The sequence below is a fragment of the Plectropomus leopardus genome, chromosome 12 (assembly GCF_008729295.1).
Source record: "Plectropomus leopardus isolate mb chromosome 12, YSFRI_Pleo_2.0, whole genome shotgun sequence".
In the NCBI taxonomy this organism is placed as follows: domain Eukaryota; kingdom Metazoa; phylum Chordata; class Actinopteri; order Perciformes; family Serranidae; genus Plectropomus; species Plectropomus leopardus.
Genome location: NC_056474.1, coordinates 21,340,887 through 21,462,782, shown reverse-complemented (window position 1 = coordinate 21,462,782; position 121,896 = coordinate 21,340,887). Strand labels below are relative to the sequence as shown.

Sequence of the window (121,896 nt, the reverse complement as noted above, 5' to 3'; positions counted from 1 at the left end):
TAAAAAAAAAATGTAGATTTTACCGCCATGTTAGTATGTTTCAAGAGCTGCCACTGTGTCTGTAAAAAGAAACACTTCACCGTAGTCCAAAATGAATAAAAATGTATCAACTCTGTAAAAAAGAAAACGTCAAGACACGAAAAATATATATAAAAATGTACAAATAGGATGCTATTTAGGAGTTATTACTTCCGCCAAGGAGGTTATGCTTTCAGTTTGTTTGTCTGTTTGTTAACAGGGTTACAAAAAACACTACTGGAGCAAAAAAATAATAATTTCATGAAACAATGTGAAAGGGCGAACCATGGGCCAAGGAAAAACCCATTAAATTTTGGAGCAAATATAAATCATGGGGAGGACACTTGAATCATTTCTTATAATTCACTAACATTGCCAGAGAGGACATTTAGCCTTGGCAGAGGTCTGCGGTGCGCTCTGTGAGTGCCCTTCTAGTTTTTAATGGTCTGAGAATATGAGGTTTGACATACAAGACATGAAGGTGCAATAAAGGATTAGGTGCAAGTGCACAAATGGTTCTTCAAAATCTCCCATATTGAGTAAAAAAAAATAATGCTGTGAAGGGGGCAGATGCATGTTAACTCTCACATTAAAGCCATAGCTCAATAACATATGGACTTATAAAAAAACATTAGCAGGGCACAAAGCATTGGTGAGGTTGTTATGGTTACATAATGAGTTTCTTTTGTTAATGTTTCTGAAAAGCTGGATCAATACAGATGTTGGTAATTGATGTGACCGCCATATATCATGCTATCATTTAAGCTCTAAGTCTTTGCAAAAATGATTTTTTCATTTGCATTTGACAGCTATATGACATTTAGATACAGACATCCTGTCAAATAACATGGAGCTACGGGGTGCAACAGGAAACCAGCTTAGTTTATTAATTCCACTTGAGTAAAATTTGTGATTTTTGGATGTTTGATATTTGGTAACATAACCTTCCTCGTACAAATAAAAACTGAATTCACGAGCAGTGAAACACTCTTGCTCAGTTACCTGATCTGGTATATCTGCCATTGATGAGCCATAAGTTAGTGATAAGTTAGCCATTAGTTTACTCTGTCATGTTAAATTGTGACATTTTTAAAGCAAATAACTCAAGAAAAAGTTGGGAAAATGAGGAAGCTCATTGTGTTATGCTGCAGCTGCCACAGCAAACAAAAAATATTTATTTAATTAAATCGTTCTTATATAGTTTATCATTTATATAGTTTATGTAGAATAAGCATATTCATTTGTTAAACACTGTTCCCACACATTTTCATGGACAAGATTTTAAAACTATTCCATGATTTTTCAAAGACCCATAATAAAATGTCCATGACCATTCAAAACATATGACATGGACAAAACGTCACATGCATGGAGGATTACTTTAACAACTGATTTCATTACACACATCAAGCTTCCATGCCTTTTCCAAAAACTTCAGTAATTTTACTAAGTCTATGAGTTTTCCAGGGCTGGAAAATGAGATTGTGAAACTCCATGACTTTTCCATGGTTTTCCATGACTGTGGGAACCCTGATTATAGATTCTGACTGACTATTCTGTACTACCATTCCACTAAAAGAGCTTTAGAGACACTGAATTAATCCCAAAAGACAAAACCAAGCAGGCGACAAAACTGACGTGAAGTAAAAACAAAGTAAAAATGAAAAACACAAAAATTTAACCGGGATGAAACTGGTAATCAAGGAACACAGGAAGGGAATCCAGCAGAGAGCACAGACGACTAACACAGACAAAGCAACAAAAGAAAAGCTGGGCACAGGGGCGAAATACACGAGGAGATCAGGGTGATCAGACACAGGTGGAACTAATAAACTCATGTAACACAGGTGTGTTGGCAAACAGGTGGGAGGTAAAACCACACGACACACGTGAACCGACAAATCTACTACGTATATGCCAAAGGCCAGCAATCTGTAGAATTGTTGGGTCTCATTCGGATGCAGTTCAAAATATACTTTAATTTTTTAGGGAAACTTTGAGCTGAGGTTATTGCTGTGCTCTGTGCTCAAGCACAGACTGAGTTTCTGAAGTTGACTTTGGGCAAACCGAGCTTGAAAATCCTCAGCTAACACCACTCTGCTTCACCTCATCCCACCCCTTCGCACTGCGCTTTGTTCTAATATATCTCCCAAAGAGCCATTAGCCCACTGCTAATGGTCAGCGCTGCAGGCCGGCCATGCAGCTTGTGCAGCATCTGAGCATCACCATTTGGCAAGCCGGCCACCTGGCAGAGGGACAGGATGGGAGTGGGCTAAAGGGAGTTGGCCGGATAGGAGCAATTAGGAATGCAGGCTGGATCTGGCAGAAGGTGCACGGGGTGGGCGGAGGGGGGGAGGCCAACCGGGAGAGGTCGGGATCAACTCGAAAATAAATAGACAAATGGAGGGGAAATGGAGAAAGAGGGAAGTAGGGCACAAAGGCTGAAAAAAGCCACACCAAAAAACACTAAAATCCTTTTGTTTGAATTCTATCTGGTGAGAACTTGTGGAGAACTGTGTTTACAGGCCAGATTGTGTGTGGGTGTATGGGTAACTGCTGTTATGTGCACAAGTATTTTCTTTTAAATCTAATTTGCATGAAGGATTTGTGCAAAAAAAAAAAAAATAGTATGATGCCCTTATTCACAAACTGTAAAAACATCAGGGAGCTTCTCCATGTAAATACAAGGTGAATTTCAACTGAAGAATGTGAAAACACCTCATTAGTCACAAACTTTCCACAGATACAAGTCAAAGAAGTCAAGGTCAGACATTTTTGGGGACTTTAAAAGAAGGAAAACACATTTTTGAGTGGATTGGGACTTTGCATTTATGTAAAATCAAACACAAATATTAAATATATTATAAATATTTAAATATTTTTATATATATATTAAATATTGATTTATTTAAGAAAAAAGACTTCAGATGTTGTCATGGTCAGTAAAGGATTTATTTTTTGAAAAATTAGATAATTGCTATCATTTACAGAGGTATATATTATACAAAATGATCTATCAAAATGGTTGATGCCAAAATTGGCTTTTAACCAAAAGCTTAATTTCCTAGACAGAAATTAGAGGCACATTAAGTGTTTGTGTATTTTTGAAAATTGCACTGATGTTGCACACGAGAAAGCATCTGACAACCTTAAAGATGATGAGTCAACAAGATTAAACAACATATTACGGGATGTTAAAATATTCTGTGTGTACTCTGCAAGTGAGTGCGCTCTGATATCAAAGCAGCAGCATATCAAACACTTTATGAAAAGTGTTCCATGAGCTTGTTGATTAGCAAAATTAATAGTTTTCTAACACATTTTCCAGTGAAGTGTGACAAAGAACTGGCTCAGAGTCTCACAGCTTGGCCTTGCCCGGTGTCATCTGGAGGTTCTGCAGCTTCATGGCCATGCCCATGTTCCCAGTGATCTTCAGTTTTCCTTTGAAGAACGCCTGCGGACAGGAGTTACGAGGGAAAAGATTCAAAAATCCACTTTTAATTTAATCAAACTGCACTTACTAAAAAACATTTGTGACTGACAGATGCACCTATGACACACTGAAAGAAAAAACTACAGACAACCTGACTGTTTTTTGAAAATCACAAAATATAATGACATTTTGGAAACATGCTTTTAGGAGAGCCATTAAAATAAATTGCTAAAATATGTATTGTGTTAACTGAGGACTGCTTTATCTCTTATCTCTCTGTTACATCTTTTACATCTTTTACATCTTTTTCTGGTTATTCCTGTTTTATTCTGGTATTCACCTTTTGTCTCTTGTTTCAGATTCTTCACGCTCTGCCCGCCTGTGTGATTACCGACCTGCTCTGATTAGTGTCACCTGTTCCACGTTACCCTTCCTCCCTTGTTTAATAATCTTAGTTTTGCTATCGTTGCTTGATTGTTTTGGACTGTCACCTGAGGACCAAAGCTTTGAGCCTCGAAGTGCCACTTGGAAACCTACTACAACTGTTTCTTTTTTTAAAATGCTCCACATTTTTATTCTGTTAGCACCAGCTGTTATTTCCTGCCCTCTAACTATAGAGGCCCCTGGCTTTGAGTTATCTTAGTGTAAGCTAGACTGCCCCTCGGTCTGTGTGCCATATACAGAGGTTCTCCACGTTTCTAAAACCTTGTTTGCAATCTGCAAACAATCTACAAATGTGACTATTATGATGTAAAGATGTAAAAAAAAAAATCAGATGGAGGGCAGGGAGAGATTAAACCATACATTGTGTGAATTGGAGTGTGACTTCTTATAGGTCTGAATGCATGCTGCAGGCATCATCAGAAAATTCAAACTCAGACTGGATGTGATCCACACAATTTTTGGGAAAGCAACACAATTTGACCAATTTGTCCAGTGTGGAAAATGATTGTCATAACGAATAACTTCGTCCTCTAGACTTCCCATGACACAGCAAGCCAGATCAAAGCATACAAGATCCAAGAGGACGATTTTATTTTGTGCGCAGTTTGGTCCACAACCTTTAAACAATAGAAGCAGAGAGAGGCAAAGTCCAGCCCCTTCTGGTGGAGCACCATGGGACCTTATGACATTAAAGAATGTAATGTGGAATCAAATTTCACAAGCACAAGTTGTCCCCCAGAAGCTTCTAGCTGCATGCTGTTAGCGACATATGCTGAGGTTAGCACAATAAGCAGATCTGTGTGCAAGTCAGACACACTATGGTGAGCACAAATGAAGCACCAGAGATGGCTGCACCACTTCCAGGTTCCTGTTCAGCTCCAACAGCAACAGACAGAGAGTTGTTTATAAGTTGAGGACAATGTGTCAGCGATGCTGAACCGTTGTAGAGGATGTGAATGAAAAACCATCAAACATGCTAACACTCATCCAGCTGCATCCAATTCCAGATGTGTTAATTGCCCTGGATGATAAATGTTTAGGTGTTTTGAATATTTGAAAATAGCCAAGGGATAACATTTTGATGGCCTGTCAGCATGTGGAGATAACAAATATATATATACAATGCTTTTCAGTGTATTTTATATTCATTCACTGTGCAAAATAAGAAAAATACTTAAACTTAGAGGTGATGTTTTGTGCATGTTCACTTTGTAAAAAAAATAAAAATAAAAAAAATTTAAACTTATTGGTTTGATATTTTGGAAGAAATCAGTATGTTGGCCAATTCTGCTTTTTCATTATAAAGCCAATATCGATATTATCGGTCATCCCCAATTGAGACACTCTTTATTTATTTATTATACTATGTGTTTTAGTATTTTTAATATCATAAGAGATGCTTTTCAGTTTTATAGCCAGTTGTGCCTTTAAGGAAAGTTTTGGTTCTTGTTTTTTTTACAATGAAAATAGTTCAATAAAGTTGCCAGGTGGTAAAATGTTATCTCAGTCCACAGCAAGAGGATTATGTCTGTCTATGACATTTGCACTACCGTCAACTAACACTTAATTCCCTAAAAACAAAAAAAAAAAACAGATCCTTATGCATTGTTTTTTTTTCCAATGCACCAAACTCACACCAAACCATGAGTCCTAAACCCTGGTATGAGCCGAAGCATGACTTTTATATGCCTTTACACCCTTACAGACTATATCTATATTATTATATTATTCATATTTATCAGATCATTTTGTAAACAATGTGCCATCATCATGTGAGTGCATATGAATTAGCTTAATGCACAGTGACTTACGGTTTGTGGGTTCAGTTTTCCTGTCATCAGATCCAGAAGATCCTCGTCACTCGTTGCAAAAGTGCAGTCGGCCTTTTTGCCTAAAAGAAAAAAAAAATTATAGCAGATTACCGCAACATATGCATCAGCACTATAAATTCACACACAAAGAAGCAGAGGCATATTTGCTGTTCATTATGCACTCGTGAAGGAAAAAATATCCTCTATGTGCTCAGAAGATTACAAAAACAAATGTCAGTCTCCATTATAACGGTGCTTTAAATAGAAATACTTCAGAGTACATTTTGCCTTTGGATGAAACTTTCCATTAGTACAAAAACATGTTGTACGGGGCAAACAGGCATGATGCTGTTTCTTTCACGTAAGCAACATTTAAGAAAGCATTTAACGAAAAGTGGACTTGCTGTGCTGCAAGGCTTTCTCACTGCCACCATGCACCTGTTGAACCAAATAAAATCTTTCCTATCGTCATTAAATGACCATGAGTTCTGCCTCAGGCACAATGACAAATTGTCAATACACCTGAGGCCTCAACTGGTAAAAACTGATAAAAATCTGAAACTGTGTGATGTGTGTCTTGTGAAATTCCTGTTGACCTGCACAATCCTTCCAGTCATACAGTTCCAAAGCGTTAAATAAATGCCTCTTTCACAGTCTCAACAAAAAGAGAACATTACAAGCTTAAAAAAAATCAGTACGAACAGAAAAGTTACAGAAAAGTACAGTTTTGCTGAAAACAGCTTCCCACTGCCGCAGAAAACAACACAACTCCATTTCCACCAAAAATTAATTAGTTCAGACAATCAGAAATGTTTTCAAGGCTAAAACAAAAAATAGCAGGTTTTTCTTGAACCACAGTGTGAAATGTGACCTCATTAGTGGGCAGGTTATATTCTGCAGGTTGAAAAGAAAGGACGAAGTCTTGCACGTAAAAGTCTTCCACATCTTTTTATCAGTAGGAGCCGGTGCATGCTTGATTTTCAAAAATAAATATCTGTAATAACAGATCAAAATCTCGTAAGATACTAATACAATGCGTCATCTTGCTACTACTGTTTACTTCTGTTGTGAATTGTGCACCACACTCCAATGATGATGTGATTACAATTGTTCCGCTCAAAACAGGTGAAAACGCGCTGTTTCGCTAAAAAGCATCAGTGTTCCAAGAATCCTGAATTGAACAGGTCCAAGAACCAGAGCTGATTTGGTGGAAAACGGGTACATGAGTGAACAAAATTAGTACATTTATGTTGTAGTCAAGGCAGCTAAACAATGAACTAAATCTCTCTGTAAAGGCCTGTTAAGGGAAGCTGCAGATTCAGGTAATAATGGTCTGTAGGTCTATCACTATGAGCCACCCCTTTTATATTGTCACATTATTTTCACATTGACATATATTACACTTTATTTGTAAACTTTTCAATAATAACCCCTTCAAAGTGAGACTATGCAACTTCTTTCTGAACTAGCACCCACTGCTATGGTCACAAGTGGCAGTAACAGGACTTTTCAAATGAATTTAATCATATTAATAATCATATTAATCCCATTATACATATTTACAATTGTTTTTAAAAAGAAGCAATTATATGCGTGATTGCAAGTACAAACTTTTAAAATGTTCAAGTGGACTAAGAAACTTCCAGTTTCAGCTAATGTGAAGATAATTCCTTAGACGTGACATTTTAGGTACTGTATTTAAATGCAACCAGTGAGTAGAAATAACCAGGTGTATGCTCAATATTTCCCAAAGAAATGCATTTTCACAAAAATATGCTTATATATGCTCTCGTCAAAGCCATTTTTCAATTCTAAATGTGTTTTTTTTTTTAATGAAAATGCATGTGTTCTGGAAGCACATGCAGCAGGACTGCATAAATGAGACGTGGATCATACTGCACAGGTTGTGTGACAGTTTGTGACCAGATGCCGTGACATAGTTTTACTGTTGTTCAATGTGGTCCCCAATTAATCAATAAATTAATATATTCATTTTTTCCATGAAGGCATGCCAGATTAAGTTTTCTTCAAAACTTCAAGGTAACAAGGCATGACTAATTGATTTACAAATTGTTCTTTTGTGGGTGAAGTATTGCTTTAAGATGGAGGGAGAACAATGCAGTCAAGTGCAGACATATTTTTGATTGCACAATAGTCTTTGAACTAACAAGAGAAACGTGATTTGTTTCTCACAGCAGTCCAATTTAAACCTTCAGTTTACCTCACAGGTGTTCCGATTACAGGAAAGTGCCACATTTCTTTGCATTTTGGACAAAAAAATGCCGTTTTTCGCTGACATTTGATTCCTATTTCAGACAGTCTGGTAAGATTTGCCGTTCATTGTCAATATGGACTTGATAACTGTTTTGTAGTGTAAAATAATGGAATTGAAAACATGATTTAAAAAATGTGATTAATTACAATTAACTATTGAAATTCTGCAACGAATCCTGATTTTAAAAATTAATCCTATGACAGCCCTAGACATACAGGTAAAATAAACTAGGATGCATGTTGACAGGGCACCTCAGGATAACCCTGGAAGTTTCTTTCTATTTCCCAAACAATGAGTCAGATGGAGAGGCAACGGTAACCTCAGAAATAATGGCTTAGTGAGTTTTTTTGTGAGTTTTTAATTAGTTCCATGTTTTGATTTCCATTGTAGCAGCTTCATCACTCTTTAAATTGAAACTGAAAATGTGTTTAAAATGTCAACTACTTTAATTCCTTCTTAAATGATAATTAACTAGAATTGCAACTATCTATTACCAAGCCAGACAGCCAACGCAATCATTCGGAGAACAAAAAACAATAATACTTCAACCTTTTAATTGTATTGCCAAGACTTCTTAATACTGTCAACTGACGACACTGCAAGAAAAGGTGAAGAGTTTCTCACTTTCTCCATCAATAAATTCTGGTTTAAGGTTTCTCTATTTTAGCCAGGATTTATCTGCAGGTAGTTTTGTCTCAATACTGTTTTGTAACTTTGACAAAATATCTTAAAAATACTGATATTTAATACTATTTTTGATATGAGTTAAAACAGACATTGAGGGAATACAATTCTTAAAAGATAAATATAACACAGCTATAACATGACATATAACACAACAACTTTTCTTGTCGTGGTAAGCTGCAGAAAACAGCAGAATAAATGTAATAATCATTAACAATAAGAAAAAGTGAGAAAACGCAGCTGGTACCGGTGTATTGATACTGCAGAATATTAGCATTGAAACACGTATTGATAAATCAATATTTGAAGATCGAACCAATTTCTCCTCTAAGCTTTAAGGAAAGAGCCAAACAAACAAAGTTGTTCAAGCCTGTTTTTTCTTAGAATCATGTTTTACTTCCACAATTGGTATCACAAGCAAGGGATGTGATCCACAGAGGTGTGCGTGCTCTCTGTAAGAAAGAGAAAAGCACATGGAGTGCAATTTGTTCAAGAATGTTGTTGAATGTAACGCAGAAAGCTCATGTTGTGTACTAAAAGCAACATTTCTGAGAATCCCTTAGCTCTTTCAGTAGGTTCAGGCCACCTGAAAGTCAAGGATTAAAATCCACAGTCAGAGGCCCCTCAGGCAACTGAGATTCTTCAAGTTGCGTGGTCTTTTTTTTTTTTGGTCAGTCAGTGTGCAGAATATCTGAACATCTGGGATGTTTCTGTCCCCAGATGTAGCTTTAGAGTGAGCCTTTCTTGCTTTCCACTTCTCGCTTTGCTCAGGCACTGAGATAACGTTTTCTTTTGCCTTCTGCTTAGAAGTGGTGAATTGACAGTTTACAGATACTTAATACAATAGAGTCTCTGGCTTTTGTTTGATATCTAGTGCCAAAAAAAATGCTGTTGCACATTTCTGATCCGTCATTATCGAGCTAGCATGCAATAGTTCAGTCGGCTAACTTGGCTTGTTGACCATATTATGTGAATTATCCCTGTCACCCTGAACATCCCACCGAACCTTGTTGAGACTCAAATTAATCAATTACTCGTTTGAAACCAGCAAATCTGATTCAGCTGACATAATTCTGAGCTGAATACAGCCCTATCTGTCAGTGACGTCATACTGAACAGAAAATAAAACCCAGGAGATGGAGAATAAGGCCAAGGAGTGGAAGACACTGCTGCAACTAAAATACCAAAAAAAATGCTATTTATCCTTGAAAGCAGAGTTTGAACATCTTCTTTGAGATACCTACCTGGGTCATTGGTGATAGAACCTTTGCCGTTTTTCACATCCACGACCCAAGTTGCCTCTTTCCCACCTGGACCGTCCTTCACTTTAAAGGCAAACACTCCACCAATTTTCTTGACAAGCTGCTCTCCTTCCTGCAGGGAGTCAAGAAGGCTTTTAAGCTGACATATAACGGTTTAAAAATTTTGAATCAAAGACATATGGGTTTGTAATTATAGCTGGAGTGTGGACTTTTAAGTCTCCCCCCTCTGAAAGTGAGAGGAATTGTCTGCAGGTGAGCTTGCTGCACCTCCCCTTCCTCCAGGAGCACTTTGTTTCGAGTCTTTTTCTGACTTGAAGTCCTCTTCCAAATGCAAAGTTTCTCTTTTATCTTGCAAACTCAAGAAACTTTTCTTGGATGTTTCTAAGTATATTCCGCCACAATCCTTGCTCCTTCACCATGATCTCTCCCCTCTTCCTGCTGGCTTTAGCTCAGGCTGGTTGATGTAAAACTGAGTGCTCCCACACCACAAGTCTGGTGCACATAAAATATAGAGAGCTTTCCCTGGCGGTGATAGGCTTAACCAGCATTGTGTCAGCTTGTTTAGTGAAGGCTTGAATGTAACAGACATTCCAGTCCCGCACTCCAAATTTAAGGTCAGAATCCAAAACTAGAAACTATAATTTGATTTGTCAGTAATGGCTACTTCCCACTCTGTGCACTTCAGTTTAATAAATAATGATAATAAAATAATAATTAAAAAAAAAAAGTTTAAAAAAAAAAATGTGACAAGAACTCAAAGAAGTTTTAAAAAGAGGGGAGGACTAGTCAAAATTTATTAAATAGAAATAGGGGAAAATGTATTGAAAACTATATTTATAATTATAATACCTTTATATTTAAAATTGTGTTACAGAAAAAACAGTGAAGAAACATTAGAAATATTTTTTTTTTTCTTTTTTCAGCACCTTTTAAGGTCATTATCCTGTTTATGTTTTGTACTTCTTTTTCCACATATTTTCAGGTGATTTTCTAACTCATTTTTTGCTACTTTCTGGGCAGTTTCTTGTTAAGTTGCTTGTTGCCTTTTCCCTATGTTTCTGAAAGAAATCAAACCAATCTGCTCAGGTTTCAAAGGGTAAATGTTGACTGTGTTACAAAATATTCTGAACATGCCTTTTCAAACTTTAGATTTATTCTCTGTGATATTGCATGCTGGAGGAAGGGGGCAGTATGTATTTGCTTCCTCGGACAAAGTGATCATGTGCCTTTTGTGTCTGATTGAAAAGCAAACACAAAAAGGGAAGCCTCTGCCAAAACCCATCTGTAAAATATTAAGGTGACACAATCTCCCAATTTTAAGAAAACATCCACATTTTAGCTCCTTTCAGTGGTGAAAATCAGGAACATTTCCAGACAACCCACACACACATATAGAGATTTCTGAAGATTTAGAAGATAAAGAGATTTTCCTTGAAGAGAAAAATGAGACTAAAATGTTAGTGGTGGATGTTCGGACGTTCATAATAAGGAGAGCAGAATGATAAATAATTTCATGAAACATTAGAAAAATCTGATATTAATTGGTAACAAAAACAGCCTATACTGATTTAAAAAGAAAAGAGGAAAAATTATGTTTTTTCATTTGTGATGAACTGTCACTTTAAACTACATGCATCCAAACATAAATAAATATAGTCTAGCGTAACCTTAATGTTCTTTGTGATAAAGTTTGCGTACCTTTCAATAACTGTTTCTACATTAATCACGAAGGCACCACAATAACAGTGAGAGTAGCGCACATACTGGTCCTGAATTCTTCTAATACGTCAAAGCAAAATCATAAGCCTCGCACACAATGTATTACCACTGCCGACCATGTTTTCTGTTTACACTAAACCCAGTTACATGGATTAGACTTTTTAGATTACATGGTTCATTGTTGTTGTTACTTTATCATAGCAGTACATATTGTACCTTAACAAAATAATGGACAATGTTCACAACAGTGTACCCTTGCTGGCTATGAAGGTCAGGATCACTATGCTTTTAAGTGTGTATGCTGTATGGCCCTGAAACTGCTGTCTTCTTTTTATTATGTATGTTGCTTTTGTACATAGAGCGTCTCAGGACCATACACATATCAATGCACGTAAGAGGGAAAGCAGATAGACTCCCAACTTTTTTTACTTTTCTTGGTGACAACACTTGAAATGGGCCTATGTTTGCATTTTTGTAACATGTAATAATCAAAAGACATAAAAGAAGAAAAGGTAACCAAGAAAACATCCAGACATTTAATTGGATGTAAAAGCACTAATTCCAGATGATCAAAAACAGGGTAGCTAGACTGAGGAGTGACGGGGACTTATAGTAACAGGATGCTTATTTACCTCCTGTAGACGTTTTTCCATCTCTTTGAAGACAGGGTAAGCTTTGAAACCCTCCAGACTGCTGGCTGAGCTGGTGGGAGCTGCACCTATGTGGGAACTGTGGAAGGAAGAAAAAAACACAGGAAAAATCTAATTCAAAGTAAACATGATGTGAAAAAAGGAGATACACTGTCTGAGATTTCCCCCGATTCACACATGCTGTATGTGAGGCTGCGCAAGTTTCAGTTTAGATGTTATGTTGCAGAATAGGAACATTCAATAAAGCAATGTTCTGCGTCTACAGCACATGGTCAAATAATAAGAATTAGATGAAGAAGAACTTTAATGGTTGCAGCATATATAAACAGATCTATTGTGCCTTATACATCTGACATTTTAGTCTGCAGCAAATCGCCTGCCTTTTGAGCCTGCAAGACTGGATCGCTTATAAAATACATGCTAGATTAAATATCTGACTGTAGTGATGCTGCTACTATACTGTAGGTACACATACTGCATCCCTGACATATTAAAAACTGAAAAAAACACAATTAACTCACTCTCAATGCATCTGAAGAACGCAGTATTATTTATCAAAGTATTTTAAATTATGAACAAAAAATCTCTCTTAAAATCATAGAAACAGTGGCATGACTGTACGTACTTTTGAAATTATTTCTCATGTCACAGAAACCACAGAGTGAAACTTGTGTTTTGGATGTTATATTGTCAGTGATGTGTCTGTGTTTTTGCTCCGGTGCTCTGCACAGATCTGACACCCAACTGCCAGCTCCGATGTCCTCAAGGACAGCATGTAGACAATTACTTTGTATTTTCACCCTCATCAATTCCATTTGGATTTACAATATGTAGACTATTACTACAGACATTCCTGTAATCCTGGGCTGCAACATCTGCTGTGAAAGGACGCTGTATTTACAGTCCAGGGAGACCCCCTGCATTAAAAAAAATATTTTCACTGGCGGACGCATTTTCCTGCTGTCTGTGTATATAACTGGTACAAGACGAGATCCCATTTTGTTTATCATGTTAACGAGCGAAAGAAAAATGTAAAAACTCTTCTCAGAATGAAAGAGAATAAGCATATTTCTCAAAATGTTGTTTTGTCAAATTTATACGGTAGCTAATTTAAAATTAAAGTAATTATGTCACATTTGATTTACTTAATACTGGGTAGATTTTGATGCGCTTTATACTACAACTCACGATGTAACATTTACATAGTGTTTTGTACATAGACTGTTTATAGAGATACCTTTTATGGTTTTCTGAATAAAGTTGTCAGATGTGAGATTTCATTTGTGCAATTATCAGACACAACATACATTAATATAACCATTGTAATAACCAACATCAAGCACTACTTTAACCCTACAATTTGTCAGTATATACAAATTTCCCTGCGGGCGCCAGGGACTCACTACATTGACAGACTGTCAACATCACTGTAACTGAAAAATGTACAAAGCGTTGGCAACTACTTCCTCACCTGGCCTCCTGAGGGAATCCCAGCCTGTAGAGGCTGACGACCACAGCTCCTCCCAAGCCAATGTTGTGCTGCAGAGCCACTTTTGCCCCGGGGACCTGCCTCTTGCCAGCCTGCCCTCGGAGCTGCCAGCAGAGCTCTGCACACTGGGCCAGACCTGACGGAGCATGAGGAGGGAGAGACAGAAAAGAGGGTGAGAGTGACAGGACTTGTAGAGGGGGATGCGGTAAAGATTGCCATTAATAATTTATGGCTGATGAAGCAGTAAATGCCTAAAATGTATCATCACACACAAAATGACAGAGAGAGGGCCTGTATGTTGAATAAAGTGAGAAAGACAAAAACTACGTGCCTCTGAGGCGCTTATCAATAGTCAAAGAAGTGGCGGCATGCTACTTCTGAACCATCCCTATAACATTACTGGACACAGGAGCTGCTGGTATACCACCGCCTCAATCGGTTATTTTGTTTGTGTTACTGTGTGACTCTGGAGTTTAAAAGTTTTAGTTCGGATTCACCAGTCACACAATAACACAAACTAACTGGTTAAGGCAGCAGTGGACCAGCAGCTCCTGTGTTCAGAAAGCTAAAACCAATGTTTCTGTCAATGGAGTCTGATGGGTTTGAACAGAGCAAAGATGGGAAACTGAAGCAGTGAACAGCGTTCCCATTGGAAGGGGCTGTAAGCAGCAAGGTAAAGCAGTGAAAATACTCAATATAGCATCCATTAAAAATGATATTGACTTTTTTTAGGTGGGACTTTTTGTAAGTGGCTAAAATACATTTTGTTGCTGACCTGTACATTGCTTAGCTTCTGTGAGAGTACTCCTGCCTCCTTCTCCAAACTGGGGGCATGCTGACTGACATCCTCCATAGGTGATACACTGACTATGGGTAAGTGTGTCATCCAAGCCGGCGTCAAAAAGATGAACTATCCCTCAACTACCCCTCAATCAAGGCAGCAGTAAACCAGCAGCTCCCTTGTTCAGCCGGCTGAAATCACTGTTTTTATCAAAGGCGCCTGGCTTTGACGAGAGCATGGATGGTGAACTGAAGCCATCGACAGGGCTGTCTGCAGCAAGGCAGAGTGGTGGATATACTAAATACAGTGTACACTTAAGCTAGTACTGATTCTTTTTTAGGTGGCTAAAATATGTTTTGCTGCTGCCCCAGCTGCTATCCTATCACATGTCTCGGCCTCCAGGTGAAGACACTGAGGCATTCTGCAAGTGTTAACACAAAATCATCACTGAGAGGGGTGACAAGCTGACTCCTAATCTGACAACTCCCTAATCTTGGCAGGGACAGCTCCTGTGCTAGCTAAGTATTTCATCCCATCTGCTTAATGAGCTTTTGTATTTCTTCATTATCCCAATAAGCTAAAGGACTTAAGGGTTAAGACCTCTTCATGGTGTGTCTTTCACATTCTGCAGCACTCTTATTAATCGTTTCCATGAGGACTTGTTTATATCAGTGCAATTTTGTGTAAATGTCAATTGGAAAACTGTAGGCGAGAGAATTCAGAGAGAAGATTACAAATACTCTTTTGATGATCAAAAGCCTTTTCAGGCTTTTAAATTCTGAAGAGTGAAGGCACGTGCTGAGTCAACACATGCCAAGCTGCGTATCAATGTAGTTTCAGTGTGCCTGGATGTCATGCGACACCCTACTGAAGTTGTTCACACTACCCCCTGTGATGGGGTCCCTGCATGAGTCAGTGAATTAGCCATCAATGTCTGTGCTCACAGTGTTCCTGAGGGGAGAGGTAACAACCAAGATTAGGAGCAACACCATGGATCAGACAGCTTAGTGCTGACTGGGGCACAGGAGAGTGACCCAGAGGGAGAGGAAGGACTGATGACATGAATGAAAAAATAATGAGGTACAGAAAGTGATGGTTGAGATTGGGAGAAATGAGGAAACAAACACAGAGAGAAAGAAAACTAAACACAATAGAGATGATAAATCAAAGTGAAATCTAAATCCGAAAGTAACAAATCTAATGATCTGTGTGTTATGCATGTTACCTTAAACTTGTAATGAAAATTCTGTTTTACTTGCATGCCTCCATGTTGAAAAAGTCATCCAAAAAAAGGTGAATTAAAGAAAGCAGGGAGCACATTTAACAACAGAAAAATATTTTTAAAAAATCAATCTACAAACTCTAATATAACTCCTGCAGAATAATCCAAGCCTCTTTTATCCATCCTATTTTTTATCTTTTATGCTCAGTACTTCCCAAACATTTTCACACAAAAAAAATTACTATTTAGGACACAATAGTACAGTTCCATGCATGGCAACTGGATTTTTTTTGATTTTGACTTTTTTGATTCTCCTTTCACAGAGATAGAGATGTGTGGAAAAAAAACAACATTTTAAGTATTGAAGTATTCCTTAAAGGGGCGGTTCGACCTAATATCAAATATACATAACTTTCCTCTTGCCTGTGGTGCTATTCATCAGAGAGAAAACAGTTCCTACATGAAACTGCCAACAACAAGGTTGGTGGATTATCTTGAGTTAAAAATGGTATGTGTAGTACAAAATACTGGCTCTCTGTTGCAGAGGCTGGGTGAGTCAGCTGCACCGTTCGTTCAGCCTCGTCCCTCAAGAGTTTAATATGTGGAGAGATTACAGGGGAGGTTTGCCAAAGCTACAACCTGCTGCCCTCTCACATGCAGGCTCACCCAGTTACAATCCAGGTGGCCATCACAATGTGACACATGCCACCTAGTGGACACTGTAGAAGTTGTTTGGCACTGTCTACAGGACTATATGTATTGTGTGCATGGACCTCCAGTATATGACAAGAGGCTTTCATCAAAAGGTCAGCGGCTCTGAATAATTGGAGTACATTGTCAGATTGTAAAATACATCGCCGACCATGTGCATGAGACCCCTCATGGTGCATATCCATGTAGGAATATGAATTTATTTTGTTTGTTTGTTTTTTTGTATATTTTTTAATGTAATTTTGAATTATATCATTATTATTGTTATGCTATTTAGTGATTTACTGTTATTTATATATACTGAGAGAGATACATATATAGATGATAGATAGACAGATAGATAGATACATAAATAGATAGATATGTGATTTAAAGACCATAGTTGACAATGTTTATGTGAAAAAAGTTCAATAAAGTATTGTAAAAAAAAAAAAAGAGTCAGCAGCTCAGTTTACCTGTGGCGCCCAGAGGATGTCCTTTAGAGATGAGACCGCCACTGGGGTTGATCACAAACTTGCCTCCATATGTGTTGTCCCCTCTGTCAATCAGCTCACCTGCTTTACCTGTTGAGGTGGAGAGGAGGAGGAGGAGAGTGAAATCTGCAGGATGCTATGCATGGTATGGTTATATATAGTGGCATGTCATCTATTAAAACATGTGATTTATAATTTACAAAATGATAAATTAAAACAATCATCATTCATCATTCAGCTTCATGTCCGCAAGTAAGACCTGAACTTTGCAAACTACTTTTAACTTAACTTTGAACAATTGCCTTTTAATCAGTTTTGTTTCGTATATCTATGCTTGTGTTGAGTCCTTTGAATTGTCTTTGTTTCTGAAATGTGCTTTACAAACAAAAAAAGGAGTATGAAAAAGGGAATCCAATAACAAATAAATACAAAATCATAAATATACTATAAAGTTGGTCTGATGTATTTTTATTATGTTAAAAAAGTAATCTATTTCTGATGAAGCCGTCAGTCACCAAGTACGGTTGAGTGTTTCTGTGTAGCAGCAAGTTCTTGAGGTCAACAGTCTTTTGGTTCCAACTCTCTATGCAGTCACTCATTTGATTTGTCAATAAAGCTGATCAAACAAAATGAGATTTTTCTATCAGGCCTGATACAGGTGCCATTTTTCACTAGCTCCAAACCCCTCATCCAGAAAATACTCTTAGTTTCCACATTAACAGTCCTGTCATGCCTGTATGGTGTTCTTTGCTTCTTTGGTTAAAACAAATACCTAAAACATTATTTAATATAACGTATCATTCAGTTCTCATCTCAATTATGTTCAAGTACTCTTTCACAGATCAAGTTTAAAAAATGTATGATCTTCAAGATATTCAAGAGTTTAAATTTCTGAGTGTCAAATTCACGTACTTCAAGCAGCTCAAGCACCTTATATGAACCCTGTAATTTGAATATCAGCAGATACTTAATATTAAATTACTCATATCAATAGGAGGGAAAAATGGACATTCCTAATCCTCACCCAATTTCATGTCTATGTATTCTCCTTAAAGTAGAAATTTGAATTAAATTGGAAAAAGCACAGTGGAAATCATATCTATTCCTCCTCAAACAGCCAGCCTTTGAAATAGCTGGGGGATAAAGTCGGGTTTTACGAGCTGCAGCCTCACCCTCTGGACACAGTCCCAGAGCCTCATACGTGATGAGCTCATTGGCTGAAAAGCAGTCGTGCAGTTCGACCACATCGACGTCACTCGGCTTCAGACCTGCCGCTTCATAACACTTTTGGGCAGCCGTTCGAGACATGTCATATCCCACCTGAACAGACAAAACAGAAATCAAAAAAATTAAATAGAACTATGTTAAGAGAATATATCGCAATGAATTCTTCAGTCTTTCAAGTTCCAATAAATCATGAACAAAAATACAATAAACATTTGAGACTGTCACTAGGGGTGATACCACAGCTGAGAACTGTAAGACAAAACTGAACATTTTATCCTGATCGAGAGCTCTGCATTTCATAATGGAATATTGTGTGTTCACATTGTGATGCCCTTAGAAATGTAAGTATTTTCATTGACTGTATTTACTGAGAGAAGTCAGCATCATTTAGTTTTTACGGCATTTTCGGTTCATTAACTTCAATAATATTGCCATCAGAAAGCAATTGATGCAATTTAATTATATTTCTCTGCTGCCAAATGCTATTATTTAATGTTCTCCTCTTGCTGTAAATAATGGAGTCTTTCAAATTGGACAAGAAGGCAGAGATAAGCAAGTAACAGAAAGACGCCTGCAGTGTTCTTCATTTATGTCATGTGAATGAAAAATTACGGGATTACTAATATTTATATTACATTTAAGATGGTACCACAGAAAGAGAAATGTATTGGAACACTACTGTGAACAGTAACTGCAAAGGCCACATGTTGATACTCTTTGGTAACTGGGGATAGATACCAACAGCTACCAGGGAAAACAAAAGCACTATCCACCTCCTCCTGTTTAATTGCCAATAATAAACGCACTTCCTTAGTGCCATAAATGAAGCCTTCTTTTTCCTTGGCGATAAAAAGAATTGCATCTTGGTTATGTTTAGGAAAAGACCATTCTTTGGCTTCAAATACACAGTTGTGGTTGCACAATCTGATATGAGAAGCAGCAATGTCTCAGTAAAAAATAGAAGCTTTTGGTAGCCTTATCTGGCTGGATAAACAGTAATTGGTCGTGAGAATACACCCACTTTTCGAGCCTAAACAGTAATGGAAACACAGCAATGACAATTACTAAATCACAACCGGTTTTGTTGTTTGTTGGTCTCAAACAGTGATCTGTAGATTGGCAGGCGTCTCGCCTAGATGTCACACCATCGACCATCCCCTTCACCTCCCAGTGAAAAAGTCAGCTCATATACGTCACATTAGAAATATTGATATGATACGTATAATACATGCAAATGTAACGTTTTTGTAGTTTGCATAAACGTACAATGCCAACATTTTATCTGGTGACTGGGCTGTCAAGCAAAAATAGTTTCTTTTAGTTCAGCCATCAAAAATCTCTGTTCTTGGCTGCATCGTAAAGAAGGTACATTTCTCATCTCCTATAATGCAAAGTTTAGTATAGATCTATAAATGAATTTTAAAGAGACACACTTTGCTGATGTAAATTTCTTACCATCTTAATGCAGCTGTTTTCTTCAAACGTGGAAGCGAGGTCAGTCACCATCTCTTGGGCCACAATCTCCACCGCCTGGTTCTCCAGATGGTGTTTCCTGACGAAGGCCTCGCTGGCCAAAACTGCTGCTCCAGCACCATCTGATGTCGGGCTGACGAGAGAGGCGGGGACGGGGGGACGGATGGACGGACAAACGGACAGATAGACACAGTGGTGTTAGGAACTGTAGCAATTACCACCAATTTCTATGCAATTTGATCAACAAGAAATAACTGCTACCTGATAGCCTCTGCCGTGACATAGTTACACTCAAGACAGGATGACCACTGTATTTTTAGAAAATGACACAGACTGTAAATCAGGGAGGCTCTTACCAACACTGCAGGAGAGTGAGGTATTCAAAAACCTTCCTGGAGTTCATCACCTGCTCCAAACTGTACTCATCCTGGAACTGGGAATATCTGCATAAATAGTGACACACAGATTCAAACACCAGACCTAAATTAAAATAAATTCAAGTATATTTTGAAGCAATATTTTTTTTTAAGTTAACGCTGTCTTACGGGTTGTTGGTGGAATGCTTGTGGTTTTTCCAGGCAATTTTGGCAAAGTGTTCCGGTTTTGTGCCTGAAGAAGATCAAAACATTGACACAAAAATTTAATGTGTGTGATATAATAAAATCATGGCCTCAATGCAAGATACAACTATCCACCCATTGTGGACCATGTAAGCTGACTTTGTATCTGCCTTAGGAAATTTTGCAATTGCACTAATTCCAGCATATTTACAGTGATGTTTACTGCTGATATGTTGATTAATGTGCACTGTCCAAACTCAATAAAATAAAATAAAATAAAATAAATACACACACATTCAGCACGTACCATATTTCTCCATGTGCTCCCTGCCAGCGTTGCCGAACATCTGTGGTGCTGCTGGAGCTGCCACCATCCCGTAGCGATTGATCATCACCTCCATGTGTTTGTCCATTGGGTTAGTCCTGTCCATAAACTAGAAACAGACATTTTTTTACAAACATTTTACTTATTTTTACCCAGTAAAAAAGACATGTTAAAAGGATAGTTTGGATTTCTTTCAGTGGGGTTGTATGGGGAACTACAACTAACTGATTGCACAGTGGGTGACCAGCATAGATAATGTTAAGTTTTATTTTGTCCACTTCTTCTACATCCATTACAACAACACACAGCATACGTCATATAGTTCCATACCTTTGCAGATAAAGAGCCCTTCTCCATTCTCTCAAACCCGAGGGCAAGCACACAATCAGCAAGACCTGCAACAAGATATGAGAAATGCGCAAAGATTGGTTTTTACACCTTCAGTTAGATAACAGATGGATTCAATCTGCAGGAGTCGTTTAAGAAGTTTCTAGATATATTATCATAAGTGAAAATGTGTCATTTTTGGAGTCTACTGGAACCATGGTGAGCTCTTTACAGTCTCATTTTTAACAGTAAAGATTTTGTTGCTTAATCACTTTCAAGGCCTCCCACTCAACTCACCTCCCTGAATGAGCTGGCGTGCCATGAAGAGAGCGGTGGAGCCTGTGGAGCAGTTGTTGTTGACGTTGATAATGGGGATCCCAGTCAGGCCCAGGCTGTGGTAAATGGCCCTCTGCCCACATGTGGAGTCCCCTGAGGGGATACGGTAGGGAAAAGGTGTGATTCCTTATTTATTTTACTTTTTTACTCAGGTAATTCCAATATGAGAGACTTTTCCTTCATGCATTTTAACTAAGATAACTAAAATTACAAAAAAAATACAAGCTTTTAGAGTATATAGTATGTGCAAAAATTACAGGAGTGTTTTGAGAGCATATATTGTAATGATGTAAGAAAATAGAGTTGACATTATTCATTATTTGAGTTGACAACATGTAAAAGGCTAATAATGTAGAAAACAGTCACATTGTATCAGAAACAGGTAGGTTTGATACTTTTCAAACCTTGATCCTCTTCCCTTTTTTTTGTGACATACGGGAACAACAATTTTGAAACTGGTTCAGGATTGAGCGAGAGGGCAGCAGCCAACAGCAGTGAAACAGGCCGCTATGTAACGACGAACATACACGTTTTATGTACCTCCACTGAAAGTGCTTATTTTGCCACTGACATGCTCAGATTATCAAGTGTGAAAACAGAGATAGACTTTTCTGTGACCAAGTACGATTTCTTTTTTTTTTTAATTATGTTTTGGCATTTTGCCTTTATTAGGTAGGACAGAAGCAACAACTGGGTGAATCAATTATTTTAACCAAACCAGAGTTGGTGAATGTTGGACAGTGGAAGGACGAACAAAGGAGATTTTGGGAGTTTTATTTATTTTCTGTTGACTTTGAATAAAGTGTGTTTTACATGATAGAATTCATATTTATGCCAGGTGAGCCCAGTAGCTCACCTGGCAGAGCGGGCGCCCAGTGTACAAAAGCCATGTCCTTGCCAGAGCGACTGCCGGTTCAATTCCAACCTTAGCTTTTTGCTGCATGTCGTAGACAATAAATAATAAAACATGAGAAAATAGGATCCAGGTTGAAAAACACTGTAGTTATCATTTAATAACTACATCTTACCGTAGACATATCCTACACAGGCTTGTTCAATGGCAGAATATGGGACTCCTGCATCTGTTAGAGCCTTTTCACCTGAAACAGAGTATAGACACTTTGTGTTATGCAACAAGATCCATTTGACAGATATTCAGATATTCAGATATGGTATCTTTGAGTCACCGAACATCATCCATATTCTGTTAAAGATATGCACCTGCTTCCTTGGCCATGTCAGGGTAATCATAGTCACCTCGGGCTCCAGGCTTATCAAACTGCACCAAAATACAGAAAAGTGCGACAGATGGTGAGCGTCAATCAACATCAGCATCCACATTTGTTTTTTGAGTTCTCAAGAACATAATTACACTTTCTTTGCATTAATAAACATTCAACTTTATTGTCACTGTTACCATCACATTAGATGAAAGCTAAATAACAGAGTTCCCCAAATCAAGCGCCAATGAACTTGACTTGCAAAAAGAGCTGAAACAATTAGTCAACTGACAAAAAAATAATAGTAAACTATGTTGACTGTTGATGAATCATTTTGATCAGGATAAAAAAATAGTCAAACATTCTCTACTTCCACCCTCTCATAATGAGAAGATGTGATGCTATTTCTTTTTCATATATCATTGTAGAACTATTTCCTGACTTTTAGGCAACACACTCCTCAGAACAGATATTTTAATAACACCTCAAAAATATTTAAATCCAATATAATCAAATAGAAAGAAAAAAACAGGGGAAGAACAGGATGAAATTTCCACAAGTATTAGTGCAGTTGATTTTTTTCTGGGGTGGACAGCACATGTGGAGGACTTTTAAAACATGAACCTCATTTAGGCATGAAAAGAGGAGAGACATATTGCCTGTCTGCTATTCAGTGTGAGGGGGACATCAGGCTCTTCCAGTTACACAAATAAACAAACTGGTAATGACAGCATTATTCCACTTTAAGCACTAATCATGAAGCCCGATTTACACGCACTAAAATCACATAATTTTAGTTTATCGAAAACAAAACAACAACAGAGGCAAATGGAACAATCTTAAATCCACTTAAAATGTCATTGTGATGGGATTATAGCTTCACCTGCAATTTGTTAGTGCAAACGTAAGACTTGTCTTGAAACTTGTTCAGACTGTAAACTAGCTAAAGAGCTCAGGTGTTACAGCCTGCTGGAGTGATGACCCTTAGCACAGATTGTCACTCTGTTGGCCATGAACTATGGACTCACAATTCAGGCATGAGATACAGACCCGAGGAGGTCGAATATATAACTCAGACCAAGAAAACCAACATAAATTGAAAATACAAACTAATGCCATGTTACCTTCTTTGGGCTAACTTAGCTAGCTAATGTTTACATCGTATAGAGTTGTAACACAGACCTTAAGGGATTTTTGACAGAATATGAGCCCTATTAATGTCCGCATTTTTAAGTATTATAGTTCTCCACACAGTGGCCAAATGGCTAACTTTAACAAAAGAGAGTTTTTTAAGAGGAAACATGTTCAATACAATCTGGAGTTAGCTAACTATGCTAACCCTGAGTCTTACATAATGTCGTTCACGTCGTCTTGCGAACTGAGACAATAAAATATTAAATAATATTACCTTTGTCATGCCCACACCGATGACAAACACCTTGTTCTTCTTTGCAGGTGCCATGGTCGCTTCCCTTCAGTCCACACAGAGAAACACAGAGACAAACAGAGACACACTGGAGGACAGCAGCACTGACAGGACAGACAACTCACTACAGAACAAAGATCGTCTATGAGCCAGCAGATGCGTCACTCTGTAAGGAAAAAAACATCCTCCTGTGGGTATGCTGAAGAGAGTTACCCTAAAGACAAAGTTCTCTTTAAAATCGTATTAAATAATTTTATTATTGTTGCGTTGTTGTCAGCTTCGGCTTGGATAAACTTTGTGCAAATAATACCGTCTGTGGCATGCTATCTTTCTAATTTTCCACAAACTGAACTAGGATGAAGTAACTTACCCTGCAAGAGATGTCTCCATTTATGATTTACCAGCCAGTCTTTGTTTTTGTTTTTTTTTTTCGGGTTTTTTTTTTGGCATTTTTAAACAATTTGTTGTATAACTTATGGCTGCTGTGAATTAGAGAAGCTCAGCAAATTAAAATATGGAGTAATATTTTAGCCACTCATCTGTTGTTTTATTCATCATGATCAGTCAATTACATTTAAGAATTTGTCTCCTTATAATCTGATATGCATGCATAATGTTTCTATGGAAGCATAATACATGCATATGAAAAACAATTCTGCTCTGTTTTTGTAATAAACGTGATAATGACAGAATTCTGACATAATTGCCCTCTTTTTCTGAATTTACAAGATTACCTCAAATTTTCACAGGAAAGAAAAACCTGCCCTTTTTATTTTTGGCTTTAACAAAAAAAAAACAACAACAAAAAAAGAAACACTTTTTCCATAATTTAGAAAACAAGAATATACCAGATTAAACCCTCATTAACTCAGACTGTCTAACTGTCTTGCTAATTCAGAGCTCACACTCTGTTCATATTTTAAAGAACTGTCAACTGTCAACATGGTTTCAATGTATGTTTAAAAACTATTGGAGCGTAATGTATTCAGCTAAAGGGAAAAAAATTCTTTATTCTTATTCTCTATCTCAAAATTGCAAGCAGGTTTCACAAAATTTCACAAAAGCAGGGCAAATGTTTTGTAGCATAATAATCAGATTTGTTAATGCGCAGACAAATCTGTAAATGCATACATATAAAGTAATGGCTGAAGTCTGAGTAGTTTGCTCCCAGAGGTGGGAATAAAGACAGGTCAATCTGCATCCCCATCTCTTGGAACAAAATATTTATTAAACTCCTCATTTAGTACTTGCCAAACAAGACATCTTTGCTCAGTCCAGCTTGGATGAAGAGATTTCAGTTTCTTGTGACCTGCAGCTGAGAGTTGGTCTGGGCTTGTCTCACTAGTTGGTTTTGTTATACTACTATCACTACTACAACTATCACTACTACTAATACTATTACTACTACTGCTACTTCTGCTACTTCTACATGCCTAGAGACCATTGAAAGTGATGCTCAAATGCGCAAAGAAAAAACTTCACTCCAAATTGTCACCATCCAATTTATTGAGGCAGTGAAAAAAATCTTGACCATGTTGATTATTCCAAGACGCGTGTGGACAATTTGTGGTGATAGTCCACACCTGTTAATGTTCATCGTCAACCAAACCTCGCCACCTCAGCTTCTGAAGCATCCTTAATGCCTGCAAAGAGGCCTGAGGACGTTTGGCTGTAGTGTTCACTCACTCATCTCTGAGCCTCATCACATGATGATGTCAGCACTTGATGAACTGGTGTGTGACCTCATATATTCCCACCGACTCGCTGACTTTCTCATCGTAGTCAGTCCAGTCCTGAAATTTTATGAAACAAGTGTTTGCCAAGTTGCAAGCTTTAAAAGAGGCTGTCACATTCTTAAACACTGTTGGGATGACTGAGAGTCGTTTTTGGGAAAACCTAGGAAATCACTGACTGAAACAGAGGTGCAATGAGAGAAATCAAAACTAAAGAACTAATAGGATTCACAAAGTCGATGATATCAAACGGTGCAGTATCAAAGGTTGCAATTTCTGTTTCAAGTCAAATATTGTTCAAGTCAAAAGTTCACATTTGTGCGACTAACAAAATCGAAAAAAACGGACACACTCTGAGGAACACATTGTTCCCACTGCTCTTACTTTTTCTAGTAGGTTAATTTCGGGAAACGGTGTTCCCGACTCTGCTCCCTGCGCAGCGAAGCCAGCCTGGAGTGGGTTAGGGAAATGGAGGCAATTGAGAAGAGTAACATGATATTTTAACACTGAAAATTCATTGATTTAATCTTTTACTGAAATAAACTGTCTGACTCGGGAGCAATATATTTTTTTTTTTCCACAGCAAAATCTTGACTCAGCAAAAAGTAAAGAGGTATCTTACTACAATATTTGATTTCATCTCATTTAGGTGTACCAATAAGCAATTCCAGTGAGTCAGTATTCTTAAAGGGACAGTTCACCCTAAAATCAAAAATACATATTTCTCTCTTACCTGTAGTGTTATTGATCAATCTAGATTGTGTTGGTATGAACTGGCGAGCGTTGGAAATATTGATGTCTGCCTTACTCTCCAATATAATGGAACTATATAGCTTGTGGTGCTCAAAGCAACAAAAAGTACATTTGAAAACTCAACAGCAATGTCTCTTTCTGTATCTCTGACCTCTGAGTAATGAATACACCGGTACATACTTTGAGATTCTCAGGCAGAGGTCTTTTGTCTGTTTCAAGGGTCCCGCTGAAAACTAAAGGGGACACGCTGTTTGCAGTCAGGGCCCCGAGGCTCTGCAATAATCTGCCCAAGGAAATCAGGTTGGCTGAGTCAGTCGGCTCCTTTTTAAAACACACTTTTATCAGAGATTCTTTCCTTATTTGACTTGAGTTTATGTTACTTTGAACTGTGTTTCACTTACTTCTGAATTATACCAAAGTATTTTCAGCGTTTTCTTTTTTGACTTTTTTTTATTTTGTTGCTTTATGAACCTCTTTGTAACTCTGTTTTGCTTTATATATAAAGACTGTTATAAGATTTTTACTATAAGTCATATCCCAGTTACTTAAGATAATCCACAGACCTTGTCGTGAGCAGTTTCATGTAGGAACTATTTTCTTTCGACTGAACCATACCTGCCAACCACATCACCACACAGAGGGATGCGTGCATCTACTCATGGACAAGAAGCTCATGCTCTTAACAGCTTGAGATGTTAACATTAATGGTAATTAATGTCATTATCAGGATTTCTGGAAAGAGACTTTGCTTTTGAGTTTATCAAATGTATTTTTTGGTGCTTTGAGCACCACAAGCTGAGTTCCATTACACTGAAGAAAAGGCAGACACCTCTTCAGCTGATATCTTCAATGGTCTGCAACTCAGAAAAATAGGTATTTTTTTATTTCCGGGTGAACTGTCCCTTTAATTCCAGGCGCCAAAAAATAGGCCACATGTCAACACTGAAAGGGTCAAATTGAAAACTCAAACATTTCACTGAAGACATTTGGACATGTCACAGTAGGAAAAGCACAGGTGTAAATCATTAAATGAATGATGAATTTTATTTTGTTACTTCAGTATAATTGTCTATAATGTATATAATGAGATTATTCAGGAGGCTATATGACACTGTGTTTGCTGAGAAAAGGACATACACCACACACACTCCAAAACTTATATCTGTTTAAAGAGTCTCACTTGAGGTTGGAAGTCAATAGGTTCTAGACCTCGACACTCGAACTGCACCATCGTCTTAAAGCTTTCGCTGTCCTCTTCCTTTAACCCAATAAAACATACAGAGAGAGAGAGAGAGAGAGACATTGTTAGAGGCTGGGGAAAAAGCAGCACTCAGTAAAATGCCATTATGTCAGTCTATGCGACAGATTTTATGCATAATGTCAATGGGATTTCTAAGATATTTTGGAGGTGTTTTATGTCCAGAACTGAAGAGACACACAAAAAAGACATTAAAGGATAGGTTCACAACTTTTCTAGCCTGTCTTAAGACAGAAGTCAGGTGTCCATATTAACACTGAAACACGTTTTTTGTTTGCTGTAATCATTAATCCTGTTCACACTGACAACTAAAAGACCCTGAAGCACTTTCTATTCTATAACTTTGGTATTTACCAACTTGAAACAGCTGGTGGCTATTTTTTCATGTATTTGTGTCTAAGTGACTTGTGGGAAGAACAGATTTTGAAATTGATTCAGTATTGAGTGAGAGGGCTGCAGCCAGCAGCCGCATCACAGACTGCAGTTTAACCATTTGGGGCAGATGCCAACGGTCTGTTTAAGTCTTTTAAAAGTGCTTTTTTTTGTGACAAACAGGTTCAGATTGTTATTTTGAGTTACGGAAAGGACAGAAAAATTAAACATTTTTCTGTAGCTTTCGCTTGCATCTGATTTATGTGTCTCGCTGTGAAATCTAGCAGAATTTTTCACATAGTCGAAAACAGTTAAATGTTCAGCTACGACACTGAAAATCTTTTAGATAAACATAAAACAGAAGAAACTCAAAATAGAAGTACAAGATGGCTGCTTACATTGTAAGGTTTGATTGTGTCTGCCAGGATATCTGTAAAAAAACAACAACAACAAAAAACAGTGTTATTACTGTTAACCTCAGAGAAAGACAATGCGAGTCACCTGGCATGTTAGCTCGTACCAATTGAATTTTCCCTGGAGCAAAGTTTGCACTTCTGCACCATGCTGGCACTGCCTCTTCCTCCTTTTAATGGCACACTCTCCTGAGAAATCATTAAAAAAAGGCTGGTTGGATACTGTGTGTGACAATGTTTACAAAGTCTTCCAAACTGTGTCGTCACAAATATAATTGCTCCTTACCACAAGAGTTACGTACTGCCATTTATCTGGGACCTCCCCACAGTTTCCACATTTCAGCTACATTTGAAAGGAAAAGAAACAAAAATATTGCTTAGAAAGTTAGAAAGAAAGTGAGAAAGTTAGAGAGACTAAAGGACTGTTTGTTATTTTGGGGAACTTGGGAAGTTATGTTTTTGGATTTGGCTTAGGAGAGGGACATTCAGCTGCAATATTCGGGCTGCAACAATATGAGATTTACACAGTACAAAAACCATCTCAGAAAATAGCAGTTACAGAATTATTATTATTACAATTATTAATAATATCATTATCAGTTACAATGACCCTTAAATGAATGAAAACAGAAAGGTTTTTTTGTTGACCTAATATTTTATTACTGTAATGGTTACTTGAAACCATTTTTTTTAAAGTGGAAGTCACTGAAAAACTATTGAATTCACCTTTATTTATTTTATTTCACCTTTATTTTGGCTCATTTTACCAAAAATAAAAGGTGAGATTCTCCATCCAGTTGCATTTTTTCCAATGCCAAAGACAAGTAAATCTACACAGTATGATATCCAAAAATATGTATACCATGACACACCTTGAAATCGGTGTATGACTATAACTCTGAACTGAAAAAGCATGCTTCCTTTATTACTCTCCAAAATCACACCATTTATCATAAAACAATCTGTTAAATATGATCATTTATGGTCTATATATATATATACATAATTGTCTGTGTGTGTGTGTGTGTGTGTGTGTGTGTGTGTCACCTCCTACTCTGATAAATAAAGTACAGTCCCTAACACTTCCCAGGCAGTGTGGGGGATCATTAACGTTGTATCAACCCATTGACACCTGCAGTGTGCACGTGTTTCCTTATTTAGCTGTCTCGTAATGAGGGCACGTTCGCTCTGACACCTCCATGATAACACGATGATCATTATCGACCACACAGAGGAGAATGAGATGATGAGTAAAGTCAACTAGCATGCTAACTCGACAGCCACCCTACCTTCAGAAACCAGCGGAAGTCCTCTCCCAGTGGCCTCACATTGGTGACATTCTCCAGAGTAGCTTTGAACTGGAGCCCAAATTTCTGTCACGACAAAAGAAGAGTTTAAAATTCCCCCCAAAATTAACAAAATTGCTTCAGTATTTGCATCAGAAACACGCAGTAGTGACACATACCACCATCTTGAAGCTGCCCCACTGCCGCCTTCAGGTACCGCTCGTGAATTATGACTTCTACGTCAGAGTTGTCGTTTTCGGTGCACTTAGCTGATTTTAGGTGTGCGAATCAACAGAGGCCCACATGATACATAGGTGATGATACAATATTACTGCGATTTTAAATGTTTTACAATATTCCCAGTTTTTCGACGTATTACATTTCTCCAATCTGCTTGGAGAAAAAAAACTTTTTTATCTGATTAGTTTTCAGTCTGTTTCAGTCACTTTGGTCTGTTTTATTGCAGAAAGCAATAGGTTCTGAAGTTCTACTACCCTAACCTAAGTTTAATTTATATTTGTAAGATTAATCATTTATATAATAATAATAATAATAGTGCTAATAATGATAATAATAAAGTCGTGTGGTGATACAATATTGCTACATAAAATATTGTGATACTGTGCTGTATCATTTTTTCACCCCATCCCTACCTGCTTTATTTTAAAAATTGAGCAACACAGCTATGTTTTAGTAATAATGTGATTGAAAATGTATATGGATTCACATGCATTGTGCTTGCAATACATATCGGTAATTTTACAATTTCTACAATTCTACAATTTCATTTAGCAGACGCTTTTATCCAAAGCGACGTACAACACAAGCAAGAACACTTTTTTTTTTTTTTTTTTTGGAAACCAAAGTAATAACCAGTAGCGATCTCAGCATCTGAGATTCAACAGTCTCAGTATTGGTGATATACACTGATAATACATTTATCAAAGCATTTAAATAAACAAACAAATAACCACACTTCAGACAGGAACACTCGGCTGCATCAGTTTACCGCATACAGTCAGAGGTGGATTGATGAAGTCCTGGGGGGCCAAATTGTTAGGGGCCCTCCGGGACTTCTTCTGCAAAATATATAACACACACACAACCAGGAGAAAACAAAAATGACCCCTAAAAAGGATGCAAATGAGCTTCAAAAAGATCAAAACTAAATACAATCTCAGACTTTTTTTAAAAAACAAACACAAAACCATGACAAGATGCATAAACAAAAAAAATAGATGCAAAACAACAGCAAAAACAATTGGCAAAAACCACTGCAAATTCTGTCTTGCTCCTGTGGACTGGTGGGGCCTTTTGCATATCTGTGCCCAGGGGCCCATTGATTCATTATCCGCCCATACTTATAGTATGTGATGTCATGACATTGACAACTAAACACAGTGTGTCGGTTACTTTTCCTGGTTACTTTTTAGTATTCAGGGCGATCACACACATTGAAGTGCTCATATATCCGTCAGCCCGTGAAGGGAGCATAACTCATAACAATTACGCCCTCACGTGGACAAAATAAAAAGCAACCTGACTGACCTACTTCTTAATGCACAATGCAACAGCAATGCAGGGAGAAGCTCGCCACGTCTTTGTTCACATATACACTGATAATACATTTATCAAAGCATTTAAATAAACAATCAAATAACCACACTCTTCAGACAGGAACACTCGGCTGCATCAGTTTATTGACAGCTAAGAAAATTAAAGTTAAACAGCCATACAGTACAAATCTCATGGTACAAATCAGTAATTCAATTGCACTATACACAACAAATACAGCACGTGGAATACAAAATCGACGCAATTGTTTGTTTTTTATTCATTATAACTTTAAGTTAAAGAATGAAACCTGCTTCGACTGCGGATATTTAACTGTACACGTTAACCTGAGGCAACTTTGCAGAGGCAATGTGGTGGGTCTTGGTGGTTAATGGCCACATACCTGGGAAAACTAATATTGCTGTGGCATTGAACACTCTTTATCACACCTTTTTTTCTAGCATTTTAATCCAGACTGTTATCACCAACCTGAGAGTTTACCTGACATATCTTTGTCTTAGTTAACAGGGCTGAATCTGCCACGTGAATGCTAGATAAACTAACTATAATGGGGAATATAAGTGAATCATATATCCAACTTTAAATAACCATTTTATGGGTAATTAAGTCATACTCATTCACAAGAGGAGTGTTTTATATTAATGAGGTCTGATTGGGATACTCATTATACCATCAGTATTGTGATTGGAGGGAAAATGCATCCCAAAAGTGTAACAACACCTACAACACTAACCTGGGTATTTAATACAGTAGTCAGCTTAACCTTGCAGCCTTTGGCTTCATTGGTCAAATGTCGCATTTTTCTGCACCTGATAATCTGTACTGAAAAATCATGTAGTGTGTTTACTGCTGCAGGTGACATTATACAGAGTCAGTGTGGTGGACTCTTTGTAGTAAACAGAGCTCTATAGTGTAACACATTACACTAAACAATAAAATGATGGAACTGCAACACTGAAAAAAAGGCGGGAAACACTCCCAAGATTGTCAGTACAAACACAGAGTGCAATCCTGGTTTCTTCTAATGCACATCCTTGTTGTCGGGAACCCACCCAAACATTTATCAGACTCCCCCGGCCATTAGGGGTTCAAGTTTTATCAGACATTACAAAAAAAAAAGGAAAAAAGGGTTCCCCTCTTTTATTCATTAGCGGTATGATTTTTCATGGAGCAGCAGGGGATACATATAAAAAAAAAACAAAATGCAATCTGGGAGGAAAATGCATGGGGTCAGTTTTAACCCATGGTCTCATCACAAGAATAACAAGAGCATCTCTTTTACCCTCCTGACAAAAAAATAAATCGAAATCCCAACTTCAACAATTACGATAAAAGTAACTAATAACAAGAGTAGTCATAATAATAAAAGGCATTTCAATTCTTTTTGCATCTCTTTTTTTTTTCTTTCTCTTAAATACAGTGATGCCAAGAGGCATTATTTACAGCGCAACCCCCACACCCCTCTCTCGGCCTGTGAAGAGAGGTGTGACGAGGTCAATGAGGCCTGCTGCTGGACTCGGAGGTCCGCCGCTGACGTGGAGTACTGTGGCCGTTCGTGCAGCCGTTGTGGCGCTTGCTTAGTCCGCCGTTCAGAATGTCTTGGATGTGCTGTACTATCAAGTTGATGGCAACTGCAGAAAACAAGGAAGAGAGATGATTAGAGGAATTAAAAGTGTGCTCCAAAGATGAACCATTATACTAAAAAATGCCTCACTCACATCGTTTGGGGTAAAAAAAAAAAAAAAAAAAAGAATATCAAAATCTACAGAACCAAAGACATTGTCTTTAATTCCACACAACCTTCCTTCTTGTAAAAACCTGGAACATATATGTGTTTTTTTTTTTATTCATATTTTTTACTGAAGATTTCTTTGTATTACTTTTATCATCTCTAATTTGTCATACTTCTATTTGTGATTTCAATATTAATTTTTATATTTTTCTTTTTTATTTACATTGTTATTTTTTTTTAATTTATTTTCAATTTTTATGTATTTTATTATTATCATTTTATTACATTATTTCTACTATCACCATTACAATCTTTCTCATCTCTCCATGTATCAAGGTATTTACCTGTGTATATTTTCTTAATTAAAGGGCAATAAAAACTGGACAGTGAACTACTGATCACAGTACCTCAGTTGTATTTTTATTTATTTCTAATTAATGAAATAATTAATTAATATTTACTTGTATTTGTATCACCATTACATCTCTATTTTAATGTTAATAAATAAATAAAAATATATATATATATATATATATATATATATATATATATATTAAATTAAAAAAAAAATTAAATTTTCCAACATAATTTTTAGCATCACTGTTACTATCTCTTCATGTATCGAGGTATTTACTTGTGTATATTTAGTTGTCCAGAAATGGGCAACATAAATTGGATGCTGAATTACAGATTCATCGTGCCTAAACTGTATTTATTATTTTTAATTAAGCTATTTAGATATTAGAATTTTAGCGATTTTTCTCCACATGTGATGGCGCTCCCAGACTTTGATGTGTAAAATCTGTGAAGCTATTCACAGCCTGAGGAAGACATGCAGTGTCTGCTGCATACTGTAGAATATTTGCCCATACCAAGGTTATCTGCTCCTCGTGGAATAATCACATCTGCATACTTCTTTGTCTAGGGAGAAATGAAGATAAGATCAATGCTCAAGTTACGGACAAAACAAGAAATAATTATGATGATCAATTGTTTACTGTACAGTAGAGGCAGGCTGATACTTTGAAGAAACATGAGGACCAATAGTTTCGGTAAAACTGGGTGATAATGTTGGCCGTACCAGTGTATCAGTCGGGCTCTACGCACATCTACAGCCACGTGTTTATATAGAAACATCACTTACTGGTAAACAGAACTCCTCAAAGGCTGGTTTCACAAAAGTGATGTATTGAGCCAGCACCTGCTCCAGCTCTCTGCCACGCTCACTGATGTCTCTTAGAACTGAAACAGAAAGAAACACAAAAACGTGGACCATATAAAGGCAAGCCGCTTGACAAAATGTCAAAAGTCAGGAGGTGCACTGCTCTACAGCCATTACATCTGTTTTGTGTAGTAACCCAATTCTTGCTACACACCTCGGCGTGAGAGCCGTGTGTCTGGATCTGTGTCAACAAAAAGCTTCATCTGGAACAGATCTCTGATTTCCTGTGAGTAGAACATGAGGATGCCCTCGAACAGGACCACATCAGCCGGATACACCGTTACAAACTCCTCTTTCCTGGAACAACACACAGAGAGATTCCCTCCTCTCTGTCAGCAGCTAAATTCAGACATGCAAATCAAATTTGACTGCTCAATCAAGTCAGGAACCGATTTAACATGCCTTGTAATTCTATAGCAAGCACTGTTTTTCTGCTGGAACACAATTACAGGTGCTGGTCAAACTGCATCTGTGATGTGCAACGACGGAGGAGCTCACCTGGAATGAGTGACAAAGTCGTAAACTGGGATCTGGACCGTCTTCCCCTGCAGGATCTCCCTGAGCGTTTGCAATACCAGCTCATTGTCGAAGGCATCTGAGGACAAGAAGGGACAAATGCTCAGTTGGGATCTTGCTGAGATGTCATATTGCACAGCCCCAGTTGCACTAGCATAGTGTGTCCACGTGGACACGTGGTGCCCCACAACGCACGTTTGTAACCTAGGAGCCCCATTCGTGTAACAGGTGTTGGGTTCAGCCTCAGAGTCTTAGAGCAGCTGCCTCTGAGAAACGCCTGCTGACCGTGGGGATTTAAAATCGGCTGAGAAAGGAAGCAGGAGCATGAGGGTGCAAAGTCAGACACCAAAAATGGAGTCAATGCCTCTGCCAAAAACACATTAGAGACAGTTATCAATGTGGCAGTGAAGCATGTGGCTGAACACAGGCTTAGTTTAAATATTCTATATTACCTTCATCATCAAATTGCTTGTTTAAATTTGCAGGGTATTGTCATTTAAGCTTTCGTTTTAAATCAGTGTAGCGCTCACTAAAGCAGCCTCAGCTGTCACTAATTCCACATATTACTGCATCCATTTCCATACAATAAAAATGTGGTCTAAGTCTAGCGCGTTCACCCAGTTCAAATTCAAAGCTACACACCCACGGTGAAACTACACTCAAGAATCTGGCCTCAAATCGTTGAAATATATTTAATGAGGTGACCGAAATGTGTGACATGAATAGCAAACATGTGCCTGCTGCAGGCCAGCAGAGGCGATATACACCATACTGGGCATTAACTGTGCCACCGACGAACTACTCATTGTGTGCATACCTGGGTGATCAAAGTTGAACTGTCCCTTAAGTGCCTTCGCCTTCTGCTCTGGAGTTAGCACCTTGTAGAAGCTGTCCTGGCTGAGGATCGCCACCTGCCGCTGGTGGTGGTCAATCTTGTTCTGGCCCAGCAGCTCCATGATCTTCTCACATACTGACGACTGTGGAAACAGACACAATTAAGACAAATAGTGGGTCACTGGTTGGGAAAATGGGGTGAGTTTGCATTACCAGTCCACACATGTGGAGGTTAAAATTGTTCATAGCTGCACAATTTAAAAAATCTGCAGCAACAAGCAGAGTTTTTCCATAACCATCACCCCAAAAATGAGTGTTCAGTCTACACAGAACAGCATTAACAGTTTCATGTTAAACCCAGTCACATCTACCCTGAAATAAGGTGGGTGGGTAATTTCCCACCTTGCATGGGGTCAGCTAACACAATCAAAGGTGAAATGCCCAGTGACCCATCGCGTTTGTCCCCAATGACCTTTCCCAAATAAATGAATCTCATACCCAGTGCTGACTGGGCGTTCTCCAGCTGCCCGAGGCTCTGCTGCTTTTGTGTCAATGAAATTGTAGTACAATGAATTTGGACGCCCCCATTCGATTGCTGGGAAGTTTTGTCAGCACACTCAAAGGCAGCAATTTTAGAGGACCTACCTTTGAACCAATCAGAGATCTAATTCCCACTGACATTTAATAGAGCTCATATTATTTCTTAGTATATGTTTTTTTTTAATTTAAATTACATTTAATTTGTAATCTAACTACTGTACATAGTTGCATGTAACTAGTTACCCTCCAACACAGGTTAAAATACTGACTGATTGGTAAATCGACGGTGAAATTTAGCAACTGAATCGGTTTGTTAGAACAAAGATTATCTGTGTTGACAAAGAAAAGGTGATCGGTGAGGCAGATGGAAATACGAAAATCTGCACTGTTGTCACACTCTGCTGTTGGCTGCTTTCAAAGCAGGATGCGAAAATTGCATCATCCGATCGGTATACAGTCACCTGATTTATTAAGATTGGTGTACCGTTAGTCCGGCGTCAAAACACTACAGACAACCCTTCGTCCCGTGCCCTGTGAGGGGCTTTCAGGAAGCAAAACACTGGCTCTGAGCCGCTGGGATATCTAGGACAAAGTTGGGAGGAGGGGCAAACTGAGGAAAAGTAGGCGGAAGAGAGGCGAGTCTTCGCCCTCAGATCTAATTCTGTAATATGACAACACGGCAAGTCAAACCAGTTGCAGCCATTAAAAGTCAAGATATTCATATTTCTTGTGGAGGCTGTTAGACTGTCTGTGGGTGTCACCAGCTCCAGTCTTCCGTTGCCTCGAGGTGTGGTTTTTGGCACCACTGGCAGGTCGCAAAATACGCTACACCCGCTTCATAACAACGACATCTAATGACGTCTTCGACAATATCCACGTATGTGTATTTACTGGAACAAGGAGTTCAGAGCCGGTGAGTTTAGCGCCGCCCTGTAAATCACGGTAAAAGGCAAATCTGTATATATAATATAACATGCGTATTATTAAAAACAAGGTCGATTTCTGACAAGATTAACTCCGTTTATTACATTACAAAACTACATCGTTTGAGGAAAAATGTATCCACTTTATTCTATTGCCGTTTTGTTTACAGGAAAAAACGTGGGTGCGATTAAATCTTATGAGCCATTTCCCGCTGGCGCGTCTGTTGTGATTCATTGCATAAACATCTAGGTTAACGTCATTTAACGGCAGCGGTTATCCCAGGTCAGTCAGAATAAAAATACATTTACCGTTACATGACGGGTGGTTGTCTTATTATAATAAGCAAATTTAAAATAAAAGATTTTCCAGACCGGTACGAAATGTAGTTTACATTGTTTACAAACACAGTGCGGATGAGCTAGAGGCAAGCTAACGCTAGCTATTGTCTAGCACAACCGGCTTTGCTAGAATGTGATGGAATTTAGCTAGGTAGCTATAAGCTAACACCGATGCTCTCCACGTAGTCTAAAAGGTGGCCGTGTCGTGCTAACGCCTGCCATCCTGTACGACAGAGAAAATGTGGCAGAACCGACACAAAATCCACTACAACACGCGGTGGACAAGCGTGCCCAGTATACCGGTGTTAGACAAGAGCCGGGCGGCTAAACAGATAATATAGCTGTCAATCAAAACTCAACGTTGCGTCGCTGAAGCCACGCGGTCAATGAGCACCCGGCTCCCGACTAACCCTCTGCCGTGATTTAACAAAAAAAGACCATGACAATTCGCGAAAACCGTCAAATGAGCTAGCTAGGGTGCCAACCTTGCCGCTGGCAGTGCCTCCGGAGACACCGATGAGAAAAGGTTGTCGAATAATGCTGGTGTTCTCGCCACGGTCCCTTAGATGTGTCTCACTGTCCCCGGCCATGCTTGCAGTGTGCTGTCTAAGCTGCTGTGCTGGAAGATCATTGAGGCGGAGCTCCGCCCACAACACCACCGTTAATTTTATGCACTCGCAATTTTATCCATTTATATAAATTCATTTACGCGTCTTTTTAAGTCAGATTGATACAAGTGAAGTTTGTTTTCGATTCAATTATTAATTGGTAAACATATATATTTTTCTTGTTAGTTTGTTAGTGATTGACAGGCAAAAGAACCAATCGACTGCTCCGTCTGTCACGCTGTCGCAGAAACGGTCGTACGTAAGTTACGTGCCCCGCCTCCTGGTTAAGCCTGAGCAAAATGTAACATTAACCGAACAATATGAAAGGTTATTGAGATTCATAAACTTAAAACAGTACGCTGTAAGTGTGAAGAAGTCTGTAAGTAAGTTTGCCAAAGACACTTGACTATGGTGGTACATACAAACCTGAGGAAAAAGTAGCCTGCGTATATCAGTTTTGTACACTTTCTGTAGCCAACTGTTGACTCACGTCAGTTGAGTTTAACTCAATTTGAAGGTTTCTAATGCCGGTTTAGCTTTAATGAAGGGGCAGTATTGCTTGGTTTTAACCTGGTGCACGTGTGTTTTAACAGTTATCTGCTAAACTTGGAGCAACAGAGCCATTTTGAGTATGCTCCCGAGGCTCGCAGCCTCCCTGCGGCGGCCCGCTGCTGTTCCCCTCGCGGCGGCTGTACGGTGCGTCTCCTCCGGCTCGGTGGACATAACGGCCCCGCTAAACTTCTGGGCTGGAAAGAGATGGAGGAGCCAAGAAAAAGGCAACATGGAAAATGTTTACGAACCTGCAACAGGTAAGCCACGCAATACCACCAATATACATAAATACTGTTTGTCTTATGACATTATTGACACTCCTGGTTGGACTTTGGTCCGTGCTGTGTGAAATATCTGTCTGGTGATCTCTGGCCCAGGAAAACAATATTGTGTATTTTTAAGTGTCATCTTGACTTTTTGAACACTTTCTAGCTGTCATTCTACATTTTCTACGTTTGACATCTACTCCTCTAAGCAAAGTCAACCTTGCACGTGCAGCAACACACTCCTCTGCACGCCTATCCATTTAGTCACTTTAGGCCACTTCATTGTGAAACCAGTTAAATACTCCCTGAGCAACTTATAAACAAGATATTCCACAACATACACGCTATTATAGCGTCCTTGATGAGCAGCTTTTTTAGTCTAGTTGATTTAAAGACTTGTTGAAACAGTTTCAGCTTACTTTATTTGTACTCGTAGGTACATTTGGTTTGCAGTATAAAGTACAAGGCATCCATTTTAACACAGTTGTCAGACATGACAGAAAACATATAAGATAAAACATGAAAAGAGGATAAAAGATAAAACAATTAAAGTGCCCCAGTGCTTATCAAAATGTTAAATATGTAATACATACCCATAAAAACACTAAACTACAAAACCAAACCTTACATGAACCGTCCTAAAACGACAAATAAGTAAATCATAAATACAGGCTCCAAAATGATCTTGTGCAATGTGCAATTTTGTGCAATTGTATCTTCCTACAGCTTGTTCACCAGTGTGATGGTAGGTGGAACAAAATGCATCAGTGCATCTTTTAGCAGCATGCAGCTGAATCAGGTGCATCTCAGGGCAGCAAATAAAAGGACTGGAACAGACAGACTGATTTGTAGCCTTTAGTCGTGCAAGCAAACCAACATTTCAACACTGCTGTGTCCTCAAAATGATGATATTTTTGAGGCACTGTGTGGCTTGATTCCTAGTTTTAATCCAGTTCTCCATTTGAGCACCGTTCCACCACACTCTGTGTGCAGCCCACTCTTCTGGCAGAATGAAGCTCCCCATCTTATCACTAATCCCATCGTTGGAAAAGATGGAGTGTAAATGCCACGCTACAGTCAGTGTGGTACAGCCTGCAGCCTCTAGGCTTAGACTTCATTTCCTTCTTTTTTTAAGGATGACTCACTTTGAACAAGCTAAATGAACAGGTGAAATGATATTGTCTTTCCAAACAGAAATTCTGTAACAATTTATTTTATATTTAACCTGTGTATTTAACTGTTGTCACCTTCCCCCTTTTTATTTTGAAGGAAGAGTCTTGTGCCATTTGGAGCCGTGTGGTGCTGTGGAGGTCGATCAGGCTGTGAAGGCAGCCAAGTCGGCCTTTGGCCATTGGGGCAAAATGTCTGGGATGGAGAGGGCAAGGATCATGATCGAAGCTGCCCATATCATTGAGGTATTTTTTGTTTTGTTCAGTTGTGTGCTACTCCTGGTTCCTTAACTGCATTCAGTGTAGCTCTAATTTGATAGAGGTCTTTTTACACTGTGCATTACAATGCTGTGTAGAGTGGGAATCACTATACACTGTCCACATTTAATGCAAACAAATTTAAAAAATAGACATTTTTCATGATACTATACCTGTTTCTCACAATGCACATTTTTGTTGTCTAAGCTGAACATTTGAAAAGGTAAAAACTCCAGCAACACTTGTAGTATAAAGACCAACTCGGCTGAATGTTTAAATGGGTGGTTTTGTTCCTTCTGGGTGATGATACAGTTTGCGGGTGTAGTTCAGTAGAAAAAAAACATAGTTCCTACACGAAACTGCTCACAACCAGTCTGTGGACTATCTTGAGTAACAGGATCAGGATTCCTGGAACTTAGGCGTTGCTGATAAGTTTTTCAAATGTATTTTTTGGCGCCTTTGAGCTCTACAAGTGGAGTGCAATCTAGTTCCATTATATTGTAGAGCGGGCAGACATCTCTATGGCCAATATCTCCAACACTTTGCAACTCATACCAAAACAGCCTAATTTGATATATAGCACTATACGTAAGAGGAAAAATATGTTTTTTGATTTCAGCATTAAGCATTAATTATTATTTACATCTCTTCCAAGTGATTAGCAGACTTTTTATGATAAAATAAATAGAGCACAATAGGCTCTACTTAAATCCACCGTACTTAATGAAAAGTATGTCCAGTTTCTTCAATCCACTGATGGATCTGAGATGTTGTGTAACACTAATAAAATGTTTACACTTCCCCTGGCTTTCATTCACAGAGCAGGAGAGAGGAGATAGCTGAAATGGAGGTGGTAAACAATGGGAAGTCCATCACAGAAGCTCGTCTGGACGTGGACTCTGCCAGACTGTGTATAGAGTACTATGCAGGGCTGGCCAGCACTCTGGCAGGTTGGTAAAACACAATTCTCGCTCATTAGTTTCCCATCCTCAAGTATCTGGTGGATGGTGGTAAAAAAAAAAAAAAAACAACTAAAAACATTTGATACAGGCACAGCGTTGCCAGATGGGAAAGAATAAACTGTGAGACAGAGGCTTAAAATGAAATGAAAGTTATTGTCTGTGAGAGTCAAAACCATGGGAACAAATAGGCATACATGTGTAATTTTACAAAACATGTGTTTAAACAACTTTTAAGCATGCCTTTCTGCCCACATTGTTTTCTTTTAAAGCCAAGATGGGGGTGTTTGTCCGTAACTATGACAAGTTATGTAATAGCCCTCTATTACAAAATTAAATTTCAAGACAGCACATCTTTAGTGGGAAAGTCAACCATGTCATGGTGCAGTATTAGTATTAGTATTATGATTTAATAGACTTTATTATAGATCAAATTAACATCATCTGCCTCAAACAGTGCAAGTATGCTATCATGTGTTGGTTGAAGAAAATACTTTATGAAATACATTATTCAGATATACGCTTTTTGCACTTTTTAAACCAAAATTGTTAAAATGCCACATTTAAATTTTTATTTTATTTAAATAAAACACTTCTGCTTTCCTTTGATCAAGGCCAGCATATCCAGTTGCCCGGGGGGTCCTTTGCTTACACCCGCAGAGAGCCTCTGGGAGTTTGTGTCGGCATCGGTGCCTGGAATTATCCTTTCCAGATAGCCGCGTGGAAGTCCGCCCCAGCCCTGGCCTGTGGTATGGGAGACTTGTTAAGTTTTCAGTGCTTAGATTATTACCTTGTAAATGATGAGAGAATATCTCCAAAACTATCTGAAAGGATTCAGTGACATTTGATAAGAAAACCGTAGAGGTTTCGGCTTTGGATCATAACTCTTTTAACAGCAACAGGAAAAGGCTGATATGGCTTTGTCCATTTCTGCCTCGTCTTTCCACGCAAACATCTCAATCTTTCCCAAATTTGATTCATGTGATGTTTGATGACTCCGATTTTTTCTATTATTGGTTGCCAAATTGTTCTAGGTTTGGTCAATTGGATATAAACTACTATAACTCACTCACTCAAGTATTTCATGCAGTTTTTTAAAAAATTTAAACGTCGGGTATGTGTATTTACCACAGACTATTAATAATGGGCGTAGCTACCATGACGTCACCCAGTGGTTTGTGGACTCCCGTTTTGAAGCCTTGAGTGCGACATTTTAGCTGTCGCTGTGTTGTTTTTTGGAGCCAGAAGTGACCATGCTTACATGAGTGTGTGGAGATGACTCACATACTGTTACCTATAGATGGCACTAAAGCAACAAAATAAGTTTAAACGGTCACATCTCAGTGATTGTGAGGGTTGTCTTTTGACACAAATCACACAATGTTTTGATTTAGTAAGCCCTGACCTTCACACTTTAAGTATTGTCCCAAAATCACAGCTGCTGTGTAGTCTTATCACAGTGTGTATGTGATAAAGAAATGTAATTTAAAGGACTTTGCAGACTTGACTCTGAGTGCTTTGTAGTTGATTATAAGAGTAATACAACCTGTGTTTTTGTCTGTCATCTAAAATAGGAAACTCCATGGTGTTCAAGCCATCACCGGTGACGCCTGTGACAGCGGTCATGCTGGCAGAGATCTATGCCGAAGCCGGAGCTCCGGACGGGCTGGTTAATGTGGTGCAGGGCGGCCAGGAGACCGGCAGCTTACTCTGCCACCATCCCGACGTCGCTAAGGTGTCCTTCACTGGCAGCGTGCCCACAGGCAAGAAGGTTAGTGTTATTTACATAGCAAAACAAAAAAATTCACACTTGTTTTGTCATTAAATAAAAAACTCCACTTAGTCACAAAACACCTTAAGCTATGTACCTCTGATGATTGAGAATTGCAAGGATATAGGATTTGGAGATATACTGTATGTTTAGGTCGTTTTTTTTTCTGTTCTAATCTGTGATGTGGCCAGAATAATTAGCGGATATTCCTCCACGTGATTGTGACCCACAGATTATGGAGATGGCATCCAAGGGGGTGAAACCTGTGACTCTGGAGCTTGGGGGGAAATCTCCTCTGCTCATCTTTCAGGACAGCGATCTAGAGAACGCTGTGAGGGGAGCACTCATGGCCAACTTCCTGTCCCAAGGCCAGGTAGATAGTGTGTTCTGCTTATGTTGTACTTAATATGCTGACACAACTTGTGTTTAGTCTACACATGGAAGCATCCTTTTTCATTTGATTAAATGCATCACAGGTCTGCAGCAACGGTACAAGGGTGTTTGTTCAGAAGGATATTCTGCCCGAGTTTGTGGAGGAGGTGGTGAGGAGGACACAGGCGATCGAGATAGGAGACCCACTACTGGAGAGCACCCGAATGGGAGCACTGGTCAGCCAGCCACACCTGGAAAAAGTCCTGTCTTTTGTTGATCAGGCAAAGAAAGAGGTACTTCATCTTTTTTTTAATAAAACAGCCTACCAACAGCAGGCTTGTGTGCAGTAATTTAAAATGTAAAATGTACTGTTTCCAGGGAGCTACAGTGTTGTGTGGAGGCGAACGTTTTGTCCCATCAGATCCCAAACTCAAAGGTGGATACTACATGACTCCGTGTGTATTGGGTAAGACTTCCGTACATTTTTCCAAGTGCATTTGGATGATACACAGCTTTTTTTTAACTGTTTGTTATATTGTTTGTTATAACTGTTTGTATATTGTGTATATTGAATAGCTGACTTTGAGGTTTGTCCTTTTTTTTCCCCCTCGCACAGGTGACTGCACAGATGAGATGACGTGTGTGAAGGAGGAGATCTTCGGTCCTGTCATGTCTGTGTTGTCTTTTGAAACAGAAGAGGAGGTGCTGCTAAGAGCCAACGACACTACCATGGGTCTGGCTGCAGGAGTTTTCACCAGGTGGGTTTGTGGAGGGACGTCCAGGGCGACCTCAGGTTATGAAATGTGATTTTTGAACCTAGACTGTCTGAAACCTTTTTGTAGAATCAAGATATAAGGTGAAAACTGCAAAATAACCAGTAATTTAAGGAAAAAAACTATTTTTTAATAGTATTTGTCTCATTTATATGAACTTACTTGGCAATAAAGCAGATTCTGAGTGATAGGTCAGTAAAGGCATGTGCACCTGGTATTAGCATTTATGTATTTGGGGGCAACATGTAATCATTTTAATATTATTAAATTAACCCATAACTCAATGAGGAAATGTTTTTTTGTATCTGTAGGGATGTGAGGCGAGCCCATCGTGTTGTTGAAAACCTCAAGGCTGGTTCCTGTTTCATTAACAACTACAACATCACTCCTGTGGAGGTGCCTTTCGGAGGGTTCAAGATGTCAGGTACAGATTTGTTGTTTGCATGCAGAGCAGAGCGGCCTGTTCGATGAAGCAGATTCAACATATCCAGGATGTCTTTTGGTTATCTGGCTTCATTAACCTGAACTTTGGCCATTTAGATAATGGCGGCACAAAGATGGTTATCAACTAGTTCAGTCGAGTCTGGGTTTTAATATCAGCCATGGGTGTATTCAATTGAAAGAGGCAGCGATGTTAATTATGAGCAACATCGTCAGAACCCCAACTCAAGTATTTAATATGATGAGATACGATATGAGATATTAATGACCTACAGGAATGTTGTTTTAGAGACAGCAAAGTTTCATACTCAAATGTAAATAACTGCCGATAATCTTACAACAGAATAAGATGTAGAAACACTAAAAATAGTTTTCAATGTTAAATGTAGGCCAAAACTCTAAATAACCTGTATGTATTATTATAGATGGCTTAAGTATAGAGTCAGTTTCCAATAAGTTGAATGTTGAGGAAACTACTCTGAATATGTCCCATAAAAACACTTAAAAGTGATGCCAGACTGTTTCTGCATGGAAAAGCAGAACAATGAGGTCTATCTGACTGAAATGTATTTCCAGCTCTCCTCACTCAGGTGTCCCATGTTATTCAGAGCTGCAGGGATGGAATCAGAGAGTAAAATCAGGCACACTGTCAGATATCACTCTAGGGATAAAAAAAAACTTTGCACAATTAAAATGCAGCTAAAATCGACAGCATATGTTTAATTTCATAAATTATCTCTCTGCTAGAAGCTCTGCTTTGAAACTAGAGTGAACATAGAAAGCCTGGTTCATTAAAATGATTCTAATGATCTATATAAATATAAACTCTTTTAACCTTTTGTGCCAGGCTTTTGTCCTTGTCGGAATATTTTTTCTTCTAGTGATCCGATCAGTCAGTGGTTGGGCTGTTGTGAGCCGATCCTCTAAAGTTAGCTTGCTCCAGAGCAGGTTAGCTCTTCAGCATAATTCGCTGCAGTGATTTATCATGATTAAAAAGTGAACCAGCTTATTACTGATAAACCAGAGTTAACACCTAGCTGTCTTGCTCACCCCAAATCCTGCTTCATAGCACAGACTGCAGGAGCCAAACATCTCTGGCCATTTTCAACTTTTATTAAAATCATTTCAATTTGATTGAAGCACTATCCGGACTATTTTTTTGTTCTGATACAACACCAACAAAAAATCAAAATCACTAACTAATCTGATCATTGTGGGGAGTACTTCCTCATTTAAAAACCTCTACTCCTCAGTCACGTCAGCAGAAGCAAACTTGTAATCTTTCTGTTCACCAGGCATCGGGCGGGAAAACGGTCAGGTGACACTTGAATACTACTCTCAGCTGAAGACTGTGTTTGTGGAGATGGGAGACGTGGACAGTCTCTTCTAAGACACGCTCATGAAGAGGAGGTGGAGCTGTAACAGTGACCCAGAGACTGAAACAGATGTTGTGGACCTGAACGACACTTTAGGGAAACGTCATCAGATGTTAAAGTGTGGAGGAACACTCTTCAATAAGTCCTGAAAATGAGCCATTTCAATACTCTCTGAATTTGAGGTAAATTCATTTAAATCAGAGGCATATAGCCAAGGAAATGTGACATTTGATTCTGAAACACATTTGAATTATCATTATCATCTGTGCTGAACGGATCAGATTGTTGTCAGTGTTTACCAAACTTAGAGCATCACTATGACTCACATATTGTGATATACATGATTTGTTTGATTGCTTCATGTATTCTGTAATCCATGTGCAGAATAACAATTTTACAGAGTTGTACTTAAGAACAAAAATGTTACAAGACTAGCTTTATTTCTTAAACAGTACACATCAATATATTTTTATGTGCACAAAATACTAAGAAATCAAGCGCCTTGAACAAAGTTTAGATTTAAATCATTTACAATGTACATCTCGTATAGGCTTTTTGTACAGTGTTTAAATAAGAACTGATGGTAGCATGTTGCCCTTTGGGTGGAGATAATCATGAAAGGAACCTGTCTAACGCATTTTCATTTGTAATAAATTGTAACATAAGATTAAACAATGTTTAACTTTGCAATAAAATGAAGAAAGGCTTCATTTCTTCACATTGCTGACAGAGCTTTTGTGTTGTGTAATGTTGTGGCTAAATTCTTCTTCTTTTCCTCAACGGGTTTTTGGAAGCTGCAGTTCTCTAAGATAGACACAAAAGATAATTACCTGTCAAGTTTGCTTTTTTTCTTTAAATATGTAATTTTCTGCACACATTATGCCTCCGGTAAAACTATACCTTTGCTGTGTGTCTTGTAGGTTTCTTGAACTGAGCAGACTCTGTTTAAACAAAAGTCAAAAGTGTAAACCTTTTGATACATTTTACAGTTTTGTAACCGTAGCAGCGCATAGACTTACCGTCTTCAGAGGGTGGATCCTCTTCATCATTTGTTGTCTTATGAGGATCCTGTAACCAGACGTTTACAGACAATTATAAGAAGCTCACAGCTTGTTGCACCACCTAAAAAAAACCTTGTTACATGAGCAAACTGACATGTAAAACTGAAAAACTTGCATTTTAAAGGGATTGTTTGGATTTTTAAGTGCGGTTGTATGTGCTACTTATCCATAGTCAGTGTATTACATGCAATATATGTCAGCTGGCACGCCCCCAGTTTGCAGAAGCAGGATGGAGTCTGAGGCCGAAGTTAAGCAATGTACTGCTGTGGACAGGGCAGCAGCAAAACGTAGTTTAGCCACATAATCAAATCATTCTAAGTGTGCACTACATTTCGGAAAATTTCCCCACTTTACCTGACTGTCAGACAGAGATTTCCACTTTGTTAGGTGGCTAAAACATGCTTTGCTGCTGCCCCCCTGCACAGCTGTACAATGTCAAGTCAATTTCATTGTATACAGCCCATTATCACAAATCACAATTTGCCTGAAGGCTTTACAGCATAGGATATCCCTCTGTCCTCGGCCCCTTACTGCGACTAAGGAAAAACTTCCCAAAAAAACCCTATAACGGGGGGAAAAATGGTAGAAACCTCAGGAAGAGCAACAGAGGAGGGATCCCGCTTCCAGGATGGACAGATATGAAATAGATGCAAAGGAACAATAATAATAACAATAGTAATAAACATAAAAATGAATGCATGTAATTTATGATAGCATGTAATAATACATGCAAATATTGCTTAGCTTCTGTGTCTGCCCTCCTGACGCCTCTCCAAAGTAGGGGTGTGCCAACAGACATCTACCGTATGTAATACACTGATCATGGATAAGTACCCTATATAACAGCGCGTATCCCTTTAATAATCCTCATTCTGGACCCACCTCCATCATTTCCCTCTCTGGAGGATTGCTCTGAGAAATCTGCTTGGTCTCTTTCAGGTGGTTCCCCTCGTGGAGCTTCTCCAGTCGGCTTTGTTCTGCCAACACGCGCACTCTCAAGGTGTGGAACGCCGTCTGCACCTCGCCTACCTTGAAGTGCACTGCCATGCCCTCAAACCAGAGGCTGTCGCATTCACCCTCCCGGAAACCTGGTGGCTGGTAGTCATCAGGGGTGACTTTAGAAAGGAGAGCAGGAGGAGATGTTTTCACTATGCAACACACGAGATTCTGAATTAATTTCTTCGGCAGAGACGTCAATGCGTCTTACTGTCATCGTAATAGTAGAGCTTCATGGTGAGGTACACGTTGCTGGGGAGGGCGTCCAGGTTCTGCATCAGCAGGAAGAGTTTCCTGATGAGCAGCACCGAGGCTCTCTTGGTGTCCTCCAGTGTCACCTGCATCTCCACACCTTTGTTGCTGTGGTTTCATGGAGGATATATCATCATCACTTCAAACACGTGGAGGCTTTATCATCAATGCATTGATTTAATCCATCCAAACCTGATTATGTCCATCTTTGGCCCCTTCTCAGTGTATTTGAACTTGAACTGGTATGACTCAATGATGCACTGCAAAAGAGAAAAAGAGACTGGAATTAAGATTTGACAAAATAACCAACAGTGTTGTTTTTTTGTTCATATCTTTATACACATATTTTTAGCATTTTATGAGAACTTACATTGGGTTCATCTGGATTGGTGTACACCTAAATTGCAGCGAGATGTGCATAGTTATTGTGATTTTTTTTCTCAACATAAGCAATGTGTCAACTGAAAATGTTGCTTTACAGACTTCATTTACTTACCCCAATGAATACAATCTCCAGCTGTTAAAACCAGTACAGATAGCCACAGTATTAATTACAGTTGCAGACCAGATGAAACGTCACCAATTCAGAGTATTCATGGATGAATTAACTTACATAGTGCTTCTCTAATGCATCAAAGCAGCCCATCATCCTACAACACCGCAAATTGAACAGAGTGAAAACATTAATTAGGACAGGAAATTACCTCCAACCACTAAATGTCACTGCAGGCTTCCTGGTGCGGAGCCAGCTGCTGTGGCTGGCAGACTAAAGCACTGTATATTCTGGAAACATTAAGGCAGGAATTTTATAATTACCATTTCACAACTTTGCTGGCACCAGGGGTGCTGCAGTCTTCACGCAAAACTTTGATGCACAAATCTGATGAAAAGGCCAAAAACAGCATGTATTATTTTATAACAAAGAGCAATGATGACAACTATGACCCTGTTAAGTGCTGTGCCTTTTTTATATGTTGTCTGCTACTTTCTGCATATGCTAAAGGTCTACAGGCATGTCAAACATACAGCCAGGGGCCAGAACCAGACTCGCGAGGCCAATCAGGCCCACTTGTTGACTTTGCACACCCAATACTGATGCATCTGTGAAGTGGTGCCAGGTTTCATGAGTCAGCATAGGCATGCATTTCACAGGGGCAACGTCGCCCTCAGTATGAAGAATATGTGCACAACATAAGAAGTAGAAAATAACTTTTATTTTGACTGAACTAAAGGCATTTTTGCCATATATTAAATCAGAAAAGGCTTAACTTAATCTGCCTCCTAAATAGCTTTCACTTTAGTTTGATGTTGTGAAGCCTACATTACTACACAGGAGAGGAAACATGTAAAAACACATATACACATGTAACGACAGTGAGAGGTAACCTGACTGAATGTGGATAAATACGGCTGAAACTGCATTTATTTTTTACATCTCATCATCTACCATGTAAACTGATGAACGTTTCCCCCTTTCATTGGGGAAAGGGGGGAAACTGGGAGGTATTGTTATTTATAGGTTGTGTTGCAATGGTTTTACTGGTCCAGCCCACTTGAGTTCACACTGGCCTATATGTGGCTCATGATTACAATAAGTCTGACAATCTTGGTCAAAAATGATATTTTTTTTCCTGTTTAAAATGGGTTTCCAGTACAACTGTTATTGCTATGTATAAAACACATTTAAAACACTGCCTTTTCTGACGAGACAAGTTCTGCTATATAATGTAATGCCTATTCTTACTAAGTACACGCGTTAAATTTCCTGATTTCCCCAAAATGCTGAGCTATTTATGGCCACACGTGTTACCCTCCAGATATCTGGATCTGTAGGCGTCCTCTGGGAAGATCCCTCTGAGGTAGGTGATGGAGGACACTGCCACTGCCATCATCCTCTTCACAAAGACAAGCGACTCTTGCTCTGTTTTCAGGTCGCTCAGGAATAATCCTGTCCACTTACAAAGAAACATTTCAGACAGATAAACACGTTGATTAAAAAGGAGAAAACATTGGAGGTAAATTTGTCTTATAACCCGAAGGCCACGCGATGGCGCAGTTGGCTACGTCAAGTGTCCTCAGGGCAGACTTTTTTTAAAAAAAAAAAATGGTGCTTTATCGCCTTACATATGAGTAAACTGATCAATTTAAATGATATTTTTATTGTTTATTATGCGGTGTGGTCAAACCTCAGCAGTTTCTTCCTTGGTCTTTCTGATGCACATCTTCCTCGCCGCCATTTTCTCCCTTTTCCGTTACTGAAGTATCGCAGATGCTAACGATGAATTAATCAAGCTAATGAAAAGGGTACACACAAATATTAACCAAATTATAGTAGCGGCACAATTACTCACTGAATTATCTCAGTGTCTGTGCACCATAAAGTCTTAAAAAGCTTAAAGGTTAAGCTAAAGTTACCCAATCTCTAACATTACTCAGATTACTCCAACAGGAGATTATAGCTTCACCTTCCCGCCGAAAGTATGTCAACAAAGAGAGTACAGTACCATAGACTGTATACAATTTCAATACATTAGAATTAATAGTTTATACAAAAGAAATACATTTTAAATTCAAATAATAATACATTTAATCTTTATATGCAGTCTATGTGCATTAAAAGTGTTATATAAAAAGTGTACATTATCCCCTCTTTCTCAATTTATTATTATTTTAATAGTTTTTTTTCTTTCCAGTTGTTCTCTTTGTTTAGTTTGAAATATACCGCAAAGTCTTTGTCATGAGTTGTAAACTTGGAATCCGCTAAACTGTATATATGAAAATGGTAAGGAAAAAATAAAAGTATAAATATAATGTTACTTAAGTAAAAGTACAAAAGCATTAACATAACAATGTACCTTAAGTACAAAAAAAAGCAAAATTACTCATTGTGCAGATTGGCATATCATTAGAATAATACATTTTATTATTGGATTACAGATATTCTTAGATCAAGGTACAGCTGCTGATGAATGTGAGGGAAATTTTACAGAGCTTGTATATTGTTGTGTATCTTGATCCATAAATAATACATAATTTTATTTTTATATTTTATATTATTATTATATTATAATAGATTTTGTATTAATAATCTGAATATATAAAGTAACTAAAGTTGTCAAATGAATGTAAAATACGATATTTACCTCTGAAATGTAGTGGAGTGGCAGTATAATGTAGCAGAAAGTGGAAATACTAAAGCTAAGTGCAAGTACCTCAAAATTGTACTTAAGTACAGTACTTGAGTAAACGTAGTTGCTATCTATTACTGTATAGTTAAGGTGTTAATTCAAATCAAATACATTGACAGAATGTTAACTGACTGGCATTGCCAACCAGAGGTACCTTGTTTAATTGTTACAGCAGCAAAAACACAGGTGTAATTAATAGTATTGATGATGACCCTGTTTGGTTTAGGGCCACAAATGGAACACATTCATGATTTATATGATTATTACTTTTCATCCTAAGACAAAAAAGCCTACTGTGAAGTTATAGAATAAAATTACAGGCCCAGTTTACAGGTGTATATTCATATACTTTGGATTATGAGGCTTATCTCACTTATAATTTTGGGTGTAACTGAGCAGAGGTCACATAAAGTCAAGGTAATAAAAGTAACAGGTAAATTAAAACTGTTCAGCTGACACCTAATGAAAGGCTAATCAGAAAAATTAAGTTAAAAAACAGCTCTTTGTGGCAGTGTGCAGGCACATTTAGTAAACTTAAATATAATATGTTAGGAAGCACGTTTCTTTTAACTTCACACATTCCTTAATGGCTTTATACATAGATATAATTCAGCTTTCCTCTTATTTTAGGTATGCTAGATTGGTGTCTATCTTCCACCTTTCTTTTTATGTTTGACTATGTCTTGTAAAAGTCCACTGGGGTCACAGATGTGATAAGGAAATTATAGCATCTCAATATACTGCTGTGTCATTGTGAAAGTGCTTAAGATATTGCACGTGAACACGCACACAAAAAAAAAATCCAACATGTATATGACTATTACGACTGCTACTAAATAATATTTTCTGTATAATGATCAGACTTCCCCTTTATGTTTGAAGTAAACATGTTATAAACTATATTCTTTATTCAGATTACATATCAGTTTTTCTTACAGTAAAAAAAGTCAAACGTAATAGAACATAATTAAGGGAGGTGCTTGTGGCTTCATTACAGTAAAAATCTTTCTATGGACCTTTGAATCTAACAATGCTCATGAATGATGTGTAAAAACAAACAGACATTTAGCTCAGTCCAACAGTGAAAATAGCATACATTACCACAATATAATTATATAAGTATATACTTTGGTCATAAGTGCACTACTCACTCTACAGACAACATAACACACACATGTTGACTACAAAAACCGTCTCCTAAACACCACTCCTCCACAGGCACAGCGGCTCACTTAAATATTGTTCTCTGTAAATGTAATCTCTAAATGAAATCTCCTACAGCAGGCTGCAGACTCGGGGCTTATTACTGCTTGGAGAAGAAGTCTTTGCTCTTCTGGACATCAGGTTTGATGGTGTCACTTCCTGGTTTCCAGCCGGCTGGGCAGACTGAAAAGATAAGCCTGTAATGAGTTCTGGCCCAATAGACGAGACAGTTAAGACTTGTGCCAATATGATTCACATAAACAGTGAATCATATTGGCTGTGTTTTTAATGTCATGGTGTGAAAATTGTTTTTGTTGTAAGTGTGGAGACATCATGCAGCACTGAGTCCAGGACAAATTTCCCCTACAGGGACAATAAAGTGTACCGTAACGTACCGTACCGTACCGTACCGTACCGTAACGTAACGTAACGTAACGTAACGTAACGTAACGTAACGTAACGTAACGTAACGTAACGTAACGTAACGTAACATATAGTAGTCTTTGGGTTAACAGCAGGGAAATGCATCAAACATTAAGTTGCATATCACCTTTAAGGTCTTCCCCATCTGACATGTTGCAAATTCTATCCAAACGGGCAACTTTGGATTCAAATAATGTAATATGGTTAAAAGAACAAGTCAGTTGCTAATATCAGCAAATGTGGGTCGTGGAGAGAGAGGTGAGAGCAATTATATCACAGAAAATCAAATTTCAACTAATCTTGAAATCTTGTAGAAACTGAATAATTATATTCACTAAAGCTATACGCTACAGGAAAAAGTCAAATACATAACTTAAATTAAAGATGCATTTTGCAGGGTTTTCCTAAAAAACAATGCATACACACATAAGACATGGCAGTGTATTTATCTGCAAAGATGCTGCCTTCTGCTGGTATTTTCTTATTTTTATCTTATTTTCTACGTTGAGGACATTCCTTGTTTGTAGGTGAGGTCAGGACCTTTTAAATAGGTAGCGACCACGGACCAGACTGTAAACTGCACACACCCAAGAGGAAGCTAAATAATCTCAACTACAGTAAACAAAGGAAACAGCACGAGAGTGATTCTGGGATTTGCTTTTACTTTCAATTTTGAAAGTGAAAGCAACAGTAACTGACAAACTCTTGCAAAGTAGGAATGTCAACAGTTAACCGCTGAAAATATTTTTGATCGGTTATGCTTGTTGGTCTATAGGTTAATTTTATTGGCTGGTCTTCAGTTTACCGCACTGCACACCATCTGTTACCACTGTAATGATGAGCGCTTTTAGAATTGTTTATCATGTTATTAATGTTAGCTCTGTTAGCACTGTTAGCAAACCGTTACCACCGCTGGCTAGCGCCCACCCAACCCTGGGTAGTGTGTAGCGCCGAGGCTAACTAGCTAATGGAGACAGGAGGGTGGGCAGTGGGCACTATGTTTCTACATGTAAACACAGCTAGCCAGCAGTCTTTCAGCATAGCCAACAGAAAATAAAGCAAAAGGCAAGATATTTACATCACAAAACATTAAAATTCACCACCTCTAAATGGATAGCGCTTTGCTAAAGCTCATTGAGTCATTGGAGTGGCAGGCTAAAAGTAGAGGCCTCTTGTATTTCATGTCATTTTGCACTTGTTTTGTTAAATGTTAATCAGTTAATTATCAGTTAATGGGTGTCGGGCTTACCAAAGCAAAATTAACAGAGTCTGACATCCCTACTGCACAGTATACCTTTAAGATTAGAAATATTCGCAGTAAGTTAACTCACCTTCTCCGTGCTTGTCAGTGAACTGAAAGGCTTGGACCAAACGCATGGTCTCCTCAACAGAGCGTCCAACTGGGAGGTCGTTGATGGTGATCTGTCTCAGGACGCCCTTGTCATCAATGATGAACAGACCTCTAAAAAAACAGAGAAGGGGAAGTTTGTTAATCTCAGAAAAGAGCACTTAAATTCCAACAGTAAAGTCAGTTTTCTTCTTGCCTGAAACATCTGGGGTGCATTAAATGATATGTTAAGAAAAGTGTACCATCTCACTCGGGAAGCAAATTTTTATTTGAAGAATACTGAAACAGCCTACCTTAACATTGTTAAACCCACCTGTAGGCAATGCCTTCATCCTCCTTCAGGACACCATAATCTGTGGAAATGGTGCGCCGTGTGTCAGACACCAGGGGGATCTTCATGGTACCAAGACCGCCCTGCTTTCGTGGTGTGTTGGTCCTTTGAGCACATAAGCCACAAAGTAAATTGAGGAGTTTGCAGTCCACACAATTTCTGTGTAAAATACAAAGCTTGTAACTACCATGCAAAGTGAGAGAAGTGGGAGTCAACAGAGGCGCCGATGACCTCACAGCCGATCTTCCTGAAGTCCTCAGCAGCATCACTGAAAGCAATGATCTCGGTTGGACACACAAAGGTGAAGTCCAATGGATAGAAGAAAAAGACAACATATTTCCCTGCATCAAAGAAAATGAAAACAAATGAGGCTACTGCATGTGTCATGCGACAATGCGCTTAATTACAGGCTGATTTATTCAAGTCTTCAGTAGTGTAAATTAATGTCTATTCAATATATTGTGGGAGCGGTGAATCACACTCCAGAGGAGAGCGTTATCAAAGCATGTCCTCCACTCAACAGAGGATGGTTTACCTCTGTAGTCTGACAGCTTCAGGTCGTGGAACTGTCCATCGGGCATCACCGCCTTGGCTGTGAAGTCTGGGGCCAGCTTTCCAATTTGTGCCTTGCCTGCAGCCATCTTCAGTCTAACACGATCACAGAAGAATTAAACAGTTTTTATATTACAAAATGCACATTAGACATTTCAAGAGCCCATGGTGACATACTGATGTTATTGGTTTTATCTGACCATCAGTCAATAATCCAAACATATTGTGCTAGCTATCATATAACATAAAGAAGAGCAGCAAATCCTCATATTTGAAATGCTGGTGCCAAAAAATGTTTTCAACTTTTGCAACAACAACAACGAAAAAATCAATCTATGATCAAATAGTTGAGAATGTCAGTGTTGAATTTAATCATCCAATTTAGTGCTAGTGAACACTGTAAAATTTGCTTTTTTGTCTTATATGATAGTAAATTGAAACTCTTGATTAGACAAAATATCTGTTGACATCACCTTGGACTTAGGGAAATTTTGATGGAAATTCTAACTATTTTCTAGCATAATAAAGAAAAAAATAATCGACTAATTATGAAAATAAATAAAGGTTTTTTGAAACCATACTTATATGCAAATAAGTGGCAAAATCTGTAATACTGCGTATAATACACTGTAACATAGTAATTATTAGGAAAACAGAGAAGGAAATTTTTTTTTTTAATAAACTCAAAACCGAAGATCTGATAATACAGTAAATGTTTAATTAAGGCTCATTCTGCACCCAAACTTCAGCTCAGACCACTGTTATTTAAACACTTTAACTCGGTGCTTGAACAAAAACCGAAACCTACGAAACATTTCCACTTCTCCTCTGTTTAAATCCACAGGAGTTTCCGCATTTAATGTATAGTACTGACATCAACGACCATTTCTCAACGATATCATTTGTTTATTTATTTTCTTGATATTCCTGTTGTATTTTTAGATATTTGCCCTTTGAGTGTAACGGACAAGATTAAAAATATTCCACCCAAGTGCATTATGGAAACGCACTTCACTTGAGATAATTTAGCATCTACTTAAGCACCAAAAATGTCGAGATTTTCTCTGGAGACTTGAGTTAACTGAATGACTGTCTTGTCAAATGGAAACTTTTCAGTTAGCAAAAACGAACCATCAAATAATATAAATTAACCTTTCCCTTGCTTTTCTGATATCTGACTTACTTTGAAAAAACCGTGTCGTTTTATTAGTCTGAATTAGATTAGCATTTTGTGAAAAAACACTTGTTGAATGTGAATTCAGCCAAAGCTACATAACAAAAAAAAACTCGTAATTTTTGCACATAGACAGAGAAAAAAACACATTGGAGAGCAAAACATTATTTAAAAGGACATAATTAAATGTATTGTATAACACATACCTCGGCTTTGATCACACCACACTAGCACGGGAGACGAGAGTGCACGAGCTGGATGTGACAGACTCGAGTGAGGAATTTATACCAGGGCTCACTTCTCGCGATAAGACGTTTCAGAACGTGATTACAGCCCATTTCCAGTCAAACCCTCTAGTCTCCCACTACACAGCATGACTTTGCAGTTTTCCTCATGATTTTTCTGGGGAAGGTTACTGCTCTTGTGAAATCACAAGAAGCCTCAAGGAAATATTTTTCACTCTTATTTCAATTATCATCACTAGTACAGGTCAACCTTAAATCAGTAGAGTAGCTCTACAGCCAGTTGTGTATAACACATTAATCTGAAACAAAAAGAGCAGGTTTAATGGTTTGAAGTTCCCTCATCCAGACCCACAGGGGTCACGGAGGTTTTATCACATGACTCAACCTCTTTTAGGACAGAGCCAAATACATAGTCATCATGAACAGACATAAAACACCACATTCACACTGCAGCTACAACCTTGACTCTGTTGCAGCATCTTAAGGCCTTATCAACCATTTACTGATTAACTTTCCCAATCAGATATTTAGTCACTACCCCACCCCCACAACCACCAATTCTTATTTAGTCTTTTTTGCCTGGATTAACGGCTATGTTTCAAACAGACTGAAGACGTCAGTGTGTGTGTGTGTGTGTGTGTGTGTGTGTGTGTGTGTGCATGTAGCCAACTGGAGATCCTCAGAAGAAGACAAACATGCCCACATTAAAGTGTTTGTTTGCATTGTAATAGGGAACTGTCATTATTGGGTGCATTTCAGGACAAACTCATTTTCCATGCAAAAATATTCAAACAGCAGTTCCCAAAGCAGGTCAAAAAAAGAGCACCAGTACACACTTGTTTTTTTTGTTTTTTTGTTTTTTTGTTTTTTAGCTGGGACAAATTCAGCACACTTAATTTCTATTAATTATATACAGAGATCACTGGACATTTAATATATTCTTTATTTTATTATAAACTCAGAAAAACTATTGCATGTGCTAGCCAGTTTCTTCCTGCATGTTTCCTTGTCACTTACTACCAAGCTATTTTCAGTGCGGCGTACTGCACGGGGCGGTGCACTGTTGCAACATTTTGTACTTCTCCTGCAGGCTGCAAAAGGAATTTTTTTATTCTCATTTCCTCCTCACCACTGCTATATTTACTTAATGACGAGGTTGAGTAGCAGCAGCCTTTGTCTATGCAGCACTGGAAGCAGTTTCTATCATGAAAAAGGAATTTAAATTGGCATTTCACTGTAAAGAGAGTCTGTTATAGATTTAAACTTTAGACTGTGCATGTTTAAGAATATTTTGAGTACCAAAAAAATACTTTTTGTTTTGTTTGGTGTGTCTGTCTGTAAGTGATTCATAAAATCTAATCAATCATAAAATGCTAGTTTTACAAATATTACATAACTCCTGTTGACATACCATAATGGCTGGGAGGTAGTATCCTGGGTGGTTAGTTATGTTATAAAGGCTGGACCACTCCTCTTTAATGACTCCAGGGGGCTGTTTTTAAAACATAGGAGGGTGACACAACCCTTATTTTACTTTACTATCTGTACTAATTCTTTCGTTGGACGGAATATTTGCTAAAATCCAGACATATTTTCGATGTTTAACCAAAACCCAAGCATACTATCCTGTACAACAAGCCTGATGTGTGAAAATAACTACACTCCAAGAAGTGAAAACACAATGAGAGGGAACTGAAGCTGGTTTCATAGAGCCATATGCTGTATGTCACATTGTATTGTTTTGCTGGGTTTTTTTGTCGTGGAGTTTTATGTCAAACTAGCTGATTGTAACTCTAATGCCAAAATTCCTAACTATGCATGCATGGACGAATCACCGAATGGGCTGCTTGGCAAATGGACCCTGGTGACCATAGACAGGCCCCCTCCTGGCCTTCACCTGCGGAAAGCCACTCAGATTAATGTGCACAGATTGAGTGGCCTGCAAAACAACCACAAGGAGAAACACACTGACTACAAAGTGACACAAAATTACACAAATATGCACCATATTACCTCAAGAAAAGACAAAATTATCTCAATACAACTTTGAATACAACCTCAAAATGACCTTAAATGGACCTAAACATCTACGAGAAGATTCAAAACACCCACAAGGAGACATAAAGTGACAACAAAGAGATGCAAAACCAGCACATAGTCTGTGTCTTGCGCCTATATAGGAGAAGTAATGGGGCCACTTGCATATCTGTGCCCAGGGGCCCATAGTCTCACATTCTGTCCATGAATACATGCTGACAAATAATTTCAGGAAATGAAGCTCAATATATCCTGTATGTTTTCAAGCCATCACTTGTAGATAAGTAAAACCTGCTTGTTTACCAGAGAATATTACTTCATCTGAGTCTATATAACCCAGCCAGACAGAGGCTGTTATCTGCTCACACAGCCTCTCCACCATGCCTCCTTTTTTTTTTGCTGTCACCAACCAATGTCTTTGCATGCGGTTGCCATGGGCACCGCATCAAGGGCCAGATAAGAGGGGGACACACAATAACCTCCTGTTAGAGGCACCGCAGTGGGCGAGTAATCAAATGCTGCCCTGTGTTCATCTCCTGTTTCACAATGTGCTCGTAATTAGTGCATCTGCTGCGCTGCCGGTTCTAAAGCAACAGGATGTTTAAAGGGTACTCGTGTGTCCATCATCCTGCTCACTTTCAGCAAATGATCAGAACAGTTCTTTTAAATGGATGAAAAAGTGCTGCAAAGTAATGGTGCTTTTGATGTAATGTTGGTAAATTGACGCAGTTCCATGTTCTCTTTGAGTAATACTTCAACTGCATTAATGTGAGGGCGAACAATATGTATTAAGACCCCACATACGGAGGATGGATTAATGGTGCTGTGCTGCAAGTAGTGCATCACTGCTCTGTGAAGCTTTCAGCATATCAGCTATTTCAGTGTTTTGCAAATTTTAACAAGAAAAGAAAATTCGGGCCAATTCAAAATGTTTTTACAGTGATATGTACTTATGTTGTCCCGTTGCCATGACATGAAATTAACCCTTTGGAACCTGATCAAATTGGATTGATTTGTTTGATTTCTTTCTTTGATTGCAAAACTTATATCTGTTCAAAGAGTCTCATTTGAGCAGCACTCAACAAAATGCCATTGTATTGGTCTATGTGACATTTTTTTCTGCATAATGGCTATGGGTTAACGTTTGGCAATAAACTCACACCAAAAAAAATCGAGATTAAGTAACAGCACTACAGATAAGAATAAAAATATGCGTTTTTGATTTTGGGGTGAGAGGTCACTTTAAGGGACAAACAAAGAGTGGTATCAATCTTGTTAATTAACTCTCTGCAAAAAAGCAAAAAATGAATGACTCAAAATGTCAAACTACTGAAGATACAAATATGTATATGTCTTTCCAGTTAATGAAAAGTGATTGTGTTACAAGGCAGGGTGATAGTACACCATGGCAAACTATGAAAAAGAATTTACAAAGCCTTCAATCTTCTGCAAAATTGGCATTTACTTAAAAAAAATCCCCCGAGAGTATTCCCACTTAAACTGATTGTCCAAGAAATGCGAGTTTAACGAGCTGCAGTGTGTTGTGTTGGTTGATTTTACTGGGAAATTATAGCCATTGTCTTTTATGAAGACAGTGTGAGACGGGTTGAGTGGGATTGTCTCAGTGTGTGGTTGATTGGATGCCAGGTCCAGACTTGTCTCGATGAGGCAGCGACCCAGTGAAAGCAGCAGGAGAAGCACAGAGGGAACCTGGGTAATCCCTGTCCCTCACAGCAGGACATGACAGCAACACTCATCTGTGGGTGCACAGAAAACACACAAATATACAGTGCCACCACTTCTTTTTATCAGCTATTTTATACTTTGATAAAGTTGCTATATTCAGGTGGATACCCCAAATGCTCAGTATCAAATAAATTGAAGAATAAATCAGAGATTATGAAATGTAACCAAGACTATACATTTTTACAACTTTAGCACATAGGAAGTGAAACACTAACTATTGATGACTCCAGCACTTTGCCAAGACTCAGCCGGGTGGAGAGGTGGTTGTCATGCATCATCTACACCTTAGCATAGGTATGAAAAGTTATTCCATTCTCACTTTTTTCACAATAACAGGGATTATTTCAGGTCCATAGCAATTATCATTTATATGGCTATGCCTTCTTCTCTTCTTCTGAAAAAAAGACATTGAGACAAAACAAACAAACAAACAAACAAAAAACAAACAAACAGCTGGAGTGAAGTAGAAATAATCTGCAATAAACTCTGTTATCATGAAAAGAATCAGAATTTTTAATTATAATGGGCTGGGCTATCGAACATTTATTTATTATTTCACTTTTTTGTTGCTTTATAGTGTATTTATGTCTTTATTAATTTAAATTATTATACCATAATTTCATCTTTATTTAATATTGAACACCATATTTAGTCAAGTAAACAGTTACAGTATACAGTTAAAACAGTTTTTAGGTGCATACACCCTACTTACATATTGTAGGCTACTTCTTACTCCACTACATTTATTTGATAATTTCAATTACTATTTATTTTGTAGATTTATATCATAAATAGAAAAAATAAACAAACTAATAAATTTGGATTTTATATTATAGGTTAACTACACAGCAGTATCCTATAGCATGGTCCATTCTGCATAATGACTACATGAACTACTAATACTTTATGTATATTTTAATGCTAATACTTTTGTGCCTTTACTTGAGTACGATGTTGTCTGACTTTAACCTATAACGGAGTTTGTTTTGTTTTTTTACGGTGTAGTAGTGCTACTTTTTCGTAAGTAAAAGATCTGAATACTGCTTATCTTACTTGTAGTAGAAGTTGTAGTAGCAGTAGCTGCACTTGCAGTTATCCGGTAGTAGTAGTAGCAGTAGTAGTAGTAGTAGTAGCAGCAGCAGCAGTAGTAGTAGTAGTCGTCGTAGTAGTAGTAGTAGTAGTAGTAGTAGTAGTAGTAGTGTGCTCCGTGCCTTTAAGAATTCTCCCGCGCTGGTTTATGAATCCGGAAATCAACCGGAAAGGGCAGGGATATTTCGCGCCAAATTGAAACAACGGAGCAGTCGGTCTGAACAGCAGCAGCAGGGACTCCAGCAGGCACACATTTTAACCTTTCACTTGGCATTTCTCGGTCCAGGTAAGCGAGTTGTCAATCTTAGACTCTTTTATTTCCACAAAGGAAGTTAACATGTAACAATATTTGACCTGTCCATGGGTTTGGCTTTTAACTTAATGAAGTGGAGCTGATAATTAATTTTCTTTATGTGCAGTTTAGCGAACATGGAGGAGGCCAACAAGCTAATCGGCACGGGCAAGAGGCACCTGGTGATGGGGAAGGCGGTGGAGGCGGTGAGCGCCCTGCAGGAGGCCTGCGGCATGCTGTGAGTCAAAGACCACACCACAGAAAATGCTTAACACAAAATGCTGTCAAGTTAATAAATCAGACGGCAACAGCTAACGCGCTTTTAATCATTTAAAACCTGGTGCGACACCACTTTTCTTGTGTTCATGGTCATGTGAAAAAAAAGGCAATAAAAGATGTTCCACAAATTGCAAGAAATAAGTAGATTTAGCAAAAATATTATTTGAAGGCAGGGGAAAATGTCTAGGGGTGAAAAAGATGATCAGACTGACGTATTTACAATGGTTACAGAATTATTCATATTTATTAAGCACCTTTTCTGGGTCTTTTCCTTGTTGCTTTTTGAACTTTTTTTCTTCACTTATTTTATTTTTCTTCATTTTTTTCAAAAAATAAATACTATTTTTAAAATCTATTTTCAGGTAATTTTATAATACTTTTTAGTAATTACTTATTATTATTGCTTTTTTTTTGGGTCATTTCTTTTTCGTTGCTCATTGCCTTCTTCCGGTGTTTTTGAGAGAAATAAAGCCAGTTTGCTCAGGTTTCAAAGAGTTTACAAACATTTAGCTCTGGAGACAAACTTAATTCAGGGCTACATGAGGGAATCTAAAAACGATTATTGTGAGTGAAAAAAATAACACTAAAATTAATTAGTCCATTAAAGGAAACTATATATATACTAATTTTTTTCTCTTTCACTTCTTTGATTATGCTCATAGAATTTATCAGAGCTTTATATATATTAAGAGGATTAAGTCCAAAAATACTGTATTAAGCAAAAAGATGTTTGATTTTCCTCCATATGTGCAGTAGGGCTGCAGCTAAAGATAATTTTCAATCAGTTTATCTGACCATTATTTACTTGATTGTTTTTTTTTCAACAAACTACTTGAAAATAGTGAAACCTGCTCTGTGTAATTTCCCACAGCCCAAGATGAAATCTTCACATGGTGTTTAATCAGGCCAAAGATACAAAACTATTTAGCTAATTGTCACGTATAACAAATAAAAGCATAAAGTCATCACATGCAGTGACCACAGAGGAGTAGTTTGCGGGTGTGCTTTCATGCTGCTTATAATCTGACGTTACCATTTAATTTTTCTTTTATTTCAGAGCTAAAAAGTATGGAGACACCGCAGACGAGTGTGGAGAGGCTTTCTACTGGTGCGGCAAAGCGCTGCTGGATTTAGCACGGTAAACTCAAAACATACATTCATCTGATCTGATTTTTACCCACCACCACCCGTCTGTCTGGAGTTATTAAATTGCTAAAGGAATAGTAGAGATGGGCAAATGAATTTTGGGGCAGTGACATCTGGTGGTCTGCAAAACACACAGCAAGCTGAAGCACCACAACGCATCTCTGATTTCAATCATTTCAGTCTCATGTTTGCAGTAAAAGTTAAACACGCTGTGCTGCATCAAATGTAGATTGTATTGTGTAACATGTTACATCAAATATTGAATGCATTATCCAAACAGCAAGCATTTGAAGTATTTTGTTGACACAAATCTTGAATGTACTTTATTGGTGAAGTTTAGACTCTGTGTCACTGTGGGCTCACATGTTTTAACTTGTGTATTTCTGTAACATTTCATATGAATCGTAGTATGAAGGGAATGGAGAATGACATTCATTAAATTAGCATATTAATTTATTACCTCATTACTTGGTATCAGGTAGGAATGTCCTCATACTTACGGTTGTCTTTCTAATGTAGGTCACCATATTTCTCACTTTTTCTCATTAGCATAGTAACAAAGTGATGCGCTCTCTGAAGCACCAGTGGCTACATTAACATACACAATAATATTCCATTATCATTTCACATTATGACAATATATATAAAAAAAATTCTGGTCAAAAGGGATAACACAGACTTGGATCTCAACAGGTTTAAGGATATCGTAACACCAACCTTTGCAAGAAGATTGTTTGTGTATGGCACAACAGGTCCGCCACTGCTGGAAAAATGAAGGAAAATCCCATTTTCATGGCTGCATGTAAACAACAATATTATTTGAATATTCATTTTTATTAGCCATGGACACACCTTTATAGAAATAATATCCTTTTTAGAATGAGGGAAAAATGGAAAATGATGTGCATGTAAACACACTCTGACGTTTGAAGCTTACATCAGTCACATGGTATTCCTAATATGACACAGTCTCTGACACAATGTATTGAAATAGTGCGCTTTACAGGATTAAAAAAAAAGATTTTGGAGCTTTGGTATCACTGTGGCCCAGTTTAGGATTGTGCTAGGCTGTGTTGGTCATTTTGGTCAAACTTGTGAAAATGCAGAGCTGACAGACACTGTTGTTGTAGGATGGAGAACTCAGTCCTGGGTAATGCTCTGGAGGGAGTACCAGAGGAGGAGGAGGATGAAGAAAAACCCAAAGACTCCAATGTTGACAGCACAGAAAACATTGATGGTGAGAGAATAACATAACATTTAAAAAAACAAACAAACACTTGAGTCAGATGGTGAATATGATCCTGGATCCATAGCTTAAAGGTTGGAGGACTAAGGGCCTGATTTGTTTTGGTTTGGATGATTTTATCTTTTAAAATATAGAGTAAAGGAAGCTTTTTACACTGCTCATCCTAACTGTCCTCTCCGAATTTAACAGAGAAAACCAGAGATGAGCTGAGGGTTCAGGTGTATGACGCCATGGCGGAGAAGAAAAGTGAAGACGCGGAGAAGAAAAGTGAAGACGCGGAGAAGAAAAGTGAAGACGCAGAGAAGGTTAAAGAGAAGCCTAGCGACGATAAAGAGAAGAACGGTGACGTAGAAAAACCTGGTGATGAGCCACAGAAAGCTGCAGAGAAAGAGGAGCAAAAGCACAGCGTGGCAAACGGAGGCAAATCTGATAAAAGTGAAGAGAAGACCGAAAATGACAAAGAAGCCGAGAAAGAATCGGGAGATAAGGAAGAGGAAGCAGAAGGTGAATTTCTCTTCTAGAGCTACAGACCTTCATTGCAAATGGACTTTTGATTGTCGGCACAATTTACCTGAACACATGTCGTTGGTGTTTCAGATGGTGAGGAAGAGGAGGAGGGGGAGGACGGTGATGATGCAGAAATGGAGTGTGATGCAGAAGAACAAGGAGACGGAGCTGCTGAGAAGGTACTCGACCAATCGGCCACATCAGAATGACTCGGCTGATGGTGTGATTTTAAGTGTTGGATCCTAAAACTCCTGTGTGTTTCAGGACAGTGATGATGATGAAGAGGAGGTGGGGAACCTGCAGCTGGCCTGGGAGATGCTGGAAGTAGCTAAAGTCATCTACAGAAGGTGATGAACACCGGCGCTGCACTGAGCCCGGATTGTGAAGATCTGGATTTGATGGTCACTGAGCCACAGCGTCACTGTTAACTGATGATTTTTGTTTGTTTTTTTTAACCAGGAAAGAGACCAAAGAGGATCAACTCATGGCTGCCCAGACGCACTTAAAACTGGGAGAGGTTTCCTCAGAATCAGGTACCGATCTTCAGTTCTGCATTTTATTGTTGTTGTGACCCCTACATATAGAGGACAGAAGCTGCCAAAATCAAAAATAAATGACTCAAGAAGTAAAATTTATTTCTATGGCGATTTTCACAGACAAGTCACGGTGCTTCACGAGGGTAACGTGCAATACACCAAAAAGAAATCCTAGAAGATAAAGTGAGCACCTGAGCCTCATGTTAAAGTATAAAACTAAAAGATCAAATTATAACAAAAAAAGCCATAAAATGAATTAACACATTCAAAATTAAATTTAAAATAATGATTTAATAATTACATTTTAAAATGAAAACAAATTGAAAAAATACCAGAGGAAATTAAATGAGAAAGTAATAAATATGGGAATTAATACAAAGGTAAATACAGAAGAAATATAATAATAATTTCATATTGGTAAATTTATAATGTTGTTGGTACATTTAATGGCATATTAATTTATTTGTCAAGTCATATACTTGTTTTTCTAAGGATAAAATGATTAGTTGATTGACAGTTTTGATCATTAAAGTAATGCGTTGAAGCAAAATGGCTAACATTTGCTGTTTCCAACATGATGACGTGAGGATTTGCTGCTTTTGTGTGTTAAATATGAATTTCAATAATCGTTGGAAACACAAACGTTTTTGTAGGCAGCACCTTGTGTGATGGGAATTTCTGAAATTTTATAGGCGCTTTATTTTGCAGGTTTTCTTCTGACTGTACATTAACTTTTTTTTAACAAAACAGACATGCCTCAAAGACTCAAAGACTGGAGTTTATTTCTTTGTCGAGAAACGCGTCATCTATCGTCGCCTCTCTCCTCTAGGAAACTACACTCAGGCGTTGGAGGACTTCCAGGAGTGTCTGAAGCTGCAGGTGAAGCACCTGGACTCAGACAGCCGCCTGCTGGCTGAGACTCACTACCAGCTTGGTGTGACCTACAGCTTAAACCTCCAATACAGCGAGGCCATCGAGGCGCTGAAGAGCTCCATCTCTGTCATAAAGAGCAGGCTGGGTGAGCAGGAAAAAAAAACATCTTTTATGTTTTACATGTTTATTTCTTTATCAGCCGTGTTTTCAAAGTGGCATCAGGTCAACCGCGTTTGTTCGTATGATGCTGACATTCCCGCTGCGACCTGCAGACAAACTGCAGGGGCTGATCGACCAGGCCGAGGGTCCGGAGGCTCTGCCAGCTGAGAGGAAGGAGATGGAGGAGCTGAAGGCTCTGCTGCCAGACATCCAGGAAAAGGTGGAGGACGCCGCAGAAAGTCTGAAAATGATGAACGCTGCTGCGGAAACGGCAAAGGCTGCACTGGTGAGTTAGGGATGGATTGTTTAACGGTAAAATACAAACAGGCATAGTTTGTGATGTCCCTACATATCACTCACTAGTGAGAAGTACATTAATATTTTCATAATAATCATTTTACACATCAGTACTGATAGATGTAGTGTTCACATGTGTCAAATGTACAGAATTGTATAGTGGGAGCTGAAGATATCGTTTCTTGTGTAAAATACTTGAGCTGTCATCAGATTTACACACCAGGGCTTTTTTTTTTCCCTCAGTGCAATTTATTTGCACGTCAGTATTTTTTTGGACAGTTTTTTTTTTTTTTTTTAAATCGCACAGAACATTTTTTTTTTTTAAGCTTGCCACATTTTTTTTTAAATGTAAGTTTGATGCTTTAAGCACCACAAGCCAAGTGCCATCTAGTTCCATGATGCTGGAGAGAGAGCGCACATCTCTGCGGCTGATATCTCCAACACTCTTCAAACTCACGAAAACAATCTAGATTAATAATTAAGACAACAGGTGAGAGGAAAAATGTGTTGATTTAGGGGTGAACTGTCTCTTTTAGCATCAACACGCATCAGCCCAAAGAAGGGAAATGAAGGAAATGTTATTGAATTTACATTTGAAGAGATGAGTCGTTTTTCGTTTTCATTTGTCTCTTTTTAATTGCTGTCCCTTCTTCTATAGATGATCCCCATATGATTTTGTATTCTATTAATACATTTTTCATCCTGTTTGAGATTTGTCGCATGTGTAAATCAACAAGAAGAGCTGTATACAGTTGATTCTAACCTAATTCAATGTACCTGTCAGGATGGAGGCTCCACTTCCTCTGGATTTCCCGGCTCCACGGCGCAGAACGGAGACTCCTCATGCAGCTCAAAGGTGTGACTCTAAATACCATGAAGTACTACAATGATTTGAGAAAACCTGCTGGTGATGGACCTCTGTGTGTGTGTTTACGTACTTGTTGTATGGCCTACACTGAAATGATTTGATCAGTGTTATTTTTTCTCTCTTGCTGATTCCTGATGCGTGACTGTGGTTTTATCCTCTAACCAGATAAACGGCACATCAGCCAACGGAGTCAGCTCTACCAACGGACACGCGTCCACGGCTCCAGTCTCTGACATCTCCCACCTCGTCAGGAAGAAGGTCAGGGAGCCACATGTTTGGGTTTTAATGGAATCTGAAAATAAACTGCACAGATTTGTAGTTTCACAGCAGTTAGACTCATTGAAATGAACCCGTCTGTATCTCAGAGGAAGCCTGAGGAGAGTCCGGTGAAGGAGGGCGTGGTCAAGAAGGTGAAGCAGAATGATGGTCAACCTAACGGCGTTCACGAAGCCAACGGAGACACTAACGGACACGCTAAGAGTACGGAAGTCAAGAGGTAAGCGAGACAGTGTTTGCTGAGGTCATCAACAAGGCCATAATACTATCCACTCTGAAAACAAACTGTGGCTCAACAACAAAACAATAAACGCAACGGTTGGCATCCATCTGTTTGAGGTATGACAACAAGGCACTACACTGAGTTCAGGGAATAAGCTCATCTACAATCAAAGGCATTTCTGAGTAGCCCTTACTTAATAACTGATAGTAAAACACAAGTTTTAAAGTTTTAATGTCCTTTGTGTTGCAGTTGTTTGGCCTGCAGCTCCCCAACACAGTCTGAACTGTCTGAATGTGTCCAGATATTTGAATGAAGGTGGAGAAAAGTCCAGTTATCAAGCGATTTCATTACCTTCCTACAACTTAAAATTTAGTTTTAAATCAATTTACACATAAATTTGAGTTTAAATTGCACGCAGTAGTTAGTTGATGGATTTATCAACATTATTATGTCAGTACAACTCATCAAAATTATGTTTGCAACTTCAAAGATTTTTTTTATCCTGGAACCACACATTCAATTTGGCATTGGTCCACTGAATTATTTTTAGTGTCAATTTAATACATTTTATTTGTAAAGCCCATTATCACAAAACACAGTATGCCTCAGAGGGCCTTAAAGTATATGACATCCCTCTGTCCTTAGACCCTCACATCAACTATGGAAAAACTCACCAAAAAAACTCTGTAATGGTGGAAAAAAAAAATGTTCCTCAGGAAGAGCGACTGAAGAGGGATCTCTCCCTCTGGACAGACAGACGTGTTAATAGTGCCGTAAATAACAATTAATCAACAAATAATCGTATGGGTAAAACATTTTAAGCCAAAAAGCCAACCATTTGCTGGGTTCTTGCTTTTTAAATGTGAGAATTCGTTGCCTTTTTGTCATACATGATGATAAACTGAATAGCTTTGGATTATTTGGGCTGTTTAAATCAGACCCATTTAAAGATGTCACATTGGACTCTGGGAAATTACACAGGGCATGTTGCACTATTTTCTGACATTTTATTGGCAGTTCTTAGTTGCAGCCCAAAACCCTTTTATAGCTCAGAACAAGTGATAAAAAAAGCAGATTACCAAAATTTCAGAGCTGAATACATTTCAGCTTATAATGTTTGTTTTCTGCTGTTTAGTCGAACTCAAACTCCTCTTCTCTTGCAGTCAGTGAAGCTGAACTCCTCCAGGTTTTTGCCTCCATCTCTTGCAGAGATTCACCAACACGCCGAGCTCTTACTGCCCCCGCACTTGTTTGCTGGTTGTAAATATGTGTTTTTCAGTGCCTATTATGTTTGTGTTTGTTCACATGTGTAACCTATCAAGTTCAATAAAGTATTGGTTGATAAATCTGGTTTGATCCTGAATGAATTGCTCACAGTAGCTGATTTGAACAGTGAGGATACACTAGTTAGACAGAGAAACAATTTGTCATTTGCAGAGAAACTGCCCAAAACTTCATATAGGTAGTATAGTATTTAGTTAGCTAGATGCTACTTTTTCATTCAATATTTATGTTCCTTATGTCAGTTTTCCTTTAAATGATGAATCAGAATATCAGCTGTGAAAAAGATATATCTAGAAAATGAAAGATGTCTGCACATCTGCACTGAATTTTACATTTTTATTAAGTGGCTCAAAGTACAAACTGTCCTCATCAGTCAGGTCTGAATCTCTTTGATCTTCTTCTCTGTGCAGTATTTTTTAATTGTCAAAGTAGCCACCAGTGAGAAGGTGGCGACCAGAGTGAGGAGGGTGCGCATGGCTTTGAACCAGGAGGGGTAGCCAGGCAGCAGGGTCAGGTCATAGTGCAGAGAGAGACCCAGTCCCATGATAACTACCAGGGCTCCCTCTGTAATATTGTCCCTGCAGAGCAGTGCCAGCCAGGCCAGAAGTGAAGGCACCACACTGTTGCCCAAGTTCATCCAGTCAGGCTGAGCAGGACTTCCAGCAGGGATGGCAAACCCCCAGCGGGCACCTCCAAGGAAGGAGACTATGGAGGCTCCGTAGACCACTTGAGCATACGCAAGTTCAGGGTAGAAGGACTGTGTGGCAGCCATCAGGAGAGGGGCAGACACGAACGGGATGAGCCCAGAGACACCGAGGTAGAGAGCTGGTTTGGGAGCCTGGGTGAGGGCCCTCAAACTGAAACCCTCTTTGCTGTTGTTGCTCTCTGTGGTGCCTCGTGAATTCCCGTGGCAGAGGCGTGAGGCAGACCAGCTCACAGGCCTGATACTCAACAACCTGTTGGTAGGAGGTAGTCTACATGGCATTAGCACCGAGGAGGTTTGAGGGCCAAACAGTGGCTGAGCTTTTGTTGTGTAGTTTGGTGCTCTGGTTATCTGCTGAAGACATCTCCATACTGGAACCTGAGAATATATAAACATTAAAGAGTATGTAACAGTGGTGTAATTACCAAATTAATAATAAATTGTTATTTAAGTATTTTTTGGGAGTATCTATTCATTACTTGAGTTTTTTTTTTTTTTTCTGTCAACTTTTACTTTTTATCCACTACTTTTCTTAAATAAAATGTAATACTTTGGACAAATGTTGGAACGGGAGGAAAGGAAAAACTGGATTTTGTTCGTAAAATCCTTAATGTTGTAAAAACAGCCTTGCTTTTCTTCAAGTGTAATGTAGGCTTCATTCTTAAGGTGGTGTACATGTTACGAAGAAGTAAACATAATTCAAAATTTCTGACCGCTTGCTTTTTATTAACAGCATTTACTTTTATTTTCAATACTTAATTACATTCAGTATAATTAAAAAAAAAAACAGGTCTGATACTTAGATACATCAAATATCCGACTCTTTAAGACTTTTAGTCAAGTATTATTCTAACAGATGACTTTAGACTCTTCATAAGTCATTCTCTAGTAAGATATCTGTATTCTTATTTATAAATCCTGCCAGCATGTGAAGTATCTCTGTATTTAGATAGACAGATTGACAGACAGACTTTATTGATCCAAATTTGGGAATATATATATATATATATATAATGGCAGCTGGTTATAGTGGCACTGCACCTAAATAGAATATACATTATAAAGATCATACCACACAAATCAAAATACTAAATGCTAAGAAATATTAAGATATATTCTATTCATAAAATACAATATTCATAAAGCAGATGGAATTGATCAATGGTCAAATTCTGACTTACCCCAGAAATGATGCGTCTTCCAGATGCAAATCTACTCATTTTCAATCTGAAACGAGGCACGTTATTAATTAGTAACAAAACACTGCTCATATGGATATTTTATCCATGATATAAGTACTACAGGCTAGCTATTAGCCAGCTAGCAGCTATCAACCTGATGCAATACAGAGGTATCATACTGTAACAACCAATAACACACGGAAGTTTCTGTTACCTAAACGTTACCCTTTAATTTTTTGTCATTAAATGGTTTGCCACGGCCACTCCAGACACAATTACACGGAGTTGGTTGTTATAAAAGTTTGCGATTACTGGCTAAACTAAAGGTCGTTTGCAAGCTGCCATTTTATCGATGCTCGATTAAATGCCTGTCTACTAATGTGCTCAAACTGAATGATGACACTGGCTCTGATATCGACTGGTTTGGCTGTCAGTGGCGGGGGAGGCATTAAGTTATGTTCAAGATGGTAATATCCCGCTATACGCGCTATCTACATCGTGTTCAAGCAATAATTTGAGAAATATTTGAAAAATATAATGTCATAATGTCATGTGTGGACACGTTGTTTTTTCTGAATGTAAAATAATGTACATAAGTGGACTTTTAAGCTTTTCCGACTTTAAAAACACTGCGGGACCTCGTTGAGTTGCATAATCGTGACAGATCTTGAACGCATCATCGTTGAGGCTGTTCGAATCCCTCAGTGGCAGCGCCAGTGGTAAGAAAACCCAAACAAACATCAATAGCGTATTACTTACGGAGTTTACCATTGCAAAGAGGTACAATCTCGTTCATGTATCCATATTCTATGTATACTTTAATCATTCTGTATCGGAAGCGACGATGCTTCGGAGGAGGTACACGGTATCGTCATGAAACACTGCAAGTTAGCCGCTAGCACTTAGCAAGCTGATAAATGTGTGCTGCCGCTGCTAAGGTAGCCATTTTGAAACTGTGTTGTTCCAACGAAGCCAGGTCTGTTTACCTCTATTGTTTTACGTGACAGCTGTTTAAATAGACTGTTTCAGCCACCGTGAGCATATTGAATACGTTTTTACTTTGCTAAGCCCCCTAACAACATCATTTCATTTCAACTACCTAGCAGTATTCGTTGGCTAACGTTACTTAACAGACTGGTTAACGCCAGCTACTAGCTAACAAATGCTAACGTTAACCCTAGTTAACTAAGCAGAGTTAGCTAGCAGCAGAGTTAGGGCAGATCTGATAACCTTGTTAAGTTAGTGATTGACTGTTACGCAAACATCGCCTTGCGTCTTAATTTATTTCGATGCACTTTAATCCATAACATTACTCAGCTATTTAGCTTGGTGAAACGTGCATGTTACGTTACTTTGTGGTGAATTACTGCAGTGTTTGTGGACATGTGGGTTTGACACAGTGTGTAATAATAATACTCTGGGTACTTTCCGAAAAAAGTATTGCGTTGCTGTCATTCGTTTGAGTATTGTTTCACAGGGAAGCAGCGCTAAATGTCTGTGCTGCACATAGTAGCTCGGGTCCGTGGCAAACTCATTGATGTTGAGCTGTTACGTAATAGTTCAGTGGGAATACGTTGGTAACATGGTAACAGCGTGTTTGTGCATGTAGGGGTTAATTTTGTTTAGGTGATGGAGATGTAATCATATCGCATGGTTGAACAAGGGCTGGAGGATCGACTGTAAACCTCAGTTTCATGCACTCACCGTCAGGCCTGTTTGGATGCGCAGCAGTCTGGGGAGAAGTACCGAGGAAGAAAGTGTTCGAGTTATTTTTACACAGTTATAAATATTTCATTTACCAAAGCCGTCACAATTTTATAAAAGAGCCAGCTTTCTGCATGAAATGCCTCTGAGATCACTGAGTCATGATTTTTTCTCTCATACCTCTCATAATGTATCTGAAGTGTCGAAAGCAGTTTGTTGTAAAGCATGGTCTTGTCTCTTGCATTGGAAGCTGTTTTGAAGATTTTATTGATCAAGTTATTCAGTAAAGCAGGAGCATCTTGCATAATGTTTAGTTATGTGCACACAGCTATAGAGATCTCAAGGGAAATGTTAATTTTTGCTTAATTAATCAGTTTACTTAGTTGCCATTTACAAGGCAAACGAAATCTAATACAACAGTCTTGCAATAAATCTTACAGACAGGTGTCGATTCAACTTAAGGATTATATTGGAAGTTGTAGTTTGTAGTGCCTTAACATTATGTTGATTCATAATGGAGGTTAGGGCTTCTTTCAGAGGATGCGCCTTCCCAGATTTTGTTTGTTTTGCCAAACCAAAGTTCATATAGTTCCAACATTGAATACCCAAAGCTGCTCTGATAAAAGCCATCATGCTGAAATGTTAGCATGTTTTCTCAACCTGGCCGAAATGAAGTTGATATCAGTCAAATTCATCCAGAAGATGTGTGTGATTGCGCTGCTTACCTTTGGCAGGGCTCGACAGTCCAGGTAGAGTTGCCAGGTTGCTTTTTGTTGAAACTGGAATCAATTCTTGGCCTTTAGTTGCTATCAGTGGCAACCACTTTTTTAACATAGAAAAACTAAGGATAGAAACTTAAAATACCTTTTAGGATTTGTTGCATTAGTGATAATGAAATATTCAGTCAGAACTGAAACCAGACAATGCTGCACAGGTGTTGGTGTGTTTACTTGTGTGTGTGTAGCCATCTGTTTTAGAGACAATGGAGATGCTAATTATGTTAATTGACTCTAGGGTGAAAAGCGCAAGCAAATGTGCTGACTTTTGTGACTGAACTGTCGGAGAACCAGATAAACCTGAATGAAAACAAAAATTTTCCACAAAAATTGTTAAGTCTTTGGAGGCAAAGTATCCCACCATCTTAAGCTGGATTTAAAAAAATATCCTGTAAAACACAACAAACACACACACACACAAACACACACACTGGAGATGCAATACCTTTGAGTGTTATATTGAAGGTAACACATTTTACCACAAGATATGTACTCTTCAGTGGTCCATTTATGATTCTTTGGTACTTAAATGTTGTAGTGTTGGCAGTGATAGCAAACAAGTCTTACCATGCACTATTCTACATTTTTCTCTGAGATGTTTCCTTCTCTAAATTTGGAAGCTAAAGCTAGCTAGCCAAGGAGAATCAAGACTAGCCACTGCCATTGAGGCTCGGGAAAAATGAAGGGAAAAGACGTATATGACGCACATTTTAGTTGAGGAATTAACATTTTTTATTCAGTGCACAGGCTACACATTTATACAATTGTCAAATGTAAAAATCACCTAAGGCCCGCAACAACGATGGATGAAAACGTTTATTTCCTTTTTTTTTTTTTTTTGTGTTTGGTTTTTTTTTTTGTCAAAGCGACATTGAGCCACTGGAGATGAGCTAAGGAGTCGCAGGTTGTCTACCATTGAGCTTAATGAACACTGAACAGTTTTAAAAAATCAGAATGATTACTTTAGATATTAAGTCATAATGTAGGATTCTATTTCCAGGACTTGTGTATTAATTTCTATTAGTTAAGATAAGTGCACTGACCGAACTTTGAGATATGTTTTCTAAACGAAGGCTGTTTTTGTGTAATGCAGGTCCGGTGTGTTCCTGTGCAGATACCAGTGAACCCTCAGCAAGAAAACGAGACACTGCAGTGCTGAAACCTCACGTTTGAGCAAAAAACTTATTAAAGAACGGAAGGAAAGACCGGCTTCACAAAATTTTGGATGCATGCTATTTTCATCTTCATTTTTTTTCCAACTGAGAAAAAGAAGTTGATTGAGCTTTCTTGAGGATTTCTTTTTAGATGAGTTTGATTGCTCTTGATGGACTCTTGTGCATCACATGACACGAGGACCTTTTGACTCTGTGGAAGATTTTTTGTTTATCTCCTGAGCTTGCATATCTATGAAATCAGAGTTACACCCCAAATCTGCTTCAATCAGAAATCTGCAGATAATTAAATGGGCGCCTTACAAATGTGATATTAAAACACACAAAGACAAAAGCAGCACTAGAATGCATCATCTAGCATCATCTCTATTTCACTAACCAAAACTGAAAATGACGGCAATGTAACATAGGGTTTTACTTCCTTCATTGTCATGTGACTTTGAACCTTTGCGCATTATTTTCTTCAAACTCAGACAGTCTTTTTCATCAGTTTAATGAGGTGAGCAGTGACCTCCATTGCCAATAAAAGACTGTCTCTGAACTCATTTTTCTTTTCTGCATGCGTTTCAGTAGATCTTAAAATGATTCGGTAAAAGGTGAGTCGACGTAAACACATACTGGCACGCAGTGTGGCAGGACAACACCTGTCCGTCTCCCCTCATCTGGTGTCAAAGTGGAACTGCTAAACAAACTGCTGTCCATGTTAGAGGGCAGACATCTTTCACAGACTGCTTCCTTGTATTAACAATAAGACAACCTGGCTCATCTTCACAGACACATCGCTCGTCAAATCAATTCATTTTGCCATTCAGCATCAAGTCCAATCAGTCTTTCTGTTGTCAATAAGGGCAAATGGCTCAAATGAATTGGTAAAGGATTCAATCTGCTTTGAAAAAAAATCACCTGGACTGGAAACAGTAGCATTCGGAATTCATCAGAGACGTGACCTCCACAGGAGCTGCGTGGGAATCTGGTTCAAGAAAGGAGACTCTGTCACAGCCCTCTGCGCTTCTACTTTGAAATCTACTTCCTGCTCGGTCAGTTCTCTGGATCGCCATTCCAGATCATTCCTGCGACCTTTTGACCCATCTCCAAGTGTTTCACCCTGGACGAAGGGAGCTGCCTCTGGGGCAAGGGGCTGTGCTGTCCTGGAGGTGGTGGAGAGGGGGTTGTCGGTGCGCCACTCCCCGTCTGTCAGTGCACACACTCTGTGATCAGTGCCAACAGGCCTGAGGAACCGAGCCCAGCCGGACCGAGAGAGGAGGCAGAGGACTTCAGAGCCACAGACTCTGGGGTAATGATAAAGTTTCACCTCACTGACTTGGCTCCTGTAAACATGCATGCACTAAATAGCTTTAAAATAAACTGCTGTCATTTGGTCCCCTACAAGTCAACATTTTGTACATAGCAAGCGTTCATTTTCCACCTTGTACACATAATGGTTTTCAAGAAAAATGTGAAAGTTAGGCAGAATTAAGCCTGACGAGCCATACAAATCGATCACATCCACACGTTGCAAAATCATACTTGTATTATGCTGCACAAAATATTTTCCATCCAGGCTGTCATCCAGTTATCAGCTTCACAGGCACAGCTGCAGCAAGTTTGAGATTTGTTGTTTTCTGCTAAGAATAGACTCTTTGTGGCTCTTGAGGGAGACCTTTACACTACGAATTTCTAAATAACTGCAGGTAGACCAAACACTTGAAAGACATGACATGAAATCAAAGATGGAGGGATGTAAGAAAATCTGATTAGTGTTTCTGAGCTTGAAATAGCTAAATCTGGATTTAAAAAAAAAAAAAAAAAAAAAAGATGTCATTCCTGCTGTACGTTTCTTTTGTCAGATCCTGGCCATGAGGTTTGATGCCTCGATCCACTGACCGGAAACACTGGACCTAAATGGCGCAGCATGACTTTGTCCCTGCCTGGCTTAACTTCTCCACGCCCCAGCCTGCCAAGGTGTGTGTGTATGTGTGTGTACACTGTGTGTGTTTGAGCATGTGCCAGTTGATTACAGGGGGAAAAAAAGGGAAATAAAACAGACAGAGCTTGAAATTGTAACTTGTCAGTGACATTGCTCTAGCACCTGATGTGATTGTGTGCCTGTACACCTGTGTGTGTGTGTGTGTGTGTGTGTGTGTGTGTGTGTGTGTGTGTGTGTGTGTGTGTGTGTCAGCGACGAGTCACCCTCAGGGACTGACAGTGCAGTCAGCACATGGTTCAGCAGAGGGTCACCTATTTGTTTTGTATCTTCATGAAACAGACTGATGACGGAAGAAAAAAAACAATTTTAATAACATCAAATGACAATTAACCATACACGGGGATGTTTTTTTTTTTTTAATGGACAGCTTTTGAGATTTAATTTAATTTTAATATTTTTTTTGGTAATAGACAAGCAAGAGCTGCTGAATATCATTTGTAAGCGAGCTTTGTTTTTTCTCATGTTTTTAGTGGTTTCTCATGAGAATGTTTAACTAATTTAACTAAATAATCATGAACATTGATAAGACTGTTGACTGCACTGACCAGCTGAGCTACAGTGTGTTTAAGTTGTTTCAGACTGCCTGAATCTTATTCTCACTCACAAAGGCTCAGATTGACTCCGACAGGAGAAAGCGCAATTCACAGAGGCAACACCAGAGTTATTTTTACTGCCTGGCATAAATTGGGACGTGGCTGCAATTTAGGGGTCTGGAACCAAACTGTATCAGCCACATTTAGTTTAGATTGAATATTGTACAAAATAGTAAGCCAGAAATATTGCCTCTTAAGAGTAGAATTGGGGAGGCGGGATTGCAAATGGAGAGAAATGGTTGGATTGATTGTGTCCTTCATTTGGGAAAGTATTGACTGGTCTGACTGTCCACTTGAGACTGTGAATGTGTCTGAATCTCAGTGTAATCTGTGAGCGAGGAGATTGACCAGCTAAGTGTCCTGTCTGTGAAATCAAGACTCAAGACAGAGAAACAAGTGCACAGTCACTGTCCTGCTGACACATGACTTCACCTCAATGTCATTTGTCTTCAGGGATTAGTCTGGATACGCATGCCAGGGTTGGAGCTGCAGTTTATTCTCCTGCCGTAGGTTTTCTGTACATCAAAGTGCTGTCTGTCATCTGTAGAAGTGATAAAAATTCCTTGAGATGATGCTTGCAGGGATGGGCTGAAGAACAGTCTTACTTGATCTTTGAACCTCAGCTGACGACAAAGATATGATTCAGATGAATAAGAGCATTTGCAGTTGGCATTATGAAACACACAGCTGTGTCAGTGCAATGACTTTAAGATCTTATTGGCTTCCATAGCTACACATTTCTAATGATAAAGCATTCAAAGATTGTTTTCAGTTCCTATGATGTCTATTTTTACCCCTAAAAATAGATCCCTACATTGACAGTTTCACTTAGAGTTATTTAAGTTCTTTGAGGGAGTAAGAGATGAACTCAGGATTATGCCAATCTAAGTTCTTCACAAGGACAAAGATAAAGTAGAGGGAAAAATGTCCTGAAAAATGGTAATTTCTGTTTCTGTAGTTTTCTGGTCTTTTGTGTCGTCAGTTGCACATGGTTTATTGTCCACCATGTCAATGTAGAGCCCCACTTTGACTGACCTTGTCCCCTTTGTGTTCTCCAGTCCCCTGCTGCCAACCTTGAGAAACAAGGTGAGCCCCACCACCACAGAGACGGCAGAACCGCTGTAAGCCGCCGCCGCCACAACTCCTCTGATGGCTTCTTTAACAACGGCTCGTTGCGCGCTCCAGCAGGTAACTGTTCAGGACAAATGCCCTCTTGTTGTTGACCTTGTTGTTTTATTACAGAGCTAACTGTGAACTAGACAGAGGTTTAATCGTCCTCAGAGACTAACTAACTAGTTCTGTCACTCACAAAGATCATTCAGTGGTTGAACTGAGCAGGGATCAGAGACTCTGCTCGATGCACCTTGTATTACATCATAAGTGAAGAAGTAGCTGGAGCTGTTTTCTTTTTTTTTTTACTTTACTGAGCCAGAGAAGAAATGGCAAAATTCAGCTGCTGTCATCGTAAGGACAGAGGAGACAGACTGCGGATGAGAAAATCAGACAGTGAATGGTTATTATTACCACAGACTGCTCATCTTGAAAAGAATGCTTTTACACCTTTTCAACACCTGGCAAGAACAGGGGTTTCAAACATATGGTCCGCGGGCTAGAATGTGCCTGACAAAGGGTTCAACCCGACCCACTGAATGACTTTGTGCACCAGATATGAAGCACTTGTGAAGGCTAACGCCTAGTTCACACTTGAGGCGGAACTGTTGCAAAGCGCGCCAATTTCTCTGGAGCTCAGGCCGCTTGCTTTCACTGGCCATTTTAAGCAGTCAGACAGTTCACACTGGATGCGTTGCGGCCCCCCGAGCACCGTGGCAAGCTCGCAGTCTGCAGCGATAGTTTCGGCGTCTGGTCTATTATTTCTGCAAGCAAATCTGGCAGAAAAGCACACAAAATACACACACACATGCACTCACAGACACGGTTACACAGCCAGAGACACACAGGCAAGCAGGGACAGAGCTCTCTGTGTGATAAGAGAGGAGCAGAGAAGGAGAATTGCTGCAGACCAGCGCAGAGAAATACGCTGAGAACAGCCAGATGACCGCTGATGGGTGGCTGCGGGACACAACATATTGGGGCGCTTTGGCATCCCTTGTGAATGCGGCGTAACAAGTCTTACTAACAAACAGCAGATGAGCAAACTGCGGATCCCCATAGCGGATGGAGCCTGAATGTTTTGTCAGATATACTATGAGTGACAGAAACATTCAGGGAGCCTATTGAACCCTGATCGAGTCTGAGGATCGATCTGCTTTTGCTATGAATATAGGTTGGAGGCATAGAGATTTGAGAAAACTGAGCCAAGGTGAGCAGTTTTTCAAGCAGGCAGCACATAGCTTAGCGTGTTCGCTGACGCATGAGGCAGGTCAGGACATCTTTATTGGGAATAACTGAAACAATCTAATGTTCGCTCATTCGCATCAAATGCAGTTAGGAATCATGAAAGAGGTGTCAGATTTCAGGAGCAAGCTAAACGGTGTGTTTCATGAAATATGCTGCTTCAGGGGTTTTCCGCCCAGACCAAACAATAAATACATATTGTGGTCATATTTAAAGATAATGAACATTATGCAAAGTATCATCAATCAGCAGCTTCAGAGCAAAATAATCTGTGTCAGTTCCTAAGGCACTAGTTTATAAATTGTTTGTGAGGCAGGGGATAACCTAACCTGCCTCCTCAAAAGCTTCCACTTTTATTTGGCATGATGATGCCAGCATTACTCCACAGCAGTGGAAATGTATGGAAAAACACTCATGTAAAGACAGCAGACTGACTGAATGGAAATACATACAAATGATTGAAATTAAGACATCCAAGGCATTTCATTGTCTGTTGTGTAAATGGATGAACGTTTTCAGAAAGGGAAAGATTCGGAGGTGTTGTTATTTATAGGTTATTATGCAATGGGTTTCCAGCCCACTTGAGATCAAATTGGGCTGTATGTGGCCCACGACACCCCTGGGTTAGAATGAGTCTCAAACCAGCTCCTGAGGTGATTCATTATAAAGACAGATGCTGAAATTGAACACTGAGCTTTTGTTGAAGCTTGTTATGAGTGATGGTTACACAAGTAGAATTTGGATTATAATTGAAAGCTCGCTACTTTTATCTATGAGAAGAACCATTTTTTTATCAAGCTTTCCTGATAGAGATAATGCTGGCTATGTTTCAAACATTTCATCAGTCATGACAAGTTCTAGTTAAGTCATTGTGTTGGACTTTCAGTGTGCAAAGTTGAAGATGATGGCGAGCAGCAGAGCTCTGCTGAAAGAGGATATAATTGAGGTCCCTGTCGTGGAAAAGGACATAATTGAGGCCACCTGCTCAGAAGTCAGTGGTGTTGTAGCAGCCTTGCAGGCAGCAGACAGGTGGCGTTGGAGTCCTATCTCCCTTTGAGGCTTCCTTTTACATGACATATCGCCTCTTGTACTCACACTCATTCTCACCATCTGTCCTTTCTCTTGATATTATCTGATTTTATCAAAAGTACAGATCAGTTTCTGTACTCTGCATGTAGACGGCATCGCTCTGCTGATGCCTGTGGTTCGGTGTGCGAACGTAGACTTGCATTAATGTGGTTCCAGTTTTAAAATGGCAGTTCATTGTTGCTCATCTCCTCCTGAGTAAAACAAATGCTGAAGATCCACCAAGCTGCTGTATTTTGGTGAAATCTCACTTTTCCATTCAGTGTGTTTTGTTTCTGTTTCTATAGAGTTGTTTTTCTGGATGAATGGTTTTGATATGATGATCAGCTGTAACATCAGCATGCATTCAGGTTCAGTGGCAAAATTTCAATCCCGTGTCCAAGCAGTAATCTAGAGTAAGTTAAGCTTCGTGTTTGACAGGTTCTTCACCGAGTTGTCCTTACAGTCTCGGGGATTTTTCACCATTGACCCTCACTTTTCTTTGCCTTTTCTTTTTTGATTCTCAGCTTCCAAAAGCAGAAAGGCAGCTTTATGTGTCTCTACTTGCTTTTTGTGTGAAGTGCCAGTCAGACACAAACAGCCGGTGTGTAGAAAGTTAATGGTGAAGTGTTAGTTATTAGGCTAATAACTCACAGAAACATTGTGTGTAATAGTCCACCTGTCACCTTCTTTTCTCCTCTCCTCTGTCACTTTCTCTCTTTTCATCTCAAACACACACATTCACACACACCATGGAAAATGCCGCAGCACTCGGTCTTTGTCTCTGTTCCCGACCCTCTACTTGTGCTCTCATTGACTGTAAGTCAGTGACAAATTTCGTGGGAGTTCAGATATGAAGCATTCTGGAAATCTGGAGTGCACCCGTGATGCATCGGTTAGCCTCTCAGCTCGTGTCTTTGTTGACGTGTAGTGCTCGAGAGCTGAGATCTGGGGCATTTGTCAGGAACCTTCAAAATCTCTCAGCAAGTGGAAAATTCAGGGCTGAAGTCATGTAGTGTAAACTCAGCCTTACTAACTTTGCCTTTTAACCAAAAACATTAACAGATGGACTTAAAACATCAGAATCGACCTCTTTATGAATTTGACTCATGAGGATTTCCAGTATTTTCTGTATCCACATCGTCAACATTGTCTGCCTTAGTGTTTTCAGTTTGTTATGCACAGAACAATACAAATATCTTGTGCGTGGATTCAGAGTCTCAATTCTAAAAATGTTGTCCTGTCCAATGTTTCTCATATTGGAAATAACACTGAGTCTCAGCTGACATTTTGCTAGTTGCCCATCCAGCTAGCAGGGAAGCAGATGTTTTAATGCTTACCACTTCTGCTGGTGAAGGCCATTCAATAAACTTTCTTACAACAGAATTATTGATCTGCTTTGGTTTCATTAGTTTGTGCTCTAAATTAGTGAACACTGTTCAGCACTGAAAAAAGACTTAAGTTGTTCAGATAAACCTTACTGGTCTGTCAAAGCCACATGTCGCTGGTACTCAGCGCTTACTGAAGCATAATGACATCACTCTTGTACATCTGTTCTCTCTCATAAGGTGACGGATGGCAGCAGCCTTCTCTGCTTCTGAGGCATGACTCGGTGGACTCGGGGGTGGCCAAAGGAGGGCATGGTGGGCTGGCAGGGGGCTCCTGTTGGAAGGACACACCCAGCTGGCATGGAGCGTCGCGGGGTCCCCAGGACGGCCACCACCACCAGGGACGCCACCCCAAACGGGTAGGAGGCGACAGGGACAGGCAGGCGGGGCACCGGCAGCGCAATGGCAACTTTCATCCCCGCAAGGGCACCTCGTACCAGGACAAGTTCCCCAACGAGGAACGCAAAGACGGCAAGGACGACAAGCTGAAATTTGTGGAAGAGGACTTTGTGAGTAGATAACCTTCACTGGGTTTTCTAAAGCGTGCTGATGACCTTAACACAGTTCTTCAATGACAAAGCTCTGTTGAAAGATTCGTTGAGTCAGTGATGAAGCTTTTTAGATCATTTCATAAAAAGGGCTCAGCGTGAAGTCCGCTGTGAATACAGACTGTAGTTTTAGGAAAACAGTTATTGTTCTCTCTGCACCTTACCTGAAATAATCAGAGCTTATGTCAGAAACATTTTCACTTTCCATTTCACATTTTCTCCCCATACTTACACTGTGACAAAAACTGCAAATTCCACGAGTATTATGCATCACAAGACTTTCCCGTCGCTGACTCATCAGGCTTAATCTTGTCGGCAACAACATGCTCAGATTCTCAGATGCTGACATAACTTTGTAATAAAACATTTGAATGCTCAGTAGTTAATGCAGGGGTTTTGTCTTTTCAGCCTTCCCTCAACCCTGAAACAACTGGAAAGCCTGGGACTCAGATGCGAGCAGTGGCTCCCCATGCTGGAGTTTGGGGTAAGAGCTCACGGTCCAGTTTGAATTTAAATTCTTGAATCAACAAGAGACAGTCAAAAAGGTTTAATGTTCTGTCTGACAGGTTCTAATCCTTAACTTTGTAAGAGTGATGATTTTGACAAAATGATCAGTTTTACTTTTAGTCTTTAGAAGTTGGTTTAAAGTCACATTTTAGTCTTTTGCGTCTTGTTTCAAAGTCTTTTTTAGTCGTTTGCGTCTTGTTTCTTGTGTCAAAATTTAGGCTTTATAATGAGTCTAATTTATGTCAGTGTTTCAGTCATAATTTGTTCAGTTCACTCTGCAGCAAAATCTGGAGACCAAAACGTCCCCCAGAAGCACACTGCACAGCATGTTTACTAGGGAAAAAAAACAAAAAAAACAAAAAACAACTGCTCGACTTGAAGGTATCTCACTCAACTGAGGGGTCTCTGATTGATGACTCGAATCTCTGCCTTTAAGGGGCATTCAAACTTTTTTCATATCCTATAGAAATTATGCCATAAGTTATTTGTGTTAATACTGCTTTATAATACTGATATTATGAGGTCTTCTATTAAATTTGATGTCTGTTTCACTCAGTAAAACTATAAATAAACATCAAGTTTATTCACTTAACATTGAGCTGATCTTAATGCAGAATTATGTTCAATGTTTGCCTTATTAGTTAGTGTCTGTTTGTGAGTAATAAGAGATCATAAATCATCATTAAGAAGGAGTAGATGTTTACTTTAAGCTAACTCAGCGCTGTTCAATTTAACAATATCTTTACAATATCTCAAACTAAACACTGATGCATCTGGTTAGAAAGAGACGGCTCCTGTGATCTTACTTAGGTCACCCTAAGTAAGATCAGAGCCAACTACTTCGTAATTTCACCGCAGTTTTTGTGTCAATATTTTTTCATTTACATTGTCATTAGAAATTATTTATTCATGGTATAATAGAACATCAGCTGATACTTGTTGTCAAAATTTGACAGGATGAAAACTGCATTGTAACATTGCATGACTGATCACGTTCCAGAAAACCCCCCGAGTGGCAAACAGATGGTGTCCAAGATGCTTGTTATCAAGAAAGTTTCCAAGGAGGACCCCAGCACAGCCTTCTCTGCGGGGTTTGCCACTGCTGGCGCCTTGCCCACCAACGGCAGCAAAGCTCCCATTGCAGGCTCCAGCGTCTACAAGAACCTGGTCCCAAAGCCTGCTGTGGCCCCCACCAAAGTACGACTTACTGTGCACATTTGCATTAAGGGAAAACTTAAGAACGTTTCATCCTGGATCCTATTTTCCCATTTTTTTCTGTATTAGTGACTAATGGAAACAACAATTTTGGTTCCATTACTGAGTAAGAGACCACAAAAGAGGCTGCAATGTCTTCACACCGTTTATTTATGTCCACTAAAAGTGGTTGTTTCCTTCTCTGATTGGCTCACATTTGTATTACAAGCATTTTACAACATAATAGAAAGGATCCCTACAGAGATGTAAAACGTTTTTCTTAACCTTTTATGCAGTTCATTGTTGTCGTCTTGTAACAATTCAACTCACGGGTGTAGCCCTTCTGCTCAGTACGGAATCAATTTTTAAAAATTGGCTCCATTAGTTACCCAGGCACAAAAATATGGGGAAATTGGGTCCAGGTTGAAAAATAATAAAGTTTCCCTTTTAGTAAATACCAGGCTTTGCACATTGTATGTCAGTACCAGTTACACAGGAGCCATGCTGTTATGTAAGCCATCTTTCTGTCTGTGACAAACACACACTACATGTACTCTCTTTTAGAGCACCCAGTGGAAATCCGGTGGTAGAGAGATCACTAAGTCTGGCCTTCACATGCCGGGCCGAGATTCAGTCTTCACCAGCCCCGTCTCTGCAGCCAAACCCAGCACCCCAGTCAATGCACCACAGCACAACACCCCGAAAGAGGTGAGGACAGTTGGAAAAAGACAAATATATAACTTCATTCAGGGATTTTCCAACCCCAATACGATGCAGTCTACTCAGACTCCTTACTGACATGTAAAACTGCGGAGCGAGCGGACACGTGAAACTCCAGCGTAACAGTCTGTGTTGAACTCTCAGTCCTTATGACTGCGTGCATGACTGTGTGAGTAAATCACAGGTTTTGTCTAACCATAGTAATTATGTGTTAGTGTGGTTTGTGACTGAGATGCTTACTCACAAATGCACATGAAGTTTTCCTTTGCAGCAGTGTATGTGCTCTGTCTTCGGTTGTAAAATGTTATCATAAACTGTAATGTTCAAAAACACTGAACAGCATGTCTGCAACTACATTTTTGGTGCAAAATGTTTTAAGACGGCATACATTTGGCTCTGTTTCTTATAAATTTTACTTGCCAAATAAATTTTAAAGCTGATAAATGGTGTCTCGGTGGAAAAAATAATTATGTTAACTTGCTTTTTTTTTCTTCTTCCGGTCTCTGTCTTTCTTCCTGTCACACTGTCACACCTGCAGCACCCTTCCAGCACGACTCCTCCCATAGACATTGCCCCGTCGAGGCTGAAGCTGATGCGGCGTGGTCCGGACCGCAAGAGTGAGTTCTTGCGAGCTCTGAAGGACGAGGGCACTGGAGAGCTGACGACGAGCAGCAGTCCGGGAACATCAGGGGAGGTAGGGCAGCAGTTTGGCTTCATTTTCAGAATCCGCATCACACAGAACAGCACAGTAGTTACAGGTCATGACAGAGTAACGAAAATGCTCCATTGAAGAGAGCTTTTGTGCGACAGACTTATTACAAGTTTTGTCTGCACATAAAGAACAGCTAGTACATTCAAGTCTGAAAAATTGCTAAATTTAGCAACTAAATGTTGCAAAACATCCAAAGGAAATACACATTTTTGCCTTTTTCATTAATGTGTTGTTGTGTGAATATTCTCAGGGTGAAAGCAGCACCCCAGAGCCCAAAGCTTACAGTGAGGAAGTCTGCCATGAGAACGGTCTGTCCTACTCCCTCAGTGACTCAGACACCGAACACCTGTCCAGCTCCCTGGAGGCAGAGCACAGGTAGGACACTGCTCACCTCGCACAGGAAAAACCACTGTATCTCCACAGCTCCATTAGTGCTGTGCCAGCGCTCGAGTCTGGCTGAACCCATCCTAGTTCTGCACTTAGGGAAAAAAATATTTGTTTTCTTTAAATCGCCTTGGGCGCTGCTAAAGTCCGGTTTACACTGTGCGATTTTGGGCTGTTCCAGATAAAAGATGACCAACATGAAAGAAACATGGCAATATCTTTGGTCGTGGCTCTAAGCGGTGGTCCTGTGTCGCACAGTGAGACAGGGTCAACAATGGCTGTTGTCACAGTCTTGTGATCAAAGAAAGCCTGGGATAAAATATCTGACAGTCAGAAATTTGGGATGACCGTCTCACTGTGACTGCTGTTACGACCTCCGTCTCCTAACCAACCAACAGAAATGCGGCATGAAATGATGCACTGATCAGCGCAACGCTGGCGCTAAATGCTAATAGATGCTCAGAATTACTTGGAGCTCTTGTTGCAAAATTGGCTTGCCAGGTTGGACTCTTTTCCCCAGGCACAACCGCGTCCACATTCTCCTCCTCTTCTTCAGACTTTTTTTGGCACATATTAATGCCACAATAGCGAAGGCTCGCTTCATGTATGTTTTCTCTTACTACTACAGCGGCATAGATGGATGACATGAATAGATGTACATGATAGCCTGCTGTTCAGTAGGCGTTGTCATCATACAATCTGCATGAATCAAGCTTGATGTCTGCAGACATGCAAGTTTAAAAGATCCATGTCACACCGTGTAGCTTGCACTAAACTTACAGCGTACTAGAATGCTAAAATCTCACCGTTTGTTGGAGGTTTAATGTCAGGATGAAGCAGCTGTGTCCTTGTTCACACGCAGGGAGGTGAACCTTGGCTAAATCTTACATAACTCCGTCTGAAGTAGGTATGGCTACATCGTGTGAGATAGACTAGGACAACACTCACTGACCTTGTACACACACTCGCTCTCTGTCTGTCAGTCTCTCTCTCTCTCTCTCTCACACAACAATCAACTAAGCAGAAAATGGCTGTGCCTTCTTAGGTTGCTGAAGGCCATGGGCTGGCAGGAGTACCCAGAAAATGATGACAACTTCCTGCCTCTGACAGAGGACGAGCTGAGAGAGTTTCAGACTAAAACCGAACAGGTGAGCAATCAGAAAAACGTCTTGAGTCACTGAAGGGCCTTGTGTCTGTAACCCTACTTAAAGGGAACCTGTTATGGTCATATTCAGGATCAGACTTTGATATGGGGTTTCTAATAGAGCAAGTTCACGTTATAAAGTTGGTGTGCTGAACCGCCCCCCTTCCTTCTGGAAATTAGAGTGGTAGAATTTGACGTATTATAAGCCTACCTCAACACTGTTGAGGTAGGCTTATAATTTATGCCTGCAGGTGAGCCTACTGCGTTTCATTCACTGCTAGAGGTGCTTTTATTATTTATTTATTTAATCCTTCCTCCGAAGGACTAGTTTCTTCTGTTTTCCATAAAAATCTTGATTTTAAACTGACAACAGACATGGTATCAGAAGACATCATCAGAATCACACACATACAGATGGAGCGTTGAAAAAACAAAACAAAATTTAGTGCCAAACAGAAAAAGACAACAAAATCAAAGCATATTTGAACATAAATCAATTAATCTCTTCCCAACTTTGCTTTGGGTGGTTGACATAAAAACATCACTTCCGGGGAGCCTGTGCTGTAAAGTCATTACAGACACCCGACAAAAAACTCCAGTATGTGTGAACTTGTTTGGCAAGGACTTAAATCTAATGGACTTATATTCATAGTCACGCAGTTTGGCTTCGTGTTCAAAAACACTTAATTTTCCTCAAAATGTCTTTCTGGAACACCTGTATTATTAGCAGAATGAACACTTGCAGTAGCGAGCCTGGAGCAGCTGCACATGTAAAGAAAGAACAGTTTGGAACGGTATTCAGAATGATCTTAAGCCTGAGGGTTTTTGCTCACAGACATTACTTTTGAAACTTTGGCCACATGTAATATGAACATCCGACATTGTATTTATGTGGCAGAAAACAAGGAAAAGCACATGAGGTGTCCTTTATTATATGTGATAAATACACACACACTAATTGTCTGTGTCCTTTGACCAGCTGAAGAGGAACGGCATGCAGAGGAATGGGGCTCTCCCGAGGGCGCGGGGTGTGACCCTCCACTTCACCCCCTGGAGGAGTGTGGCGGAGGCGAACGTCGAGGAGGGCTCCGAGTCCGAAACCAGTAGCAGCAGCCAGACCTCTGATGACGACGACTGCATCAAATCCTAACGTGGCTTTACGGAACAAAAAAAACCAACAACAACAACACAACAGCCAACACAACATCCCAGCAAGCAATCCCCCTCTTCCTCTCATCTTTGTTTTTAGAGCACCATTTTGAATTTCTTTTGTTTTGATTTTTTTGTTGTCATTCTTGCACAAGGGAAAAACCAATCATATCCCAGTGAAGGGGGAGATTCCTGCTCCGCCAGACGTCGTTTTCCCTGCGTTTCCTCCTTCACTGCAGTCCTAGCCCTCTTTGAATCCCCCCATCCCCTCCCCCCTCCCCCTCTTCCTTTTTCTTCCTCGCTTTGTGGAACTGACGTGTTCATCAAGAAAAGAAGGGCAATGAATGCACACTTGATTCTGCTTTAAACAGACTAACTCATTTCATTGATGATGCTGATGACACATTATTAATGATATTAATAAAAATTGGTTCCTGACAAGCTGATATGTTTCAATATGAATCTGCCTACTGTGGTGCTTGAGTCCACACAGAGTTCACTTTTTGTAGGTCACTTGTAAAATCCCACATTGTTCCCACACAGCCCTGTAGGGAAACTCTTGACTCTTACAACATAATGAGTTTGATCACTAAAATGCTGCACTTTGTAAAGATGTAAAGTTCCCTGAAAAGAGCAACAAATGGAGCATTTCCCACTTAAATGTTTTCCTTGTTTTGAATATAATTGGTGCCTATATTGACCTACTCAAAGAGGGATTGTAGCTTTGAAGGGCAGGATTCCCATGGTCATAGAAAACCTGTAACATTATAGAATTTCACAATAATATTTTCCAGGCCTGGAAAGTCATGAAATTTGTAAAAAAAAAAAAAAAAAAATCATTGAAAAGTTTTGGAAAAGTGGAATTTTTTCATCTATATGAAATTATAGTAAACTTACGTGAATAACCTTCCACTTAATGTAACATGACGGCAAATTTAATTTCTGTAGCTTTCAACATAATGTAGCTCTAAATGCGTTAATATGTGACGTTTTGTTTACCATCATGTACTTTTTTTTTCATTTTCTCCCCATGCTCTGTCTCTCCCTTCATGTACTCTAACTAGCTTATATTATGTTTGAATTCTGCCAGGCGAGTTTGGAAGAAAAAAACATTTTGGGTCCTAAAAAGTCATGGAAAAGTTTAGAATTTTTTTCCATGATAATGTGTGGGAACCCTGTGAAGGGATAGTCCTTTTTTTTTTTAAATGGGGTTGTATGAGGTGCATAGTCAGTGTATTACCTACAGTAAAGGATGGTTATCATGCCCCCAGTTTGGAGAAGCAGGCAGGAGTACTGACACAGAAGCTAAGTGATGTACTGCTGTGGAGGGAGGCAGCAGTAAAATGTAGTTTAGCCATCCAAAAAAAGGCCCTCCTAAAAATTATTATGGATGTATTAAGAGAACTCGATACAGAGTTAGAGGCAAGTCCCCATTCATTCCTAAGAAAGTTGAAAAGTGGTGAATGAAGCCATAAAGTACAACTTCTGGGGGTAAAATTACATTCTGCATTGTTGAACCCGTAAAACAGGCAAACTTCTGGTTTAACCCTATGCTAACATGAATGTTGACAAAATGATTTAACTGTCCGTCTCCTCTAGACTTTGAAATGTTATTGGATTGAGTGGATAAATTCCAGATAGTTCATTTTACATGAATTGTGATGCTCAAAAAAATGTATACACTGATTTACAGATGTCACATGTCAAATTGGCTTCGAAGTCAGGCGCATTTGTGGAGGCCTGGAAAAAAATCTACCAGTTAAATTGTACGCTATATGTAGAATAATTTCATTGCTGTACCTTGCTATCAGCAAATTCTGACAGAGAACTCAAGCCATTAAATCACTCTCTTCAAAGCCACTAGACTCCATTGACAAAAACAGTAATTTTATGTTGCAGAGCATGGGAGCTGCTGGTCTAACGCTGCCTCAATCGGTTAGTTAGTGTTATTGTGACTTTGATGGAGTTGAGCCAACCCTTAAAACCCTGCACACACATAACTCCTTTATGAATTTTATTTAATTCTGAAAAGCAACCAATGAAAGATGAAAGATTACTGTTGAAACAATAGTCTGCTGATGTCAAAATGATAACAGGAAATACTGTTACTGTGCAATGTCTCCACTCAGCTTGCAGATGTAATGAGCTTTAATATCCAAATATGAAACAAGATAACGTACCATAAAGAAGGTAAAAAAAACCAACAACATTTCTATATATGTGCATTGTCAAAAAACTATGTTGTGTATGTCAACATCAGGAAGTTGAAATGTAAATTCTGGTCATGTCAGGCGGCACTGATGAGTGAAATGACAAAACACTTTTCATTTGTTTGGATTTGAGTGTAATAGCGGCTATGAGGCACGAATATTTACAGTATTGTATATACAAAAATAATCCAGTGAGATTTACTGAGTGATAACTGCACTGGTGTGCTGTTCAAGTTTATACTTATTTACAGGAATCACATACCGTGGAACTTTGGTTCCATTATTAAATAGCCTCAAGTGGTTTGATAAATCTTCTAAGTAGCAATGCACTCACCCCAAACATTTCTTTAAAGGGACAATTCACCCCCAAATCAAAATACTTATTTTTCCTTTTACCTGTAGTGCTATTTATTGATTGTTTTGGTGTGAGTTGCAGAGTGTTTGAGATATCACCCGTAAAGATGTCTGCCTTCTCTCCAATATAATGGAACCAGATGCCACTTGGCTTGTGGTGCTCAAAGCGTGCATCTTTTTATGCACAAGAGGCTCATGACAGTACGAGATGTAAACATTAATGGCGTCCTTCTTGTCTGAGCAGTAACATTAGCTCGCTCAGTGGTGCTAGCAGCAGATGCATGCTTCCTCCTTCGCGGAGATACTGTAGGCAAATGTAGTCTGGAAGCAAAAAGATCCTTTTCCTACATCCGTTCCTACATGAAACTAAACACAACATGGTCTGTGGATTATCTTGAGTAACCACGTCTCGATATCTGAAAAGAAACATTGTATTGGAGCAAAGGCAGACATCTCTACGGCCGATATCTCCAACACTCAGCAACTCAAACCAGAACAATCTAAATAGCTGTACAGCATGAACAGGAAGAGTTTGTATTTTTGATTTTTTAGTGAAGTGTCCCTTTAAAAAACATAAAGAGAAAACTAATTTAAAAAACAGTGCTTTCACATCTTATCCAAGAACTGTTCGCAGTATACCCCAAAGGACACTTACACTCGAGACTAAAAACTCTGGTCCATTTAAAAAAGACCCCCTCCGCTGTGAAAAATATCCTTATCACAAGGATCGTTTGTCTTCAAATACACGAGAGGAACACAAGTGTGTTTCCACGGATATTCTTGTAAAAGCATTTAGTGACGACGAGACGTGTAACAGTGTAAGCAGTTTTGGCAGTTTTCCAGTTTCAGATCTACTGTCAAATGTTCAATGAATGTCAAATGTTATGGACAAATAAAAAAGAAATACACATCTGTAACACATAGAGTATGATCATGTGAAAGCCTATTTGAGACAGAAACAATTTTGTGTTTCTTAAGGTGCAGCTTTTCTTCAACGTTTGCTGTGTTGGGATGATATGGACGTTCACAGTTTGGCTATTACAGCACAGCCAGCCCGCCGTCACAGCGGCTGGTGATCATGTTTCCGACTTCAGTCCAGGTGTCCAGGTGAGGGTCATAGATTTCCACAGAGTCCACTGTCACCGGGGCAGAGAAATCTCTGCTGGCGGCCCTGCCACCGACGGCGTACAGCAGCCCATTAACTGCTGACACTGACACACCTGCACGAGCAGTAGACATAGAGGCCACCTCAACCCATTTCTCCTGTAGAAAGACAAGTACAGAGGTAAGGAGTTATGACACACAGAAAACTGATTAAATATTAAATTGTCCCACTTTACCTCTTCTGGACAGTACTTCTCCACTGTCTCCAGTGCACCCAGTGCCTCATTCCAGCCACCCACTGCATAAATGCAGTTATTGAGGCAGGCGACGCCCACATAGGCTCGACGTGTGACCATGACTGGCAAGGCGCTCCATCGGCGGGAGATGGGGTCATACACCTCGGCTGAACGCAGCTCCATTCCTTCGTCACTGATTCCTCCAATTACATAAATAAATCCTGGAAAGAGTTAACCAGGGGCAGAATTTTGATATGTTTTCAGAAAATGGATGTGTTTAACAAAATATACAGCACAAAGTGATTTTAAAAATTGATCGCTAGACTGATTCACCCCAGGGGCAAAATTTTTTACACCAATCGATTGGATTAAGTTCAAATTTGCACTAATAGTGCCCTTATATCTGTCCTACATGTAAAACCAAAAGGAATATCAAACTATTTGTTCAGTATAAAAAATAGAGCAAAAACACTTTAAAAATACAAAATTGTCACAAACAAATTTTGCACAGACACCTTTTTGAAAGACCAGTAACAATGAGGGTGTAGCAATAATGTAAAATGTGTTAGGTGGAGTATTTCTATGAATGATAATATTTAACAAAGTATGCAAAAATGAAACATTTTTCATCTCTTTTACACGTTTAGAGATATATCAAAAATAAAAATTGAACTACTTTAAACCCCACAAAGCTAGAAATTTGAAATGTGTCTGCTATTACAAAGTTGACACTGGGAGGTCCACTAAAATAGTTTTTATACAGCAGTTAGTTCAGACCAAGCAATTTGATTGGTCCAGAGGCATTCCACGAGCGCTGATATGAAGTAGGCTACAACGGCGCTGGGACTTTTAACTCTTCGTGTATCACTCCGCTTCAAGGCTGTTCTAAATCGTGAATTAGGTCTACATTAACCGTCGGTAGTTATCTAACCTTACTGCAGACTGTAGTGTAACGGACTGTTTTGGAGGCCTACTGTGTGTCCCTCTGGAGCTGCCCGGTAGCAGGGAAAAACAGGTAATGGGGGGAACTTCCACTCTTTTCAGCGCTCATACCTGTGTGAAAGTTTTGGCAACTGAAAATAAAAAGGCAGCCGTTGCTGTTGGGAGCTGTCACACCGTCCTCCGGTTTATTGTTTTATTAGTTATCCAGTTAGGCGAACCCGGGACGCTTTGTTACATTGGTGGCAGCGGAGTTATTCAACAAGCCGCTGTGAAGGCTTTTCTGTGGAGTTGTGGAGCCATTACCGCGCTGTTGTTTTTAGCTTAGCTGCCTCAGTATAGCTAGCTGGCTAACCCCGCCTGGTGCTATAAGACTGTGCGCTACTACGAACTTGTGGCGCGGAGAGGAGGAGCCTTTTAAAGCCGGGATGTTTGACAGTCGTTTGCCCGGCAGGGACTCTAAAGGTTGACCTCTCGTCTGTCTTCACTGGCGACGGGAGCCAGAGTTTCCTCAGCGAAGTGAGGCAGCTGGAGGCGGCAGAGACTGCAGTTATGAGACGGTAAGGATTCTTCCTAATCGCTTCGGCAAGTCAAGAGAGACACACAACTTATTTAACTGGAAACACAGATAATTAAACATGATACTAAGCAGCTGCCATGCGCATAACATGTAGACATTACTAACACAAAATAACATGCTAGTTTGCAGGAAAAAGTTGCTAGGCAACAGCTATCACTTGCAGTGGTTGCGGAAGTATTTGTGTCGGAGGAGCCAAAAAAATCATTGGATGAACAAACAAACCATAATCTGTTGTCCTGTATTACTGTTAACTAATAAACTATGCTTGTATAAAAGTAATAGGCCATTTCACTCGAGGTCGTGCTGTTATACTGTATTTCATCACGGCTATAATTCTCTCGTCGACACTCACTCTTTAAAAAAAAGGAAATTCTTCTAATTTTTCAAGTTATTCTCATTTTCATACATTTCCATACTTTCTTTGTAATATATAACGATTTATAAGATACAAACACCATTTCAACTCCCGTGCCTTCAGAATCACACACACTTATCCATACTATAATGGGAAATTTAAATTTGCTACAACTTGTTTTTTCATGGATCAAACTTTGATTATTACCTAGTGAGTGCAATTTCTCCTTTTTTGTTGTTGTTTTTAAATATGAGTTTTCCTACTGTAAAAAGGGGAGGGTTCCAATGCTGCCTTCTAAAAAAAGTGTGTCCCCTCTGTAATTTATACATCCCTGACAACAGCATTTAGCTTCGAGCTACTTCACTAAGTATCCAAGTCAACAGAGAAGAAAAGAATTTCAAAGTGTGTGTGAAATTGTGTCTGAACACTGACAACAAAACTAAACTTGCAAGATGCACTGGATTGCGCGCAAAAAACGGGGAGGAACACACCTTGTAGCTCACAGCAGCCAAAGTAGTAACGAGGAACTGCCATGCTGCCGATGACCTCCCACTTGTTCTCCTCGGGGTCATATCGCTCCATGGTCTTCCCAATCTCAGAACCAATCCAACCACCTACAGAGGCACAGTACAGTCATCAGCTTATGGTTTTTGTGTGGCATTTGAGATGCATGTGGAGGCGAAATCTAATGCTAGGTGTGAAGAGACCGATTTAGAGCTGTCCACTTGTAATTGGATAATCAAAGAAACATGTTTATACTGGTTGTACTGCTGATTTATCTCCACTGTTATATGCTTTTTGGATAATATAATGTTCCATTCCACTTCTTTTTCAGTTAAAACATTAATAAAAATTTAATCACAAAAAAAATACTGGTTGTAAACAGGCTCACTAATGATGTCGCTTGAGTCATTTTCTTAGACTTAACAAAGCTCCTCCAGAGACAAAACCTTTAACATTACACTACAGTTTTCACATGCTGAGTAGCACTATGATTTGTGCCCCTTTATATCTGAACCACCTGTTTGTGTTACATGTATTTTAGTTAAAAATTGTGCTACTGTGATATTACCAAGTGCATACAGAGCTCCGTGGCAGGGGCAGACGCCAACCCCACAGCGCGGAAAGTTCAGAGACGCCACAGCGGCCCACTGCTTGGTCACTGGGTCGTATCTCTCAGTGCAGTCAAAAATCATTGAGTCTTTCTCCCCTGGTGGATAAGAATTGTTCCTTGTCACACTCATTGTTATTGAGATTCTTTTGTTTTGGGCCTTGAACACAAAAACAAGACAGCCTCAGCTCTCTCACCTCCCACCACATAGATCATGCCCTCCAGTACCGCCACCCCTAAGCCACTGCGGGCCTGGTGCAGGGACGACACAGTGGTCCAGTACTGGTTAAAGGTGTCGAAGCGCTCCACACAACTCAATGCCCGGCTGTCACTCCAGCGGCCGCCCTGCAGCCGAGTGTAGCCTCCTGCCACGAGTTAAAAACAAAGGTCCAAGGTTAAATGCCATTTCCGATATTTCAGATTTAAAACATCAGGTTATTTTTCTATGTTCAAAAAGGTGACTTAAAGCAGAACCTATGGCATAGAGGTATTTCCTGGCTTTTCTTCTGGGTCTCATCTTGGCTGGTTGTAACTGACTGTACATCTTATTTTCTTTGGGAGACTTTGTGACTTCAGTGTATTCCTTCAGTAGAGTCTGCAGTGCCACCCGCAGGCTGAAGTCTGAAATACCTTTAATGAACATTAACATGGCAAACATTTTAATATGTTGTTTACAATGTTTTACAAAGTATGTGAAATATAAAGGGAAGGGGGGTGTTTCCTCACCTTCAATGTACTTAAACAGTCTCTGTGGAGAAAGCAGTGGGAAGCGGACCGGCTCCAGCACCTCTACGACATGTTTTTTCCTCTTCGCCACATCTTGGAGAACCCAGTCCATGGCTGCAGTGAATACCTGGTACTCATCCTCAATTCTCAATTCTTCACTTCTGAGCAGCCTCACCAGCTGATCCTTTGACAGGTCCCTGAACTCATCAGTGACACACACCTAAAAAAGGGAAAAAAGGGAAAAAAGGAAATCTTGTAAGCATCAAACTTGAAAATTCAGCGCAAGTTGAAATGCTTTTCGCAAAATAAATCTACCATTTTGATAAAATGCTGATGGTGTTTGACTGGGCTTGTTTTGAATAAGGACAGTATAGGAACACATTTAATGTGCATCTCAGTAGTGTTGTCATGATACTGGAATTTCCAGCTTTGATACAATACCTGGAAAACTATCAATATTCAATACAATTTTCAATGGAAAAAAAACAATATTGACAGCATTTAATTTTTTGGGGGGGTAAAAAGATAAATATAACAAGGCTGTAACATGACAATGACATTTCTTTTTCTCTTTTTTTGGTTAGCAGAAGGAAACAGCAGAATGACTGCAGTAAACATGAACCATCAGTGAGAGCAAGAAAGCACAGCTGGAATTAGTTTTGAAACCATTTGAAATATTCAGAATTGATATGTATCAGTATTTCTGACAACACTACATGTAGCTTTACTTTACCAGGTAAACACAAAACAGAGCTTTACACTAACACCATATTGGCAGAGAGATTAAGTGACATGCAGTGCTTCTTATTGTTTCATACCTCCAGAAAGTGAACATGGATGTAGTTCTCAGTGAACTCCAGCATCTCCATGCAGGCAATCTGCTCCAGGAACTGAAAGATGCCCACACAGTTGGACGGGTCCATGTGGCCCTTGAGAAACTCTCCACAGACAGACACCACCTCGTTGAGCTGCAGCATGTCTGCTGCCACCATCAGCTCCTGGACGTTCTCCACTGTCACACTGATCACGCCTGATAGAAAACGGTACATTAAGAAAATGGTGCAAAATTATACACAGATCTTCAACACGATGGTGGAAATATCAGTATGAATGCGGACCTGTGTATATGAACTCCAGCAGCACCTCGAAGACTTCAGTCTCCACTCCAAGGATCTGCACCTCCTCTTTATCTGCCTCCCTCATCCCGCCGGAGAACAGAGCGGAGAAGTAAGGGCTGCTAGCAGCAAGCACCAGCCTGTGGACCCTGAAGACCCGGTTGCCGACCTTCAGCCCCACATCACAGAAATCAGTGCGGAGCCGCATCTTGTTCATCTGGGCCAGGATGAGTCTGGCATAGCGGTCTGAGGCCAGCAGAGCCTGCTCGGACGCCTGCATGGCAGCTGCAGCATCACCACCGCCACAACCAGTTGATGTTGACACGGAGGTGGAGGACATAGCAGCTCGGACAGGAGTGTGTGAACATGGAGGACAAACCGTCCTCCCTAGTGAGTGTAAGGATATAACACACCTGAAAGACACATGAGCTGAAGGCATCAACACCAAAATACACAGAAAGTCACTGACACTAACTATACCGGGTTTTGAAATGCATACGTTGTTTCCGTAGTTTAACTCTTTCAAACCTGAGCAAATTGGTTTGATTTTCTAAAACATGGGGAGAAGGCAAGAAGCAACTTAGCAAAACACGGCTAAAAAAAAAAAATTTAAAAATGGTAAAATCAAGTGAAAATTACCTGAAAATAAAGCAAAAAGACAAAAACTAACAATAAAATGATCTTAAAAAGTATATGTCTTTATGTTATACAATTTATTATACATTTTTTCAGTAACATAAATGTAGTTTTTTGGACATTTTCCCTATTTAAGTTTAAGGAAATTTTCTTGTTACCCTTTACTAATTTTCTTGCAATTTCTGGAATAGTTGTCTTCAAAAGAAATCAAACCAATTTGCTCAGGTTTCAAAGGGTCAAACAGCCTGTGAAAGCCATCTGAAAGTAGCACAATAAAACTGATGTCCAGGCTTCAAAGGGTAAAGACAGTAGAAGCAGGAATGAACTATGATCTCCCAAAAACAAAAGCTAGTGTGCTAATGTGATGTCATAGCGCATTAGGTCTGGAGTTGTTCCATAGACAATGAATCGTGAAAGATATTTAAATGACCCTGAGAGAACCCAACGGGATGTTCTGAGTATATGTGTATATATTTAGTTTCAGAACTGAAAACACTGCAATATTATAAACCTCATTTGGGTATAAAAAAGAAGAAAACAAACAGTATGTGGGTCCACAAAATCAGACTTCCATTCATAGTCTGTGGAGAAGCGTCAGGCTTCATACTTAATGAAATCATGAGTGTGAGACTGATTTCCCTGGTTTCTGGCTTTGTGAGATAGAGAGTAGCTTATGATCACAAATAGTGATTGAACTCTCGCATGGAAATAACCCTGGAATTCTAAATTTAGGTGTTTTCCCCTTTAATATTGTATAACAACACAAAACGGTGGCAACGTCTGCGATGTAATAACCGATAAACGTACAGAAACGGATTTTCTGGATGATGTCACAGTAAAACACACTGATGCAGTCATAGATAAGCTATCGTCCATCACTTTATTGCTATATTTGCACGCAAAAAATCACACACCACCGCCGTTAGCCGGGCATGCTAGCCAACAGACAGATCGCTACTGTGGATTCAATCATCCTCTGCAAAATATCAAATGAGTCAACTTTGCAGCTCGACTAATCCCTGCTTAGAGAGTGGAAACTCTCAGAGAACGACGGACTTCTATGGCTAAAAATGTCAATTAAGCTTGTTTAAACAGCGACTTACTCATAAGTTTACTGATGGGGATGCTGTCAACTTCCGTCACCCTGCAGACTGTCAACACAGCTCTCTAGATCGATTGCTCTGGCCTGGCAGTCGACTCACCAGTCGCAACTAGCCGATCCCTGAGAATGTGCCATTTTCTGATATCTGTATCATTTCTTCGCCATTGGCCGTCGTTTTCTCTCCCGGGCGACACAGCTTTAAATTACACGAAAGTATGTCTTATTTTTGTGTTTGTTTCAATAGTTTTTCTAGTATAATTTTGCATAGTTTTGGTCATTTAACCGATGAATTCTCACTGGGTTTGTTATAATTTACAACACCAGGTGGCAGTGTCCCCCTTTAACTAGGGGATAAACTTAAGTCCTTGACAACAAGCCACAGAAACCTACCATGTAAATTATCATAGTATTCTTAGCATGTCAGCCCCCAGCATAATGGTAATTTTAGATGAAGCCATCCTCCACTGGAGGCTTGACCAAGCCTACGAGCTAGCCTACTCTTACCCAGTCACAACGGGCAGTCCAGTTTGTTTTAATCAGTAGCTTGACATCAAATTGGTTTAAACACTGTGTTGGAAACCAGTTATTACATACAGGACTCTAGCACTGCTTTGGGCCCATTAGACCTGTGTGGTGCACTGAGCTGAGGTGAAAAACGCCAGTGACAGTTACAGGAAAAAGTCCCATAACCGTCACTTGACTTGTATTTCCTGCTATTTCAATGTGTCACCCACAATATAACTGCCAGCGGTGGGGCTAAAAAAGAATATGTGGTGATATATAGCTTACATAAAACTCAAAGGTGAATATGTGTCAACAGGAGCATAAGCTATGTTTCAGCGGGCCCTATGTCCCCCAGCTCAATATCATCTTTATATGACTCATTAAAGGGGAACTTCACTTTCAAAAATTACATGTTGTATTCCTGTTGTTTAAGATCATCCAAAAATATTATTAATATTAGTTTGACAAAGCGACTGAATTAGTAAGAGATACATATAAAGAGAAGGAACCACTGTAAAGTTTTCACAGACCTCTTTCCACATTGCTCTGTACTCTTTCCCTGTTTGCTGGTCTGTCGTTTGCCGCAGAGCCATGTATACAGCTGTGCTTTCCAGATAATGGAAAAGCAGTCTATAGCCTATTTTTAGCGGGTATACCCATTTTTGAAAAAGAAAAAAAACAGCCTGCACACACAAATTTTGGTGGGAAAAGGGTAAAAGACAGTGAGTGGTAAAAGAAGTTATAGATGAAGTTATCCCCTTTTATGCTTCATGTTCAAGGCAGGAATATTGAGCTATTATGCTGCCTCACTGCTGACGCTGTTGTGTTACGTCACGCCTGTCATACCTCTTTTGATTCCGCAATGCCGGCACATGCTCTATATTCACATGCTGGAGCATAATGCTGCCGCCATTGTCATGTTTTGTGTAGAATTTCAAAGGAGGCATAAAGAAGGGTCGTCGTAGTGGCTCTTCACTGCAGTCTCTGTGTTTAAAGGGCTATGTTCTGGGTCTATGGGTTTTTTTTAGTTTCACACTTGAGAACACTAAAACAAAATAAAGCTCATTTCGTTTTTGAATTTAAAAAAAAAAAAAAAAAGAAAACAAACATTTTGTGGGACAACAAAATCAGGTTCCCATTCATTTTCTATAGAGCAGCTCCAGACTTTATACCCTATGACATCACAAGTTTGAGACTTCTGTGGATTCTGGCTTTGTCAGAGACTAGCTCATATTATCAAGTACTGATTAAATTACTCTAGGCCATAGAAATTACATATTAGAAGTCTTAATTTAGAAGGTGTTCCCCTTTATAGATTCCTCTCAGAAAGTTTTATGTTCTCAATAATGTTTTTTTTCCCCAGGTCATATATTTTGCTGGGTCAGTTTGTTGAAATCACTTATCTTCAACTGCGCATAGCCCACTGATGGAACCCACGCCTTCAAATTTGCAGGCAAGACAATTTTCTTGACTTTACACGTGATATCTCCTCAGTGGCTGAACCAATTTTTTTGCCAGTTTTTGCTGAACTTTTGCATTTGAAACCTCCGCATCCCTTTGTTCCTTAACAATTTCAACTGCAAAGCTAGCTCTTACCAATCTCCTCAGTTTATATCAAGAGACAAAAGGGGGAACATAGGAATGAGCCCTCTGCCAACCTGGCCGTGTTTTGCACTTACTTTTAGTTAGTATTTCCTTCCTGTTACCCTGTATGGATGATTTCAAGTGTGTCCTGTTTCCATAAAGGACATCCACCATGACCATTATCTCTGCTGAACAATTAGCTTATTGGATACAGCTTAAATGGACTCTTAGTAAGCCAATATAAGGCAAAGCTGGCCTTCTGAACTGAAAGAGCTTGGAAGAAAACAGACACACTTCCTGTCACTTCAGTCTCCCCCCCTTGCAGCATATCATGGTAAGAATATAAAAAAAAATTACAGACTTGAAATGCTGTGAGAACACAGTGAGGTTTGTGAACATGAAAAGCATAACTGGTAAGCCAAATGATCAGCGATGTCAATCTATGACAAATTAATATATCAATCATCATCAAGTATTAAAATATGTATTTTATGTTCTGTCATGTTTTCAACTTTCTACTTTCTAACTTTAAACGCTGATCCTCCTCCTGGACAAAACTACTGAGTGTTTTAACCAGTAATCTGATATCTTTTTAAAAATCATCCCGTTTAAATGCTGATCAAACAAATGTGATTTGGTAACATGTTTATCACAGAACCCAAAAATATGAGCATTTGGAGAGAGCATGAATCCTTCATCATCAAATGAAATTGTTTTTTTTTTCTTTCAATGGTGACGCGAGCACCGTCATTCTCCTCACAAGCCTGAGTTGTGTTAATCACGTTACGTATTTTTAGCAGTCATGAAGTGATCTGCGCTGTTTTGCAATTCAAGAGCCTCATTTGGTGTCTCATTGAAGTTTGACAACAGCCTTCTTTCAATCAGTGGGTGAGTGAGGGACATACATGTTCTCTACACGTCCAGCATGATAATGTGTCCATCAGAGACATTTGTTTTTAGTTGTTTGGAGCTGCTGATTTCATTACCAGAGGCAGAGAACAGGCCACTGCCAAATCCTTTAAATCAGTGGTCTTTGACATTTTTCAGGCCACAAACCCCTTAGCTGAAAGAGAGCCAGGGTAGGGACACCCCTACTACATATATTGTATGAAACTGAGTTGGACATTAAACTGGGACAACGATAACATGTAGGGTGACTTTACATGCATACTAAGCTGATATAATAAGCCTAATAATTATTGGCAGATTTATATATTTATACATTTTGCTTGTTTCATAGGTGGGCAGTGTGTCCGAGTCTCTTGCTTGAAAAGTTAAAAATCAATCCAATTTTTTAAAACTAGGGGAAAATATCTAGGAAAAAAAAGAAATATCGGGGGGGGGGGGGGGGTCATAATTATCATAATTACATATTTTAAATTATGTTACAGAATTATTGTAATTTTAAGCATTTTTTCCAGGTCATTGTTTGTTGATTTTTCATTTTTACTTTTTAAACTAATTTTTTACTAATTTTTTTTAGTAAATGCCTGTTAATATTTTAGCCATGTCTTCTTTCATTGCTCACTGCCTTCCTCTAATGTTTTTCAAAGAAAGCAAGCCTATTTGGCCAGGTTTCAAAGGGTTAATGTGATTGCACAAGGATTCAGGATAACCCATTGTGTGTGTGTTGTTTTTTTTTTTTTTAACAAATGGACCAATTTATTTTTCGAACAATGTGTTGGATTTGTGTTAATGTCTATTTTCAGACTAATTTTAATAAAAAAAATAATAATAATAATAAACTTAGATTAAAATTCAGTTATCAAACACAAATTTTTGGCAAACCCCATGCAATCACTGCCCCCCCCCCTCCCCATTGAAGACCCAGGATTTAAATCAACCTCAATGACTTGAGTTTCCATGAATCGTCCCTGGTGTTCAGACGTTATGTGTTTCATTTGTAATATGAACGTGTTTCTTTTCTTTGCCTTTTGTTCTTGAGCCTGCTGCCTGGGCAGGTGTCTCTTGTAAAACAGGTTTTAATAAGTAGGTGAGGTGCTAAGATGAATTTGAATGCAGTGACATAGACTTCTTTGGTTGAAAGTTTTTCTGTTACAGTATTTTTTGGGTGAGGCACGGCTCCAGTCTAATTTTTCCTCTCCTATAGGCAATGTTTTTGCTTGTCATGATGATTATTTTCACCAATCATCGTGCCTCTCCATTGTGGCAATGGGAAGCAGCATGTTTCCCTTTCTCAGAATCTCCCATGTAGTGGGAGAAAAAGTAAATAGTGTGAGGGTCATCCTATGGAAAGCGGTCACTGTAATTACTGCTCTGTTATAAGTGCAGGGTATGTCTGACTTCTGGCTAGACGTCGCTTTCACCAGGAAAGAAAAACATCATGAAACCGACAGCTTGAGGGCTCTTATGGGAGTAGGTAGAGTTCAGCGTTTGCTTATGATTGGCTTTAAGTTGAACCAGATAACGCAAAATGAGTAATAACAGTGCCCTGCGGTGTGTGTGGAGTTTTTAATATTATTTCCATAATATTGACCGTAACTTAACCTGTAAAAATCCCTGTTGTATGATTTTATTTTGTGTGGAATTTCCTTCTTATAGTTGCACACTTTATCTTGTCTACATGTTTGTTCTAATAATGCCAGACAAGGCGTCTTTTCTCACCTGACAGGACTTGTGAACTGTGTAACCCTTTTTTATCTTGGCTGTGTTCGCCACCTACAATGTACATACAAGTGTTTTCAGACCAAGCTGGTTTCTGATTTGAACTCTAAAGCCTCTCCGTCATCTGCTGTCTGTCAGTCCTGTGCCACATTGGTTTGCTGGCCGTATGCCTGCTGCTTCTTTTTTTAATCTATTTGAGAGCTGAACTCCCGCAATGAGATTGTCCTGAGAGCTCGAGGGACGCTGAGGTCCTTCATTTATTACAGCTGAAATCATTAGTGAGGTTTTTTTTTTCTCCTTGAGAAACAGAAGTACAATGTAATATGTTTGTGCAAACTGGTGAGCCTTCATCCAAAAAGTCAAGTTATTATTTTAGAGTTGAGTCCTGCTCTACCTGTTTCATGAAGTTGGGATCGTCTTCTATTCGTGCCAAAGCTGGTATCTGCAAATCGTATTTAGTTGTGGATCTAGATTGGCATTTCTCCTGAATGGTTTGTCAGCAAGCAGTATAATGTTATCCCCTTATACGAGCCGGCTCAGTGTCACCTCTCATCCCAGAGTGATCTGAGCCCCTCACTCAGTCAGTCACCAGAGGTCACCCAGATGGCCAATAAACAAAGCATCCAGTGCACTAGTGCAAGGTGATGTGACAAATTAGCAGGGAATTGTACATCTTCTTAACTGCTTTTGTTTTAGCCAGCTTGATTAATATTATTATAGGAGCTATGGAAAAAGGAAACTTGCTGCTTGTCCTTTTTTTGGTGAAAAAAGTAACTTTATCTTTGCTAAACTACTGTTACATCATTGGCAAGACAGGTTACTGAAAGTGTGCTCAGTGGGAAAATCCCCCAGAAAAACTACCAAGGTGATTAGGTGCTGTACTGATTTGATATATTTTTGATATATATAAGTATTTTTATTTTATTTTATTTATTTATTTAGAGGAGACTCTGTGGTTGCATGATCTGTATTTTTTTATGTTTGTTTTGTTGATTGTTATCTCTCCCTACTCCATAGATAGCTCCTAACCATATGTTTTTATATTCACACCAAATGTTATTGAAGCTAATGTAATAAACAAACAGCATGAGAATAAGACTTACCAAAACAAAAAGCAATGATAATTTCAGTTTTTGCAGTTTCTGGCAATGAAAAATGGTGCGATTCTCACCATTTTCTGGAAAAATACATTTCCTACCCACTGGCAGGTTTTGGGGTTCAGATGATATTTAAAAAAACACACACACACAACAATTTCAAGTTGTATATCCCTCCCCTAATCTAAAGTAAACAACACAAATCTTTCCTCAATGCTTAAAAAAATATTTGACATGCCTCTCTCTGTTTTGCACCACCCCCTCATAAATACTGAACAGTCCCTTACTGTAAGTTACAGACATGTTTATAATTAAGTTGTTCTGTAAAAGGATAGCCAATATATTAGAAACAAAAAAGTGCCCGATGTTCACATTTTCACAATGTTTTTTGTTCTGAAACTTGTTTGATATGCATCATTTACCATAATTCCCCCAGGCTTGGAAGCAACAACAACAATTTTCTAGCTTTTCCATGACCTCAACAACTGAATAAGGAACCTAAATTCTTTAATAAATAGTAACATTCATACACACTGTACAGACAAATTATTTAGGTTTTATTTGTGTTGGTATTAGAGATGTTTCAAAGAAAATGTGGAGCTGGTATGTTTAATGGTTCAGCCCGTAGCCTACATGCTGCTTGGCAGGCAACAGGATCTCTTGCCTTCAGCCTATAAGCCAGCTATAATGTGAGCTAGTAAAAAAGAAAGGGGAAAAAAATCCCTCTCTTATCGATTCTGCCTCCAACATAGCAACTGGTCGCTGATTGGCCTGCTCGCGGCACATTCTCGGCCTCCCATTGGTTGAGCGGGTAGCGTGAAAACTGTGGAATCGGACGGAGACAGAGGGGAGGAGAGACGCGATTGGCTGCGGCCAAACTGAAAGCGAAAACCTCTTTTTATGAGAGCCTGCGAGACAGTTGATGGTGTGTATATTTTAGGCGTGACTCCAAAGGTAATTCGTCCTGGTGCCCCCCCCAGCCGGGACTTATTTAAATTGAGAACTATAAAGCAAAATGACTATGAATTTAAACGAGCGAGTTATGCGACTGGAGGTGTACCGACAAGGAAAGAGAGAGAAAGGGAGAAAAGTGGTGTGCATGTAAGATGTGGGGGCTGGGTTTTTACATAGATTAAACTCAGATTCAGGGAGCTAAGGAAAATAGGACCGGGCAGTGTGAGCTAAAATGCTGCGAAAGCAAATACCTCTGGGGTGTAGCCAGGTGGGAGTGTGTTTCAGGTCAAAGGAAATATAGTAAAGGCCTAACTTGACCTCTCCAGCCTTATTTTTCAGACCATCATGTGCAGGAGTTAGAAAAATGCACTCTTAAACAAAAAGCCAACTTTATGAACAGTTTTAAAAACAAAACATTCACTTGTCACTACAAACCGTTTAAAAATGAATTATGACATGTAGGTACAAACTATAAATAACTAATTAAATGTATAGAAACGATTTTAGTTAATTTTCTATTACACATGTTAGTTAGACATTGCTTTACGATATATAAAACTGGTCTTTTGAATGTTGTATATGAGTGCAGTTTCTTTTAAAAAAATACTTTAGGCATATAAAATTTTGCTAAAATAATGAGCAAATTAATTATATACTTTTAATTCTTGGAGAAATGTGGACTTTTGAATCTTAGTAATAAATCAGATTCTTTGATTGAAATGTTCTTTGCAAAATGTCTTTGGAGATCCAACCAAAAATCAGTCCAGAAGGTTGTCACATGTAGCCTACACATTGGGAAAAAAAAGTGATGTAGTGTTTCTGCCATATTGTTACATAGGGTACATTTGTCATTCATGTTAGGAATGTATCTAGAAATAACAGAATTAACTGTAAAGTATGTGTGTACATTTTAAAAAGCAACTCTTTGATTTTGTTGGACAGCAAATAGTTGTAAAGAAGTGTAAATACTGTACTCCATGTCTCAACGCAGGCTTTAGTGATATATATATTTGAGTTATAGCGTGATAAGTATATAATGCCAGTTGGCAGTGCATTTAGTACAGTATGCTCATGTTGGAAGATAGGAATACTATACCTCTCTTTAAAATCATCATATGAATACAAAACTTCATCATTGTCAGTTTTTTTTTTCACCAGCAGAATGTTGATGTTAAATCAGTGTTCAAAGGAAAAATGCTCTCTTTCCTGTCCCTCCTCTTTCCCGGTCTGTCTCCTCCACACAGCTTCTCTTCCCACTCTTTCCCTGTCTTTCGGACACTCACGCAGCCTGTGTGTGACTCAGCGCTGGTACAGTCTGTCCTATCCATCTATCTATCTATCCATCTATCTCCCCTGCATCTGGTCCATCCGAGCAGAGCACGCATGCCTGCCTGTTCACCAGGTCTCTGTGCTGACACAGGTAAGAGGGAGTAATCCGTGGCCTGGAACTGACGTTCACCACCAGTACATCCCTGCCCTCTGCACCTCATTAATCCCTACCTAACACAGACCTTATGTGATGGTTGAAATAGGCCACCTGTTACTCTGGTCACGGAGAGCCAACGGTGATGTCACCCACGGTCATCATCACCATTGTGGCTTTATCCTGGTGTTTCTTTGTAGGTGGTGATAAAGTTAATAAGACCAGAATAAAAATATTCAGAGATAATTGTGTTGACTGCGCGATTAGAGACAAATCTCTCGAGCTGGCTGGTACTAAATGTTTACAGTTGAGCTGCATTCCTTTCACGGGAGCTTCAGAAAAGCTGTGTTTAACAATACAGCACATTCTGTGTAGTAGGTTTGATAGATTGTTTTCTAGTGACTCAACAGCGGCCAGGCTGAGTAGGGAAAGGGCCTGCACATATCCTGCCATTGTCTTATCGCTTCCTTTCTCTTCCATCTGTCCACAGAGTGTCCTCCAGTGCCCCCGCCGCCTCCTATCTCTGCTGACCCAAGGATAAGCTCATCGCACGACAATGGCTCCACGAGAGACCAACGGTAAATTTTAGATAATTAGTTATCTCAAGAAGTATTTCAATGCTGGGAAGATTGTCTTTTCCACTAAAGTGGGCTATGCGGTAGAAAGATGCAAATACTTTTGAAACTGGTGCTATGTGACCACAGAAAACAGATAAAAAGGGCTATGGCATAAACTTTTGTTCAAGAGGTAGAAAACATACAACTACCAGAATGCTCTGGCACTGGACCAATAAATGCAGTGCTGGGTGATGCAATGCGAGTTGTCTGTTTGAAACCAATTTGGCAGCTTGCTGGTAACAAATGATCTCGTATTACAGTTAAACAGTATGCTAAAATATGTTTCTGAAAACATAACAGGCAACTCAGTTACAAAATCCTGATTCATATCTGATCCACGCTGCTTAATTTTACAGTATGATCTGTTTTTTTTTTTTCAGCCTCCCTTTACACAATATAGGAAACCGTACAGCACCCACTTCCCATTCTCAGAATATCTTATACAGCTACACAGTGCAATAAAATATGTTTCTAAAAAACATTTGAGGTGAAAAGTAGGCAATACTATAACAGAATCTTGGTTTATATTTTATCATTACTGCCTAGTTTTAGAGTTTGTTCTCAGTTTTCTCAGCCTCCTTTTTACAATCCTGGAAATGGTGACATAAAACTGTTCACAAACTCTCACATTACAGCTAAATAGTGCACTAAAATATGGCTACATACTAGCCACATTGTTGTTATAAAAAGCTGGTTAAAAACGTCATAAATTAATGTAATAAAAAAATGTACCTTAAATTATTATAAAAGTGACTGTGCGTTACTTGCGCAGTATCCACAGCAGACTGTAAAAAAAAAAAAAAAAAAGAAGCAATGGATTACGTAAGTTGACAAAACCCTCATCAGTTTATTGTCTTTCAGCAAGAAAAAGGTCAGGATCTCACATTGCTTAGCTTCACCCGAGGAGTTTTCTCAATCCCCCAGAGGAGTTATATTTTTATAAGAGGCTGAATCACCCTCCTTCCATAAACCAACCTCAGAAATACATTTTACAGTTTCTCTGTACAGAGTATCTATTGTCCTCAAACTTGAAAAATGTGCCAAGTTCAACATGGATTCCTTTCCTCTTAAGCTATGTAGGCTGCATGTCATGAAAAACATTCATAGCTCGAGCAATGCCACAGTTCAAGTAATGGAGGCAGGATACTTCCGGACCTCTGGCAGTTCACACAAACATCGGAGGCCACATCATACCGACACCACCAAAGAGAGTGCATTTTTGTGGCAAATGTCAACCTCTCATAACAGCATTACCTTCACCGCCATCATCATCGTCATACATTGCAACAATAGAAATACTGTTGGATTGCACTTTCTTCAAGCTTTCATCTTGTGGCATGTTTATAGAAAAAATATATATAGAATACAAAAAGCTTATACTTCTTTGAGTAACAGAATATAACATACAGTACTTCAGATTATGTTTTGATCAGCACATCAGCAGGTGTACATAAATTGCCCTCCCCTTGCCCAAATGCAATTACCGGACGTAACAGGGATGTGGTTTTGCTCACTATTAAGTGCTTTGGTCAATGGGTATAACATTGAGTATGCTCTTACAATGGTATTCTACAGGATGTTAATGCTACATAATTATCCACTGTATATGAATGTCTGTTAAGAAAGGGGCAAATTGTCAAGATGCACCACGACTTTTCACATATTCACACGTGGCATTTACCCAAAAAAATGGTTTGGTCCACCAAACCAGTATGACGGAAAGAGCCTGTTTACAGCACCATTTTCCCCCTCGCAAATGCACTAAGTAGTAGCAAAGTATTTCTTTCATTTCATTCCTAAGCATGGCACGCACATTTTGAGCACAGAAGAAAAATTATTTTACAATCACATAAAAAATAAATTTTAGAGAAATTAATATCATGCAACAAATATATATGTAGTTTGAGTGAAAAAAAATCTATTTAATGTTCCATAATTTTTCCTGTTATCCACATAAGTGCACCTCAGTTTTAGTCATTTACCGGTCAGTGCTCTTTGTGATTGAACTAGTTTAATTTTTTTTCTTACTGTCAACATCTCTGTTTTCTGCGCTCAAGGGTTTGTCTGTGCACTCAACTTGACAGGGTGCCAATCTGAAAACTGGTATACATATTTTTTTGATTGGCTATTGAGCCAATCTGACTGTTAGTAGTATTATGGAATACTAGGAGTGTGGGGAAGCACTCAAACAATGATAAGCAGCTCCGCAGCCCCATAAAAGTAGTCATTACAGTTTTGATGACATGCCTGGTTTTATTAACCTTAATTAGTTAGTATATACTTAATTATCTTGCAGCCCAGCTGTCTTGTTAGATTTGAAGCCAATTTTCATAGGTGGATGGTTGAATTTTAATATCCGAGTCGGTCACATGATGTCATTGGGCTCAAAAAGACTTCCCATAGACATACATAATGAAAGACTTGTCTGTGAATCATTGGGTACACTTTTTTTCAAAAATAAAAATTACTTGTTTGTGCTATCAGAATTTGATTTATTCAGTCTGACTGCATTTTCGAAACTCTTTAAGAGCCGCACAATAAAATAATTTTTTCACCATTCACGTTATTGGAGGGCTAACCCTAAAGTTAGCGGCTCAGCTCTTTAGTTCTCTAGTGTGCTTACACTATTAACTTCATGATGCGCAAGATGCAGGTATTTTATACCCTGGAAGTCGAACTGTTTCGGCTATATGCAACACTGAGCAGCTTTCATGGGAATGAACGGAGCCTTTCCTCGGACGCTGTATCCAGTTCTCTATATACATCCATAATGGCTTCCTTGGGGATTGTCAACTTTACGGCCGTGGCATTGTAAGCGTAGAGCCCTGAATTGACTCTAATATTTTTAACACTAGCTGACATAATGGACTTGTTATTAAAAACAAAGTCTCATAACATTCTTATAAAATGAGACTTTGTACCCTCTGCCCAACACAACCATGTTGGATTGATTTAATTTTATACATTGAGAGGGCAAATGTGAAATCTGAGTAAAAAGGTTATTGTTGTGTGATTATGTTATATATAGTTAATGAATTTATTGAGGACAAAAGGATTTTTTTCAAGCTCAAATTAAAATTTACTTTGCATGATGAATAATTTCTCTACTAAATATAATTTATGTGCTTGCAAAAAAATTTTTAAAAATTGTGTTCAAAGTGTGCCATCACACGCTCATGAATGAGGCACAAAAATAACTCCATAGAAACCAAATACATTTCTAAACTATTGGTCAAATTTTCAGAACGCAATACATTTTAACTTGGGGAAATGGACATCGCTTATAACATCAACTCTGGTTGTAAAAGTCGAAGCCAAACAAAGGTGCAGCATCTGATGATGCCAGTGAGCAATTCTCTGGTTGTCAACATCCCCACCAAAAAGGTGTCCATTAAACAAACGGAAATAAATGAAGTACAAAAAAATAATAAAATCTTAAACAGTCTCTTTGAAAAAAAAATAGAAAAAAAAAAAAAAAAAAGCTGACATTCAAGTTCCAGTCCCACTTCAATCTGTGAAATCCCATTCACAAATACCGATGGAATCACTGTAGTGCAAAACTTTACACAATGCACCTTGATGCAGTCGTTCTTGCAGGATACAGTAAACATGTCCTTTTGTCTCTTTCCGTTGGGTTACATTTCTGGAGCGGCTGGCGGGAGCCCCGCTGTGTGTTTTGGAGTCTGTAAGAGTTTGTGTTCCTCTGCGTGTTGAGAAGGCGTGGCTGCGGCTTTGGCGTGTACTGGATGCGACAGCCGAACATCCAGGGCGTCATTGTGTTGCGCTAAGGAGTGCAGGCGATAGTGCAGGACAAGGTCTTTGAGTGAGCAGTGGGCGTCATATGGCTCAGCAAAGCCGTATCCGTGTGGTGTGCTGTAGATCATACAATGCTTCACTTCTTCATTGACACTAGAATAAATTAAGACGAAAATCACATCAATTAGTGAAACGAAATTGCACCATATTCCTCTAAAAATGAATCTGTTCTGCAGGTATTGCTCCACAGTGTTTTACTCACACAACAGAGCAGGCGTAGCATCCCTGTTTGCTGCTCTCGCGGATCAGGAATGTTCCAGGAGCTTTGCCTTGAAGCATCTCCTCGGCCTGCGTCCGGCTCAGTTCACCAACAAACCAGTTTGTCTCATCCTGATGTGGCAAATTCTTCTCATCACCCTTTAACACATATGTGCTAAAAAAACAAAAGTCGTGCTGTAACACCAATCCTCTCTTATTTAGAAGTTACATTCTTAAATGTCGTTTCCAGAAAGACTTTGTTGAAACTTACTCGTCGAGGCTGTCACTCAGTATCCCCAGCCAGTCATTTATGCGTTTCTGCCGTACGCCTTTGTGATTAAGCCAGCTGCGAGGTAAAGTGTAAAGAAAGTTTAGTCACACTTCACAGAGCACCTACAGATTTTTTTTTCCACAGATACCACAAACAATATTCTGACAACACACGTACTTGAGGTACAGGTCTCTGATGTTGCGTAGCTGGATGAGGTCCGGCCGCAAGCTGTTTATCTTCCTGTCTGTCTCTCTGTAGTCCTCCACCTGCGTTCTCAAGTCTTCTTCCAGGTGGATTTTGCTGTCGTAGATCTCCCCGAGACGACACTTCAGCTTCTCATAATTTATCAGAAAGCTAACACAAGGAAAGGAATACAATTCAGTACAATTTTACCTTTTTTTTTTTTTTACCAAAATTAAACTGCATTTAGGGATATCTTTTTGGACCATGATGTAATTAAGTACCTCTCCAGGTCTTTGTCGACTCCTTCGGACTGATTGTTCATTTCAAACTCCTCTCCATAACGCTCCTGCTCACGACACTGCTCCTCGAAGATCAGCATCGTCTCATTAAAGGCCTCAATTGCTGTTCGTTTCATCTGGATCTCCTGCGTCACAAAGAACAGATCCACTAAGAAAATACTCAAGAGACTGATGTGTATGAATTTCATTGTTTACATTAGAGAAAATTAGAGTTTATTTAATAATTTTACCTGTGATGTCTTTGTGAACGCTTCATAGAGACGATCAAACTCCTTCGACTTCTCCTGATACTGACAGTGAACTTCTTTGAGCTTTCTTCCAGCGACATCAACACTGTCCTCTTTCACCTGAAGTAAAGGACAATCTTAATCCTCCGTATTTAACAAAAAAATCGCGTTTTAGAAACATTGCGTTATCTGCATTCTGTCCGACATTTTTTTTAAACCCCAAACATAAAATAACGGTGCTCACTGACCTGCTGGAAGCGGGACACAGGATGTGTGAGCATCAGGTCCAGTGTGGCGTTGTATTCCACCAACGGATGGTGCTGATAGTGCCATATTAGCTCCACCACTGAAGTGAATGTGAGGGGGTCCGAGAACCCGTACTTCCCGTCACGGTGGTAAATCTTGATGAGCTTGTTGTGCCCGTCTTTCCTGAGAAAGTGAAATGGCAAATTCAATTATTTAAGTAAAAAAAAAAACAAAAAAAAAAAACGATGATATTTGCATCATTGCGGCTCTGATTAGATTCTCTTTTTCCTCTGCTTACCTTAATGTCAGCGTAAAGTCTCCTTGCAGCTTTGTGGATGCGTCACGTACCAGAAAGGAGCCGTCAGGTGTGTCTCGGAGTTTGTCGTTCACCTCATCCCTGAGGGAAAATCAGTTAACCGTTACCGGATCTAACATACCGATATGTTATACAGTCGCATGATGAGAATGAATGATGTTTTTTTGTGTTTTACCTGGTTATGTCCCCCCAGTACCATTCAGCGTCCTGTAGCATATACGTAGGTGGTGCAAGGCAGTTGTTGTTCATTGTGGAGGACACTGGCTTTGTTGACCTGGGAGGGAGAGCTATGGAAGAGGAAGACAGATAAGAAAATGACATGCAAAGGATCAGGATAACAGTTCCTAGAAAGAGATCTGTCAGAAATTGTAACGCATTGATTTGTTGTGTGAAGTGAAGTGAAGTGCTGAGAACATGACTCCTGCAATATTATGAGTCTTGCAGTTAAGGATGTGTGTGCACATATTTAGGAAATCCCCCCCCCACCCCCCACCCCACACACACACACACACACACAGTCTGTCACACCCTTGCTTGATGGAGCCTGTCAAGATCTGGGGACAAGCCCAGGCATGTTTCCAAGAGATATAACACACCAAATCATTAACAAGTGTGGTCAAAGGAAAATGTGGCAGTTAAGTCTTCACTTCTGAGCGCTGCCAGTCAACCAATATGAAATATGTTTCCTTTTATTATACCAGAAATTATCAGGCATTCAGCTGCCTGCAACTTTTGAAAAGTCACTTCTGAAGTTTAGAGCAGGCTCTGGCACAGTCCCGGCGCATATGAAAGGCAATAAATAAACCATAAATCAAGAATTCTGAGCCTCTTGGACCATCTCTCCCATTTTATAATGATTGCACGCTTACAGATCCTCTTAAGTTTTCCGTCAACTTTAAAGGAATAAAATACGTGAGTCTGGCTGAAGGACTAAGCGTTTTCCCCCTGAAAAAATAAAAAAAAAAAGGAGGGCAAACCGCATCAAGAGGAGGTGAAGGGCGATATATTTCACTGCAGGACAAAAGTGCCTTTCATGAGGCAGTTAGGGAGAATACAAGAGCACCCTCAGAGAGGAGAAAATGTGGGTTTTCTCCCACCATCCGCTCTCCTCTTTTTCTGACCTTAAAATAAACAAAAGGCAGGTGCAGCAGCACAGTGGCAAGGCACAAAATGCAAAGCTGCGGCTCCTGAACTCAGCAAAATTAAATCTGCACACCTTCCTTTTTTTTCTGTCTCGTGCCAAGAAACTCTGCTGGCTTCCAAAACCCACACGCGCACACCAGTACAGACAAGAAGCAGGTAATTTAAGCGTTAGATAATAAAAATATATCAAATCTGTCACGCGATGGCATGGTTTTTGCGCTGTGAAAAGTCTTCATGACAAAAAACAGGAATTACCACTCACATTATAGGAACAATAGCATATGTATTTTTCTCATGGCGTGTCACGTTAAGGAAACTCGTATTTTTTTTCCAATTCTACTTAATAATAATAGTGTTAAAATAATTAGAGCACGCGGGTCTAAAATTATGGTGCAATTTTAATTAGCTGAAGTCAAATTTAATAAGCTTGGCAGTTATGCAGAATAATAGGGCCGCAATAAAAGTGTTAGGCACTGTTACGGCAATGTAATAACGCGGCGGTCAAATGACTAATGCAAATAAAAAACGAAGTGTTTGTGAGTTGCCGGAGTTAAGTCATGAGACGAGCTGTCTAGTCTGCTTGCCTCTAGCCTACTTTCAGAGCTAGCACACAAATCAAGCACGGCTGGCTGCAGAGGAGAACAAAGCGGTCGTTTCATGCGGCGCTCATTAACGCATCCTCAATTATATCCCCTTTAAAATGCATTCTTTTATACTGTCATACGCCCTTTGAACGTCTTTTTAGTCCGCGGTTTAGATGCAAAAACCGCCGTGCATTTGTGTCCAAGTTTGTCATATGCGCTGGGACAAAAGAAAAGCCACTGCGCCTGGTCCACCGAAAGGTATTACGTAATTGGCAAGTGAATTGCGCTATGCATGCCTGGGCAATGCCACTGGGGGAGCGCAGCACCGAGGACCTGACCATTATAACGTTTTTACCAACACCTGCACGGCATTTGTCGCATGTCAGCTTTATTATAGACATTATGAAGGATGATGGCAGCAAAAGGAGAAATCAGAATTAAACTGACCCCCCGCAGATCAAACAATGGCTGCCTTTAACCCTAACTTACCTGGTGGTGCTTGATCCATCTCGATGTAGAATAACCCTTCGGGAGGATAAACCATTCCTGTTTCAAAGGAGTAGTCCAGGTTGGTGTTGTTGTTGTTGCGCGTAATAGTAATGAAAAATGCACGTTTTTTGCGGCAATTTTACTTCAGTGCAGTCGCCACGTCCTACATAGAGGTGGACAAAAAGAAAATTCCTTCGTTTCCGAGACCATAAAACATCCCAAAGTCCGACTGTATGTTCTCAACATGTCCTGTCGAACTAGGCTTATTAATTTTAGACACACAGATTGTCAGACCTTGCCTCCTTTCTGTGCGGCGGAGCTCTACTTTACTTCACCTCGGAAGTGGAGCGACTTTAAAAGGCTGTTCGTAACATCATCTTGGCACGGTCCAACCTGCCGCTACAGGAGAGGGGGGGTTATTTTTTCCTGCAGGATTCATTGTCAAGTAAATCACCCCCAATCAAGTAAGCAACTATAAGTTAAATAAAAACTTGTATTTAAACGTATGCTTTGCAGAAGAATATTGTTTTATTTTTTAACACCGCTCACAGATGCTTAGTGTATGCCACATTAGTAAACCCCTGTATTGCTATGGTACATTCCAGACCGTTTCATTCAGCTCTCCTCAGCTGCACTGTAACAGCTGAAAAATGCCTCGCAGGGCATGAATGGAAAAGAAAAACCTTGTCTATTAGCTTGAATCATTTCACAAGAACACAATCCAACCTATACATGTTTTAACACTTTAAACAACTAGGAACTGAAGCATTTTCTGCCAGGTTAGCCTTGCTCTAATTTTCTGGCGAGGGAATAGGTTGCTATAGAATGACATCATACAATAGGTTTTATGATAATTAAAGTGTCTTCAGCTGTTTGGCATCCAGGCTTTAAACCCTTTTGTCTGAGAGGTGACAGAGTTGCCTGCCTATTTGGCAAGTGTGTATTATATTCTTGTTGAGCTCGTCAAACACGTTCAGCGGCAAAAAATGGAACATAATTATTGTGGCTGTGACATCGTCTTGTTGAAGACACGATAGGTAATAGCAGGTGTGTTAGAGGAGAACTACACCCGTTTTGCAAACTCATATGTGTGATTCCTTTTGTCTAGGACAGTCTAAAAGTACTGGTAAATACGAACAACTTTCTCCCAAATCCAAAAACTGGAAAACTCAAATTTGTGATATCATAGGATACAAAGTCTGGAGCTGCTACACAGACAGTGATTTGGAAAATATGAGTGCACCCAGGGGAGTGTATATGGGTACAATGGGTAAATTTCTCTCATTTATGCCTATGGAGCAGCTCCAGACTTTATACTTAATGACATCACAAGTCCTTGACTTACCTCTCTGGTTTCTGGCTTTGAGAGAGTTGCTCATGTTCGCAAACATTGATTGAACTTTCTTAGTCCTTTTAAATAACGTATTTGAATTCATTTAGGTGGTGTTTCTCCTTAAGACCTGCACACATCATTGACTTGAAAATAAAGAATGGGAAAGAATTATTATTATTATTTTTTATCATTAGACATTCTGCTGTTTCCATCATATGCTGGAAAGTATCGGGATTACTTTCTCCTTGTGCGTTCATGTTGGATGAATACATGCATTGTTGTTTGTTCGTGACACAGAAGGACATGCTATAAATTTAAACAACCAAGGCCTCTTCCACCAGCTGACATTAGTGGCTGCAGGGAGAGAGAAACAAGGCCTGCATGGTCAGAGGTCTGTCTCTGTTGGTGTCCAGGCGTTTATGGCCAGTCCCCTTTTGACCTGAGGACACAGAGTCAGGGAGGTAATTGCCTCCAGCATTCCTTTTTCCCATCAGTAAGACGATTCTTTCCTGTTTCCAATCAGTGCCCATGAAACGTCCTAAACTAACTGCCATGATGGATCATATAGAGTGATGAAGGGATGACGTATTATTGTAGGCCAACCAGGAAGTAAGCATCGCACTGGTTCCCACTGGTTTTGGTTGTCACCAAAAATAAGCTCTAGGATGGACACAAATTTATGAGACTTACTCGTTTTGTTCAGCATGATAATCTTCACAGATGAACACCACTTTTGTGTGTTTTGAAGCGTAAATTAAATCACCAGAAGCAAAAAGCTATTGTTAGGCTATACACGAACTACATTGTGGTCACATGTATTAAACGTCATCACTACAAACACTGTTAAAACATGTTAAAACACAATCGAAAAATATTATAAACAGATAAATGTACAAGTTCGAGTGTGAGTCTGTAAAGCTGTAACGGCGGAAAAAAAAGTTGGTTAAATGAGTTTCTGTGTCCGCTGTGATGACGTCTAATGTCCCTGACAAACACTGTAGTCCCATTTAGCCACTTGTTAGCAACCGCCTTTTTTAAGACGAGTAAAACCTTAAAAGTTTAAAAAGATCGGGTTAAAGCAGACATATTTTATGTTGCAGAACAAAACATCTAAATATCTTTAGCCTGTGTTAACCATAGGCCTTATTAAGGCATTTTACTGAAAACCCATTCAAAAAACCCATAGACTTTTGGACAAGGAAACAGGGAGTGCTAAGAGGCTAACGGACCGCGTTTTAGGACTCATTACTTCACCACTCGATTACGGGCGTATTATGAGACAGTGGACCCCTGGGCACAGATTTTCAAAGGGCCCCACCAACTCTCCCTGCATAGAAGCAAGACACAAAGACTCTGTGGTGGTTGTGCTTCTCTTTTTATTCATTTTGTACCTCCTTGTGGTTGTTTTGTGTCTCTTTGTAGTCATTTCTGTCTGAGTTTTGTATCTTACTGAGGTAATTTTGTGTATTTTTTGTTGCTTTATAGTCATTTTATGTTTCCTTGTGGTTGTTTTTTGTATCTTTGTTGTTTTTTTTTGTGTCTCTGTGGTTGTCTGCCCATTTTTGTAGTTATTTCATGTCTCTCAGGTTTTTTGCATCTCTTTTTATGGCTCTGTGGTTATTTTCTGTCTCTTTGTGGTAGTTGTTGTCTCTTTGAGACAATTTATGTCTGTTTTAGTTATATTGTGTGTCTTTGTAGTCATTTTGTATCTCCTTGTGGTTGTTTTGGGTCATTTTGTCTTATTGAGGAATTTATGAGGAATTTTTGTGTCTTTTTGGTCATTTTGTGTTGCTTTGCAGTCTACTTACATCTCCTTGTGGGTTTTTTTGTCTCTGTGTAGTTGTTTTGAGTCTCTTTGTGGTTGTTTTGCCCATTTTTAGTCTCTTCATTTTCTTTGCATCTCGTGTTTTTGTTTCTTTTTTGGTCCGTTTGAGTCTCTTCCTGTTCGGTACATGTTAATTTGTATGGCATTTTGCAGGTGAAGGCAAGGGACACTTTTGGCATCTGGGCCTGGTAGGCCCGTTCAGTAATCCATCCATGTTGCATGTTGTTCTCACAGACCTGCGTAAAAACATGCTTGTGTGTGGGCAAGCATGTCAGACAAATACAGGTTATCAGCATTAAAAAAAAAAAAAAAGTAAAACAAAAAAACGAATGTATCATTTGCATGTTATATGCAAATTCTTTTTAGCTTGCCAAAATGGTAGCTGTGGGATGTTGGCAGGTTTCTTTTAGAAATTAGATACACCATTTGACAGGTATGTAATTGCGTGGGTGTGTGTCTGTGTGCATTTGTGGGTGCAAAGTATGAGTGTTTGCTTGTGTGCTTTCCATGTGCTCCTACTTTAAGAAGCCTTGAGGCCTGTCACAGCATGTCACTTGGCTGCTGCCCAGCCCCCCCGCCCCGGTGTCATGAGAGCACAGAATTTGCCCCCTTAACTTCTGGGTCTGACCTCCGTGACACATTTCACTACCAGCATCCTCTTAAAACATGACAGCGTTGGGGCTCCAGACATGTAAGTGGGGGTCAGTGAGGCACAGGCATGACAAGTTCCAGTCTCTGGGCTTCTTGTTTGCAATATGTTGCCTCTATGATTTGTATTGGGATCTGAAATATTTAGGGGGTTGCTGTGTATCTGCGCCCCATTTGTGTCATGTGCGTGTGGTGACCAGGGTGAGTAAGGGCTGACTTGCAGGATAAACCTTTAGGCTTTGCACCCCAGATCCAGGCAGTCCTGATGGGATCAGTGAAGGCTAATCGTAAGATTAACGGGATAGGCTGATACTGCAAGCCTGCCAGCTGCCTGCTGGCTGATGTGACTCATCTTGATATCCACTACCGCAATATGCCACTGGACTGTGGGAGTGCTGGGAAACGCTGCATGAGTTTTAAATTAATAGACAGATGTTCCTCTGTGCTAAATGCAGATAACAGTTCAACTCTAATTCTGTTAGATTTACATTTTTGACACTGCTCTGACAAGCAACTTTGAATGACTACAGATAGACTATTATAGGCAGTACATTTTAAGAAGAGTAGGTGTTACAGATGTTGTTTGGTCATTTTTCTGATCAGAAAAGCAGGAAGAAATTGTAAGAATTCAGGGGAAATGTTTTTTGAGTCTTTGAAGTTATTAGGTCAGTGTGGTACAGCATGTTGTCCATGAACTCTGTGGTGAAATTATGGAAAAAGCTTTTATCCCCATATTTAAGAGTGTTAAATGTGTACATGATAGGCCTCCTGCTGTCATTCACTCAGCCACACTAAGTCACAACAACCAGAATCACTGGAATAATCTCCTGGCTTTTTAGACTAATGCTTGTTTAGACTCTACTCACTAACTGTGTCAAGGAATATTATTCTGTTTTCATATTTCCTGTGCAGCGCAATGTAGGACATATTTTATCAGGATTTGTTTTGTTTGTAGTCGGAAAAAGAAAACAACTCAAAGACACAACATGGAGAAACCATGTCAGGAATTAGTTCAATTCACCAGTGTCTGTATCTGTGTCATGGTCTTGCATTGTCGCCCTGGGTGAATTGCACATCTCTCAAATCTTCTGTACTGTAGTGTGCTGCTATTCACGGCCATTGAAGGGATGCATAATGGTCTTGGCAGGGCGTTCGACATTCACCATGGAGAGACTGTGGGGTTTCCCTGATCGGCCGCCAGAACCAGCACACAAAGCACGCAGTAGTCCTGCCAGAGGCAACTCAACTGTGGGCAGAGTGTAGGGCGGCTATGGTCTGGCCCCCAGGACCCTGCCATTGTGGAAATGTAAGTGGGGACAGTGTCTGAACGGCTTGAGTTGGAACAGAAAAACTTTGGATGACCAAAACTATGAGCTTCAAATAGCTGGGCCCTGGGAAACATAGCTTGTTCCTTTAAGGAGGTCAAAGAGAAGCCAAAAAGAGGTAAAAAAAAAAAACAAAACAAAAAACAGAAAACCAATGTTTGGTGGATGTCAAATTTGAGGCTACTGTTACTATAGACATCAGCAAAACTGACATACCATTTTTCCAAACACTCCGGTGTCTGTCTGCCTCTCCGTTTGTCAAGTCCGACCCTCTCCGTTCTCTGCATTAGCACCCAGTGGTCATACCAAATACACCCATCATCTGTCACTCCATTCTGCCAGAGCCTAATCTTACTAACAGAGGTGACAACTGAGGTACTCATGGCATGCCACTACATAACATTTACCGGCTGAGTGTCTGAGTTATGCCTAGGATGATGATCCTGTGGTATCAGTGGTCTCTCCGGAGGCCTTCCCGATCTCTCTGCGCAAGTGGCACACCAAATCAAGGCCTGACCGTGAAGAGTGTTGGTTGAACAAATCCAATGCTGCCAGTTTCTCTGGGCTTGCATCATTAGGTATGGTTCAAATCAGGTCATAAGATTATTTTCATAGTCGAATAACCTGTTGGTCGTTTTTTTAAGATATAATATGTGACTTTTCTACTTTAAAAAAATAAACAATATATATATAACCAGATAACACCAGCATAGGTAACCATAATTGCGGGCTTTCCAGTGGCAAAAGAAGCGTGACGAGCATGATGTGTGACACAGTAACATCAGCATTTAGTTTAATATATAACAGCAATGGCAGCTGTATAAGCAATAACAAAGGCATAACATGACAATAACTATCATTTACTGTCACTTAATATAGTGGTTTATCTTGTTCTCTGCTC

General features: G+C 39.3%; 11 protein-coding genes across 16 annotated transcripts; 3 read left to right on the top strand and 8 right to left on the bottom strand.

Annotated features, from left to right (window-relative positions):
• Positions 1-2,951: 2,951 nt before the first annotated feature.
• Positions 2,952-24,000, bottom strand: scp2a (sterol carrier protein 2a). Its single transcript, XM_042497599.1, has 16 exons — positions 23,849-24,000; positions 22,442-22,499; positions 22,249-22,320; positions 21,182-21,313; positions 20,888-20,952; positions 20,540-20,666; positions 20,218-20,281; positions 20,029-20,115; positions 19,655-19,805; positions 18,145-18,292; positions 16,955-17,062; positions 13,768-13,921; positions 12,279-12,375; positions 9,910-10,039; positions 5,707-5,786; positions 2,952-3,472 (listed from the first exon to the last, which is right to left on the bottom strand). Exons 1-16 carry the CDS (start codon positions 23,900-23,902, stop codon positions 3,377-3,379), a joined length of 1,623 nt encoding a protein of 540 aa, XP_042353533.1. The 5' UTR covers positions 23,903-24,000; the 3' UTR covers positions 2,952-3,376.
• A 1,354-nt stretch (positions 24,001-25,354) lies between these two features.
• Positions 25,355-29,890, bottom strand: czib (CXXC motif containing zinc binding protein). Its single transcript, XM_042498187.1, has 8 exons — positions 29,861-29,890; positions 29,685-29,768; positions 28,682-28,738; positions 28,503-28,584; positions 28,381-28,412; positions 27,533-27,610; positions 25,984-26,049; positions 25,355-25,659 (listed from the first exon to the last, which is right to left on the bottom strand). The coding sequence occupies exons 1-8, from the start codon at positions 29,864-29,866 to the stop codon at positions 25,582-25,584; spliced, it is 483 nt and encodes a 160-aa protein (XP_042354121.1). The 5' UTR covers positions 29,867-29,890; the 3' UTR covers positions 25,355-25,581.
• A 2,839-nt stretch (positions 29,891-32,729) lies between these two features.
• uck2b (uridine-cytidine kinase 2b) lies at positions 32,730-38,005 on the bottom strand. The gene is made up of 7 exons (XM_042497988.1): positions 37,848-38,005; positions 35,544-35,703; positions 34,709-34,805; positions 34,365-34,507; positions 34,133-34,230; positions 33,861-33,909; positions 32,730-32,887 (listed from the first exon to the last, which is right to left on the bottom strand). The coding sequence occupies exons 1-7, from the start codon at positions 37,950-37,952 to the stop codon at positions 32,751-32,753; spliced, it is 789 nt and encodes a 262-aa protein (XP_042353922.1). The 5' UTR covers positions 37,953-38,005; the 3' UTR covers positions 32,730-32,750.
• On the top strand, positions 36,421-46,638 carry aldh9a1b (aldehyde dehydrogenase 9 family, member A1b). 4 transcript variants are annotated; one of them, XM_042497983.1, is made up of 12 exons: positions 36,421-37,013; positions 38,564-38,779; positions 40,058-40,203; positions 41,036-41,165; positions 41,789-41,923; positions 42,749-42,945; positions 43,178-43,318; positions 43,422-43,610; positions 43,696-43,783; positions 43,934-44,075; positions 44,402-44,514; positions 45,827-46,638. In XM_042497983.1, exons 2-12 carry the CDS (start codon positions 38,602-38,604, stop codon positions 45,919-45,921), a joined length of 1,554 nt encoding a protein of 517 aa, XP_042353917.1. In that variant the 5' UTR covers positions 36,421-37,013; positions 38,564-38,601; the 3' UTR covers positions 45,922-46,638. The 4 variants fall into 4 exon arrangements, with proteins under 4 accessions (XP_042353917.1, XP_042353920.1, XP_042353918.1 ...); XM_042497986.1 differs by lacking the exon at positions 36,421-37,013 and adding an exon at positions 38,263-38,331; XM_042497984.1 differs by lacking the exon at positions 36,421-37,013 and adding an exon at positions 38,263-38,353.
• A 12-nt stretch (positions 46,639-46,650) lies between these two features.
• Positions 46,651-50,453, bottom strand: zte38 (zebrafish testis-expressed 38). Its single transcript, XM_042497987.1, has 12 exons — positions 50,403-50,453; positions 50,027-50,171; positions 49,033-49,096; positions 48,830-48,866; positions 48,713-48,733; positions 48,587-48,613; positions 48,409-48,476; positions 48,176-48,324; positions 47,851-48,083; positions 46,927-46,975; positions 46,808-46,848; positions 46,651-46,711 (listed from the first exon to the last, which is right to left on the bottom strand). The coding sequence occupies exons 1-12, from the start codon at positions 50,451-50,453 to the stop codon at positions 46,664-46,666; spliced, it is 933 nt and encodes a 310-aa protein (XP_042353921.1). The 3' UTR covers positions 46,651-46,663.
• Positions 50,454-52,279: 1,826 nt separating this feature from the next.
• Positions 52,280-56,728, bottom strand: prdx1 (peroxiredoxin 1). Its single transcript, XM_042497990.1, has 6 exons — positions 56,642-56,728; positions 55,245-55,357; positions 54,897-55,050; positions 54,692-54,814; positions 54,362-54,492; positions 52,280-52,790 (listed from the first exon to the last, which is right to left on the bottom strand). The coding sequence occupies exons 2-6, from the start codon at positions 55,348-55,350 to the stop codon at positions 52,708-52,710; spliced, it is 597 nt and encodes a 198-aa protein (XP_042353924.1). The 5' UTR covers positions 55,351-55,357; positions 56,642-56,728; the 3' UTR covers positions 52,280-52,707.
• Positions 56,729-61,743: 5,015 nt separating this feature from the next.
• Positions 61,744-69,772, top strand: LOC121951071 (histone-binding protein N1/N2-like). Its single transcript, XM_042497265.1, has 14 exons — positions 61,744-61,838; positions 61,972-62,082; positions 63,181-63,261; positions 64,400-64,506; positions 64,705-65,019; positions 65,113-65,201; positions 65,287-65,369; positions 65,482-65,555; positions 66,388-66,576; positions 66,704-66,876; positions 67,672-67,743; positions 67,921-68,013; positions 68,121-68,251; positions 69,418-69,772. The coding sequence occupies exons 2-14, from the start codon at positions 61,982-61,984 to the stop codon at positions 69,422-69,424; spliced, it is 1,515 nt and encodes a 504-aa protein (XP_042353199.1). The 5' UTR covers positions 61,744-61,838; positions 61,972-61,981; the 3' UTR covers positions 69,425-69,772.
• An 88-nt stretch (positions 69,773-69,860) lies between these two features.
• Positions 69,861-71,787, bottom strand: LOC121951073 (transmembrane protein 69-like). Its single transcript, XM_042497269.1, has 3 exons — positions 71,637-71,787; positions 71,423-71,468; positions 69,861-70,619 (listed from the first exon to the last, which is right to left on the bottom strand). The coding sequence occupies exons 2-3, from the start codon at positions 71,459-71,461 to the stop codon at positions 69,912-69,914; spliced, it is 747 nt and encodes a 248-aa protein (XP_042353203.1). The 5' UTR covers positions 71,462-71,468; positions 71,637-71,787; the 3' UTR covers positions 69,861-69,911.
• A 307-nt stretch (positions 71,788-72,094) lies between these two features.
• gpbp1l1 (GC-rich promoter binding protein 1-like 1) lies at positions 72,095-89,388 on the top strand. 2 transcript variants are annotated; one of them, XM_042497268.1, is made up of 12 exons: positions 72,095-72,141; positions 74,996-76,368; positions 76,922-77,036; positions 78,713-78,842; positions 82,643-82,971; positions 83,419-83,494; positions 84,518-84,714; positions 85,276-85,419; positions 85,970-86,125; positions 86,394-86,518; positions 87,573-87,675; positions 88,651-89,388. In XM_042497268.1, the coding sequence occupies exons 3-12, from the start codon at positions 76,977-76,979 to the stop codon at positions 88,819-88,821; spliced, it is 1,491 nt and encodes a 496-aa protein (XP_042353202.1). In that variant the 5' UTR covers positions 72,095-72,141; positions 74,996-76,368; positions 76,922-76,976; the 3' UTR covers positions 88,822-89,388. The 2 variants fall into 2 exon arrangements, with proteins under 2 accessions (XP_042353202.1, XP_042353200.1); XM_042497266.1 differs by lacking the exon at positions 72,095-72,141 and adding an exon at positions 72,142-72,202.
• Positions 89,389-91,493: 2,105 nt separating this feature from the next.
• On the bottom strand, positions 91,494-99,333 carry LOC121951592 (intracisternal A particle-promoted polypeptide). Of its 2 annotated transcripts, none has more exons than XM_042497973.1 (10): positions 99,290-99,333; positions 97,554-97,963; positions 97,254-97,465; positions 96,436-96,655; positions 96,184-96,339; positions 95,907-96,074; positions 95,671-95,808; positions 95,090-95,212; positions 92,725-92,945; positions 91,494-92,647 (listed from the first exon to the last, which is right to left on the bottom strand). In XM_042497973.1, exons 2-10 carry the CDS (start codon positions 97,888-97,890, stop codon positions 92,423-92,425), a joined length of 1,800 nt encoding a protein of 599 aa, XP_042353907.1. In that variant the 5' UTR covers positions 97,891-97,963; positions 99,290-99,333; the 3' UTR covers positions 91,494-92,422. The 2 variants fall into 2 exon arrangements, with proteins under 2 accessions (XP_042353907.1, XP_042353908.1); XM_042497974.1 differs by having other exon boundaries at positions 96,184-96,330.
• Positions 99,334-108,915: 9,582 nt separating this feature from the next.
• On the bottom strand, positions 108,916-116,181 carry LOC121951302 (phosphatidylinositol 3-kinase regulatory subunit gamma-like). Its single transcript, XM_042497569.1, has 10 exons — positions 115,865-116,181; positions 113,824-113,935; positions 113,631-113,729; positions 113,335-113,515; positions 113,090-113,206; positions 112,842-112,984; positions 112,555-112,731; positions 112,378-112,452; positions 112,111-112,281; positions 108,916-112,001 (listed from the first exon to the last, which is right to left on the bottom strand). The coding sequence occupies exons 1-10, from the start codon at positions 115,917-115,919 to the stop codon at positions 111,728-111,730; spliced, it is 1,404 nt and encodes a 467-aa protein (XP_042353503.1). The 5' UTR covers positions 115,920-116,181; the 3' UTR covers positions 108,916-111,727.
• Positions 116,182-121,896: the final 5,715 nt, after the last annotated feature.

Bases quoted from the DNA above. Each gene is read 5' to 3' on its own strand.
- gpbp1l1 (XM_042497268.1), top strand. From the start codon at position 76,977: ATGGCGCAGCATGACTTTGTCCCTGCCTGGCTTAACTTCTCCACGCCC. The intron at 82,972-83,418 runs GTGAGTAGATAA...TTGTCTTTTCAG, and splicing joins AATTTGTGGAAGAGGACTTT to CCTTCCCTCAACCCTGAAAC. The intron at 83,495-84,517 runs GTAAGAGCTCAC...ATCACGTTCCAG, and splicing joins TCCCCATGCTGGAGTTTGGG to AAAACCCCCCGAGTGGCAAA.
- LOC121951592 (XM_042497973.1), bottom strand. From the start codon at position 97,890: ATGTCCTCCACCTCCGTGTCAACATCAACTGGTTGTGGCGGTGGTGAT. The intron at 97,466-97,553 runs GTCCGCATTCAT...GTTTTCTATCAG, and splicing joins GCTGGAGTTCATATACACAG to GCGTGATCAGTGTGACAGTG. The intron at 96,656-97,253 runs GTATGAAACAAT...TCCCTTTTTTAG, and splicing joins TCCATGTTCACTTTCTGGAG to GTGTGTGTCACTGATGAGTT.
- scp2a (XM_042497599.1), bottom strand. From the start codon at position 23,902: ATGGCACCTGCAAAGAAGAACAAGGTGTTTGTCATCGGTGTGGGCATG. The intron at 22,321-22,441 runs GTGCATATCTTT...ACTCTGTTTCAG, and splicing joins TGACATGGCCAAGGAAGCAG to GTGAAAAGGCTCTAACAGAT. The intron at 20,667-20,887 runs GTATGGAACTAT...GTCTGTTTCTAG, and splicing joins AGGGCTCTTTATCTGCAAAG to TTTATGGACAGGACTAACCC.
- LOC121951302 (XM_042497569.1), bottom strand. From the start codon at position 115,919: ATGGTTTATCCTCCCGAAGGGTTATTCTACATCGAGATGGATCAAGCA. The intron at 112,732-112,841 runs GTACTTAATTAC...TCCTTGTGTTAG, and splicing joins GTCGACAAAGACCTGGAGAG to CTTTCTGATAAATTATGAGA. The intron at 112,002-112,110 runs GTGAGTAAAACA...AATTTATTCTAG, and splicing joins TGCTACGCCTGCTCTGTTGT to TGTCAATGAAGAAGTGAAGC.
- aldh9a1b (XM_042497983.1), top strand. From the start codon at position 38,602: ATGCTCCCGAGGCTCGCAGCCTCCCTGCGGCGGCCCGCTGCTGTTCCC. The intron at 43,784-43,933 runs GTAAGACTTCCG...CCCCTCGCACAG, and splicing joins CATGACTCCGTGTGTATTGG to GTGACTGCACAGATGAGATG. The intron at 44,515-45,826 runs GTACAGATTTGT...TCTGTTCACCAG, and splicing joins CGGAGGGTTCAAGATGTCAG to GCATCGGGCGGGAAAACGGT.
- prdx1 (XM_042497990.1), bottom strand. From the start codon at position 55,350: ATGGCTGCAGGCAAGGCACAAATTGGAAAGCTGGCCCCAGACTTCACA. The intron at 54,493-54,691 runs GTGGGTTTAACA...CTGTTTTTTTAG, and splicing joins GATGAAGGCATTGCCTACAG to AGGTCTGTTCATCATTGATG. The intron at 52,791-54,361 runs GTGAGTTAACTT...TTATCTTTTCAG, and splicing joins CACTGACAAGCACGGAGAAG to TCTGCCCAGCCGGCTGGAAA.
- uck2b (XM_042497988.1), bottom strand. From the start codon at position 37,952: ATGGCCGGGGACAGTGAGACACATCTAAGGGACCGTGGCGAGAACACC. The intron at 34,806-35,543 runs GTATGCACACAA...TCTTGTCCTCAG, and splicing joins GTTCAACTTTGATCACCCAG to ATGCCTTCGACAATGAGCTG. The intron at 32,888-33,860 runs GTATGGGCAAAT...TGTTTTCTGCAG, and splicing joins ACGAGGAGCAGATAACCTTG to TTGCCATCAACTTGATAGTA.
- LOC121951071 (XM_042497265.1), top strand. From the start codon at position 61,982: ATGGAGGAGGCCAACAAGCTAATCGGCACGGGCAAGAGGCACCTGGTG. The intron at 65,020-65,112 runs GTGAATTTCTCT...TTGGTGTTTCAG, and splicing joins TAAGGAAGAGGAAGCAGAAG to ATGGTGAGGAAGAGGAGGAG. The intron at 67,744-67,920 runs GTGTGACTCTAA...TCCTCTAACCAG, and splicing joins ACTCCTCATGCAGCTCAAAG to ATAAACGGCACATCAGCCAA.
- zte38 (XM_042497987.1), bottom strand. From the start codon at position 50,453: ATGGCGGCGAGGAAGATGTGCATCAGAAAGACCAAGGAAGAAACTGCT. The intron at 48,734-48,829 runs GTAAGTTAATTC...TGGTTTTAACAG, and splicing joins ATGCATTAGAGAAGCACTAT to CTGGAGATTGTATTCATTGG. The intron at 46,712-46,807 runs GTATAGTTTTAC...TGTCTATCTTAG, and splicing joins CTACAAGACACACAGCAAAG to AGAACTGCAGCTTCCAAAAA.
- czib (XM_042498187.1), bottom strand. The intron at 28,739-29,684 runs GTAGGGTGGCTG...TTTCAAATGTAG, and splicing joins ACTTCCGCTGGTTTCTGAAG to CTGAAATGTGGAAACTGTGG. The intron at 26,050-27,532 runs GTGAGACTCTTT...AACCCACTCCAG, and splicing joins CTATTGACTTCCAACCTCAA to GCTGGCTTCGCTGCGCAGGG.
- LOC121951073 (XM_042497269.1), bottom strand. From the start codon at position 71,461: ATGAGTAGATTTGCATCTGGAAGACGCATCATTTCTGGG. The intron at 70,620-71,422 runs GTAAGTCAGAAT...ATATATTCTCAG, and splicing joins GAAGACGCATCATTTCTGGG to GTTCCAGTATGGAGATGTCT.